Raw genomic sequence first — 144,179 nt, 5'->3', positions numbered from 1 at the left:
CCAGGGACCTGGACTCTCATATAGCTTCTGCCCACCCCGGATGTTGATAGTTGTAGGAGAATGGGCCAGAAGCCGGGGTGTGTGGGGAGACTGGGGCAGAAGGGGTGGGGGAGAGAGGAGACTGGGGCAGAAAGGGCAGGGGGAGAGGAGACTGAGCAGCGCGGGTGGGAGATAATGGCGGCAGAGGCAAGAAAGCAGAAGGAAATGGGCCTGAAGGCGGAGGCGAGGAGACTGGGGCAGAAGGGGCGGGTGGGAGGAGGCTGGGGCAGAAGGGGGAAGGCGGGAGACTGGGGTGGGAGAGGTGGGCAGAAGGTGGGGGGAGTGTACTGCCGCACAGATGCTCTGTGCTGGTTCAGCTAGTATTATATATTGTTTTACTGTTTTAGTTATTTATTTTATACTTGATTCCTTTTTTTTCTTTGTAAGCCACTCTGCTTGTTTCATAAAGAGACGCATGGGATCAGTAATTAAGTAAGAAAAAATAGTGCAGGTGAAAGAACCTCTCTGATCAACACGAATAAATGGACTCATCATAGGCAGATTACGGCACAGGCAATGGAGGCAATTGTTTACGGTGGCGAATCCTAGAAGAGCGGCAGATCTTGGGACGGGGGAAAGGTTTTGTTTTTTGTTTTTTAAAAAATTAAGACTGCATCTGCCACTGCTGCCAGTAGTGAGAGATTAAGTTTCTTGCTGCCCCACCGCTGCAGCGTGGAAGGTAGGGGTGGCAAGGATGAAGCCCCCCCTTTTTACTTCTAAATGCCACTGCAGTGGCTGCAGGGAGTAGGGGACAAGTCCCCCCTTCTACATTAAAATGGGGTGGCTAGCGGGCAGTGGGGACTGGGAGGGTTGTGGTGAGAGGAGGAAGTTCCCCTATTTTACCTTAAAGCAGCCTCCACTGCTATATGGAGAAACTAACAGTTAACCGGAACAGCGAGGGAGAGCTCCTTCCAGCTCCCCTCCTCCCTCTCAAATAAGTGCACGTCCAGAAGCAGCCCGTTTTTGAACAGCTCTCCCTCGCTGTTCCAGTACTACAGAACTTGATCCTAGACTGGCCCATTGGCTATTTTTGGATGGAAGAATAAACTAGAAATGGATTGGATTCGTCAATTAGGTTAGTTCTCTTTTCACTTTGCAGGTTCAAAATTTGTGTTCTATATAATAGGTACCAGGCCTGGGTGAAGAAACTTTATTGAATAATTAGAGATTAGTAATGCATTCAGTTCAAATAGAAGAATGTTTCCAGAGCCAAGCCAAGCCGCTTCAGTGCCTGAGATGCCTACCAACTCCCACCCACATGGTGTGCAATGCATGGAGCATGCCACTTTATTCCCCCCCACACACACACACACGTGGGTGTAACTATAATTCGGCAAGGGGAGACATTTGTCTCGGGGCCCACCGCCTTGAGGACCCCGGAGGTTACCGACCGTTTCCCCCCATTTCAGTGATGATCTCCCAGAGCAGGGCCTGCCCCGCCATTCGGCACAGCCACGTCTTTCCCCAACTGCAAGGTGCATGCCTGCGCAGTGGAAAGAGTGTTGCAGTGATCGGTCGTCACAGCGACACTCTTTCCACTGCGCAGGCAAAAGCCTCACAGTTGGGGAAAGACACAGCTGGGCCGAATGGTGGGGCAGCCCTGCTCTGACTGGGAGTGAGATTGCCACTGCCGGGGGGTGGGTGGGAAGAGCTTCAGCCAGGACGAACAGCAGGGCAGGCCCTGCTGGGAGAGAAAGCGCATCATAATGCCAGGTGAGATTGCCGCTGCTGGGGAGGATGGAAAGGACTCCCTGTTGCCGTGCCGGGTGAGATTGTCCCTGCAGTGGTGGTGGAAAGGACTCCCTGTGGCCGTGCCATGCCCTGCCGTGCTCGCGGGAGGAGAGGAGAGGAGAGGCCGCCGTGATGCAGTGTGGGGGGCATTTTTAAATCTTGTCTCTGGGACCACTCCAACCTTGTTACACCCCTGCCCCCACACCTGATTTCCCCACTCTGATCTCCTCAACCTTACTCATAGTGGGCAGAGTGCACTGTGTGCTAATAGCACCCCCTTTTGTTTCCCCTTACCTGGTGTCAAGGAGCAGCCTCAACCAGCCCCATGAATTTTAGCTTCACTGCTGCTACCAAATAGACCTGTTTATTCCGCTCCCACGCCCACCCCCCCGGCTTCCAAACAGCCTTCTAAACCTCAGTTTCAATCAGTTAGGTAGGGTGGAAAGGCTCCTAAGCATGGGGTGGGGAAAAACAGACAGAAGCTATAGTTTGTTAAATTCAAAGAGATTTTTTAAAAAACTTTAAAATAGTCAGTGTAATACAGTTGTACTTTTGGGCAATTTAGTACAAAACAGCAACCATATGAGCACAAGAAACAAATAAAATAGGGGGGGAACCCACAAGTCTAACCTGCACCTAATAATGTGCCTTAACCTAGAGTCCTTATCAGGAGAAGTTTGAATAGTTTTACTTAGCTGCTGACTGGTCAGCCAGATTTGAAAATCAAAAGGAAGAGATAGAGCACTATGAGTAAAATGGGAAATGAGGGGTGAGGGTGGCATGAGAGGGGGAAAAGAGGGAGAAGCCTCCCCTTTGGGATGCAAGAGAACTCTCTACCTCACAGCCCATTTGCTTTAAAGTTTCTCTGTCCCTCTAGCTGCAGCGCTGCAACTAGAAACCTGACCTGACCTGACCTGAAGAGGCTGAAGTTCTTCTGGTCCAGTCTCTGTGTAGATTTGTCAATTGCCTAAGGCTTAGACAGGCTGTCTTGCAGAGTAGTTTACAAATATCTACCTGTCTGTTGGTTACTGTGACTGACTAGGTAAAGGTATAGTGCGCCATCAAGTCAATTTCGAATTCTGAAGCCCACAGAGCCCTGTGGTTTTCTTTTGGTAGAATACAGGAGGGGTTTACCATTGTCTCCTCCCGTGCAGTATGAGATGATGCCTTCCAGCATCTTCCTATATGGCTGCTGCCCAATATAGGTACCAGCGGGGATTAGAACCGGCAACCTTCTGCTTATTAGTCAAGCATTTCCCTACTATGCCACTTAAGGTGACACTGTGACTGACTAATGGTAGCAAATTTCCATTTCTTTCCTCTCTATGAAACAAAGCATCAGCATAACCTCTGAAGTACACCTTTACAGAGCTTTGTGTTCAGATTGCTAGAGGGCATGCAGAGTGCTTAGCTGGCTTTCTAGGTTACCTGGCTTTGGTGGAAGTGGGATACATTGAGGTAATTCTCCTGATCACCAAGTGTTGGCGGGGAGGGCATGGGCGGGGGGGGGGGGGGAGGCTGTTACTAACTCAGCTTCCCTCCTGAAAGCCTAACCATGGGTTTTCAGCATGCCTCCCACACGCCCAGATGAGTAGTGCTCCATGGGGGAGCGCAGAGTAATATGCAGCCAGAACTCATTGTTCCGGCCACCACATATCCCACAGAGCACTGTGTGCAGTGCATTGGGCAATTCTCGTGTACCGGCTCAGGCACACAGCCCGAGAATACAAACGATAGCCAGCAGCCAGTTTTTACCCTTAACCTCAGTTAACAGCTGGCTTCACACGACCAGTCTGACCCAGGCTGGGCTGCCCTAGCCTGGGTTAGGCTGACCATGAAAACAGCCTCAGTATCACTTTGGGACACACAGAACAATAAAGGAAATCATGCTTGCCATCAGCATGATGGAGGCCATCATGCTTGCTTTGACTGGATTAAAAGCTTCTAAAGTTTTAAAAGTCATCTTTTCCCACAGAACAGCCTGTAAAGTTGGTCACATTGGGTGAGAGTGAGAAGCTATTCTGACAATCAGTGGAAAGCAGGCTAAGGGTGCTTAACCCGCTCCCCACCAATCATCAGACTCACTGGGCTCGCAGCAGAGCCCGGTTCAGTCAAAGCGGGTAACCCGCTTAAGTAGCCCTCCCCTAAGCCTGGGTTAGCGGAGCAAGCGCTCCGCCAACCCAGGCTTTCTGATCATGAGTTGTCGCAGCACGGCTCCACACTGCAGAAACTCACAAGTAGACCCCTGACTGGGAGGCTTAAAAGCAGCCTCCCGGCTCAGGGGTCTCTCCAGCATGCCCTGCGCACTCATGCAGGGCATGCTGGAGCTTCTGGGGGCCACATGGCCCCCGAACTTCCCAGCCCCGGCTGGCTCCATGATGGAGCTGGCAGTTGTGTGGTTGGCCGCTGAGGCTGCCCAGAGCAGACTGCTCCTCGTGTGCAGGGAGAGTGGGCTTAGCCTGCTCTCCCCACAAACCCCCCAGAGGCTCTTTTCACTAATCGTGAAAAGAGCCTCTGAGAGGGAGAGAGAGAGACTGTCTCACAGGAGCAGATGACTCCCTGTACAGTATCTCCATTTTGTTTCCCCACATTTTATCTTTACAACAATCCTTTGAGGTAGGCTAGGCTGAGTAATAGTGAGTGGCCAAGATCACCCAGTGATCTGGCTGAGTGAGGTTTTCATGACTGAGTGAGGGTTTCATGAGTGAGGGCTTCAATCTGGGTCTCCCAGTCCTCACCCAACAACCTAATCATCATACCACATTGGCTTATGGGGCAGTTAGAATCTTCTTTATTTTATGATTTGTAGGAGGATATATAAATAAATCCTTTTGATTTGCATATGAACTAGAAGCTTTATCTTGCTTTCTTAGTGAGTAACAGCTTGAATTTAGGGGAATCAGAATGATTCTTGCAAAACTCTCCCCCCACCATTGCTCTCAGTGCTTCAACAATAGCATAGAGAGAGAGGAGAGTGGATTAATTGGGGTAAAATGAATTGTTCTCCTCCCCATATGATTTGACCATGTGATTGCTTATGGTGAAGCAAATGAACTTGCTGCTCTTTTGAATATGCCACAGCTATAGAACTTCAGCCTTTGTCACGACTAACTTTCAATTATTTCAATGGGTCTGCTCTAAGCAGGATTAACATTGGATACATCCTGTTGTGTTTTGATTTCTATTGATATACTTTGTGCATATTTTGTCCCTTCCTGCAGACACCCATGGAGGGTGGTGAGAATGGAGAAACACAGCAAACACTGCAAAAAGCAACAGGGTATTATGTTGTTTTCAAATTATTGATCTGATTCATTGTTTAAAAGCTGCAGATACTCCAGTTTTTGCAGGGCAGATCAAAACACATTAATTTGTTGGATGGGTATCCCATTGTCCAATGAAAATTTTAAAAGATATAATACAAGTCTAACATCAAGTGGCCCAGTAAAACAGTTACTCTCCTTTGCTTGGATTATTCACAGCCCCAGAAGGCACAACTTGAGTGATTTAATCTTTAAAAAACTTGTATTGCTTAAAGGAAATGGAAATAGCCTAACCTACTTCACAGGGTTGTTGTGAGGAGAAACCTAAGTATGTAGAACACCACTCTGGCCCCTTGGAGGAAGAGAAGGATATAAATGTAAAAATAAATAAATTTGGATAAGTAATGAACATCTAAAAATTGTTTCCTTTTTCCAGGCATTGTATTTTAAGATGTATTTTAAAATACTATTTTGTATTTTTATTGTGTGTGTTTTGCCAAGTATTTTATATTTCATATCTAAAATAAAATTGCCCAGATATTTTGTAGCTAAAATGCTTTTTAGAAGTATTTTGTCCATCTCTGCACAATGATTTCTCAACTCTAATTTCAGCAGCTCTTCTCTCCTTGCTCTCCCAAACTCCAACTCAAACAGCTATTCCGCTTTCCCACTTTTAACTCTTCAGCTCTCCAACTTTTCAATTACAATTCTGACTAACCCTTTTCTGCCCTCAAGCCTCCTTTTATTCTCCCCCAACTCCAATTTTTTCTAAACTAGTCAATCAGGACAACTCAAGTTCCCTCCATTATTTTTTAAACATACCCATTCAAATCAAACCCTCTCTTCCCTCCAAAAGTTACCAGTAAAACTCATTTCCCTCTTAAACCAAACTGTAAAACAGGAGCTGTGAACCTTTGACCCCTGAGCCGCTTTTTAACACTGAACATAGGGGGTAAGCAAATATGCATGCAGTATAGAAATCTGTAACGCAAAAAGAGGAGGTTCAGGCCTCATTCCTTCACACCTGGACACTTCTGCACCTCCTCCTCTTTCAGCTTGTATCATTTCCTGTCTTTTCAAAAGGAAAAGGGTGGAGAACATTGCAGAAGGAAGTTTGGAGGAGTAGCGTGGTCTATTGTTCTCCTTCACACCTCCTCCTGCTCTATTCACTGCCCCCTGTGTTTGGAAAAGATGAGTTGAATGTCAGCTAGGAGGCAGTTTTAAAGTATAGGGGCAACTACAGAGAAAGCATATCTCTATTGTAAGTTCCAATTGTTGTATACTGCATCTTCGATAAGAAAGCCCAGAAGACTGAAACATGCCACGTGAGGCATGGCATTTGCAGCAGATATCTGTATGAGCCTGTATGATCTACAGAAGGGTCTGAAGTCCTAGAACAGTAACCAGCGACAATTCCCAGACAAGTTGTCCTGGGCTTTCCCACTGAGTTGTAAATAATTAGTAGGTATCAGAATACTGATGTATACAATACTGCTGCTCTCACATATTCAATAAGGAGAATTTACTTAAATCCAGAGAATTCCATAGTGGCTCCAGGAGGTATTAGGAGGTATTATTTGTTGTATTTGTTGTGTTGTTTTTATGCCTCTTTTTATGTTTTTGTACTTTTAACATGATGTTTTTATTGTGTTTTTATTGTATGTTTTTAACTTTTGTAAACCGCCTTGGGGTTATCTTTTTAATGAAAGGCGGTATATAAATAAATAAATAAATAAATAAATAAATAAATAAATAAATAAGATGTGCTGTAACACTGAACCACACACTTACATAATATGGCACATTGACACAATATTCCACATTGGCATTGGTGACCCATATGTGGCATAGCTTTCAATATCTGTAATGTCCTTCCAATTCATTAAAACCACCAGAACATGCTGGATTTGATAGACTGCAGATTTCTGAAATATAAAATGGATTCTGGAGTGTGGGAAGAAATCAGGCAAAAGTCCTAATGGAAGTCTGACTGTGTTGAAGAACCATTTTCTGGTGAGTCTTCCAGATTCAGAAGCTCTGCTTTCACCCTATCAATGTATCTGCCAATTTGTCAGCCAATGAAAGGAGGCAGGTAGAAGCAATATAAACCCCTGGCTAGTAGGGGTGTGCATTTTGGAATTTTCTTTTCGATTTGTATCTGAATCGAAACACCCCCGTTTTGTTTTGTACCCAAATTTTCTGAATCGGAATCAGCCCTGTTTTGTTTTGTAGCCAAATTTTCCAAATCAGAATCCGAATCGATTTAGATTTTTAAAAAGGGTCCCAGGGCAAAAAGAGTGGTAGTGTCCAATGGGTGGAAGCTACCACCCAAATTTCAAAGGAATTAGGCAAAGGGCTGATTTTTTGTGAATTTTAAAGTTTACACCTCTTTAAGAATTTTCCTATAGGGAATAATGGGGATTCCAGCAAATGTATCGCTTCAAATCAAGGGGAAAGGGATGACCCAGAGCGGAGTGTGGTGGGTGGTAGTGCCCAATGGGTGCAAGGAAACTTCCAGAATTATCTCAAAAGAATTAGGAACATAGGAAACTGCCATATACTGAGTCAGACCATTGGTCTATCTAGCTCAGTATTGTCTTCACAGACTGGCAGCAGCTTCTCCAAGGTTGCAGGCAGGAACCTCTCTCAGCCCTATCTTGGAGAAGCCAGAGAGGGAACTTGAAACCTTCTGCTCTTTCCAGAGCGGCTTCATCCCCTGAGGGGAATATCTTGCAGTGCTCACACATCAAGTCTCCCATTCATATGCAATCAGGGCAGATCCTGCTTAGCTAAGGAGACAAGTCATGCTCAGCCACAAGACCAGTTCTCCTCTCCATTGGGCAAAGGGCTGATCTTTTGTGAATTGTTGAAGTTTACTTGTCTTTTAAGATTTCTCCCATAGGGAATAATGGAGGTTTCAGCAGCCCCATAATTCCACTTGGGGGGCACTGGGGTTTCCCAGAGCGAGGGGTTTTGTAGTGCACATAGGATGCCAACCACCTCCATACCCACAAGCCCTTGGGGTACTGGGTTTTGTGTTTCTGAGGTGTTCATTGTAGATTCTCTGGTAGCATATGAGATTTTCAGTGAAAAACAAGAATCCACTCTCATATGCTACCAGAGAATCTACACTCAGAACACCACAGAAACAACAGAACCCAGCACCCCATGGGTTAGCAATCCTTCCCCTGGCCAATGTGGGGTCAGTAAAGAGTGGCAAGAAGCAAAAGAGCCAATGGGGAATAAGGAGGGAATTGTCAGCCGGTCAGCCCATGATTTAGGTCACCGATCAGAAGGCTGGAAGGGTGGGAAATTCAAAGAGATGTCAAACACAAAATGGAGACTGACTCAGAGATCACCACAAAATGGAGGTCCGAAACAACAAAACGTTTTGGAGCCGAAACAGGGACGTTTTGTTTTGTATACAAAACTTTTGGTTCTCGAAAATGGGTGTTTTGTTTGGTCTACAAAACACCCGAAACAGGCTGTTTTGGGTACAAAACATTTTGTATCCGAAACGTTTCGCACATCCCTACTGGCTAGTACATTGAAAGGACAAAAGAAAGGAGTAATGTGTGACTGTAAGTCTGCCCATTGATTCTCATAAAACTACATGAGGCCCAGGAACTTCAAGAACATGAATTGTGAAAGGAACTATATTACCAAATATATATGTAAAGTTTGGCCAATTATATAGAGAACTTGCATTTTGGGCAGTATAGAAATGTATTAAATAAATAAATAAATAAATAAATAAAATATAAGGTTGAAATGGTAGTAACTACATCATGTGGTTGAACAATGTGGATCTCATACACAAAGTAGTGGGAGATTTCACTGCATAGAAGCAGTTGCCACTTATTTCCAATAATATTGTAATGAGTCCTGAGATTTTGATGGGTGCTGATGTAAAGATGGCCTTACAATGGTCTCAATGTACAGCTCAGAGAGCAGTTGCAATGGGTGAGGTCAGGTGAAAGGAAGAGACACAGCTGTGCAGGAGGCAGGTAATTTGAAGGACCTTTAATAACTGAAAATATAATTCTGCTGACACCCCCCCCCCACCGCAAGATGTGAATCATAAAACAGCCACCTGTTAAATCATTTGTATTTCAATCACACTGCTATTGGCTTTTTCTGGAAGTAACCTAATGTCCTGCTGGTATTCAATTTCAGATAAATACGGAAGGGAAACTTATTTTGTACAAGTTTCAATATATCAAGGTTCAGTTATAAGGGAAGGGCATGTGGAATGCTGAACATAAGGGTCCAGAAAGAGGGGAAACTTGAAAAACAACTCCTCACTTAACTTTTTTTGGAAGGAAAGAAATACATCTTTTGGGGGAGAAATTTTGTTTTGGGGAAACTGAAAAGTACTTTTTAACACAGTGGAGAAAGAAGACTTTTAGGGGAGGAAGAGGGTAACACATGGCAGGGTTGTTCATTATATAGGGTCAAACTAAAGACCCATTCCCTACTAGGAAAGTTGTGTGTGGAGGTGGAAACCACATGGGCAGAGTCCTTATATTTATTCAGCTATTTTGTTTGTGGATTTATGATGCTGAGAGCTAGTAGGAATGTGTTTCATATTCCTCAGCATTTCTAAAGAATGCTGAAGATTCATGTCCCAAAGTAAAGTCCTACAAGGAAAGGATCCTTTAAAACTGAAATTGTGACACTCCATTTATCAGTAGTCTCCATGGTAACACCTCTTCCCCTAGCAAACTAGAAAACTAAAGAGGCCTAGCCCCAAAATCTTTCTCTCATAGTCTAATTTTATACTGTATCCCTCTGTCTCTCAATTAAGATTTCCCAGCTGGGGTTCAAAATTGAATGAGATGAAAGAACTGGGGTTGCACCCACTTTGGACCTTCTCTGAACCCTGTTATCTGTCTCGTAATCTTTTGTGTTTTTCTTTTGTGTTTTGTTGTCGGAAGTATGTCCCAGTGGGGGTCCTTTAGAGGGTGTCAGGGGTGGAGTCAGAAAGTAAAGGAAGGGAGAGGAGAAAAGAGAAAATGGAGTTTCTGGAATAAAGGCTTAATTAAATCCACATAAAATTTTGTGTGCTACAGGGGAAGCAGTTATAAAACATCTGGCAATGAGATTTTGAACCAGCTATGCATCTGAGCCTGCAAAGTTTGTGTGTGACTGTTCCTGCAACCTCATTTCATTGCATTATTGGGCCTACATTCCTGCACTGCTTTCTACTCTTGCTGCTGCTGATTGTTTCTCCCGCTTCCTGACCTGCACAACCCCTGAAGGGACTTTCCCCCTTATCAATCCTGGACTCTCTTTTTCACATGGCTCAAATCCCACCACCTGTTTTCTTGTCCTCCCCAGGAGAACCTGCTCTTCCCTGGGAACAAGGGAGGTCCTATTTCTGCAATTACCTCTTCACTATACAGACCCCCGATTTGACTCCAGCAAAGCAGAAGGCTATATTGTTTCACTGCCTGGTCCGGAAGGCCAACAAATATATAATCATTTGCCATTTCCTACCGACTTGAATGGTATGCCAACCATATGAAGCTGCTCATCAGGCCTCAGATGATCATTTCAACCTTACTTTGAATGTGATTGCTGGATGTTTCAAGTTCTGTTCTAGATCCTAGCTGCCTGGTGAATCTATCAATCAGTGGGGCTATTCCCATGACTGAAGGAAAATGGGCTAAGAGAGCTTAGCCTGCTCTCCATCAATCGTGGGAACCACCTGGCTTGTGGGCGAGCTTGGTGCTCCCAGGGTGGCTAGCCCACCTAGAACACCCTCCCCTTAAATGAGGTTAATGGAGTGAGCACTCCATTAACCTCATTTCTTTGCTCGTGTGTCACCGTGCAGCACGGCAACACACAAGTAGACCCCTGACTGGGAGGCTGCAGCCCGTCTCCCAGGCTCGGGGGTCTCTCCAGGATGTCCCCCCACCATACACTTATGCAGGGCATCCTTGAACTTCGGTGGACCCCATGGCCCGATTCCTGCCAGTTCCATGACAGAGCCAGCAGCTGTGTGGGCGGCCGATCTAGCCACCCAGCTATGAGCGGCTGCTCGGCTGTGGGGAGAGTGGGCTAAGCCTGCTTTCTCTGCAGAACCCCATCAGGTGCTTCACATGTGTCATGTGAAGCACCTCAGTATGTTAACAGTATTGTGTGCATTAAGTGTAACCTGTGTTCGCCATGTTTATGGATGAAATAATCAGGGATCAGATTGTTATGAAAACAAACTGCTCTAAGCTATGTGAAAAACCACTACTGGGAGGGAAACCTACTTTGGGTAAAGTTAGAGCTAGTTCGGAGGGTGGAAACTGCTCTTCACTGTGCCAAATCACTCTTCTTTTTTTTTTTTAACCCAAAACAAATTTCCTGAAATCCAGGTTGTTCAGTCTAAATCTTTCCAAACCCAATCTCCTCATATGACACTGCCCCAGAAAGTGGCAGCACAGGAAAGGAAGAGCTACCAATGCTACAAATGTGGCGACTCTGCTAACAAAGCCAATTTTGTGGATCCAATTCTGTCCTGCCCAGAAGGTCTCTTAAGTGTGAACACCACAAAAGATCGGGGGGAGAGCTAACATAATGCTAGGCTACTAAAAACTATGAATATAGATAAAAATTGGTATTTTAATAATATGAGTTAAGAGTTCTACATAGAACTTAAAACAATTCAGATCATTTTATTTTTTATATAATATAAAATATCCTCATACATATACCTATAGAATAGTATAAAAATGTCCCGAAGTATATGAAGCGAAAGTGTGTTCACAAAATGAGCTTAAGTCCTCTGAAAAGCTTATTGATTCCATACTGCATCACCAAACAGTTTGAATTCTTCTCAAAGTATTAAAGGCTTGTTCAGTAGGCCAAACACATTTTGACTTTAATGTTTTCCTCATTGACCTTGTCAAGCGCTATCATGGGGACATCAATCCTGTAAATAAAACAACTCAATTCTATGAAAATTACTGCCACCCCCTCATTGTATCCCTATCCTCAGCACCATATAAAAACACAAAAAAGGAAACAAGCTTACCAAGTTCTTTTACTCATTAAATAACACATTATTATTCTTATATGTAGGGCCTTTATTATAAAAGTAAAACTGCATTAACTTAAAGTGTAACTATCTCCTGCAGAGTTACCAGGACCATGAAGAGCCACATTTGTCCTTTTTAAAATATGCTCAAGGAGACTTTCAGCTGTTCCTTATATACTACATTGTATCAATCACTCTAAGGTCGGTTTCTTAAAGGGACCATGTTCTAATATTATCTAAAAGGGGAAGATCCTACAAAAGTCTAGTAATGTGGGCTGCAGCATAAAAGACCAATATATATCTGATCGGTAATATATAAAATTACAATACCAACATTAAATACTGCACATACCAAAAAATAAAATTTAAAAGGATAATATAGTGTAAGTATAGTACCCATCATCACCAAATGTACAATTCATATTGATAAAAATTAACAACCTTATGTACTATAAGTAGACTAATTATCTACAATTACAATGGCAAGGAAACACACAGCCCACATTACTAGATGATGATGATGCATGGAATGTTTGGTACTACGGATGGCATCACTTACTTTCAAGATGACATTTTGATGTATGACAAAACCACTGAGGAGCATGATGCTAAACTGACAAAAGTCTATCTATCTATTTCAGTCATTGACCAAAAACATTACATTACACAATAGCCAATTACAATTTACATAGAATGTGACAAAAATTGGCCACTACAATTGTGTACTTATAATTAAAAATTTACTAATAAAAATACTAAATAAAATTCATCTGAATGTCCTGGAAACCTCTCAAGCAGAGGAGCAATAAGATTTAAACAATCATCCTTGTAAAGTTCACAATGTAGGATAACATGCTCAATAGATTCAATAACACCCAGTCCACAAGGGCAAAGGTGAGATGTATATGGAACTCCTCTAAAACCTCCCAGAAAGTACTGCTGAGGGTAGCACATTTAAATGTACTAAAGACAAGGCCCACCTAAACTTAGGAAGAGTGATGTTAATTAAATAAGTAGCTGGTTTACTGCTGAAAATCTGATCTCCTAAGTACGAGCCTTTCAGAATTTTAACAACTTCAGACTGTAAATCAATGTCAGAAATACGTTGCTTGATAACTTTCCCCACAGTATCATGCCCCAAACTGATAAGGGTGTCAAGTGAGAGCCCGTAAAATTGGGATTTTGTTTTGACAATGCACTTCCAAGTGGAACCAAAAGGGGCGTTTAATACCAGATGGGCAAGTCCGGGTTAAAGAAAGACCAGTTTTAACCAGAATGCAAAAATGTACTTCCAATACTCCGCTTCCATCGAGCCAAGTTCCACCTCCCACCTGATAACAGCATTAGGGACACATCTAGGAAGTTGTAAAATAGCCCTAATAGATTTTGTTTGTACAGATTCCAGAGATACAAAATTATTATAAGGGCCAAGCTGAGCCCCATATAATAACTGAGGATAAACCCTGGCAGTAAACAATTTAATAGCGGCCGGAATGTATAGTGCTCCTTTTGTAAAATAGAATGATCTGATAGCATATGCTGAGGCTTGGGCATTCTGCACTATGTACTTTGAATGAGCCTGCCAATTGCCCGTATGATGAACAAAAAGTCTTACAAAAACTCTGACAACACAGACTAGGGGTGTGGGCAGTTAAGAACATAGGATTTTTCTGAGCCCAGTTCTGAGTCTGTTTTGGATGCTGTTGCACCCCTGACTGATGTTATTGGGAGCACAAAAGGATCTGACCTGATCCCTCTCACATTCTCCCCTAAATATCTAGCACCCCACTCCAACCTGCCTGCTTGCCTCTCCACAACCCCCTTTCCCCTACCCACTTACCCTTCTTGTTGCTCCAGCAGCAGCAGCAACAGCAGGAGAAAACTTCCTATTCCTTGATGCCTATCATGCTGTGATGGCTGCATATCAGAAGCAAGGAATGATGGGAATTGATGTTTATCCAATAAAATGGGTCCACATCAGGAGTTCTGGAAAATTCCAAGTTCTCCATATATCTGCCTCCATGGTATCACAGCATGCCAGGCACTGAGGAGGTGGGACAAAGAAGAGAAAGAAGCTGCTGTTGTGAACATGACAAGTAAGTTAAGGGTGGGTGAGGGGGCGGGTCTTGGAGGCAGAGGGTTGACGGGAAGCAGGCATGGAGAGAAACAGCGTTTGAGTTCCATTTCAGACTGGAATAAAGTCTGAGATAGATAGATAGATAGATAGATAGATAGATAGATAGATAGATAGATAGACAGATAGATAGACTTTTTGAGTCGCCATGAAGGTGAGCATTATGAATGTGCCAAACTTGACCTCAGGCTGTGCTCAGACAGTCTGTCAGCATCACTATACATAGTTAACTTGTGGAATCTATTGCCATGAGGTGTGAAGTCATTGCTGCTGCTGCTGTTAAACATATAGTTTCATTGCTAAGCACAGTTCCTATATGGAGTCTAGTATTATAAACATTTGTGAGTTCAGATGTGACTTAAAATCAAGGAATCCCTGGAAGGGTGCTATGAATGGAAGCAATGACTGCCCTCGTTTGGTGTTCTTTTACTAGTCATTCTATTTCTGTATGCCAATAATCTCCAAGGGATTGTGTTTCCAATTTTATCCTGTCCCCTAGCCATTTATACAGAAACAAGGTAGACTTTGACATCTGCCATAAGTTTATTCAGTCTTCCAAGATGAGGGGCTAAAGGCCTGAGACACTGAAGTTGACCAGACCAAAAGTGGAAGTTGAGGGTATTTGTATTTGCAGATGGTGCCAATTGTCAGAGGCATGGAGGTCATATTGAGTTTGGTATGCAGAAAAAGAGAGGAGTTCCTCATCAGAGCTAATGAGCTGGTTTAGCATGAATGCTTGGCAGCCTGCCCAGTGGTTCCAGAGAAATGTCTGACCAGCAATTTTCAAATCACAGTTGTGCCACAGAGAAAGTTTGGCACTGACTTGGGGTTCAAACTGGAATTGACGGCTTAGTATGCACCAGATCTCCCTGGTTGCTTTGATGCAGGGGGTTGGGGGCAGTGGCCGCTGTGCATAGCTCTGAAAATCCAAGGGCTCTCCTTTTTTAAGATACTCTTTTTACACACTGGAGTCTCAAGTCTGCTTAAAACAAAAAGCAACCTGTGATAAATAAGCGGCATTTCCTGCCTTGTAAGCTTCTCTTTCATCAAGAGTTGAAAGGTACTACACATGGGATGCAGGGAGTATGCTAGATGCATGAAAGGAGGTAACAAGAAAGAAAATTTGGAAAATGTTGCTAAAACGACCGTCACCGTTAATGGCCCAATCACAAAAATTGTCCTTCAAACTGAAGTGTGCTGTAAATAGTAATGAATCGATGTACTTGTTGGGCAGATTTGATTTGTCTAGCAAATCCAAACTGACATATACGCTCATTTAGTAGTAGATAGCCTTTTGAAAATGCCATTCCAGCAAAGCATAAAAAAGGTTGTTTAGATTAGGCAGAGTTGCAAGATGACTAGTACCTCAAGTTCATTGGCTTATATGCACGCTCATTTAATTTCCAATGCTCCATTACTCTGGGTGAAATTGTCCTTACAATAAAATTTTAAAAAATGAAAGAGAAAGTGGAAGGTATATGTAAAAGGAAGACGCATTATAAAGAATATGGAAGCCAATGTACTGATGCCTATATATATATATATATATATATATACACACATATACATAGCAATAGCACTTACATTTATATACCGCTCTATAGCCAGAGCTCTCTAAGCGGTTTACAATGATTTAGCATATTGCCCCCAACATTCTGGGTACTCATTTTACCGACCTCGGAAGGATGGAAGGCTGAGTCAACCTTGAGCCCCTGGTCAGGATCGAACTTGTAACCTTCTGGTTACAGGGCAGCAGTTTTACCACTGCACCACCAGGGGCTCATATACATATACATATACATATACATATACATATACATATACATACACATGCATAAAGACTGTCCTCATTTGATGGACAAGCAAGTTCACTGCTCGCCTCTACGTTCATGTAGTATTGCATACATGACATCTACATGAAATCCCTTTCATTCACAAACTTAGCTCATGCAATCTTCCCCTCTTTGTGGAGGAATAAGTATTACACAATCCATGCCTCTTCACCATCATGCTTTTGAATGGAGCACCCAGTTTACATTAGATATTGTTTGCATCATGGATGAGAAGAGGCCAGGCTCACTCAGCCATCTCGTGGGGACAGTTTCAGTCCCAGTGAATGTATGAAGTGGAATAAAGACCTACGACTTTACAGCATGACTGGGGTGCCATTTTTGGTCCTTTGGAAGTTGCTAGTTTTCAATGGACTGGTGAGTGATTCTTATTGCTGCTATTCCATACATTATAAGCTCCATCCAGAGCTCCTTGTCAGGAACACTGTTTGGGGAGGAAGGGGAGGGCAGATCTTTTCTGGTGTGTTTTAGGCAGTGTGTGCATATGCCGCAGGAGCACCTGCATTACTGGCTGCCTCCCCGGTTCTGTACACTAAGTCTTGTTATAAACTGTTCAATAGGCCTAAAAACAGTATAAGGTCATTCACATGACCTCACAGCACCACAGGGGAGGGCTGCAGGGAAGGCAAAAGCTCACTTGTCTTCCAGATGGGCATAGTCTTCTTTGCCTTCGCTGTGCTGTGTGCCCACATAAGTGGGAAGACTTCCTCCTCCTGCATCCCAGAGCACCCTGTTCCATGAACACAGTGGCTGTTCTCCTAGGAGCAGCTGCCGTGCTCGGCGCAGCTACTCCTTCCCCCGTGGCTCGCTGCTGGACATGGCAGTAGGTTGAGGGAAAGCCTATTCACCCAGTGGCAGTCGTGCACATGATTGCCTACCGAGGTAAAATGGACCACAGCTTCATTTCACCTCAGTAAAAACATTGGGTAAAAAAGCACAGGGCGGCCACATTCTGGAGGAGCTGGGCGCGGAGGGTTTCCCCCAGCACTCCAGATGACATGAGCCACCTGGGTTACCCCAGGCGGCTCATGTCCTGTGAACAGTCTTTAAATGAGCTCCATAAAGAGTCTGACAAGCCTCCCCTTTTTGCTGCTCACCTGTGCCAGGAAAAACAGGCACTTGCCAAGCATCTAGCAGGGAATAGTATATGGCTGGTGACCTGCATTCAACTTGGCTAATCACAAATTGTACCAGACTAATGTGCTTGCAGATTTCTATTTACCTATATTTTCTTCCATGGAAAAGGATGTGTTACCCCTCCTCTCACAAGTGGTGCCTTCCTCCAGTCCTGCAATGTTGTAGAGATTGCAGTTTGTACATACAACTTCTCTGTGTGCTGACATATGACAGTGGCTGTCACATAGTATGAACACATGCAAAGCCACCCTTAGGAACAGGTGTCAGTTGTACACCAAAACAATAAAGTCATCATTTTTTTTAATTGTGGCAGTTTCCTGCCTTGATTTCCTCTGGTAGTATTATTGTTTCTTGATGTCAGTCTTCACCCTGACCCTCACCCCCTAAAAATTGCATGTAATTGCACTTGCACATAACAACTCATTCAGTCCTTGTTCCCATTTTTCTCTTCTCTGCCCTCATTCTGTCTCCCATACTGTCAAAATGTAGATTCAAGTTCTTCAGGGCAATAACTGGTATTGTTTTTGTTTGTCATTCTGTAAACCATCATGTACATTGATGCTGGTGCTGCAATTACTACTTCTAGCAGCAGCAGCAGCAGCAGTAGTAGTAGCAATAGTAACAATTTCCTTACCAAATTTAAAGTGAATATTTTCACTCAGATCCTGCTAACATAACTGGATATAATGAGGCTCTACACACAGTTGGTATGTAGAGCCTAGCAGGGTTCTGCAAGCTCTCTCTCCCTGCAGATGATCAGAGGGCTAGATCTGGGCAGCCAGATTGGCCGCCCACAAGATTACTGGCTCTGTCATGGAGCCAGTTAGGGCTGCGGGGATCGAGGGCTGCCTGGTCCCCTGAAGTCCCAGAATGCCCTGTGCGAGTGCATGGGGCATTCTGGGGAGACCCCCGATGCTGGGATGTTTGTTCTAGCCTCCCAGTCAGGGGTCTCCTCGTTAGTCTCCATGGCAGGAGCCGCGCTGTGGTGACTCATGATCACAGAAATTGGGTTAGTGGAGCACTTGCTCCACAAACTTTGTTTTAGGTAGGCTAGCTGCCGCTGAACCACCAGGCTCGCCCATGAGCCTGGTGGTTCTCACACCTGCTCAAAAGTGGGCTGGACTACCTTAGCCTGCTTTTGAGTGGTCCTGAGAATAGCCTCAATGTTTTATTATGGGATAGTTGGTTTTACTTTTGAGCTGCTTGTTGTGATTCTTCTATGAAATATTGGAATAACTTTGCTGGTCTGTTCCAATCCATGAATGAAATCTAATGGATAAAAACATGAATTGTGTATACTCTTTCCTTTATATGCTCAAATTGTTCCAATTTTACAAACAGTTTTTAGTTGAAAATTTATAACTAACAAACTTTTCAGGTGCCCATTCTCAGAAAGACACAGCATGTTTCACTATTATGGAGAAGCATAGGAATCTTCCATTTAGTATTCTCAATATGAGGTAAAAGTCTCCCCCCTCTCCAACCAGCCTGTCTTTAATTGGCTTATCTAAAAAGAAAAGCCAATACTTTTCAGACAGTTGGCAGAGAAATCCCTTAGGATTTCAGGAAGCATAATTCCCTTTTTAAAATTCTCCACATTTATTAATGACTGGAAAAATAGCACTTAAAATTGCTCACCTCCTGTGTGTTGTATCCTCATCAGTCTTCATAACAAACCTCCAGCAATTCTTCTTAATTCTTATCCCACTGTTAACCTGGCTAATCATTAGGAAACCCAGCCTAATACAAAAATACTGGAGCTGGGGAGAGATTTACAAATTGGGCAGGTTTCACTAAGTCATCCTAGAAAAGAGAGCAATATGGCTATCTCTTACCCCAGATACCAGATGTTGCCCTTTCAATCTTGGAATGGGAGAAAAAGTAGTAGTCATAGTAGCAGCAGCCCCTTCTGTCTATTCCCTCCATAGTTTCATTGTTTGTTTCCTTCCTCACCTGCATGGCTCGCCACAGCGAAGGGAAGGGGAGTTCCAGGGCTGTAGAAGGAATGGGCAGGAGAACCTGTGTCTGCTTTTGGAGAGTTTAAGGGTGATGTCTCATGTCCAGGATAAGAGGTGGAAATCCTAGAAGTGGAACAAGCTATCCTATCTCCTTTTTGCCCACTACACCCCAGAAGAAAGACAAGAAGTCCTATTAAGACACTACGTTGTACGAGTATACAGATCTCTGTACACTCATACATGTGTATATGTGAATGACTATACTGCATTCATTTTAAATGTGTATCTGGGTACAAGTCCCCCAAATGCATGTTACAGATAGGCATAACTGTGTGCTGAGGAAGCTCTTAGCGTTGTCAAACTAGAGCCAGTCAACTTCAGGCCAAACAAGACTATCAAGTCCCAGGGTTGACTCACTTTCCTTTTCCTTGAGTCAGTCAGCCTCAAGAGTTGGTTCTGGCTTCACCTGCCTGATGACGAAAAGTGTTCACCATTGCTCTTCTCACTCTTTCTCTTCTCCCTCCCTCCCACACTGTGCGTGATTCCTAATAGGAACATACAGGCATGGGCTGTGTCATGAGCATCTTAGCAATCTCATTAAGTGTCAGCTTGAACAGTCAAGAGTTCCAGCTAGTTTTAAATGAATTTATTTCTTCCAAAGCATGCAAATAACTCACAAGTAAGGAGGCAGGAAATTGCAGACAGCTGATGGTTCAAATGGAGATGCACAGGAGTTACATTATTGCAGATGGAGTGCTAGTTCTTGATCCATAGGTGAAGGGATGGTGGTTTTACCAGCTAAACTGAGACCTCTCTGGTTTGTACCAGAGAGGAGGCTTCATAGCGATAGAAACCAGACACTGAAGTAAAAAAGCAGGCAGGGCTGCTTACACAGGATTGGTTGGCTGAGAGAAGATTCTGTCAATCAATCCTTGGCACCTTGATACTTGACTCTGATCTGGCTTGGTTAGGTGACTTCTGCTCACACACAGGTATACAGGTATCCTTGATTAATCTATGGCTCATTCTAAGGGATTCTCCTAAATATTACACAAACTGCTATAGACAGTCTGTGCACATGTGCAGTGGCCTTCAAAATGGCAGCTGTGAGTAGGGAAACGGCTGGAAAGGCCTGAAAATGAGTCAAGCCGACCCAGAAAAGACCAGGGAGGGGCCGGTGGGAGAAGGGGGAAGCTTCAGACACACACACCATGGCTGCAGCAGTAGCCCCAGAGGCGGCAGGATGACCCTGGACCTGGCGGTAAGATTAAAAAAAATATTTTGGTTCGGTCTGGAGTCTGGACTCAAACAGAATTGGGCAGAATGGTTTTGTGCACACCCCTATGGTCAGTCACTGACAGCTCAGATCCCTTCAGCATATATGTGAAATTGGGTTTTTTTGCCCCAATATGCATCACTTTACACTTGCCAACATTGTACCACATTTGCCATTTTGTGACCCACTCCCCCAGTTTAGAGAGATCCTTTTGGAGCTCCTCACAATCTGTTTTGGATTTCACTACCCTAAGTAGTTCAGTGCCATCTGCAAATTTGGCCACCTCACTGCTTACCCCAACTTCTAGATCATTTATGAATAAATTAAAAATACCGATCCCAGTACAGATCCCTGGGGCACCCCACTTCTTACTGCCCTCCATTGTGAAAACTCTCCATTTATATCTACCCTCTGTTTCCTGACCTTCGACCAGTTACCAATCCACATGTACTTGTACTTGTCCCCTTATCCCATGACTGCTAAGTTTTCTCAAGAGTCTTTCATGAGGAACTTTGTCAACAGCTTTTTGGAAGTCCTGGTATACTGTGTCAACCGGATCACCTTTATCCACACACTTGTTGACCCTCTCAAAGAACTCCAAAAGTTTGGAGAGGCAAGATTTACCTTTGCAGAATCCATATAAATTCATTTATGAATGAGCAGAGGCAGAACAAATGCCAGACACAGAATTTTTGGATCACCTAAAACACAATAGCTTTCAATGGAACTAGCACATATTGAGCTATGAGTTATTTCTAGTGCAGTGTAATTTCATGGTGAGAAATGATGTAATAAACCAGTCCTCGGATATAGCGTTTTTGCAAAAAGGCCACAGCAAAACTTGGAAGAAGCTTCTAGTTTTCTAAGTCCTGGTTAGTGCCTTAACTCAACCTTCTTGTATAGTCATTCCCAGTATTAGGTCAATGATGCATTATCACGGGGTGGTTAATTAAGGCCTAAATCCTTAAAAAGGCTTGCATGCAGCAGAATTAAGACTCATGGTGTGGACGATTATGGGCACCCCACCGAGTCTATTTTTACTGCAAGACTTATAATGAAATAGGCAATGACTCAATAATGCATATGTGTTAACACATAGATTAAGATGACAGACTGTCGGAGGTCAGTAACAGTACCACACATACATATCCAATGGCCTGCATGTGCAGAGTTTTGGAAAGCCTGCTAGGAACTGTAATGAGCAGTATGATTTGAAATGCTGGTGGGAGTTTGAAACACCTATAATTCAGTTGACTACTTATCTTTTGCAGCCTTGTTTTACGTGCATATTTTTAATATATCCTCAGTCACAGATTATGTACCAGTCCATTCCTTTTAGAGTTACACGTGTACCGTTAAAGTGCTGGTGGATAAAAGTGGCAAAGAGAAATGATATAGGAGCAAAGGTTCTAGACTGGCTTTTTTCTTACATACTAGCTTTCTGTATACTAGAGATTTGGTGGGGTAGAGGTTTGGTGCCATTACACACAAGTGGTAGTCAAAATATTTTTCCTGTCATACCTGGTGTTACTATGAACCAGGCCAGTGTTTTTAGAATTGTTAAAGCCCTGGTTCAATTGTAATAGTGGTCCTGACAAAAACACACTATGAGGCTATTCCCACGAGCAGCAAAAATCAGGCTAGGCTCTCCTAGCCCAATGTTTGCTGCTTGTGTAAACCACCAGGCTTGCAGGTGAGCCCAGTCGCTTATAAGCAGCTAGCCCGCTTAGGTAGCCCGCCCCTTAAACTGGGTTTGCTGAGTGAGCACTCCGCAAACCCGGTTCTTAAAATCCCTGCTAACTTGGCAAAGAGGCACTTTTTACTGTGGTGATTCTCTTTATTTAGCAGGGGTAGAGTAACTGGCCCTATCCACCCCCAACACAGTACCTCCAATGACTGTCGCTGGTGTCTATCTTATGTTTCTTTTTAGATTGTGAGCCCTTTGGGGACAAGGATCCATTTTATTTATCTAATTTGTTTGTTTTTTCTCTGTGCAAACCGCCCTGAGCCATTTTTGGAAGGGCAGTATAGAAATCAAATAAATAAATAATAAAATAGTGAATAGCTGCAGCACGGCTCTGCGCCATGGCTACTCACGAGGAGACCCTCGACTGGGATGCTGAAAAGCAGCCTCCCGGCTTGAGGGTCTAACCAGCTTGCCCTGCGCACTCATGCAGGGCATGCTGGAGCTTCCAGGGGCCACATGGCCCCCTATCCTCCCAGCCCCTCCTGACTCCGTAATGGAGCTGGCAGTCGTGTGGGCAGCCAATCTGGCTGCCGCCCTGCTCATGTGCAAGCCTGCTCTCGGCAAGCCCGCTCTCCCCACTAACCCCCTAGATGCTCTTCTCACAGATTATGAGAAGAGCCTCCGTGTTTGATTGCCAACTGGTTCATGGCCTTTTGATTTAAGCTGCCTTACACTGAGTGAGATCATTGGTTCATCTAGGCGCTTTCCAGATTATACCCTGTAACGAGGTCATGGAGGATCTTGGAAGAACCAGCATGGTGTAGTGGTTAGAGTGCTGGACTAGGACCGGGGAGACCAGAGTTCAAATCCCCATGCAGCCCCACTCACATCCATTTAGGAATGTGCAAATGTGCATGCACAAGATATAAGCAACCCTCAGACTTGTACTTGAGGGAGCACATTAGGGTGGCATACTTCTCTCTGTCTCTCAAATGAGTCTTAGAGTTTCCTGTACAAGCACTTTCAAACTTGTTCTTTGTTTTAAAGGAGCCTGCTGCAACAGCTCACTGCTGAGAATGTTGCTTTTTTTGTTCTGCATGATTGAGACAAGAGGCAGTGTCCATCAAAGGCCCTTTGTCATTAATGTATAATTCATAGACATTTATGCCATAGAGCCATATCTGGCTGGAAATACAAATCAGGCGACCAGAAACATAAAGAGTTTATAAAAAGAGACCCCCCAAAGTCAAAGAACTCAATAAGTCCTTCCAGTTTTCAAAACAAAGTCTTCTGTGGGAAGGGGAGGTGGTGAAGGGCAGGGGAAGGAGGCCTGAGTTACAAATTTGTACTAGGCTTAGAGAAATGATGCTTGGGCACTTCATGCGGCAGCTATGGTGCTGAGTCTGTATTGGTTTCCAGCCATGGCTGCCATTCATTGAGAGGGATATGTGCATGCTGACCCTAAGTGAAGAACGTCGAGTAGCTCTGAGAGACTGTGGAGTGGAGTGGCGAAGAAACTGAGCTGTGAGCTGGAAAGACCCTAGTTAAATTGCATCTCTGCCATAAGTTCACTAGGAAGTTTTTTCACATCCAAATTTTAATTTGCATCTCCTCCGGAATGCATTCAGATATGAGCCAAATTTACCCCAAATTCCCTGTGAGCTATCAGGGAGCACTTAACAGACAATTGGGGTATTTCATTCCATGTTAGAATGTAGCCTGATGTATATCCGGGGTTTAAAAATCCACTTTTTGTGCCAGTTTGTTGGGGCAGTTTTGAACTCATAGTAAAACCTCATAGAAAACCCACAGGAAAGCCTGCTGTCTGGGAAAGCTCCTGGAGGCTTTACAGACAGGGCTTCTACACAGAATCTCCTTCGGGAGAGAGTGTGTGCATTCACACACCAGCCAAACTTACCCCGAAGTAACTTTGAGATTCTTGGACCCACTCCACACACATCTTGCGAATTCTAGCTTATCTTGAGATATTTCCAGATTTTTAAAATGCTGGTTTTAAGCTACTTTTTCTGAAAATGCCAGAGCAAATAGGGAGAGACACTGATGTAGAATCATTAGCATGATGAGAGGGATACTCTCTTTACAAACGCAGATGTAGCTCTTTAGTAATCTCTCCCCCCTGCCATTGGCTAGAAGGAAAACACTATGTGAACTTGTGTCAAAAGCAAATCCAAGAGCAGAGGGGAGGGGCTGCTTCCCTCAATGCTGCAAGTGTCATTCAAAGTGGCTTCGCTCAACATTTACGCCACAGCATGAAGCCATGTGCAAATAACTTCCTCGTGGCCTTAGGCAAGCCACTATCCTTTTAGCCTGATCCCCACATCTGCAATATGGGGATAATAAATATTAACCTAATTTGAAGAGTTATTTGTGAAGAGTACTTTGATTGTATTAATATTGCAGAATACTTTCAATACTCCAAAACACAATAGACATGCAAATAATTATTATTAGCCATCTTTTTGCACACCACTGCAAGCCCTTGAAAACTTACTCTTGGAGCAGATTGCAAAATACCAACAAGCATCGTGTCCCGAAGAGCTGCTCCTGGGGCTATTTGGACTAACTGCTTAAGTAATGAACCACTCTATAAGCATTTTTATTGGTCTCATCTGAGAGCAGGAAGAACAGAATGCCTACTGAACAGCTTACAGAATGGTTCTGTGTACTGATTGTGATTAAGGACTGCTGTACACTTCTTTGACATTGTCAATTACAAAGCTATCTCTTAATGTCCCTTCTTTAGAAGGCTATGCTTGTTCCCTAAGGAATCTAGTTTAAGCAAAAGAAGAGCACATCGTTTTTTTAGTGTTAAGCATGGAGTTGCACAAGTGGGTGGTGGTGGTGGTGGTGGTGGTGTGTGTGTGAGAAAACATCAACACCTTTGTTGCTTGCTTGCTTGCTTGCTTGCTTGTAAGAGAGTCCAGGATTCCTAGACTTCTCGGAACCAGCTGAGTGAAAGACCTGACACTAATCATTGGGGAGTGTCTTGCATTATGGGTGAAGAGATAAAAGCAGCATTCTATTATGTTTTTTCATCCAACCTGCCCCCACAACCTACCTTGGTTTTTCAGAGCTTTCCTTTTGCACTATTTGTGCTAAAAGGGGCATTTTAAAGCTCAGAATTTCCTGCTGAGAAGGTATGTCAGGTTTTTTTTAATGAATCCGAGGAAAATTGGCTAAATTATGAGGAGCAGAAGTTGTAAAGCAAACATAAACCCACAGCATCACTGTAGAGTCCCTCCCCACCCCCTTCATATTTATAGTTGGAGGTTTGCTATCTATCTCTGTCTATCAAATTTGTAGAATGCTCCAAACATACATCTCTAGGTGGTGCTTAGTGAAGCCTACTAATTAATAGTGAAGCACACACCACCTATCTAGGTTCTTGGCAACAGTAAAAGCTGAGTATGTGTGTTACATAAATGTTTAAGAAAAAGAATTTGGTCACATATGCCTCTTAGCATATGGTGAGTGCTGGCACTTCAGCTGGCAACAACTTCAGTCCGCACAATTAATAAAAGAGGTGACAGCACTCACCATATGCTCAGAGGCATATGTGATCAAATGCCCAGGTTTTTGTTGTTATTGCAGGCTCACACAATAACTGGATTGGAGCATAGAGGATCTAGCCAAATTGGGTTTCTATGGTTATGATTTGGTAGGCCAGTACAATATCTCGGACTAGATATCAGATCTCATGCTGCCATGGTGTGAACATCATGGGCCATTGATTTCCCTCGCTTTCTGCAATTAATATGGAGCTGCCACACCCATAACTATCCCTGTAAACCAAAGTGTTTTTGCTTGAATTGAATTAATTCTTTAGTTCAATTAGTTAAATCTTTTTGTTAGATAAAACAGACTCCAAATTAATCAGGTATTTTAAAATGATTTTTTAAAAATTCTACCCCACCTTTCTGGCATGCTGCTTGAAGCGGCTCATGATAAGAGAAACAACAATAAATTATGACAAAAAATCAACACAGATATAACAGCAATCAAAAATTAAAAGCAATGACCTAGAAGCTAATTGCTTATACTATTAGTACATGTACAAACAAAATATCTGCTGATCTAGTAGACAGTCTGGGATGAACTTACAACCCTGTAATCAGTGTTTTCTGAAATCCTGGGGTAAGGACAGGATCCATCATGGGATGACCTGAGTTCAAATCCCCGTTCAGCCATGAAACTCACTGGGTGACTCTGGGCCAGTCACACATCTCTCAATCTAACCTACCTCACAGGTTTGTTGTGAGGGGAAAGATAACCATGTACACAGCTCTGGGCTTCGTGGAGAAAGAGCAGTAAATAAATACATAAATAAATATCTTCATGATGTGAAATTATATAGTTGCCATGTTGTCATCAAATGGATGTACGAGATAATTTCCTAGTTTCTTTAAAGGAAGTTTCAACTCATCTTCATCAGTCGGGTCTTGCACAATCAGAGGACTCTTTAGAGAAAAAGAAGATTTTTATTTTAAGTGTTTGCCTCCAATTAATTACAATGTATAAATGTATGTAATCAGATTACTTTGGAAAATAAAATACAGATGCCTCACATATGATACATAAAACCACCACCCCCAGCCCCCAACAGGACTATGCATTGGATAGGACTTTGATAATTTCCTTGCATAAAAACTGTTTATAGTCTCTATATACACAATGAAATTTTTGTAACATAAGATACCATTTTTATTTTTGCTGGAGAAGCATACTATTACCTATTAAGGCAATAAGCTTTTCTGTGAAGTCATATATTTAAAAAGCTCTTATGCACTCTCAAGGTAAACTTTATCTGGTGTTCCTCTATTTTTAATTCAGAACAAATGTGTTTGGGAAACCCTGATTTAGACCTATAGCGATATAAAATGAACATTCATATCTTTATAAACTTCTTGGTTTATATGCATGTTCTAGATTACTGTTTCTCTATATAGGTTCATATGTATTTGACAGAAGAAAGGAACTGTATAAAATTTGCCCTTTGCCTCTCATAGCATAATTAGATGCTACAGAATCCTACACAGGATGGTGATAATGAACAGCAACAATAAAACAAAATGCATTCTATAAGACATGTTTTGGTTTTGTGTCATTAAGCATTACCTTCACTTCACAGAAAATGTGTATGTAACATCATCCTCTTCCACATATTACTAATCTTTAAGAAGTACACACGAAACTCAATATTCTTCCTAACCATCTGGCTGCTGGAATAACCATTAATAGTGATGGCGGAATCTGAGCTGTAGCAAGTCTCCATCTCAAATCTGGTGGGACCAAAACTTCAATCTTACCTCATAAAGGATGCTGTTGTCCATATCTGTTACTGTCAGCAAAAGCACTGCAGCAAATAACCTATTTATTCTCCATCAGACAAAGGCCATCCTAAGTGGATTGAGACAGGTGTCTGAAACATGACCAACACTTATCATATTAGGAGAAGAATCAGCACTGAACTAAGTACTTTAAATAAAGCAGTCAGCCCAGAAGCAGATTGAATTTCTTGTTTAGCGTTTTGCCTTTGTTAGAATGGCTCAGGATATTGTACAGTATCTTTGATGGCATATCCACTTCTGGCTCACAAATGCAAAATTCTATCCACAGAAAGAACACTAAAACATGCACAATATCCAAAGTTAGACATATTGTAACTGGCTTGCATAATTCTTCTTAAGTGCAGAATTTGAGTTAAGTATTTTTGGTTTAACATTTGGATTTGCTTGGCACTATGGTTACTCTTGCTGGACATAAGCTTCATGCAATAGTTATCAATGCAATCACTCTTTAAACGCTTTGAAAGAGCTAAAGAATATTCTGCACATATATACTTAGAAAAATTAGGCACATTATAGGTACTTAGAAAAGTGTTCTAATTTAGAGTGCCAACTATTTCAACTTTGGGGAAGTTGGAATTTGACTTTTTCCACCATATGGACCTGGGAACTCTACCTTTTCTGCAGGAACTACAGCCCATGGGGGTGGCTGAGAATTTGCACAGGGACATTGGGAAAGCACATGGGGACATCTGGGAAGTGTACTTCCTCCCAGTGCTATTGCCATGGCTGCAGTGGAGTGGTATATGAAGTTGTGAAGGAATGCAAGGAGTTGGTAACTTGTGGAAGAGACTAAGGATGTGCACGGAACCACGGAGGCACTGGGGGGAGTGTGTCTTTAAGGGGGGGCGGTAGTACTCCCCCCCCCCACCGCTCTTCCCCCTCCAGTGCTGGACTTTCCAAAAACGTTCTTGGGGCGGCAGAGTTCCTCCCTGCCGCCCCTGCCCCTGTCATTGTCTTCAAAGGGTTAAAGTAGAAAAAGCTGGTGGCGTGCATGTGCCCTTCACAGCGCGCACACTTGTCTCCACCGCTGGCGCGTGCCGCATATATGATGTATGTGGTGCGTGCACGCCAGCTGCAGAGATGAGTGTGTGCGCCATGGAGGGTGCATGCGTGCCGCCAGCTTTTTCTACTTTAACCCTTTGAAGACAACGACGGGGGCAGGGGCGGCAGGGAGGAACTCTGCTGCCCCAAGAACGTTTTTGGAAAGTCCAGCGCCGGAGGGGGAAGAGCAGTGGGGGGGGGAGTACTACCACCCCACCTTAAAGACACACTCCCCCCCCGCCGCCGGACCGCTGGAATTCCAGACCGGTCCAGAGGCCTTTTGTATGGCCCCGGATCGGTCCGAGCACACTACCAGAAGAGACCTTAAGGTAGAGTAAATGCTTATGAGGAAGCACAAGCTGGTGGCAAGGTAAGAGAGGTCCTTACAAGCTATAGAGGCCGTGGGGGCAGGGTGGTGAAAGGACTTGTACGGCAGAAGTCAGGTGGCAATTGTACTTACCAGGGAATGAAGACAGAGGCAAGATGACTGGGGCCTTGCCATGACATATAAGATGGTGGCAGACTGCCTTTGAATACAGAGGTTTTACACCAGAGGTATACTGCCTAAGAATGGGAAGATTCTGCTTAACCAGCATGGGTGAGCTCTTCCCCACAGTATCTAGTCAGATTTCCATTTTTTAAATGCCTGGGAATTCAGTAATCCAAAAACCTTCTGTTTAAGATGAGAGTTAACATGGTTTAAATTTTCACGCATGCTCTATAAAGAATCAAAATTGCAAGTTTAGATGCCCATCTTAAGTTCCATGCCATATAAGCTGTAAAGACATTGTACAGCCCGGTATATGAAGATGGCTTTAGTAATGAAGTTCCATGCACCCACACTTTGCTTTGATCAGAAATGTATCAGGCAGTAATTCACCATGGGGCATCTCTAGGAAGTGACTGAGAAATCTGCACCTCTTAAATGTCTGCCTGGATGCATCCCTCCCCAGCCCAATATCCAACTGAAAGACCAAGGTAAAGTGTGAGTGCATGGAGCCTCATTTCTTAAGTCATCTTCATATACTAAACTGTGCAGTCTTCACAAGCCACCTAATGGCGCAGCAGGAAATGGTTGCTGGTTCGAATCCCCACTGGTATGTTTCCCAGACTATGGGAAACACCTATATCAGACAGCAGCGATATAAGAAGATGCTGAAAGGCCTAATCTCATACTGCATGGGAGATGGCAATGGTAAACCCCTCCTATATTCTACCAAGGAAAAACCACAGGGCTCTGTGGTCGCCAGGAGTCAACACCAACTCGATGGCATACTTTACTTTTACAGTCTTTACAGCTTTTATGGTGTGGAACTTAAGATTGGCACCTTAACTTGCAATTTCCATTCTTTTTAGAACATGAGTGAAAAAGCATCTTAATACTCATCACATAGTGAAGGTTTTTGCATTTCTGAATATAACTTAGCTTTCCTTTTTTTGTATATTTTGATGCAATTTTTTGTGTGAAGAGTATATGTTTGGCACCAAATTCCACCCTTCCCGTTCTTCCCAAAGGTTAATGTCTTCTTCCTGGACTTCCCAAGCTTTTCAAAACATTTTCTGTACCTGTAACACTATGCAGAACTCTGGCACAAGGAATTTCGCACAGTGAGTTGATGAATCCCATTCTTCTCAGAGGCCGTTTTCAATACTTCTTTGCAGTCAGTGCAATCAATCACTGAAGGGATGGGCCAGTTACATCTCCGAAATGGCATCACCAGAATCCCAGGGCCAGACACCATGCTAATGAAATAAACAATGAGAAACACAGGAAAATAAAGTGGAATGAAATTGGTTTCTTCAGTCCATAATCAGAGCTGACCAGCAAAAAATGAGTTCTCCGTAAAGGACTCAAGTCCATGGTTTAATCCCGGATGTGTTGAAGATTTAATACTGTCTTATTGCACATGATCAGCAACATCCCCTTTCGATAGGTGCTGACAGAATGAAACTGATGGTGACAAGGAACAGCTGATATTCCAGCCAAGTGTGACTTTGTGAGAAGAATGCTTCCTTTTCCCAATTAAAAGCAGGCCCCATTGCAACTGCCTTGTTCCACTATGCTGTTTCAGTTACCTTTCTATAGACTGTAAGAAATTCAGTCATTTTGAAAGGAACCATTTCCTTTGGAAGAGGGAAATTCACTCAAAGCATGGTCTGAAATAATGAAATCTTTGTCTAAATGATTCCCACCCCCCATGCATTCAAATTTAAAATGCCGGAATGGGCACATCTGTTTTAAGTTGTCCTGTTTTAAGGACTGAATTAAGGACTTGTTTTAGGGGAAGAGAGCTGGTCTTGTGGTAGCAAGCATGACTTGTCCCCTTAAGCTAAGCAGGATCTGCCCTGGTTGCATATGAAAGGGAGATTAGAAGTGTGAGTGATGTAAGATATTCCCCTTAGGGGATGGAGCCACTCTGGGAAGAGCATCTAGGCTCCAAGTTCCTTCCCTGGCATCTCCAAGATAGGGCTGAGAAAGATTCCTGCCTGCAATCTTGGAGAAGCTGCTGCCAGTCTGTGTAGACAATACTGAGCGAGATTGACCTATGGTCTGACTCAGTATATGGCAGCTTCCTATGTTCCTATGTTTAAGGACTGAATTATTTTATAAAGTAATGGAGCTCCCCCTAATTTCTATGGAACTTCCTAACGCTATGTGCAGACCTGGAGTGACAAACAGCCATTGAAAAACAAGGGACTAGTAACAGCACTACTTCTACAATCAAAGAAGCTAGGCCCAAGCTCCAAGTGAGATTGTTACCATGGTGATGATACACTAAAAACACTAATGCCACACACAAGCTGGAGGGGGTTCTGTGGGGAGAGTGGGCTTAGTCCGCTCTCTCCACAGACAATCAGCCACTCGTAGCTGGGCAGCCGGATCAGCTGCCCACATGACTGCTGGCTCCGTCACAAGGCTAACGGGGCGGCGCGAATCAGGGGCTGCACAGCCCCTGGAAGTTCCAGGATGCCCCACGCAAGCGTGCAGGGCAACCTAGAGAGACCTCCGAACCTGGGAGGCTGCTTGTTTGCAGCCTCCCAGCGGGGGTCTCCTTGTGTGTCGCCATGGTGCAGAGTTGCGCCGTGGTGGCACATGATCAGAAAACCTGGGTTAGTGGAGCTAGCCGCCAGAGAAACACCAGGCTTGCCTGCTGGGTCTCACGATGGGGAAAAACCAGGCTGGACTTCTTTAGCCTGGTTCTTCCCCATCGTGAGAATAGCCTCACTGTCATTTCTAGAAGGGATGGAGTAATCACAACTTCACTTTATGGCATATCTACACTACCGATATGCATTGCATTTGTTCCAGTTGGCTTCCAACAAATAATCCTGGGTACTGTGGTTTGGTGAGGTGCAGAGAACTGTGTTAGAGATCTCTAATCTTTAATCCAAACTCCCCACACAAAATTGCAGTTCCCAGTAGCAACGTGTGAATAGGTTTGATTCCAAACCTGTTTGACATTGAACCAGTTTGGTCTTATATCGGACCGAAACCTACCCATCTCCCGGCCTGTTCAATTTTTTCTAAGTTAAAAAAAAAATAAAAAAAAAATTACTCACCCGTTCTGGGGGGGCAGTGCTGTGGCCGTGGGGGGTTCTCCGGAGGTACCCCCTCCACTGTGGGCCTCTGTATGCACAGGCCCATTGGGGATGCATGGCAGCCTCCAAAAATGACCACTGCAATGAAGGGCAGACCCAGAACAGGCCGAAGACTGACCAAACTAGGTGATTTGGGCATATACTGAGGCTGGTGGGTGGAGGGCGTACCTCTGGAGACCCCCCAAAGGCTACCACAGTGCCCACTGGAGGGGTGAGTAATTGCTTTTTAAACTACGACACCCCCCCAACCAAACCTACCGGGGGGGCATTTCGGGGGATGCCAAAATTGAACATGCCCAGTCTGTTTAGAGTCTGGTCCAGACTCAAACTGTATCAGACAACCTGGTTTTCTGCACACCCCTAGTTCCCAGAGAGCCTTGGAGAAAGAGGCATGAGTATAAAACCAGCCGATGTCTGTGGCATAGATATATTCCATGTCAAAATCTGTGCATTCACATATGTACCATTTGAGAAGAAATGGCAAGCAAAGATCACACTAACTACAAAACAATGGCCCCATTCACACATAACATCAAACTGGAGTTGAATGGGGTAGAGTTTGGAATTCTTGTATGTCCAAATGGTGTGAAACCACAGTTTTGCAGCAACAGCAACCTGTAGTTTCCCTCGGCAAACTCCAGTTTGAACCTTCTGTTGGTAGTGAGTTTTACTGCTCCAACCTGAGGTTTGAAGGTGGCAGTGTTATGTCCGGATGCAGATATTGCCAAAACTGTGGTTTTGTGCTGTTTCGCCTGCTGGGGCTGGGGAGTTTGGGGGCCACACAGTCCCCGGAAGCTCCAGCATGCCCTGCGCGAGTGCTCAGGGCATGCTGGAGAGACCCCCGAGCCGGGAGGCTGCTTTTCAGCCTCCCAGTTGGGGGTCTACTCATGAGTAGCTGTGGTGTGGAGCCGTGCTGTGGATAACCATGATTTTAAAAACCAGGTTTGCACAAACCCAGTTTAAGGGGCGGGCTACCTAAGCGGGCTAGCCACCTGTAAGCCATCGGGCTCGCCTGCGAGCCCGGTGGTTTACACGAGCAGCAAAAATTGGGCTAGGCTCTCCTAGCCCAATTTTTGCTGCTTGTGGGAATAGCCTCATGATCATGCTTGGCACACGCCCTTTAAGATCATGGCCAATGGCCGCCACCCTGAATATATTCTGACACCTTGCCCACAGTCTGGCAATGTGAGCACTATGGAGTTTGCTGGGATGTGGACTCGATGGACCAGGAAGGGGGAGGGGCTCGCCTATCCTCAAACCAGAGGTTGCTGGGCTACGGCTGGACAAATGTCTGTCATGCAATTCACGGTTACAAAAATTGACCTTGGGTTCATCTACCTGCAGCTTCCCATTATATGTGAATGTGGCTTCTATCTGTAAACTCAAATACACCCAGCTCGATCAGCGATGGTGGTGGCAGTTTGCATTTCTTACGTATTTGTCGGGGGCAGGGGGAACAAGATTAAAAGGACTGCCCTTGAAAAAGACTAAATTGCAAAGAAGTCATGTAGTTTTAAAACGTTTTCAGTGAATATTTTCTCTTTTTTCCACCTCATGATAACTATAGCAGTGTTCACAACACAAGTAAAAGAGTCAAATACCCTCCACAAAGCAAAGCATTCTGTACCTTTGGCCTCTATACCTTATAGCCAGGGGCGTAACTACTATTAGGCAAGGGGAGGTGGCTGCCTGGGGCCCCCCATGCCTTGAGGGGCCCCCCAGAGGCAAGTCACATGAGGCAAGTCACATGACTATATATTATGAAGTGTGTGTGTGTGTGTGTATCAGCGAGGGACCCATTTTAAAATTTTGTCTCTGGGCCCACTCCAGCCTTGTTATGCCCCTGCTTATAGCAGGTATTCTTTTTATCCCATGACCCCCTAAAATAATATATAAAGCTATATGATGCCCCCCCCAATGTTTAAAACTACTGGCTGTCATCCTGACCAATAATGTATAAACCAGAAACATGTTAGTGAGGTTCAAGCTAGGGGTGTGCACAAAAATGGTTTGCCCAGTTCTGTTCGAGTCCTGGCCTACCATGCTTACAAAGCGTGGGCACTCTTCCATTCTTGTGCAAGAGCACAAATACTTTTTGGAGTTTGTCTGTGCTCCGGAAGCACTCTGGGAGTGCTCTGCTAGACTGGAAACAAATGGCTCGACTTATGGATATATGAACTGGCCCGAAGTTCTCAAGATGGAGCAGGCCTGGTTCGGCTCGACCTTGAGCCAAAAACCCCAGGCTGGCTCAGGGCCAATTCAGGGTTCTACATTGGGATTTATTTATTTTTAAATGACCTGGCCATACAAATGGCCAGGGCACATGCGCAGCAGCCTTCAAGATGGACACTGTGACCACAGAGAGTGCCCAAATGCCCCCAAAATGGGTTGAATCAGCCCATAGAAGACTGCGGGGAAGGCAGCAGGGGAACAGGAGCCACCAGAGACCCCTCCAGTGGCCACAGCAGCACCCCCCGGAGGCTGCTGGACCTGACAGTAAGTTCAATCCCTCCCACTTTAGAACCCCATACCGGCCCCAAGCTGGCCCAGATCAAGCCAACCAGGCAAGCCCTTGAGCCGGCCCAGTTTGTTGGTGAACTGGCTCAAGATCAAGGTACATGTTTCCTGTCTAGCAGAGCATTCCTGGAGTGCTCCTGGAGCACAGACAAATTGCAAAAAGTATTTGTGCTCTTGCACAAGAATGAAAGAATTCCTATGCTTTGGAAGCATGGCAGAGCAGCACAGGGACTAGTGCTTCATTGATGTTAGGAGCATACACACTTGGTTAGTCAGGATGTCAGCCATTAATTTGGTTAGATAGAGATAAATAAAGTGCATTTCTCTTTTAAATGAGGATGAGCTTGCTTGCTGCGACTTAGTTTTTAATACCTGAGTTTTATGTTTGAGGCTGCCAATCTTATTTTGGGCTACAAGTTATTTTTACAAGGTACTCGCTTGTTATAGTAGCGGAAACCTCTGATTCAGTATTTGCTTAAACCTCTGATTCACACAAGTCGTAATCAAGCAAAGGGAATCAGTATTTTCATGGCTTCTCACTTAATTCTCTGTATTCAACTTGAACACTAATCCAAAATTCAGGAAGAGAGACATTGTCAAAAACGTAAAGAGAAGAGCTGCTCCGACTTCTTTGAGGTATGGGGAGGTGAACAGGGGGACAGGAGCTGAAAAACGGCTGGATCCTCTGCTGCTCACAAAGTCAAATGCACGTATTTGGCTGTTCACTAAGCTGAGCTTTAGTGAGTGTCCACTGAGAGGGAAATCTCCCCTGGTCCATCAGCCAAAGAAGACATTCCTGTGCCTCCCCTTGGCTTTGAAAGCAACAGAGGAGTTGTAGATTATCTAGTCCAACCCGCTGCTCAGTGCAAAACAACCAGAATTAGAGCATCCCTGTAGCGGATTTAACCCAGCTTTTGTCTCAGAGCAAGCCCACGTGAGGGAAAGAAAAGTGCTGAATCATCCTCTCTTTTGCTTTCACCCACAAAAGCTGTTCCTTTAAACTTAAACTGTTCCTTTAGTAGCTTAGTCGCTGCCACCATGCCCACTTCTTAACAGAGTTTAATCCCCCCCTGGTGTGGGTGAAATTCCAGGCAACTCTCCTTCTCCTTACCATGGAAAAGTACACAAAGACCTACACATGCAAGCCTACATGTGATGAGAAAACTTGGTAGAGTTGCTGAGCAATCAAAATCAAGACGTGTGTTGCACCAGAGGAAACACTTCTCCCAGCCTTCCTTTATTCAAAATATTACAGAATGCTTTAGTCTGAGGCTCTCTCAGCTTTTAGTTACAGGTAAAAGAAACACACAGTAGTTGCAAGAATACTTCAAAAAGCACCCCAGTTACAAGGAACAGGGATATAGGACCTTTAAAAGTACCTTTAAAGGTTACAGACGCCTTTATCATACAGATGCCCTGTATCAATATATGAGCAAAGGCTCAGCGTTTCTTAGCTTGTTACGTTACAGATAAAACATAACAGAACATTTTCAAGGTCATATAAGGCACACCAAAGGAAAATAAGAAGTCTAACGTGAGCTAACAAACTGTTCCCTAGGCTACACCTTTCCCCGAAACTGAAGCCCTGGCTTCCTTCCTGAACTCACCAAATCCATGGTAGAGACTTTAGGCCCCTGCAGTCCTAACTACCCAGGATTGCAGGCCTCCTTGCTGCAGCCATTTGTCTGGCCAACAACCTGTTGCAAATACAGCCTGGCTCCAACTGAGAACAAGGGAACTCTTCTCTTCCTGCCACAAGGCCCTCTAGATCCTGCCCACCATGTGCTGAGTGGCTGATCCCTTGAGATCACTGCCTGTCAGTCAAGACAGGGTTCACTTCCAGTTAACTCTTTAGGGGAAGGGAGAGCCAGTTCACTACAATCCCCAACTAGAGGCTCTCCAGCCTCTGCTTCTTCAAGTGAGGGGGAGCTTAGTGATTAATTGATGCTATTCACATGCATGTGCAAATCTGGGCTAAGGGAGCCCAGCGCAGTTTTGCATGCTTGTGTGAACCACCTGGATCAGGCTGATCCTGGTGACTACACGGCAACAAACCTGCCTATTTAGCCACCCTTTAAAATGAGGTTAAGGGATCCCTTGCTCATGTGTCAGCCGCAGCTGCTTGCAGCCACAGCTGGCACACTTGGGGAGCAGAGGGGGGATTCCCATAATGCACCATGCACTCACACAAAGCATTATTGGAGCTCTGGGGGCGGGGCAACATGTGGCAGCATGCCCCAGTACCCTGACCCTCCGAGCTGCTGGGATAGCTGCTGATCTGGGCAGGCGATCTGCCCACCAAGGGAAGGGAGGACGATCGTCTGCAGGAAAGGTAGTTTAACATGCAGAGAGTGAATAAGAGGAGAAGGCTCAGTGGCTTGGATTTTGTCAGCCTGTCTTGGCCTCGGCCTGGAGATATACCGCAGCCTCCCCATCCTCTCTAGCCCAGCTTGAATAGCCAGAAGATCAGCTCTGCTAAGCTGTTGTACTGCTGCTTTGCTACTTTCATTCTCTTGAGTGCCTGACAACTTCCACCTGTGGGCACTTATTTCATCTGCCCAGCTTGGAGGCATCTGTGCGAGAGTGACTGAGTTTTGGGGTGTTTATAAAGATGGAGGGAGTGCCGGTGGGGCGTCCGACAGTGCGGCCAGTGGTAGGTGGCCGACCTGTAGTCCGCCAAAGGGGGCCAGCTTTTGGCCCCTTTGGTGTGGGATTGGGGTCTGGTGGGGAGGTTATATTAAGGTGGGTTTGGAGGTCTGGGCTACAGTTTGTTAGTCCTCCTTTTAGTGGAGACTTTTGCTGTCATGTGTTTGGGCTCTCTTGGAAAGGGTGATGCAGGGGGTGCATCCAGCAGCTCTGGGGCAGCTATTACTGTTGTGGTGGGGAACAGAAGAATTGGCATTGGCAGAGCAGCTGGCCATTACAGGGGAAGGGAAACTAGCCCTGCAGGGGTGGTGGACCTGTTAAGATGGTCTGCTGGATCCAGTAGGATTCCAAAAAGCCTTGGAGGGTTTCAGTGTTGGTGCTGCCAGTGATTCTGTCAATGCCCTGGTGGGAACCTGGAATAGACAACTCTTCAGGGCAGTAGATAAAATTGCTCCTAAGCATCCCTTCCGACCTACTGTAAAAGTGGCCCCTTGTTATGCAGAGGAGTTGCGGGATCTGAAGCAGCAAGGTAGGCAACTGGAACACAAGTGGAGGAGAACTCAGCTTGAATTTGACAGGACACAGCATAGAGCCCATTTGCAGGTTTATGCAGAAGCAGTGCATGCAGCAAAAAACCGATTCAGGTCTGCGCACATTGCTTCTGCAGGTTTGCGTTCAGCAGCATTGTCCTGGGTTGTGAGGAGTTTGATTCAGGCTCCTTCCAGTTCAAACCAGTCCCCGGAGATTATGTTCTGCTGTAATGCTTTCAGTGCGTTCTTTTCGGACAAAATCTCTTTTATTTGGGCCAGCTTGGACTCCACTGCTTCTGCAGAGTCAATTAACTCTGTATGCATAGTGAAATGATTGCCATTAAATCTAGTGAAAAATATTCTATAGACCCACCCCATTCATTTTTGTAGAGTCTGCTAGCAAGGTCTCTTTTCAATATAACTTGTAAGATTTTTTTCAGCATAGACTTTAATAGGAACAAGATCATTAATCTTTTTTTAAAAAAAAACAATATCCTACAGCGTACTGAGCACCTGTGATTCTGGCTGCTTTTGAATACATCCCCACCAATAAACAGAAAATGAAAATACATTGTATGGTTAGAAAATATACTCATAGAGACACTCCTCTTAATCATTATATTTTATAGTCTAAATCAGGATTTATTCGTATTTTCTCTGGTGTGCGCTAGCAATTTATACATTTTTTTGCTTTCCCTATGTGCATACTTGTAATTAGAAAGTGACTTATGAAACGACACCACAAACAACACACCCACTCACTTTTGCAACGAACTCAAGGGTTGAGATGATAAAAGCACAGTGACAAAACAGTGTGATGCCTCCTAACAATTATGCCTGATCTCCTCTAATAAATAGTTACAAATTCTGGTCATATTTTAGTTTCAAAACACACACAGGAAGCAATTTTTTTAAAACCCAGTTCCAGAGCATTTCATTCAATCCACAACTTATTCTTTCAAAATGAAGTTCACCCTTTCTCATGCATCCTGCTAAGATAGCTATGGTGTGAACCATCAAAAAGGTAGAATTTAGTATGTCAGATTTCTTTTCCAGATATAGCCATCCTGCTAAACATTCCACTTCCCTGCAGGGCTTTAGGGTATGCTTACATCAGACAAGTGTTCAAAGTTATTCCATCAGGATCTGCCATACTCTCTGTTCCACAGGAGAGACTGCCCTCAAGGGAAAGCCTGTCTCCTGAAGTAGTTACAAATTGATCTAACAATTTGGTTTAAAATCACATACATAATGGATACTTCTCTGTTTCCTGAAGCCTCTTCTTTTGTTCTTTTGTTTGGGATTCAAGAACAATGATTCCACAGATTCCAAGAGAGGAACTGTCAGACATTTCACCTTCTAGTGATAAGAAGGAACCAGAGATTCCTGGTGGACATTTCGTGCTAACCAAACGATCTAGAATTTGGTGTGACCAGCAAAGTGGCCAAATTTGCAGATGACACTAAACTATTTAGGGTAGTGAAATCCACAACAGATTGTGAAGAACTCCAGATCCCTCCAAACTGGAGGACTGGGTGACAAAATGGCAAATGTGGTTCAATGTAAGCAAGTTAAAGTGATGTACATTGGGGTAAAAGACACCAACTTCACATATACGCTGATGGGATCTGAGCTGTGGTTGACTGACCAGGAGAGAGATCTTGGGTTCATGGTGGACAGCTCATTGAAAATGTCATCTCAGTGCATGGCAGCTAAAAAAGCTAATTCCATACAAGGAATCATTAGGAAGGGGATTGAAAATAAGAATGGTAGTATTATAATGCCCTTATACAAATCTATGGTGTGGCCACATCTGGAGTACTGCATACAGCTTTGGTCACTGTATCTTAAGAAGGATATTGTAGAACTGGAAAAGGTGCAGAAGAGGGCAACCAAAATGATCAGCGGCCTGGAGCGCTTTCCTTAGGAGGCTAGGCTACAGCATCTGGGGCTCTTGACCTTGGAAAACAAGCGACTAAGGGGAGACATGATCAAAGTGTATAAAATTATGCATGGAGTGAAGAGGGTAGACAGAAAGAAAATTTCCTCCCTCTCTCACAACACCAGAACCAGGGGTCATCCCATGAAACTGAAGGTTGGGAAATTTAGGACTGACAAGAGGAAGTACTTTTTCACACAGTGCCTAAATAATCTTTTGCACTCTTTGCCATAGGATGTGGTGATTGCCACCAGCATGGATGGCTTTAGAAGGGGCTTAGTCAGACTCATGGAGGACAGGTCTATCAATGGCTACTAGTCTGATGGCTGTGAGCCATCTCCAGCCTCAGAGGCACGATGCCTCTCAATACCAGTTGCAGGGGAACAACAGCAGGAGAGAGGGCATGTACATACCTCTTGCCTGTGGGCTCCCCAGAGGCATTTGGTGGGCCACTCTATGAAACAAGATGCTGGACTAGATGAGCCTTGTGCCTGATCCAGCAGGGCTCTTCTTATGTTCTTAAGCCTGGTTCTTGTGTCTTCTGCCCAATATTTTCCCGACATTCTCTGCCCAACTTCCAATTTTGGGTACAAATGGGTGGAGAATGTTGGAGGAATGCTGGTCTTGTGGGAACAAGCATGAATTGTCCCCTTTGCTAAGCAGGGTCCACCCTAGTTTACATTTGAATGGGAGACTACATGTGAGCACTGTAAGATGTTCCCCTTAGGGGATGGGGCTGCTCTGGGAAGAGCATCTGCATGCTTTTATGCAGAAGGTTCCAAGTTTATGCAGAAGGTTCCCTGTTATCTCCAAGATAGGGCTGAGAGAGACTCCTGACCATGTAACATTGGAGAAGCTGATGCCAGTCTGTGTAGACAGCGCTGATCTAGATTGACCAATGGCCTGACTTAGTTTATGGCAGCTTCCCATGTTCCTATGAATAGGTCCATATGAATGACAGAAGGACTCATATGGACCCATTGAATGACAGAAGGGTCAGGAACCAGACTTGGCAGATTAGCATGATGTACACTGGGAGCCTCTGGTTCCTTCCTACTTACTTGCCAGTGGATCATATGAAGCTGCCCTTTGCCACAGGTTCTTTTCTGTAACATGAGAATAATCAAGATCCACTTCACAGCCATGTTGTGAGTAAGATTAGCACCATAGTTCCATTAATAGAAGGAAGAAGGGAAGTTCCATTAATAGAAGGAAGAAGGGAACAGCTTGGGTGGGGCACTGACTGTTTGTTGCCTCTGCTCCACTTCTCTTCCAGGTGTGTAACATCTCCTGGGCTGTTGCTGAGCTGGGGCTTCTGCCAATATAAAGGGCAGGCTGGCCCAGGAGCGCGAGCCGAAGGGCGCGAGCACAAGGGCTCTCGTCCTTGTGGCTCTCAGCCGTGGGGCGAGCTGCCTGGGGCCTGAAGACCTTTTTCGTCTGGCTTGAAGATCTGTCTTCCTTCAATTAAGACATCAGCAGAGATCGTATAAGCCTGGTCCTCGTTTTTAAATTAAGCCAAGAAGCTGTGGTGGGTTAGTCTCGGGAGATGTGCCTGGGGGAGCGAAAAAGTGGGTCTGGAGTGGGGGCGGCAATATCACGGGTAGCGGGCAGAGGGAGGTATGGCGGTGGGAGCTGGGCGGGCCATTACTGGGGAAATTGGTCCAGGCAATTGAGGCCTGTTCCTTTTTCCGGCCCCTCTCCCAACCCTCTGACCCCTGGGAGCTCTGAGAACACTCCTTCGAGGATTAGGGTGCTGCTGCTGAATGCCAGGTCAGTTAACGCAAAAACATCTCTCATCCACGATCTGATTGTGGATGAGCGTGCTGACCTGGTATGCGTGACGGAGACCTGGTTGGATGCGCTGGGCAGGGTCGGTCTCTCTCAGCTTTGTCCTCCAGGTTTCCAGATCATGCAGCAGCCCCGCCTCGAGGGCCGGGGAGGAGGCGTTGCAATCATCTTTCGAGAGACCCTCCCCGTTTCCAGGTGCCCGGTCAGGCAATCTCAGAATTTCAAGTGTTTGTCCTTGAGGGTGGGCCTCCGAGATAGGCTGGGGATTCTGTTGGTGTACTGACCACCCCGCTGCAATTCAGTCTCCCTACCTGAGTTGGCGGGGGTGGTCTCGGAGGTGGCTTTGGGTTCCCCCAGGCTTATTGTTTGGGGGGATTTCAATGTCCACGCTGAGGCTCCCCTAGTGGGTGCAGCTCAGGATTTCATGGCCTCCATGGCAACCATGGGCCTGTCTCAATTGGTATCGGGCCCTACCCACGTGGCGGGACACACTCTGGATCTGGTTTTTGCCGACTGGGAAATAAATGATCTGGAGGTGGGGGAATTTGAGATCACTCCCTTGTCATGGACAGATTATCACCTGGTGGGGTTTAGTTTGACTGCTCCGTCTGCCCTCTGCAGGGGTGGTGGGCCGATTAAGATGGTCCGCCCCCGGAGGCTTATGGATCCGCTTGGATTTCAGACGGCCCTCGGGGAGTATCCAGTGTCTAGAGCTGCTGACCCTGTCAAGGCCTTGGTTGATCTCTGGAATGGAGAGATGGCCTGGGCTGTAGACACGGTTGCCCCCAAGCGCTCTCTCCGGCTTGGTGGAGCCCGTTCTGCTCCTTGGTTTTCCTCGGAGCTTAGGGCGATGAAGCAACTCAGACGACGGCTGGAGCGACGCTGGAGGAAGAGTCGTCACGAATCCGATCAAACACGGGCTAGAACCCATTTTAGGGACTACGCCGTGGCGGTGGGGGTGGTGAAGAAACGTTTTTTCTCCGCCTCCATTGCGTCTGCTCAGTGCAGGAAAAAAAGACCTGTTTCGTGTGGTGAAAACATTGCTCCACACATCCCCCCAGACAATGGGGGAGGAGTCATCTATGGCTCTTTGTGATCGGTTTGCCTGTCGCTTTGCAGATAAAGTCGCTTGCATCCGTGCTGACCTGGACTCCAGAGTTTTGGCAGTTCCGGCAGACGTGCCTCTGGTACCATCTGGTCCCGTTGTTTTGGATTCTTTTCAGTTGGTGCGGCCTGAGGATGTGGACAAGATCCTGGGCAGTGTGCGGGCTACTTCGTGCGCTCTTGACCCTTGCCCTTCATGGCTAATAAAAGCTGCCAGGTTGAGGACAGGCAGATGGCTGGAGGTGATTGTTAATGCTTCGTTAAGGGAGGGCAGGATGCCATCATGCTTTAAGGAGGCGGTGGTAAGACCTCTATTAAAAAAGCCCTCCCTTGATCCCTCCAACCTGGACAATTATAGACCTGTGTCTAACCTTCCCTTCTTGGGCAAGGTGATGGAGCGTGTGGTGGCGTCCCAGCTGCAGAGGGTCTTGGATGATACGGATTATCTGGACCCTTTTCAATCTGGCTTCCGCCCCGGGTATGGGACTGAGACTGCCTTGGTCGCTCTAGTGGATGACCTACGCTGGGAACTAGACAGGGGGAGTGCGTCCCTGTTGGTTCTGCTGGACCTCTCGGCGGCGTTCGATACCATCGACCATGGTATTCTTCTGGGCCGCCTCTCGAGTATGGGAATCGGAGGCACTGCGTTGCGGTGGTTCCGGTCCTTTCTTGAGGGGAGGGTCCAGAAGGTGGTGCTGGAGCACTACTGCTCGGCCCCGTGGCCGTTGGCCTGTGGGGTCCCGCAGGGTTCGGTCTTGTCCCCCATGCTGTTTAACATCTACATGAAGCCGCTGGGAGAGGTCATCCGGGGATTTGGACTGAGTTGTCAGCAATATGCGGATGACACTCAGCTCTATCTCTCCTTATCATCTGATCCTAGGGAGGCGGCGGATGTCCTGAATCGGGGGCTGGAGGCCGTGATGGGTTGGATGTGGGCTAACAAACTGAAATTGAATCCAGATAAGACGGAGGTACTGTTGGTCAGTAGGAGAGCCAATCGGGATGAGGAGATTTTACCGGTTCTGGATGGGGTTGCACTCCCCTTGAAGGAGCAAGTACGCAGCTTGGGGGTACTACTGGACCCGGCTCTGCTTTTGGAGGCTCAGGTGGAGGGTGCCTTTGCACGGCTTCGGCTGGTGCGCCAGTTGCGTGCCTTTCTCGAGAAGGCAGATCTGGCCATGGTTACCCACGCCTTAGTCACGTCACGGCTGGATTACTGTAATGCGCTCTACGTGGGGCTGCCCTTGAAGAATATCCGGAAACTACAGCTAGTGCAAAATGCGGCAGCAAGGGTTCTATCCGGAGCTGCCCATTGGGAACATATCACCCCCATTTTGAAAGAGCTGCACTGGCTGCCGGTTTGTTTCCGGGTCCAATTCAAGGTGCTGGTTTTGACCTTTAAAGCCCTAAACAGTTTGGGCCCGGGGTATTTGAGGGACCGCCTGCTCCCAAGGGTTGCTGCCCGCTTGACTAGGACATCTGAGGGGGCCCTGCTCCGGGTGCCGACAATGAGGGAGGCCCAGCTGTCATGCACTCGGGACAGGGCCTTCTCTGTTGCTGCCCCTAGACTCTGGAATGCTCTCCCGGTGGCCATTCGTTCCTCGGACTCCATCACAGCTTTTAGAAAGCTTTTAAAGACTTGGCTTTTTACCCAGGCGTTTACATAATTGTCTTTTACTGCTGTTCTTGTGTGTTTTTATCTGTTGTCTTGTTTTTATGCTTGTTTTTAGCTTGATGTTTTTTCTCCTTTTTGCTGTATGTTTTTAATTTTTGTAAACCGCCTTGGGGTTTTCTTTTAACGAGAGGCGGTATAAAAATGTAAAAAAAAATAAAATTAAAAAAAAAATATAGGGCAGAGTGGTAGTCCTTGTAAAAGGTTGTATGGGTTCAAAAAACTAAAATTTCCCCCAAAGTCTAGGCAAGACCTCTTTTCAAAAGCCCTTCTTCCAGCATGGTGTAGCTGGACTAGGACCGGGGAGACCCGAGTTCAAATCCCCATTCAGCCATGATACTAGCTGGGTGACTCTGAGCCAGTCGCTTCTCTCTCAGCCTAGCCTACTTCACAGGGTTGTTGTGAAAGAGAAACTTAAGTATGCAGTACACCACTCTGGGCTCCTTGGAGAAAGAGCAGGATATAAATGTAATAATAAAATTGCTGATGGCCTTAGTTTGAACAAATATTTTCAGCTCTTTTACAAGATGTTAAGCTATGGATGTCTTTTTCTATGCATTTGTGGTCTAATGGCTACGAATGGTTGCTAGAAGCAATTATGTTACCTAATTACCCCCAAACTCCTCTACTAATACTACCTCCAACATTGTATGTCACTTTAGTACAATCTCCTTCCAAGAAATCAAAAACTACTACCAGATATTAGAAATCCCAACAAAATCCTTGTTAAGGATCTAAGTGTTAGATTATTACATCTAAAATAAACTTGGTTCACAGTAATCGCATTATCTTTCCCTTCTGACTGAAAATGATCAATAAACAATTGGCTTTCTTGTGAGGTGCAAATAGAAATATTCTACAATGTACAACAAAGGGGGGGAAACCCCCTTTAACAATAAAAGCCCAGTGGTAATTACTATTCTCCTGCTGAAAAACCTCCATTCTGCATTGATTTCATTACATAATGCCCCCACCACCTGCACAAATCACCATGGTTGTATCACTAAGTCCCATGTTTCCAGTCCTCTGTGTTTTCTATGTACAAGTGTCTATGCATAAAAGCTGAAAGTAGCATTCTGCCCTTAACAAGAATTCATGGACCATGCTGTGGTCTCTCCTCTGAAGAAAATCCTGGCTGTGCCACTGGGTATCACTTTTCAGTTGAACTTCTCTCTGTCTTCAGTATGAATCTAATGAAGCCATTTGTCATTTGACAAGTCCGCTGCTCACTGATGCTGTAGTGTTCTTTTTTCCTTTAAGTTCCGTGAGCCACAAAGTCCAACATCTGATATTTTGTTCATCTACACTATCAAGCTCTCAATCAGAAAGAGAAGGCGGGGGTGAGGGAGACAGATTTGATAGAAGCACAACAGCAGCAAAAAAAACCCCTACCGAGCTCATACATCTCCCACGATGGGTAGAAAGGACAGAGAGATGGTAGACACAAAATGTCAGATAATTTTCTTTTTCATTCATCTGGCATAGTTTATGATCTGCGGTTTAGCTCGACATGATCTCCAGGAGTTTCAGGCATGTGGCATTTCCAGGAATATAAATGTGTAGCTTCAAGGCTACTTATCTGCAACATGCTTTTGGGCCACATCCATCAGAAATAAATGTATCCTTCCAGACCAGGCAACCTCTGGGGTCTCATTAGTGATACAGAATACTAATTCTGATCTCATTTGCATCTACAATCTGATTGCTCATTTCTTGGCAGGCAGACCTACCCAGCGAGAGGTCAGTGTGCTGCAAATGGGCAATCAGTCCCCCTTTCCTTTGTCCTGGATTTTTGGTCCTATCAAAATGCTGTTGGGCAACAACAAGAAGAAAAAGAAACATGTGTCCATAATTGAGTTATTTTTGCTCTCTCTTCTCTTGGCTGAAACTGTGCGGCACGTAGTCCTAGCAGAGGTGCAGCAGTGACAAGCCAAAGCACTACATCTGCTGGGTGAACAGACAAGTGGCTAACTTATCGGCCTTGAATGCTAGATGCCATTATTCGTCAGCTGGCAAGATGCCACCGCGTGCTGGGGATTTGTATCGGACGTCACCATAAAGATGGGCTGTAGCGGAGTAGATAGCCAAGTGCCAGCCTCAGCATGCCTTACGAACTTGCCTTTTGTTCTAATATACAAAACCATAGCAGCAATAATAATTCCTCTGGCCCCTACTTCCCTGCTTCTTCCCCCGTGATGGGACCCTTTTCCTGCCTGCTCTCCCACCTGCATTCCTCCCTCAGCTGCTTTCTGAGCTTCAGTTTTTATTCAGCTGTAGCCATCCCTGTGGCCACACAGAATGGCAGTCTTGGAGTTGATTCAAATTATATGTCTGAGCCAGCTCTGGCCCACACACCATTAGAGATGTGAATAAGTACTCCTGATGTTCAGTTCTTGTCTCCAGGAAGAATAATCTCAACTGCTCCCTCACATGTGATATAAATAGTATTTCCATGTAATATTTAGATTGTGTGGTTTGGATGGATCACCCCCTGGAGGAGGAGTGAGGCATGCTTGTGCATGTCCATAATCAAAAGTGGGCAAGGCTGCCTTAGGGGTATCTTCCAAAGCAGCCCTTTGTTCTTAGTGTGAGATGGGTTGGTTGCTAGTATTTTTATACCGCCCTTCCAAAATGGCTCCGGGCGGTTTACAATTAAAACAAACCATTAAAGAGTAAAGAGCTGAAAATAATAATAATAATAATAATAATAATAATAATAATAATAATAATAAAACAATTAACAATTTAAAAACATTTTTAAACAACAATTAAACAATCGCAATAATTAATAACCCTGAAACCGGGTTAAAATATTAAAACCGATTCAAAAAACATAATAGCATAATATCTATTAGCCTAATAGATAGATAGCATAATATCTATCTGCATAATATCTGCACATATTGGTAAGACACTCTGTGCATGCCGAAGACTATCACCATCAGACTATTACCAAAGTTTGTAATTCCCTGCCTTGGAACATGCATCTTCACCATTCTCACCTCCAATTTGAAGCAAGCATGACAACTCCTCCCTAACCTCTATATAGCGGTGGTGGAGGAGTAGGCATGTCTCTCTTTCCCTCCCTTGCAAAACTAAAGGAAGGGGCCCAAGCAGCTGGTGCTGAGTTGGTAGCCTAGGCGTGATGCACATGCCAGTGAGGGAGGGAGGGAGGGAGGGATGGGGGAAGGAGAGTCCTTTATTGACTTGGCTGCTGCTACAGCCACCACCACAGCTAGGGGAGGGGCTGGAGGAAGAGACCTGCAGGCTATTCTTGCAACCTCTGAAAACCGGGCTGGGGGATCCCAGCCCAGTTTTTGGAGGTCATGTGCTGCAACAGGAGCCGCATGGCTCCTGTTAGCAAACCTCCTTAACTGCCCCCACCCTTAAATAAGGTTAGCAGAGTGAGTATTCCACTAACCCCGTTTCAGGGATTGTGAGTCACCACGGTGCGGCTCCATGCTGCAACGACTTGTGAGGAGACCCCTGACCAGGAGGCTGCAGCAAGCCTCCCGGCCTTGGGGGGTCTCCCCAGAATGCCCCCGCGTACTCGTGTGGGGTATCCTGGACTTCCCGGTGCCAGGTGGCCCCCGATCCCCACCACCCCTACCGGCTCCGTGACAGAGCTGGTAATCCTGTGGCCCACTCTTCCCAAAGAGCCCAGTTAGTTTCTACACATGGATAATGTGTAGAGCCCCCTGGTGTTCCTGTAGGAGCTTGTAGGGAGGTGTGAGGTTAGGGCAGGGACAGGGCTCATGGAGGTTTCGGAAGAGAGATTCAGACCCATGCCTACAACAGTATGGGTCTGGAGCATGACAAGGTGTGAAAAGGGAAATAGCAATGCTCCTTTGATCAGTTAGCCAATATAGCTTGATTAGTCAAGCCCAGTTACAAATCAAGCCCAGGAGCTTTGTCCATCACAAGATGGTAGGCATGAAATAGCTCTGAAATGAGGGCAGGGTCCAGAAGAGGAGTGGGGCTGGAGCACACCATGACTCCATTTTGGTACTTTCTTCCCCTTCCCAACCGGAAGGCAAAGCAGCCGACGTCTTGCTGTGGGAACAAAAGCTGTGCTGTGAAGTCAGCTCGGATGGATGATAGACAGGCATGGAGAGAAAGAAGGAAGGAGGGTGCAATGGCTGGCAAGCAGTGATCCAGCCCCCAGGGAAACCAACTCCAGCAAGTACTCGACTAGCATGCTGCAAACTCCGAGGCAAACAGACGAGGACCATGGCTGTGGGCAGGTGGGCAGGAGCGAGCAGGCAAGCAAAAGGCAGCAAAGGCAAAAAGTAAGGGCTGGGGGCAGCCACAAATTGTTGGGGCTTGTGATTATTAGAAAAGCACCAAGGAAGCTACCACTCCCATTATAGAGTACAGAGTTTAGTTGTTGCAGCTATTTAAGTAAGATGCATGGAGTCTAAACGAAATAGTTTTATTAGTGAAATGCATTTGGGATAGGAAAGACCTATCCTATCTATCAGCTACATAATGACTAGGGAGAGAGAGAGAGAGAGAGAGAGAGAGAGATGTTTCCACATTCTCTTTTGGAGGAAAGAAAGAGGACTGACTCACTACAGGAAGTACCTGAGGAAACAAAACAGGGGTCATAGATCAGAGGAAAGCAGGGACAGGTAAGGAGACCCTCACTAGCTACCTCTGCTCCCAATGCGCCAGTCGTCATTAGGATAGTTAGTGCAAAAGGTCGGTGCACTAGAACTCCATCTCCATCACAAATACTCCAGAGAGGCCACCAAGGGCTGGAGGCAGGAATGGAGGCCCAGTCCCGTCAGGCAGCCAGTGAGAATGAGCCACTCAGTAGAGTGGGGTGGTGGGCAGCACGGGTAGGCAAGTATTTCACCACACTGCTCACATTTCACCCACACATGGCCCCCTTTTCCTCTACCACCCCCAGCCAGCACCGAGGTCTTGAGCTTGGACACAGCTCCCTCTTCTACCTGACACCCTTGGAGGGGCCCAGGCTGGCTGAAGTCAAGCAGCGATCTGAACCCCAGGGAAGGCAACTCTGGCAAGCACATTGCCAGCCCTTGGAGCCAAGAGCTGTGGGAGCCAGGCTTGGCCAGTACACTGCCAGCTCTGCTGGGAAGAGCCTCACACACACACAAACACACACACATAAGAGGGGAAGGTCAGGGGTACCCACCACAGCAGCTCCAAAACACCCACCCAGGAGGATCCAGTTCATCCAGCATCACTTTGCCACAGTGCCTACGAAGGAGCCAGGTAAGCCCCTTCTCCCCCTCCCCCAAGTTCTCTAGCAAGTGGATGGACTCACACTTTAGAAACCCTGTGCTGAAGTGGAAGTTCACCAGGGTGGGGGTGGCGAGCAAGAATGGACATGTTTTAAAATGTAACAAAACGAGAACACCTCTCCTCCTAACTCTTACAGAGTGCTGCTAGGTTGGCAGACTTTTTCCTTTTCCTTTTCCAATCTGCCCTGTTCTAAGCAAATGAATGCTTGGATGCACCCTTTCTTTGCCTTCATTTCGAAGCTCAGTGCTGTTGCTCGAGCAGACTGCCAACGGTGTGCCTGTCTCCTGGCATTTGTTAGAATTACTCAGAAGAAAGCTCAAGGACTTGTCTCTATAACACTGAGCTGATTCATTTCCCTTTATTTCATAAATTTCTATATCTTGCTTTAAGAAAGGCCTGGTATATGGAGAAAGATCCATGGCTAATGCCCTTGAGAACTAAATGGAACCTCCAGGGCCAGAGGCAGTATATCTGTGTGCCAGTTTCTGGAGAACAAAGATCAGGGAAGGGCTATTGCCTTCATGCCCTGTGGTGTCAAAGAAACATCTAAACATCACTGAAAACAGGATGCTGGAGGAGATTGATCCTTGCTCTAATCAGGCAAATAACCTTCTTATGTCGTATAGTGCTCTGGGCTTGCCTAGTATTATCCTAGATCCATCTGCATTAGATTGGTCCATCTAGATCATTAGTCCATGTTGCTAATCTTATACCAGCGAGTAAGTAAGAGCAGGCAGGATGTTGGATTTCTTTTGATTACTGCCAGAATCTCTGCATCTGTGCATTTGTAAGGAGAAAAGTGGTGGCTAGTTTATATGTAGCATATTTATTTTCATCCTTGGATCGAAAGCTTAGGAAGCTAAGGTTAAAAAATCCCCCAGTTTTCCTTACTCTGTGTTCACTAACCTGTTCCTTTTCTGCTAAATATACTTTTACGAGATGACATCTATACACCCCTGGGGCAGACTTCAGTATATACACCGGGGAGAGTGGAGCAGGGCCTCAGCCTTGCCTAACTCCAAATGCTATTATAGAAAACACTGTATTTTATCCACAAATTTCTTATAACAAAACCCACAATATTGTTGCATCTATCTAAGTGGGGCGGTGACTATGGTGAAGTGGCCACTGGGTGGGCATGGCTATGGGGTGTGCCTGTTGAGGTGGGTGTAACTATATGGGAGCTGTCATGGAGAGCACCTTCACTTCTGAATTTGTGACGATACCACTGGTTTTCCCCCACCTACTCCATGTTCTTCTGCATAATTCGGTTCCTTAGGTCACAATGGCAGGCCCAGTGTGAGTAGGGGAAGATGCAGAAGAGCTGAGCTGATGGTGAGCAGCACCTTAAGGCACTTTGAGATAGTGGAGGAGTAGTCAATCAATCCTGCAAAGCTTGGCAGTGTAAGGGACGTTGATTGGGGCTTCTCCTTGGCTCCAGTGGCACCACCAACCTCAAAGGATGAATAGTTTGCGGGGACTGAAGCTATCAGGAAAGACCTTGACCCTTTAAAGAATTAGCCAAGATGAACAGGGATCATATGGGTGCTGATCCACTGTTCTGAGCCTGCGTGTAATCACCCAAGAAGGTTTGCAGGGAGGGATGTTAGATGCTGGAGATTCCTGCTTACGTTTGTGCCTGAACTGTTTATGGGGTTGAGTGTTAGACCTGCTGCAGTTTCATTGATTTGTTTCAACGAAGTGGTGGCCCTTTTGACCCAATTCAGTGCCTCACGTCTTTACTGGTGTCGGGGGGCAAATGAGTGCACTTAAACATCCCTTCTATCCCTCTGAAGTCCTTGGTGCTGTAATAGATTTCCAATATCCCTGCAGTTTTGGCAAGTTGCTGTTAGTTATAATTAAGATACCACTTAGCTTTGCATTGTTAAATATTAAAGCGCCAGGATTTCATCATGTTACACAGACATCAGCTGTCTGCTCGAGACGAAGAACACATTTCTGTCAAACACCAGGCTTTGTTTTATGGGATTTGAGTGACTAGGTGATGAAAAACAGAGCTTTCGCCCTAAAATATAAATCTGAGATACTGTGTATGAGCAGACTAGCTAAAAGCCAGTCTCCTGCCTCACATTAAGTTTGTTCTTGCATACCAAAGTGTTGACAGAGGTTGCATATTAAAGTCATGATCAGTTTAGTGAAGAAAATCATTTTGCTTTGAATAAACATTATTAGAACTTGGAGTGAAAACAGTTTTCTCACTAAAACATCAAACAGTTCTTGGCATGAAATCTCTTCTTGAATGAGGTCTCATTTCATTGGCTATTTATTTTAACTTTCACTCAATCAGATTTTATAATCCTTCTGTAATTCTACTGACTTCTCGGCAAGATAGTCAGTAATGGAAAATTCTACCTTGAATTTTGTTTATAGGAAACAGAGTGGCCTGAAATCATACATTTCACAGGTGCAAATCACTCAGTTATTTACATCATTTTTGCATTTACAATATTTTGGGAACTGATTTGCCCACTTTTCTGCACAGTATTTCAGGATTTGTTCAGACTCTGCAGGGTGAGTGAGCCTTCAGCTTGCTCTATCACTCTCCACTGCACACAGGACATATCATATGAACTAAGGTCTCTGTGTGCAGCATTCAAAAATAATACACCTCGCTCCCCTAATCTGTTCTCTGCAATAAAAGGAGCAACCTGATCACATGGGTTAAGCATATTCAGGTATAAACATATGCTATGTTTCATTCTGTGGAAGTGCTACAGCATGTGGTTTTCTCCACAGAATTCGGCTTCCTCATAATTAAATATCTGTCGTATTCATATTCCTCAGAATCTCAGCGTTCTTTCTTTTCTTAAAATCTTTTTTATCTTTACTATAAAGTGTTAAACATCTTGTACATTACATGTTGTACATAATTGTACAATTTATCTTGTACATAAAGTGTTGTAAATTATGACTCAGTATGTGTTTTAGGGCACAAATGTAGCAGAACTATTTATTTATTTATTTATTTATTTATTTATTTATTTAACATTTATGTCCCGATCTTCCTCTGAGGAGCTCAGAGTGGCATGCATGCTTATTTTTATCCTCACAACAACCCTGTGAGGTAGGTTATGATGAGAGTCTGCTTAAAGGCTTTAGAATGCAGAGTCACATCTGAGATTGTACTTAAAAACTGGGCCAATTTGGATGATACTTTGTCCACTGGCCCAATCACATGCAATAAGGACACATATGTGCTGTGAATGTGCACATCCTCCCCCGCTTCTGGGATGCTGATCTTTAATGGGGGGGAGGGCATTGATGACTGTCTCAGAAAAGACTGCAATTCCCAGGAGTAGCTGCACCATTCCCAGGACTCCAGAGGAAGTAAAGGGGGAGGTGTTTTAAAATATAATCTGTGGAACATTTTGTCTGCTTCCTCACTGCCAAGAGAGAGCAAAGATACAGGAAAGCAGAATGTCTGATCCTGTAAGTACTTTTAGGCATGAAGGGCGAAACCAAAGCTTCCAAGGGCCAAAGGGTTTGGCTGAAAGAAAAGCAGGACTCCTCCCAGCTGATCTGAATTTAAAATGGAACATCTCCAAAACTTCAAGACAGCTTCACATAGTTGGGGTGTGCAAACTGGCTCGAATCTAAACTGGTTTGACATCCAACCAGTTCGGTTCGAAGGTATGGAGTCAAGCTGAACCACCCCTGATTTGGCTGAACCCTGAACTGCACACACACACTCAGTTCAGGGGTTCAACAAACATTTAATTCTCTTTTAACTTAACTTACCCCCTTCGGAGGGCTTCTCCAAGGTGGTGGGGGTGTCTGTGGAGGTTCCCCTTCACCCGCTGCTCTTCCTTCTATTAGAAATAGCCAAGTTCAGGCATCTTCAGCCCTTTCGGGGCCTATTCGCTGGCATGGCAGCCATTTTGGAGGCTGCCACACCTGTGCAGTGGGACCCTTCCTGGCTCTAAAATGTCCATCACACCAGGAAATAGGCCCGGAGATGGCCAAAGATGCCCAAACTGGGTTATTTCTAATAGAAGGAAGTCTAGCGGAGGGAGGGGGAACCTCCATGGAAGCCCCACCACCACCTTGGAGAAGCCCCCTGGAGGGGGTAACCCGGGTAAGTTAAAAAAAGAATTTTTTTAAAGCCTTAATTTTGAAGGGGAAAAAAAAGTTCTTGAACATTCCCGAACTGAATGTGGGGGCAGGGTGTGTGTGTGTGTGTGTGTGTGTGTGTGTGTGTGTGTGTGTGCTGAAGGCAGCCAAAACCAAACTGGTCCGGTGTGGTTTGAGTTCAGTTCATACTCACACCAAACTGGGCCAGGTGGTTTTGTGTACATCCTTATCACACAGCCCTAGTGTTAAGCAGTGAAATGCTACATTCAGATTGGAAATGGTTGCCCTGCAGAAATATTCAGCACTGTACATGTTGATTTCGGCCCACTTCCTAACTTTTAAAAAGGTTTTCAATCTCAGCCAAAGCACTCAAATCAATTGGGGCTGCATTTCCTTTAAGACTGTTGTCAGCAAAAAATATAGTGTTGTAGAAGCAGGCATTGCAGTGTTAGTTTATTGTACATTTTCAACACGATGGTCTCAAAGCAATAATTCAGGAGGAGAAGCTTAGTTTTGGATACTAAACTGTGAGTCCTGTAACCTGTTGGTAGATGAGCTGAAGGTTGCTGCTGGTGTGGAAACCTCTTTGATCACAGTTAAAGCCTTGCATAAGGGCCAAAAGAAACATGATGTCAATTAATCTAAAATTCTTCTGTTATGTTTTTCAGAGCCAGTTATGGCATGTCCAAGGAAGCTAGGAAGTAGTCAAGTTGAAACAATAAAAATCGATACAACAGCATAAATAAAACAAGTGGTTGCAGGAAGAACTAATCTGCCTATTTTCCTTTCACTATAATCTTAATTGATAATTACCATCCACATAAGTTAGCCCACTTCAGCCTTAAACATTCATATGTCCATCATCTTGAATTGGGGTGGATGACATCATCACAAACCATGTTGTTGAGGTGTCATGATGTGTCATGCACTACTACTGTACCACAGGGATGTGCACAGAACCAGTCCAAGCACACACAGGAGGGTGGGGGGGGGTCACTTTAAAGGACAGGGAAGGTGCTTCCTAACTGCCCATCCCTGCCCCACTGCTTCCCCCCTGTCGGCATGGGGGCACGGGGCTGCAGCATTCCTGCTTGCAGCCCCCCAGTGTTGCCACGCTCATGGCTGACATGTGCAGCACGCACACACATGTGCATCAGCCATGGGCGTGGTGAGGCTGAATGGGACTGCAAGCAGGAATGCTGCAGCCTTGTGCCAACGTTGTTTAGGAGAGTGCCAGTGGGGAGAAAGTGATGGGGTAGGGATGGGCAGTAGGGGTGTGCATGGAACCGGCTGGCCCAGTTCGGTTCAAGTCCAGACTCGACTTGAACCAGAATGGCCAAAGTCAGTCTGGCCCCCATCAAACTGCCCCCCCCGCTCCAGTCCGGGGGGGGGTTGCGGATTTTTAAGATATATATATATTTAAAATAAAATAAAAATACCTATAGCCCCTTCAGGGGGCTTCCTGTAGGCCATGGGGGAGGGGTCCACAAAGGGATCCACAAAGGTTCCCCGCTGGCCTCTGAAATCACCGCCGTGGCCGGGTAAAGCAACTTTTTTTGGGCCATTCGGGCCTCTGTTACTGCACATGGTGGCCATCTTGGCCACTGCTACGCATGCGTAAATGGCCTCTGCAAGGCCTGGCATGGCCCACAGCCTCGCAGAGGTCATTTGCACATGTGCAGTGGCCATTTTGGAAAAAACAAAATGGCCACCGTGCAAGCGCAAATGACCTCTGTGAGGCCGTGGGCTATGCCAGGCCTCACAGAGGCCATTTATGCATGCATGGCGGTGGTCAAAATGTCCACTGCACACAGTTATGGAGGCCCGAACGGTCCAAAAAGAGTTGCTTTACCCAGCCTCTGTAGTGATTTCAGAGGCCAGTAGGTGGAGGGGAAACCTTCACGGACCCTCCTACAGCCTACAGGAAGCCCCCCGAAGGGGCTACAGGTATTTTTATTTTATTTATTTATTTTTTAAAAAACACCAAAAACAACTATCGTTCCACAGACCTGTCCGGAGGTTCGGTTCCAGTCCTGATGGAACTGGGATGTGGTTTGGTTCGATCCCTTACCCCCAAACCTCTGAGCCAGTCCACACATCCCTAATGTGCAGGTAGGAAGCACCTTCCCTGTCCCTTAAAGTGACCCCCACCCTCTGAGCTGGCTCAAATGCCAGACCTTTGAGCTGGCTCAGCACTCCAGAAAAGGAGCGCCAAATGCCAAGAGTGGTGCACATCCCTACTGTACCAGATTTGGCTCAACAAGTTAGCCCACTTGCACCTCAACTGTTCATGCATCTGCCATCTTTGATTAGGGAGGATGACATCATTACAAACTATGCCCTTAAGCTATCCCTATATGTCCCTACACCCGTAGCAAATTTGGTTCAAATCAGTTAGGTGGTTCACAAGTTAGCCCACTTGCACCTCAAACGTTTGCACATCCGCCATACTGAACTGGGGTGGATGACACAATCATAAACTACACCACTGAGGTGTCCCTATGTGCCCCTACAACTGTACACAATTTGGTTCATATTGTTCCAGGCATTGCAAAGTTGCTTGGGGACACACACACTGCTGGATGATCTCATACGCTTTCTTTCCTTAAGGGAAGTAGGCTAATAAAACAGCATGGAGCAATAAAATATTTTAAGTAATATTAAAATCATACATGGAGGGTCAGTTTGGATTATTAGCCTCCCCGTTTGCAATTAGGTGATGATGTGATAGTTCAATGGGAGCGTGGGGGAAATGTGAATGCCATGTGTCCCACAGATATTGGCCATAATGGCTAACTGGAGTTAAATGTGGCTGAGGTTGGAACTCCAGTATACCCAAATGCATGAAACCGTGGTTACAGGCTGTAAGCAACATCCGATTTGCCTCGCCAAACTCCTAATGGAACTTTGGTTATCTCTAAGTTCACCACCGAGGGCTGAGGTTTGACTTCTGGAGTGTTGCGTCCAACTCTTGGCACAGCCATCACCATGGTTTTGTGTCTATTTCCAAACCACAATCATAGAGGTGGTGGTGCAGACCCACCTGTGGCCACTCCGAGCCTTCGGCACTTCTCACTGGCAGCCTCACGGAGAACCAGCCCCACCCCTCTTGTCAACTGGCAACATAAGCAGGGCACCCCATCAGTAAAGCCGCAGGGAAGGGTACTTGGGTTTGTGCTGTCCAGGTCTTGGCGACTGCCACCAATCTGCCATCAAACCCTGCACCCCACCTGCCTGCCCATGTGTAAATGTGCACCCTTTCCGCCCACTGTCCCAGGGCCACTGGAAATCGGGAATTTCCTGTCCCAAAATCCCTTCACTGGGAGATCTGCATATGGGTTTAAAGGTCCGTACCAGACCCCTGTGTGTCTACACCATCCACAAAAATGGTTATGGGTTGTTGCTTTTTTGTTGGGGAGGGGTGCTCTGGCTGGTTTAAAAGGCAATCCCCAGCAGGGATTCCCGAGCAGCCAAATTCTATTATTCTCACACAAACATTGGGGAATGGAGGCCTGTCCCCTTCCCTTATTGGGTGGTTCTTGCTTCACAGGCTTACTCGTGATCAAGGCCAATCACCATGGTTGGTATGGGTAAGTCAAAATCTTTCTTCAAAGATATGGCCACCTGACCCTGGGGTGCAGTTCCCAGGCATGAGAGTTCTAGGCCATGGGGACACCCCTATACAACTCCTGAGAAGGATCATCAGAGGGGATGGGAGAGTATTGCCAAGCAAATTCAGACATGATGTCTGATGGCAAAACACCCCTTCTCCCACGGACACCTCCCTCACAAGAGTTTCAGGCCATGGGGGCTCTAGATCGAGCCAGGTTGCTGTGTGGAGGGAAGCCGTGGGGAGAGGTACCCTGGAGACTGCTTTCCTCATCTTGGGGACTGGGTCCAAGCTGCCCCAGAATCGTGCCCCCTGCCAGTCCTGTCTCAGGTTGGCTGAAGAATGGGGGCTCCCCTCTCCCACAATTCCCTGTGTCCACAGGGGGTTTGGGGGAATCTGTTCTATTTTTTACCATTGGGAGTTGGTGGATCCACACAAGCAGCACCCCCTTGCGTGCATTGGAGGGTGTTTGGGCTGGCTCAACTCATGATCTCACAGTCCGTGGGTGGGGCATCACCCTTGGATGGGCACAGCCTTTCCAAAATGATTGGCCCTTTCATGAGAGGGCTAGCCCACTCAGTAGCAAGTTGCCAGACAGCGGATTTCAGTTGGGTCTGCATGGACTGCTTTGCCATGGTAACACCTCATGACATCATCCAAGGTTATGGTGGGACACAGCATGCAGCATCACCCAGAATCCTTTGCCCTCCCTCATCTACATATCTCCTCCTAGGAAGTTTCAGTGCCCCCTCCCCTCCTTTAATTAAAGTGGAACAACAACCCCACTGACCTCAACCCCCAAGAATTCATGTTTCTATGCGAATAGGGTGTGGGGCTACTTGTGGGGGGTGCCATTGCTGGCAGAAGAAGTGCTGCTATGGCATAGCAGGGCATTTAAATGGATTTAAATACCTTTTCCATGCCGAGGATTGGTGGGGCAATGTGCAACAATACACAATTGCACTCAGCATGACCCCTTCGAGAATGCGGCCAATTGCAGCTGGACTGTTGACATGGTGATGCTTTGCCCACAGTCTGGTGGTATAGCTTGCTGGGATCTGCCTCAGAGGCCTAGCAGAAGGGAGGGCCCCCTCCTGCAACTGGAGTTTGGCGAGCTGCAGTTTGACGAATGTCTGTGGTGCAATTTGAAGTTAATGATTTGAAACCTCAGCCACATTTACCTCTGGTTTGGCATTACATGTGAATGTGGCCATTGTATCCACTTATTTCATTAAGAATGACTTTGCTTATACTATTTATTGGAGATTTTTTTAAAAAATAGTTTGTCAAAAATGCATTCATGAGCCATTTATGATCAATTATACTGCAATGTACATTGACAGAAAGATGTGATGTACTTTTCAAATAACTAATCAAACATAGCCAGTTCATTGAAAAGATAATTACATCCTTGTCTACTTTCTCTAATCCTTTTATATTGAATTAACTTGGCTAGAAGAGCAGAGTCATGCAATCATGGTAGTTATCATGACTTGTCCTTCAAACTAATCTATAAGATGTACTTATGCAAATACTGTTCTTGGATTTTAGTTTGTATTGATATTTTTGTCTAACAGTTACTAGTACTACCCAGTCATGTATTTTGTTTTACTTTTCTTCAGTGATGGGCAGATATTCTGATTTCCAGTATTTGACATAAAGACTCCTTGCTGCAGTGATCATGTTTAAAAAAAAAAAAAAATCTCAATGAATTCTTAATTCCTTTTGCTATAGATTAATAAAAATAGCTCAAGGTTTAGATCTACCAAAAAAAGTCATTTGCAGATTTCATTTCTGGTATTAACAATTTTTGCACACCTGGGCAAGTCCTTCATAAATGACAGAAAATGTTTACTTCTTTCTTGCATTTCCAACACATGGAGCAAATCTGAGCTTCTTGATTTAGAACAGGTCACTTGGGGAAAGCCATTATGAAAAATGGGATTTTCACTGGCCGAGTAAGGACATAATACAATATTTGGAGTATGGATTCCCAAGCATATAACCCCAAAGCTTCAGATGAACTACTAAAAAATAACAGCAGATTTCTGTGCACTGGTCTGTACACATTGGGGAAGTAAATACAATACAATTAAATTTATTACTTTGCTTAATATACCATTCAAGGTACTTACCTCTCTCCAGTGCAGTGAGTTATTTTCATGAAATTTATTCAGACCTTTGCTCATTTCTATGGAGTGGGGAAGACCTTGCCTTTAACTCTCCAGGGTGTTTTCCGGATTACACACTGCAACAGTTTCACAATGTGTCTGCTAAGTGCCCCTCTGTTTTGTCCATGTCGCGACATTGCTGTCACTGCACTGTCAGCAGGGTGCCATTCATATTTCTGATGCCTTGTTTCAGATTTTATTGATGCGTTGTAGCCCTATAATGTTGTATATGTGTTGCAGGAAAGTAGTTGTATTTTTCCATTGTAGGAGGCTTGCCTCGTTGTTTATGCAATGCAGCATGGCGTGATGCAGACAGTACAAATAGAGGTGTGACAATTTGTTGATTTTTACAGCCCCTTTCATGAAATAATCTTTCCGTGAAATGATTTTTTTTTTTAATTTTCTACCCGGGTTTTGGCACGAAGGTGAAACCTGATTTTCATCTGCTTTCGGCTTTTGATTTTGATCACATTTGCTTTTGTTTTTCATCAGACTTATTTTTCGGACACCTTCATGTTTCCTCCTTTTGTGTGTGTGTTGTGGATTGGCTGGCTTATTCAGCAGATCGAGGATCTGTGTAAAGCCACACATGTGTAAAATGTGTAAAGCCACACACACACACACACACAAACACACACACACACACACACACACATTTCTGTTTCTTGTGCAAGTGTCAGCTTTCTGCCCTAGCTGTGCTCCCTGCTGCTGGTGACTTTGCGCAAAGGCACCAATACATTTACAATAATTTTTAAAAGAGTTTGTCCTGCCAGCAGTTCCCCACCCCCTCCGCGACCCCATTGGCCAAAAATGGAAGAGGAGGAGGGGGCAGTGAACGTGATTCTGGTGGAGTATGGAAAGCCCCTGCCCGGAAAACCCACTGCAGTGGTGGGCAATCTGAATAGCCAAAACCCTGTCATGATGCTTTGAAAAAAGGCACTAAGAAATGCTGGACTCACAGTTTCAAGCTGTTGCCTCATACCATTGCACCAGTGCAAATCTCACAGTCTAAAATTGCCCAAATTACTTTTACTTACTGAGCAAGGAAGGTTTTATTTTCCAAATGTAGCAGGCAATCATGTTGCCTTTTTTTTTTTTTTTGGCTGTCTCAAGCACTCAAATGAAAATACTCTGAGTGGGGGGCGGGAAGGTAGAATCAGAATTACCATACATTAGCCATTCGAAGGCAAAAGAGCTCCATGTTCTCTAGGTAACTCACTAAGTGGGCTCCTTCCTTTGACTTTTGATCACTGAAATAGCAAAAGCAAAGAGAACTGATACAAACTTTCAGTATGATTCACATCTGTACTCCTAATCCCCTTTAGAAGCTTAATTATTTATTTAACCTGAGCTGCTTTATGATGAGCAGTAGGCCGGGGAAATGAAGCCTGTCCTCCAGGAATCCCACAATGCACCACATGAGAAGCATGGTGCATTGGAAGATTTCCTTGCTACCAGGTGCTTTAGCCAATCCCGGTGCTCCACACGAGCAGCCCTATGTGGGTAGGGTTGTACAAACCTGGATAGAGCTGCTTGTGTGGATGAGCTCTCTTTAAATTACTTATGGCTTTGGAGGTATCATTTCCACTCCGTGAGGGCACTGGAGGTCCCAGTGAGCTTCTTCCTGGCCAGCACAAGGGAGGGGAAAATGCTGAAGCCATTATGCATTTCTTGTCTTATTTGCCTCCCTTGCTAGGGGTTGGCCATGACAATCTATAGGTGTACATGAGGTATTGGGGCATTGGCCAAAGGCCTGTAGCATCCCATTTCTGTCATAGCTTTGGTTGTCCTTGCTGTGGCTATGTTTTTCAGACTTGTCACCTGGTTGGTTGCCTGGGACAGCAGGAAGGAACAATGATCTCACGCCCATCACTCTGACTTCCTGCCTGCCTGATTTGAGATCCTTTTAAAGGGTCAAGCCAAGAATCCATGCAGCTGCCTCTGTGATGGTGTCTGCTCACAGATCATCATCATCAGCAGCAGCAGCAGCAGCAGCATTATTATTATTCCTGTGAACAATTGGATCAACATATTTTTCCTTGTTTTATCTTTAAAGTTTTAGTTCTCTTTAATGTATCTTGATTGTTGTTATATGCCAAAAAACGTATTGATTTTAAAAAATCTTCAGCTGAAGGAAAAGGCAGCAATAGCACAGAGTGGACAAACAGGCAAGGAGACAAAAGACTGATAGGTTGTTATGGTTGTCTGACGACTGTGTTGTGAAGGTAGACTCACAATTAACTTACAATCGGCTCACAATGAAATTGAAGATTGCACTGTGCCCCCCCCCCATTTTTGCATTGCATTGCATTGCACATCTCTTTATATAAGGATGATTGCCTTACAGACCTTCCCAAACTTTTTCTTATATTGTATTAGATTTTTAAAAAACATTATATAAAGATGTTTAAAAAATCAACTTAAAGGCAATCAATCATATATTTTATTTGCACCACAATAAATATATGAGTAACATCTGTAGAAGAATGGATGCTATTTTGCTAGTACTCAGTAAAGAGTTTCCAAGTTTGAATAAATTGATTACATTATTGTTTTCCTTCTCTGACTCTATGTAATTTGTCAACTTAGACAGAATGGCCTATTTATATATTTTATTTTCCCACTTTTGAATTGTTAGGATTTAACAGTACTTTCCAATATTTGGCATAACAAATTTTTGTGGCTGTGATCCTATAAGAAATTATTTCATGATGTTGAACTAATATATCTTTAGTATAATTTAATAGAAAAAAATGGGTCAAGATTTAATTTTATGAGGGTTATTTTCTCAATAGCTGCTTTGATTTTCTTCTAGAATTTTTCATCTTTTTTGCTATACCACATGCCCACAACATGTGGATATCACCCCCCCTTCTTTTTGACATTCCTAACCAATGACCTCAAATGTAGCAGTTAATGTACCAGCATCATAGGTGTAATTATAAAGTCTGGTCATTGGTTTAAAATAGTTTCCACTTAAACTAACCTGTGAGCAATTATCAGCATGCTTTGAAATGTACTCCCCTGCTGAAAATTAAGGTTTCCCTAACTCTTCATACCCCTCTCCAACAAACATATCCTCAAGCAAGGATGTGTATTCATAACATGTCTTTTCTCACACCCAGGATCACCTCTTTTCTCACACCTTCTTCCTTCCTTCCTTCCTGTATTCATTTACTCTGCCACTGTGTGTCTTTACCTGGTTCCAAAAGCAGAGTGTATTAGAGCCCTTCTAGAAATGTGTGTGTGTGGGGGGGGGGCTTTTTATGCACTTATTTTATTTACTGGAATCCAAATCTAGCCAGCCCCCCCCCCCAGTTTTTTTTAATCAGGAGGTCATCCTAAATTCAGAGTGTTGTTCCTTTTGAGTAAATGGAGGTATAAGTGTATTTAACCTCTACTTTTTAAGAGGGTGGTCTTAAATTCAGAGTTATCGTCTATTCGGGTAAATATGGTATTGCTATAGGTTATTGCTCTGAACCGCATGCAGCATTCTCACCCTACATTTCTGGTAAGTCGGGGAAAGGATGGGCTCTTCACTGAGAGCAAGAGCAGGTCAGCTGGTGGTGCTGTGACAATCACCTGCTGGATGTGTGACTTGCCCATGAGATCTCATGGGGAAAGTCGACACTTGCCTGCAATAGTGTGTAGATTCTGTGCAAGCTCGTGCCTTCAGCTCCTTCACAAGCTCTTTCCAAATCACTCTTCATTACAACCTGAAAGAGCCCAGAGTGTCTCCATCCAGCAGCGTGTCTTGTGGGTTTCTTGTTTGTACTCATGTTGTGATTTTCTGTCTGTCCACACTTTTATGTACTGTTCCCAGTTGGTGGTTGGTCTCTACTCCTGTCCCTCGCACTGTCCCCACCTGCCTGCTGAGGCTGGTTTTTATTTTTAATTTAAATTCTGTTGTCGTGCACTTCTGCTTTATTGAACTTCTGCAGCATTTTCCCTGCTTCTGCCAAAACTCCTGTGGAGCTTGGGAAGGAAGAAACAAACAAAATGTTTGATGTGGTTTAAAGTGTCTCCTGCTCTTTGGACATTATTGCCAATACTTCATTAATCACTTCCTGATGAGAGCACCCATTTCCTTCTTTTATTAGGCGTATGTTACATTGCCTAAACATAAAGCATATATTACCTTGCTAATTGAGAAATGTTTCTGTTGGGGGAAGACTAAACAATATAATGTTAACTAGCTGGGCCAGGCGCTGAGCATCTGTGCCTCTAGTTCTCCTCTCTCCTCCCCCCCCTCTCAGTTTTCCCTCTGTTCTCAGACGCCCCCCCCCCCCCCGTTTTCATTCTCCTCCTGCCTGTCCATTGTCACCGCTTTCTTTCTCCTGCCTGCCATCAGCGTTTTCTTTCCCCTCCTGCTGCCGCCTGCCACCACCACTGTTTTCTTTTCCTCCCTGATGCCCACCCAGCACCATGGCCATTTTCTCCCCCTCCCCCAGCCACCATTTTCTTCCCCTCCTTGCCCGCAAGCCTGTCCGCTGGTGCCACTGCTTTCCTCTCCCCCAGCTGGCAGCTCACTCACGAATTCTCAGAAGAGCTGCCATGCATGGGATTAGTGATGGGTATGCCTTAGAGAAATATATAGATAGATAGTGTTGGAGTTAAAACCCTGGCAGCATCAACTCTCAGCTGCAATGTCTAATAGTGACCACTGGGAGGGCTCCTCCCCTCTTTGTTCTCCCAGTGTTAATTGCCATTTTGTCTCTCCACAGATGGCTGTTTGTTTTGGTCTCTCTCTTCAGCCATGAACTACAGCTGAAATTAAGCTGCAGGCTTTCCCACATTTGTTTGTAACCCTTTCTTTAAATAAATCCTTGTAGTCCTTCAATACTAATGAAATGTCTCAAGAGCTCTTGCTTTGCTGCTTTCTCACCAAAGTGGTTTGGCTTTGCTATTTGGGGACTGAACTGCCATTCTTCCCCTACTAATCCTGCTATTAGTTTTGCTTTGACCATGGTCTATAATGGGAAATCACTAAAATGCATACCTCTGGGCTGATTCACACATACAGTTTAACTGCAGTTAAAGTTGTCAAAGTTTGTAACTGTAGTACAGCCAAATGCACAAAACTGCTGTTAAAGGTCAGAGTTAACTCCAGTTCTCCCCGACAAACTCCATTTGGGACCTGAGGTTTTCCCTCAGGTTCGCCACCAACAACCACGGTTTTGCTGCCAAACTGTTGTGCCCAAAGGCAGACTCCTCCCTAACCAAAGTTAAGTGCCCATTTCCTAACTCCAGTCATAGAGGTGGCAGTGCAGACCTGCCCGAGGACATGGCTGCTTCATGCTTTCAGCACTTCTTGCTGACAGCCACTTGGAAAACCAGCCCCTCCCCTCCTGTCAACCATGCAGCGATGATGTTGCCGGGCTATGGGGACGCCAACATGACCCATCCCAGACCAGCCAGCCTGTCAATCCACTCAGCCACTCTGGGGCAGCAGTCATGGGTGTCCACAAGGACAAACAACCCAAGTGGAAGCACAAGCAGGGCACCCCAACACGGTAACGGGAGGGGGAAGATCAAAGGCAGACTCAAATAGGCAAGCTGGAGCAACCAAGTTCTGTTTTTCACCCAGAAAGGGGCCCAGCCCCTTCCCCAGGTGGGAAGATTTGCTCCCATAGTCTTCCTCATGAGAAGAACTATCTGTGGGCCACAACTGCAAAATGTACGAGTTGTTGCTCATGTTGTACAAGCTGGTGCTCTTGTTACATGCTGCCACTTTAGCCCACAGCCCCATGGACAGCAACCTCATGAGAGTGGCAGACTAGGAACATAGGCAGCTGCCATATACTGAAATAGACCATTGGTCCACCTAGCTCAGTATTGTCTACGCAGACTGGTAGCAGCTTATCCAAGGTTACAGGTAGAAGTCTCTTCTCAGTCCTATCTTGGAGATGCCAGGGAGGGAACCTGGGAACCTTCTACATGCAAGCATGCAGGTGCTCTTTCCAGAACAGCCCCATCCTCTAAAGGGAATATCTTACAGTGCTCACATGTGATCTCTCATTCAAATGCAACCATGGCAGACCTTGCTTAGCAAAGGGGACAATTCATGCTTGCTACCACAAGATCAGTTCTCCTCCCTAAGGGGGAGTGAGGGAGGATGCTCCATGTGGGAAAGCTGTGGGGATGGGCACTCGGGCAAGTGCTTTCCTGGTCTTGGTGACCACTGCCAAGCCACTGTCAAACCCTGCACCCTGCCAACCCAACTGCCAATGTGGAGATGTGCAACCCTGCCTGCTGCCCCTAGTGGGTGATACAGCCATCCCAGGGTGGCTGGAAACCAGGACTTTCTACTCCTGGGAATCATTGCACCTCTAGATCTACATATGCTGCAACATCGGCCCTGGCCCAGGAGTTTTGAATGGCTGGAAGGGTCTGCTCCACAGCCTGCACTGTCCATGCAAATGTTTTGTATGGGGGTGCTTTTGGGAGGGTCTGGAAGGCAGACCCCCAGAAGGAATTCCAGAGCAGCCAAATTATATTTTTCACCAAGATAGGGTGAGGAAGGGTGGTCCCTCACCTTCCTGGGTGTGTGTGTGTGTGTGTGTTCCCTAAGTCTTCCTCATGAGAGAAACCTTCCAGAGTAGTAATCAGAATTCTTCTGTGTTCCATCTAGATATTGCCCTGCCATTACAAACCAGGACAGCTCTCTCATAAGAGTGACAGGCCATGGAGGCACACATGTGGGCCGGAGGGCTGCAGCCACCCAGCCGGGATACTATCTCCCTGAAAGCCCCAGGAAAGGGTACCCCAGCAACACCTTTCCCAATCGCAGTGGCTGGTAGACAGTAGAATTACAAGCACTCATCTGGCAGTCAGGCCACCCCACAGCACATATGCATGGATTTCTCTGCCCACCACACCTTCGCGGCTTGAAAGGGATCACTGAAAATACCATCTCCCCTTGCCTGGGGTTCCTCGTGGCGGCGGATGTACATATGCCACCATGACGGCCCTTGCCTGTAAATTTCAAATGGCTGGAAGGGTCCTCTCTGCAGCCCATTGCCCGCGTCATTCATGCAAATAGTTTGTGTAGCGGTGCTATTGGCAAGGCCTGAAGGCCGACCCCCAGAAGGCATGCCAAGCAGGAGGCAAGTTTTTTCACCAAGAAAGGGCGGGGAAGGGGGGAAAACCCTTTGGGGTGGCTCATGCCCACAGAGGCTAGCTCATGAGCAGGACAGGTCACTGAAGTCTGTCTTGGGTCAGCTGAGATCCTTTTTCAAGGAAACCACCACCCAACCCAGGGCTCAGGCATGAGAGTGACAGGCCATGAGGACACCCCCGGACAGCTCATGAGAAGGACCATCAGAGTTGAGAGGAAAGAAATCAATCCCCCAGACAAATCTGCCATGATGCCAGATGGCAAAACATCCCCTTCTCCACCTAACACCTCCCTCATGAGAGCATCAGGCCATGGGTGCTCTGAATAGAGTGACGGTGGTTTCTGGCTTGCAGCCATAGGGAGTGCTCTCCCAGAAAACACATTCCTAGTTCTGGGGACTGTGGATAAGCTGCCACGACACTGTGCCCCCTCCTGCCTGCATATCCATCTGCACAGGTATACCCTTTGCAGCACCCCAGAACGCCCCCCCCTAGCGCATTGTCTGGACTCGAGCAGAGGAGGGGGCACGCCTCTCTCATCCATCCCTGCACCTGCAGATCTGCATACAGCAGGAGGGCAGACCGGGATCTGTGAGTTTTGAATGAGTGGAAAAGTCCATGCTGGTGTTCAGCTCGCAACCAACACTGCATTTGCACCAGGGATAGGGGAAAGGGGGCATCTAGATGCCCTCTGGGTTCTTACAGGTATGCGCAGAGGAAGAGTGTGGGGATGTTTCAGGCAATCTGCACTATTTTTGACAATAAAAAGGTGGGGAAGTGGGGCCCAGCCACTTCCCCGGGAGACAGGGTTAGAACCCCTGGTTACACATGAGCAAGGCCTTGGTTACTCCTCATCAAAATATGATGATGAGCATGGCCACTAAATGGCCAAGCAGACTACACCCACTCATGAGAGTGTCAGTCCATGGGTGCTCCTAGTAGAGCTGTATAGGGAAGCAGCGGGCAGGGGTACTGCTTTCCTGCTCCTGGGTATGGCAGCTGAGGTGCCTAGGAAAACAGCCCTCTGCCTGGCCATTTTCACCTGTGCACAGGTGCACCATTGCCAGTGGCCTCTGCAATTGATCCAGCTGCCCCAGGGTTGGGGGAGCAGAGGAAAGTGCCCTCTCCCTAGATTCCCCACACCTGCTCATCTGTGTAAGGCACACAGACAGGACCCGGGATCTTTAAGACATGGCCAGATTTACTGATCTGTGGGCCCACCCCACAGCTGTGCACGTGGCCAGGCTATGGCACCCAGGGTGTGGGGATGTCCTCTGTGGTATGTGCAAGACTGCAGAGAGATTTGGGGAGAGAGAAGTTGGTTCCCCCCCATTATTCAACCAAGATAGTTGGGTGCCCCACTGGAGAGGGGCCGCCTTAGTTTCCCTGGTGGTTAAGTGGGCAGCTTAGCTCATGAGCTCACAGTCCATGGGTGGCGATCGCACTTTAGCAGGCACAGGCATATCCCCAATAGATTGGCCCTCCCATGAGAGTGTTAGCCTATTGGGCAGCAAGCTGCTTGTAGAGGCTTAGTGATGAGTCTGACTGGAGTGCTCTGCTGGGGTCTCCCCTCTCAACATTTTCCCCAGTCATGGTGGTGTAGACCCCCCAGCATTCTTTGCCCTGGCCCATCTGCATATCCCATTCTAGCAAATGCGATTTCTCCCCCCCCCCCCAATGACAGTGGGATTCCATCCCCCCATGCCCCCAATCCCTCTGGGAATTAGATTTTGGGTGGTGCTATTGGAGAGCGGGGCCACTTGGGGGGGGGCGGTGGTGCCATGGCTAATAGAAGCAGCACTGGCATTGTGGGGCATTGAAAGGGCTTTCAATGCACTTCTGCTGCTGAGGGTGAGTGGAGTGCTCTGAAAATTCATGATCTTGCTTGGCACGCCCCGCTGGAGATCGGAGCCAATTGTGGCTGAGAGGCTGACAGTAATTCTCCCAGTTTGGCTTGGGATCAGGCTGGGAGGCCAAGTGCCAGGGAGGGGCTCACCTCTCCCTCTACTCCAGTTAGGCTAACAATGGTTAGCTGTATGTCTGTGGAGCAAATTGGAGTTAGAAATTATAACTCCAGTTGGTGTTAACTGTGGTTAATGTGTACGTCTGAATGCGGGCTCTGGTGTTCCTGGTCAGAATGGAATGAAAATTGTAGGGATGTGCAAAAAATTTCGGGCACAGAACGATCTGTGCCCGAAATGAACAATTTCGGGTGATTCGGGGCCGAACCGAATCACCCCCGATGTCCCCCGAATTTTTTTGGACACGAGCCGAATCACCTGAATTTCGGGCAAAAAAAATTCGGGTGATTCGGTTCATGGTTGATTTTTGGCGATTTTTTAAAGTTTTAGTGACTTTGGGGCAGTTCGGGGGCATAGCATGGGATTTGGGCAAAAGGAGTGGGGTGGGGTGGTAGCGCCTAATGAGTGCAGGCTACCACCCCAATTTCAGGGGGATTGGGCAAAGGGCTGATTTTTGGTAAATTTCTGAAAATTTCATGTCTTTGGGGCAGATTGGGGCATATTGGGGCAGAAAGTGGGGGCTGGGGCAGAATAGTGGGGTGGGGTGGTAGTGCCTAATGGGTGCAGGCTACCACCCCAATTTCAGGGGGTTTGGACAAAGGGGTGATTTTTTGAGAATTTTTGAAGTTTTGGTGACTTTGGGGCAGTTTGGGGGCAGAAAGTGGATCTGCCCCAAAAGAGTGGGGTGGGGTGGTAGTGCCTAATGGGTGGAGGCTACCACACCAATTTCAGGGGGATTGGGCAGAGGGCTGATTTTTTGAGAATTTTTGAAGTTTGGGTGTCTTTGGGGCAGATTGGGGGCAGAAAGTGGATCTGCCCCAAAGGAGTGGGGTGGGCTGCTAGATAGTGTCTAATGGGTGGAGGCTACCACCCATCCCCAATTTAAGAGTGATTGGGCAGGGGGTGAATTTTGGTGAATTTATTTTTATGAGGTTTGTCTTCATAAGGTGAAGTGTGCTAAATTGATTACTTCCTCATATTATTCATAGTAAAGGAAAGTGTGAAAAAGTGAAAGTGGGGTCATGAGAGTTGTTTAATTGAAAAAAATCTCATTTGCTATGATAGAATGAGAATTCACACCTCAGAAGTTGTCCAAACCCCCTGAAATTGGGGTGGTAGCCTGCACCCATTAGGCACTACCACCCCACCCCACTATTCTGCCCCAGCCCCCACTTTCTGCCCCAATATGCCCCAATCTGCCCCAAAGACATGAAATTTTCAGAAATTTACCAAAAATCAGCCCTTTGCCCAATCCCCCTGAAATTGGGGTGGTAGCCTGCACTCATTAGGCGCTACCACCCCACCCCACTCCTTTTGCCCAAATCCCATGCTATGCCCCCGAACTGCCCCAAAGTCACTAAAACTTTAAAAATTCACAAAAAATCAGGACTTTGCCCAATCCCCCTGAAATTGGGGTGGTAGACTCTACCCATTGGGCCCTACCACCCCACCCCAAAATTTTGCCCCTGGGCCCCTTTTTACCCCCCCGAATCGATTCGGATTCAGATTCGGATTAAATCCGAATCCGAACCGAATCAAGGGTGATTCGGGTGACCCAGATTCGGGCACAAAACAGAACGGGGGTGATTCGGCTCGGGTCTGAGCCGAATCACCCGAAAATCCGAATTGCACACCCCTAGAAAATTGCTTGAATGGTAGACCCTTCTGATGCCATCATAAAATCTCAGTTTCAGATGCATAAGTTTGGAGGTTTCTGTGCACACGCTCTTTAAAATTTTCATGTCTGACGTTTTGCCATTCAAATTGCTGCCACTGGAGTGGTCACAATTGGAACAATGCTTTAAAAAGCAACCTCCAGTTAGTATTCAATAGATGTACAATCCTATCCCTACGCTCATGATTCTCCTCTTCCCCTGCTGCTTGGAGGAAGTGTAGCTTTCTTCTGAGTAAAAATGAATGGAAGAAGGCTTCTGTTTTTTAAAAAATGTGAAGGTGGAAGGTCATTATAGTGATTGTGTCTTGTTTAAAAAGCAAAAACCAAACAACAAAAGTCCACCCTGCAAAGTGCAGTGCCTGGGAGTACAGTGCCAAAGGTGTGCTCAGATGCAGAAGATGGGGGTGGTGGTGGAATACTCTTGAGAGACAACCCTCTGATACATCATTGTTACACAGAAAACCACTTGGACCCAGACAAGTTGTGCTATGGTCCATCTATACTGTTCCTCACCTTGCAAATTGTTTCAATCAAATCAGAATAACTGAGCAATGAAAATAAATGGGTATTTCATGGGGCTAGGGCAAATGCTACAGGGGTGTGGAGAAGATCATCTGCAAAATACACACAAAAAACCCCATAGCAATCAGTGTTCATGACGGAATAAACTACTAGCTGGTGGAAGGGCGCTAAAGTAAATTGAGCATAACGTTTGCTTTCAGATTAATGACGTTTGTTGCAATGAATGCTTGCAGCCTGATCCTGTGCATACTTAGAAGTAAATGTGCATAGGATTTCAACCTTATATCAGCAATACTAAGGTTCTTTACATGAGCAGACTTGCCTGGGCTTGTATAGCCCTTCATGGGTAGGGCTGCTCATGTGAAGTGCCAGGATTAGCCTCGATCCTGGCATTCTTTGCCAGGGTAGCCAGGGTTTTTACCCAGGCTTATAGTGGGGTAGAAGGGCATGAGCTTCCCTTCCACCCCACTCCCCGGTCGTGTGTATGCCAGCACTGCCTGCAGCCCGAGCATACACAAGGTGGGCGGAAAGAATGCTTGGCAGTGGGGGAGATCCCCCAATGCACCGTGCTCCCAATGCACCACGACACCAGGAATCCCCCAATGCATCACAACAAAGATGCAAATATTTTTTGTATTCGTATTTGCATTCATATTGCAGGATGCTGGAGGACTTCCTCCTCCGGCTTCTGGCTTTGCCACTTTCTGAGGTGCTGTTCATGTGCCGCATGAGCAGCAGAGCCTACTGGGGAGGCTTGATCATATGCGGGCAGGCAGGTAGGAGCCTGCTTCCCTGCCAACCCTCCTCGGCTCGGTCGTGAGAATGACCTTATTGCCTCTTTTAGCTGAGGATAAGTAATCATGGCGGCAGTTTTATGCACATTTACTTGGGAGACCCCAATGATCTCAGTGGACTTCTTTCTCCCCCAAAGACAAAAGGGACAACATTTTACCAGGAAGATGATTGAAAAACCAGAGTCGTTCGGGTGCATTGGAACATAGTAATCTGGTGCCCAACTCGGTCTTCCTTGCAATGAAATTCAACCCGCTCCCAACCAATCATGTGGTCCTATTATTTAAATAGCATGAGGGAGAAAGGGACCAAGTACATCGACATGGTGGGCCCTGTGGCAAAGGATGAATGATGAGCTCAAGGAGAAGACTGAAGGCTGAAGGAGCTGCATAAACAGGGCAGCCTGAACAAAATCACACGTGGCTTTGGTCAGGCCTGCTTCTTCTTCCAGTTGGAAACAGATGAAAAAACTACCACAAGTGACAGAAGTACATTTACTTTGAGATAAAAATTATGTTTCCTTAAGTTCAGGGTATTCCATTCATTGGCTCATTGGATATGTATATTGCTGTATTCACAAGCTGCTTTCTGTAGATTAAAACAATAAACTATGGTGTTTCCATAGCACAGCATTTTGAAGTGTTCCAAACATTTTGCATACATTGTCAGCAGTTACAACAACTCTGTAAGGTAGGTCTGTGTTTATTATTGATGCAGATGGGAGTGAAGTGAGTCATGTAGCTTGCTGCCCAGTGAGCTCAAGGCAAAAGCAGGAACTTCTGGCTCATGGATTGAGTTCGCCCTATGCCAGAGCTCTCAATACTTTGCCTCATTTAATCAAAGTTGAATGCAGAACATGGGTGGTGTTTCACTAGAAGAGCAGATTAACTTCCCCAGTCCTAGCTCCCACAAGAAGTTGATTCATCCCAATCCTAATTCTGCAGCTGCAATAGGTGGCCAGATTCCTACTGTCCCCACCCCCATGCACATCAAAATTCAGATGCCACCTGTAATCAAAATGGATGATTCAGTGTTTTTTTAAGTGAGTGCATTTCTTGGATGATTCCATTTTTTAAGCGCTCAGGGGTGCAATCAGACTGAGATGAGGCACTGAACATCCTGCAAGGGTAATTTCCCATCACTGCATTTTGCAGGCTCAGTTGGTGTGGACAATTCAAACAAGGTGTGAACAGCAAATCTGCAACACAGGATGTTTACCTGAACTGAAATGACCTTCCAGAGTGCTTGAAGTTCATCCATCAATAGTGAGGTTTCCTGCATAAACGCACAAGTGCACTCCTTTCAAAGGCAGAAGTACTTATTAATGCACAGTTTTTCATTATGTGGTACAGTATGTTTACCAGCAAAATATTACGGTTTGCACTGCAGTAGCAAGGGAGAAAAAGTGTTGTATATTCTCATCTTTCTGTAGTAATTTGATTTTTTGATGCTGGCTGCTAGAGAGACTACTAAACTGCACTGAAGCATATGGCTGCTCTGTGGGAATTTTTGAAAAATGATGTGCTATACAGCAGAAAGAAAATCCAGGGAAAAAAATTAATAAAAGTCAGGCAGTGCTTGGTTAGTAGAGCTTCACAAAGTGGCAGAATGTCTGAATGAATGTTCAGTGTCAATGAAAGTGTATTAATTAGGGTTGTGTACAAAATGGATTTTGTGTTTTGTTTCAAGCTCAAAACAAAATGCAAATGGCTGAAACTTTTTGTTGAAACAACTAGTTTGACTGGTTGTTTCAACAAAACAAGCTCAAACTTTTCTAGTGTTTTGGCCATAGGGAACAATGAGGGAAACACAAAACTTCCCACCACCCCCCCCCCGAGTAGCTCCTAGGGACACCAAAGTGGGTTGTGTGGTAGGGTATGATGGGTGCTACCTACCAACCAACCCACAAAAGAAATAGGCAAGCAGGCAATTAAAAAGATTAACCTTTTCCATAAACCCTATAGGATCCTATGGGGGTTTAAGGAAACATTAAAATTGTTAAAAATTGCCTGCTGGTCCATTTCTTTTGTGGGTTGGGTGGTAGGTAACACTCATCATGCCCTACCACACAACCCACTTTGATTTCCCTAGGAGCTACACATGGGGAACAATGGGGTGTTTTGAGTTTCCCCATTGTTCCCTGTGGCTGGAACAAGCTGAACTCACAGAGCATGCACACAAGTTTTGCATTGCAGTTTGCAAAGCATTTTGCAACCCTACCTTGAAAAAGATGGCAGAATTTTAATTAGAAATTGTTTTAATTGTATTTTAATAGTTTTAATGTTTTAAATTTTAATTGTTGGGATGTGTTAATTTTTTTATTGGCTGTTTTTATTGTCTTGTAAACTGCCCAGAGAACTTGTGTTTTGAGCGGTATAAAAATGTGATGAATAAATAATAAATAATAATAATAATATTAAGAAGAAGCACACAATAAAATGGAATGTCTCTCTCCCAACAAAGAACACAAATTTCAAAAACAGTCAAAAAATGGCAAAAAAATAATAATCACTGACCCAGAATCCACTGCCAGCCACAGTGCCTACGCTGCAGATACATCATTGGCACAAGTTGCTCTCTTACATACAATTATGACTCTACTTCCTAGCATTGCAACAACTGCCACAGCAGTACCCTTAGCATCAAGCATAGCCATAAGCTCAACTTGAGCAATTTCAGCCACATTTCGACTGAGTACACCTTGCAACGCAGATTGCAGAGCAGAGCAGAGCAGTGAGAGAAGCACAAGTTAGTCTCAAGGCCAGACATGGAGCTCATCACAGCAACCACCAAGATATATTACAGAGAGGGAGAGGGAGCGGGAGGGAGGGAGGGGGAGAGAGAGAGCGTGCACTGCCATTGCCCATTCCTCAGCACCACAGTATCTTACAAACAAAACAAACCACAACTCAAGGCAGTCAGGCAGTCAGGAACCCAAATTCTGCCTTTGTCAATTTGAGATCCAGCAAACCAGATAGTTATAGCAGCAATAGCACTGCATATTATAATTCATGTTAAGAAAAGAAAACCACGAAATCAAACCTTCCTAGATGCCTTCCTCCTCTCCTCCTGATATATTATCTTCAAGAGAGGCACACTATAAGGGCTCTCTCTGCCTCCCAGTCCAAGAGAATACATTTTGAAATTCCCTCCTTTTGTGTTCCCCCTCCCTCCATCCTCTCTTCCCCCAGCCAGTGGGGGTACAGTTGACCATGACAACACTTGATATGTATGATAACAAGCCAACCAAGACGCAAGCAGACTGCAAGCCAATCAGTAGCCAGTGCCAGAAAAGCAACCAGCAATGGAAAAACGGGCTTCAAAAATTATGCTCAAAATGTCAAAATGTTTTGATCAAAACGTCAAAACATTTCAATCGAAATGGGGTTGTTTTGTTTCGAGTTCAAAACAGGTCCTTTTTTTAGAGGGCATTTTGTTTCAAGCTTGAAATACTTGAAACAGCCCATTCTGAGTCAAAACATTTTGACGTTGAAACATTTTGCTCATCTCTAGTATCTATTTCTTGTGCAACACTAATATAACTGCAAATGAAATAAAAATTGTTACATAACTAAGCCTCTGTATCTCTTCGTGACCTGGTAATTTCCCAATATTATAACTCAGAACACCAAGCAGGTAAAAATGTGATAATTAGTTTTTCAACCCATTGGGATTATGTCAGTGAAGCAATACATTTTCTAAAAAGTGGCAAATCTTCATCAGTGCATAAGGTTCCACTAATTCACTTTTAGGGTTTTAGCCTATAATACAGGGGAGGAGAAATCAAGAGCAAAGGACTATATGCATGATCATGTGCAATATGCCAAGAGTTCTTCAGTTTTGATTTTGGGTTAGAAATTCATGGTTTCAGTGGGTAGAAATTTTCTCAAAAACATTTTGGAGTATATGCATAATCAACCTTTAAAAAAAATAAAAAATAAAATCCTGTTTCATACTATTGTTTACTTTGCTCCTTGCTGTTTTGGCACTATGTCTCCTTTGCTGCTGCTCCCCCCACCGCCTGATTTAGTCACATGGGTGGCCCCACCCAATTAGGGATTATTTGGTGAACTAGATGGTAAGACAATGTTATATTTAGGGTTATGCACAAACCAGAATTCATGGTTTGGTTGGAATTCAAATCAATTCAAACTGGATAATGTGCTGCTGAAATGGTTGGTCGAACCAACTGTTGGCCAGTCTAGTCCATTTGACTGAACTGGTTTGGCAGTTTGGGCAGCAAACACTTGTAAAGGGGAATCTGGTGAGGATTCCCCTTTACAAGTAGAGGGGTGAGGGACCCTGGCAATGGTAAGGGGCAGCTGGGTGGGGGCAGCTAGAGAGGTAGAAATCTCCTTACCTGGCCGCCAAAGCTGATGGTGTGGCCAGTTGCCCTCCCTGGCTCAGACACCTGCCCTCTCTCCCTTGTTTAGGAAGCCACCCACATGGCGGTGGAGTGGTTCTGGCCTCTGCTTATGTGTGGAGGCCATTTACATGGCATCCGCACATGCACAGACACAATTTGCTCAGCCATGCAAATGGTGTCCGCACATGCGCGGACACCAGAACTGCTCCACCACCATGCACGTGGTTTCCTAAACAAGGATGGGAGGGTGAGCAGCAGCACCAGCAGCTGTGCCTGCTGGGAGAGGAGCTTTCTACCTCTCTCACCACCCCTGCCCGGCCACCCATTCATTGCTGAACTGGTTTGCCTGAACTGGGCCTGTTTCGGTTTGACCACAGACTGAACTATCCCCGGTTTGGTCTGCAATTGAACCTCCAAACTGGTCTGGTTCATGGCAAACCAGTTCGGCAATGAACAGTTTGTGAACAGCCCTAGTTATATTAGTTTTAGATTACATCAGAATGGCAAGTGAAGGCAATGTAAACGAATAAGCCAAGATGTTCACAAGAAATTCTGAAAAACCATCAAGGAAGAGGGGAGTGGTCAGTAGCATAATGAAAAGTGTTCATGAAAAGTTGACAGTAGTTTCCTCTCAGTTTGACTAAAAGAAAGAACTTTCAAATTCTGGGCCATGAAAAAACAGTTCCTGCAATTCCATTTTATATTATTTGTTCTGCTACCTTTTTTGTCTTTGGTGGGCTGGAGCAGAAAGGAGCCATGCAGAACACTGATGTCCCACTTCCCTAGCTCCTTTCTGGCTTCTGAGCAGTAGTTGTTCAAGAGGGGATGCAGCATATGAGAACATGTACCTGTGGTACTGTGGGACATGGCTGGTGTGCTGCGACTTAAAATTGTGCAATAGTGTGATGCTACACCTATTATTTCCAGTGGTGGTAGTGTCACACAACTGCAGTTGCACATCTTAAGTAGCAGCACACCAACCCTCTCCTCCAATGCCATGGGCATTGTTTTAGATGGGCATAGCAACACTGGAGAGGCCTGTACCACCATTTTTCACTGTGCAGAAAATCAGCCAATACAAATAAAATGTTACTCTGTAAATAATGATCTAGTTCAGTAGATCATCATTTGGGGCTTCCAAAGGATAGGAGATGAAGTGTATGCAAATTGATATTTTATGGGACCAGCATACTGTAGGACTTTGCGAGCTTTTGAATTTTGTTGGATCCTTAGCTTGATAAAGAATTCTTCAAAACCCAAAGCTCGCATACTACTAGAGCAATCTGTTGGTCTGAAAAACCACACTTTTTCCTGCTTTGACTATTCCATGTCAATATGACATGACCTTTTATATGAAGAGATAGATGGAACTTAGAATTTGTTCCGAGAGCCACGATACATGAGAGATGGACACTGCTTTGTGGCTCTCCCCCTACCCCTACACCATTCTCATTGTAATGTCTAGTGCAAACAAAGGATGATGTGACATCTTTGTGCTCTGTGCATTATGTCATTAGGCAGTGGAGATAGAGTGCATGGAGATGCATTGGACAATGATGTCATGTTATGTAGTATTTGTGTTAGACACTACAAGAGAGAGCTGTAGCAGTTCCATATCTCAGTACCATCGAGTTAGGTCCTGGGAATCTGAGCAAGGAATGTAACTAATTCATATCCACAAGTTCCAAAGAGTAGTTCATCCTTCATGTGTGTTACTTTGCATTGCATGATAGTACCTGCAAATTGCACTATAACCTCTATATAGCTAGGACTGTCTTCATAATATATTTGTCAAGTCCTGGAGCCCAGAAGAGTTACTGCTGTCTAGCGACATCAGTAATAACACTCCTCCACCTTTCTTTCAGCATGGCTAGTCTTAGAGCCAATTTGTCTGAGATTGCTTTGTACTATTTGCTCTACTGTAAATCCATAAAACAACTCCATATTTGAGAGGGAGGAACCCTGTCAATAAGAGACCAACACAAATGAGGTTTGCCATTTAGTTTCACTAAGAGCATTCTTTGAGGCAAGTTTTAACGCCATTATTACCAGAAATCAATATTCTGACACCCACTTTTGAGAACATAACATATCCATTACATCGTTTCAAGAAAACAGCAACCAACAACATATTGTACTGGTCTTAAATCACCCTGTTGGTTTCCCTAAGAATTTAGTTCAGGAATTTGTGTTAACTGGAGCAGAATACTAATTTATTTTTAAAAATTCAAATCTAGGAGAAAAGGCCTGGCTGAATCATCTCACGAAGACACTGGCCCAGTTCAGACAAATGGGAATCAAAGTTTTCCCACTGTGTGAATAAGCTTCTTCAATCCATAGACGAATGTGCTTTCCCCTCCACTTTCCTGCTCATTCACATATGGAAGGAGAGGGAGAATATTTACTTTCAGTTTGAAGTTAAGCAGAGTTTTGTCTTTTGTGTGACTTCCAAATTCAGGAAACTCTGGTTTTACTTGAAAACACAGTTAAGAGAAAGAAACGAGGATCAAATCATGGTTTCAGACCCCTGTTTGTTCCTTAACTGTGGTTCGAAGTAAACCAGAGTTCTGAGCTTGTACATAATACAAAACTGATTAATATTTAACCAAAGGCAAAAGCTCTGCCTCTTCTCATTTTGAATTTGAAAGAGGAGGAAAGGAAAGAGGGAGTGTAGCAGGGGACTGCAGAGGATTGGAGAGGATTTGTTGTGTAGTATAAAATCTTGCAGAGGATTGGTTGGGTAGTGGAAAAGCAAGATTTCCAATTACATTTTAATCAGAGCAAAGAAGAGGAATTCAGAAACTTTTGAAATCAACTTTAAGATTCTAATTGCTTTAATCAAAATCAAGATTGTATTTAATAAACCATGAATTGGCTGAAAGCTCCATGGAAAGGTGATTCAGAGCCCCAGGTATTGCTCCATTTTGTTCTGTGTCAGGAACACTGCAAATTGCTGCTACATATATGAAACATTTCTCAGCCCTTCAAAGAAATCTGGCATTGATTCCCAGTGCACACTGGAGTTGGACTCCAGAATAACTCTTGTAGACCTGGCCTCTAAAATAATAATTCCTCTGAATTCTAGCAGCATTGAAATTTTGTGTTTGGTTTTCAGGTTCCATTTCTGAGACACAGAGCTTATAAAAAAATGAACCTCATCTATGCTTGAACTTGCATAGTGCATGATGGGTTCAATGATATTATCAACTTCCTGCTATACCAGAAACTACATCTTGTGTACTCCATGAGCTTTATGACTCCATGTTATGTGGTCAACCATATCATCAATGCCACAGTTGCATTTTGATAAGACTACAGAATGCATTCCAGATTTGTTAGTCCAACCTGCATAACCTTCACACACACATTTTTGGGTGGCACAGGGCACTTCCAGGAAATGGAGAGATTGGTGAAATTGTCCTCCCACCTTGCATGATAGGTGCAGCAGACTCAAGAAGCTCTCTGGATTGTGAACCAATGCACACTTAGGATGTCAGCCAATTTATTCTGGAGTTGGTCACAATATTTTGGACCAGAAACAACTGGCTCCCTCTACCCCTGATAACAATTGATTGCCCGATTTAACAGTGAGGGAAGAATTTAAATTCTCACAATTACCTTAAAAATCATTTATCTTGATAATCGGTTAGGACTTATCTTAAGTTAGCAAATCTCTGGAATGTTTTCACAGCTGTTTATCATTCTGTTGCTATACACAAAGCAAGAATGGACAGCTGTCATTTTAAATTTGTTTTTATAGTGTCTCTCAGTTCATGACTAAACATTCACAAAAACTAATTACCACATGTTGAACCAGACTATTTTGCTTTGCATGCCACAACACAGCAGAAAGGAGAGCTGGTCTTGTGGTACAAGCATGACTTGCCCCCTTAGGTAAGCAGGGTCTGCCCTGATTGCACATGAAAGGGAGACTAGAAGTGTGAGCACTGTACAGGTAAGCTATTCCCCTTAGGGGATGGAGCTGCTCTGGGAAAAACATCTAGGTTCCAAGTTCCCTCCCTGGAATCTCCAAGATAGGGCTGAAGAGATTCCTGCCTGCAACCTTGAAGAAGCTGCTGCCAGTCTGTGAAGACAATACTGAGCTAGATAGACCAATGGTGTTTCTCATTATATGGCAGCTTCCTATGTTCCTTTGTTCCTAACAAACGCAAGCTAAGAGGGATATGAAATGGCCTGAGACCCGCTGAGTTCTCTTTGTAGCTGCCACTTCATTAAAATGTTAATAGTTATCACTGCACATCTTGGATACTTTTTTTTATCAATCCATAGCTGCTGAATTGCTCCACAAACTTTCCAGAACTGATTTCTATCCCACTCCCAAGGAAATAATGACAGTATAGATTTATTCCCCTCCTTTTTACACACAACATCCCTACCAGGTATATTAGGTTGAGAAATGATGAATGGCCCCCAAATCACCCAGTTTTACAGTTGAGCATGGATCTGAAATTGGGTCTCCCTGGTCCAAGCTGAACACTCTGCTCATTTGATCAGAGATGAAGAGTGCTGGTCTTGTAGTAGCAAGCATGAATTGTCTCCTTTGCTAAGCTGGGTCCACCTTAGTTTGCATCTGGATGGGTGAGCACTGCCAGGTATCCCCTTTAGGAGATGGAGTCATAAATAAGTGGAAGAGCATCTGCATGGTTGCATGCAGAATGTCCCAGGTTTACTCCCTGGCATTTCCAGATAGGGCTGGGAGAAACTCCTGCCTGGAACCTTGGAGAATCACAGCCAGTAAGTTTGACAGGACTGAGCTAGATGGACCAGTATTCTGACTTGGTATAAGGCAGCTTCTTATGCTCCATAATCAGTTTGTTTTTGGACAGGAATCACCTAGTTGAAGATCTTTAACTACAGACCCAAAGGCCAAATATGCGGAGAAAAGTGTGATGATGGCAAATTGGTGGCTGTGAAGACTGGGTTTTCTATTTCAACCCATTTTAAACTGGCTTTAGAGCTGGCTATGGGGTTGAGATAGCCTTGGTCAGCCTGATGGATGACCTTTACCGGGGAATCGACAGAGGGAGTGTGAATCTGCTGGTTCTTTTGGATCTCTCAGTGGCGTTCGATACCATCAATGACGATACCATTCCAGATGGTGGAGCTTGGTGACAGTTGCTCCTCAACATGGGAGATGTTATATGGAGTCCCTCAAGGCCCCATTCTGTCACCAATACTTTTTAACATCTACATGAAACCACTGGGCGAGGTTGTCAGGAGGGTTGGTGCTGGGTGTTATCAGTATGCTGATGACACCCAAATCTCCTTTTCATCTTCATCATCAGGAAATGGCACTCATTCCCTAAATGCCTGCCTACAGGCAGTAATGGGTTGGATGAAGAATAACAAATTGAAACTACATCCAAACAAGATGGATTCAAGATGGTGCTCATTGTAGGGACTCAAAATTTGAGGAATGAGTTAGACCTTCCTGTGCTGGATGAGGTTGCAGTCCCCCAGAAGGAGCAGGTGCCCAACTTGGGAGTACTCCTGGACCCAGACCTTACCCTGGTATCTCAGATGGAGGCTATGGCCAGGAGTACTTTCTATCAGCTTTGGCTGATTTGACATCTGCGTCCATTCCTTGAAGAGGATGACCTCAAAACAGTGGTGCATCAGCTGGTAACCTCCAGGCTTGACTATTGCAATGTGTTCTATGTGGGGCTGCCTTTGTATGTAGTTTGGAAACTTCAGTTAGTTCAAAATGTGGCAGCCCGTTTGGTCTCTGGGGCAACCCAGAGAGACTATATAATGCCTCTTTTGAAACAGTTGCACTGGCTGCAGATATGTTTCCAGGCAAAATACAAAGTGCTGGTTATTACCTTTAAAGCCCTGAATGCCTTAGGTCCGAGTTATCTTCGAGAGCTCCTTCTTCTGCACGGACCCTACTGCACGTTAAGGTCATCTGAGGAGGACTGTCTTCAGTTACCACCAACAGCACTGTTCCTGGGCTGTAGAATGCACTCCCTGCAGAAATCCAAAATCTGAGTTCATTATTGGCCTTAAGGAGAGCCCTTAAGACCTATCTGTTTGGCCTGGCCTTCTAGGGTTTTTAAAAATGTTTTTAAACTGTAAGAGTTCAGCCTGGTTTTCCAGGATTTTAAAAACTGCTTTATAATGGCTTTATGTTGTTTCAAATAAATTTGACATAACCAAAAGAAGCTATGGCAACTATGCAATTCTCTGTCCATTAAAAAGTACAGCTTTATAACCAAGTCCTAAAAGTAATTCTGTTGAGAGTCAGTGGTTGCCTCTTCTGAATTGTTTACTACATTTCACTGTATAGAAAGAGAATCCCCAAGGTACTCTCCATTAATAATTTCAGTCAGAAGCCTGCATCCCTACCATTTCTAAAACTAACAAAAACAAAGTCCAAAGCTCAGATTTCAATATTATATTGTCGCTCATATTCCAAACAAAACCTAAGCCTTTCAATGTGCCTTATTAGATAAGGCTCAAGCAGAGACACCGAGAAGCAATCAAAACTCAAAGAAGCAGTAATATATTGAAGTTGGTTGGAGCTATATTCTAATATGATGCTGCGATGTTCTTGGTTGGCAGGGAAGGCAAAGTAGCTATATATATATATATATATATATATATATATATATATATATATATATAAAACCCAAGAATTTTGGATTTGGAGGGCTTTGATAGAAGATTTGGTTGGAATGCGTATTTATTTTATGATAAGACCAAAGTACATAGGGACTTTCTTAATCATTACATCAGAAGAAGTTTGATAATAGTTTGGGAAAGAAATAAGAAATACTTAGAAAACAAAGTACCTCTGTGGTTATCCAGGCTAGAAGCTGTTATGTGTAAAGAAGTGAATATGAAAACCAGATAGCCGACATATAATGAAGTGTTGAATAAGTGTGATAATAAATGGGAACTGAAAAAGGAGGAAGAACTAAAAGATAGAGTGACCAACCGGTTTCAATATTATCAGTTAAATTAGGTTTTTTAAAAAAAGATTCAAAAATAGGCTTTGAAGAGCAGAGATCAAAATTGAAATAGAGTTATGTGAAAGTGATGTAAAACTAATTACAAAAATGTACAATTTGTTATTATGTGAAGAAACAAGAGATGAAGTGGTAAAATCAACAATGGGCACAAGATGTAGGTCATAATATTAACTTAGAGGCCTGGGAGAAGCTATGGAAGAAAGATCTTAAATTTACAGCGTGTTATAATTTAAAATAAAAATTAATAAAAACGATGTACAGGTGGTATTTAACACCTAAGAAACTAGCTTTAATGTATAAAATGTATCTAATAAGTGCTGGAAATGTAAAGATAGCGAGGGGTCCTTATATCACATGTGGTGGTCCTGCAAAGAGGTAAAAATCTTTAAAAGATTTTTAAATGCGTATTTCATAAGAGACGTGAATCCTTTCTCTTTGCCATAATTAATGAAGAAATCTCAAAAGAAAATATAAATTTATTCCTATATCTTACGACAGTGGCTAGAATGGTTCTTGCTCAGAAATTGAGATCTGCGGAAATTCCAGCAAAAGAATGGCTGATGAAGGCACATGAATATGCAGAAATGGCAAAACTTACTGTATTAGTAAGAGATAGTCATATAGAAAACTTCATAGAAGATTGGAAACTCTTTTTGCAGTATATGAAAAACATTGTGAATTTGGATTTATGAACGGGGGTTGAAACGTAAAAATAACAGTTGGGGAATTTGTTATAGTAATGAAACTAATAGATTTAACCAGATATATAAATATGAAGAAAATATTTACATGAGAGCAAATATAGATGTTGCTGTATAACTGTGTTGAAAGATGAACGGGAAGTCATATTGATATGTAGAAAACTAATAAAAATAAATTGTGTGTGTATACACACACACACACACACTAGCTGACTGGGCGCAGAGCATCTGTGCCCCTAGTCGTCTGTGTCTCTCCTCCCGCCCACTTCAGCCCCAGTCCGTTCTCCCCCTCCCAGTCTGCTTTCCCTTCGCTCCCCAACCGCTGGCCTGGCCACCACCAGGCACTTTTCTTCCCCTCCCACAGGTCTGGCCGGTGCTTTCCCTTTCCCTTTCCCTCCCCAACTGGTCCTTTCCCTTGCCGGCCGGTGCTTTCCCTCTCCGGCCAGCACTTTCCCTCACCACTGCTGCCCAGCAGCAGCGCACCTGTGGCTATCAGGCAGCTGCTTGCGAACTCTTGTGAGAGTTGCCACACATGGGATTAGCCATGGGTATGCCTTAGAGAATTAAAGATATAGATTCTCTAAGGCAAACCTATGGCTAATCCCGTGTGTGGCAGTTCTCACAAGAGTTCACGAGCAGAAGCACCATGGTGATTGGGCAGCAGAGATTCCATATACAGATAGGAGTAGTGGTGTGCATGGCCCGGAATTCCCACGGTCTGGCATGGGGGGGGGAGTTTCTCTTTAAGGGGTGGTGGTAGTACTTCCCCCCCCGCCACTCTTCCCCCTCCAGCGCTGGCGGTTTTCAAAACGTTCTTGGGGCGGCAGAGTTCCTCCCTGCCGCCCCTGCCCCCATCGTTGTCCTCGCTAGCTTAAAAGTAGGCAGAGCTGGTGGTGCGCATGCACCCTTTGCAGCGCGTGCACTTGTCCTTGCCGCTGGCGCGCGCGCAGCATGATGTGCCAGTGGTGGAGACGAGCACGTACGCCGCAAAGGGCGCATGCGCGCCACCAGCTCTGCCTACTTTTAAGCTAGCAAGGACAACGACGGGGGCAGGGGCTGCAGGTAGGAACTCTGCCGCCCCAAGAACGTTTTGAAAACCACCAGTGCCGGAGGGGGAAGAGCGGGCGGGGGTAAGTACTACAACCACCCCCTTAAAGAGAAACTCCCCCCACCCTTCCGAACCGAACCGCGGGAATTCCAAACCAGTCGCCTTGTCAATGGCCTCCGGACCGAACCATGCACACCACTAATAGGGAGGAGGAGTCTGTGAGAGCAGAAACACCATGGTGATTGGGCAGTGGGGATTCCATATGCAGATAGGGAGGAGGAGCCTGTGATGGTTAAGGTCAGTTGGAATGCAACTGTTACTGGCCGGAAGATGTTCTTGATTGTAGAGGATATCTATATCTATATCTATATCTATATCTATATCTATATCTATCATTATAGTGGGAAGGGGTCTGCAAAGATACAGGTCATGAGGGAGGAAAGAGCCCCTTCAAGAGAAGGAGGCTGCCGTTGTGAATTAAATGAGGAAAAAAGATGAACAAGATCTGTTAACTCCGGAAGGGAGAGAGAGAAAAAGAGAAAGAAAGAAAAAAGAAGGAGGGGGAGATAGACAGGGGAAGAGTGAATGGAGCCGAGAAAAAGAGAGAAAAAGAAGGGAGGGGAAGGGAGAAAGAAGAAAGGCCTGAGCCTGTCAGTGGCCTGGGGGGAGAAACGGTTATGGCAGTGGTGGCAGCAAGGAAGGGCCCAGTCAACCACTGCTGCTGTTTGGGGCTACTGAGGCCATTGGTGGAGGGAGTCAGGCAGGCAAGGGGTAGGCCCAGGCCAGTCAGCAGCCTGAGGGGAATGAGTGGCCTTGGCGGTGGTGGCAGGAAGTGCCTGGTCAACCGAGGAAGGGCCTTGTCAACTGCTGCTGCTGCTGCTCCTGTGAGAAGGAGAAGAAGCGGGGCTCTGTGAGGGTGGGGAGGTCTCTGGGGATAGGGGGCTGCAGCTCAGCCAATAGGTGCCAGCAACACTGCTGCTGCAACCAAGAGGTGTGAGGGGGATGGAGTAAAGGGATGGAGGAGTGACCAAGAGGGGTGAGGGGGATGGAAGCAACTGGATGGAGGAGCAGGAGTGTGGCTCAGATGAGGGTGGTGATCTCTGCCTCAGAGAAGAATAGTTAAGTGATGTCATAATCACATTACAAATGGAGTGTGTTTTCAGTCTCTTTCCAGGATTGCAGTTTTCAGCTAACTTCAAAGTACATTTTTAGGAAATTTCTAACAGCTAAAGTAATGATATCCCCCCTACAGGTATTGTATGAGTAACAGTTGACAACACAATAAATTCTGAAATTTAGGCAAAAACCCTATTGCACATGGCTTCCGTTGCAGTTGCAGTGTGCAGAGGGGTGGGAGAGAGTGACCTTTGCTTCTCTCCCTTCCTTGGAAAAGCTCTGTTTGTGTGCAGCCCTCACGGACATATTCCTGGATATGTTTTTTGGGGAAAAAAAGGTTTTTGCAGGGCAAGGAAAGAACCAAACATGGCTTCCCCCTCCCATGTGCTGCAGGTATGGGGCAAGCCTCATGTCCAGTTGGATTCTCACCTGCTTCTAAGGACAGAGCTGATGTGATCCAACAGAAAGTGCCCAGCGGTGCCACAAATGGTCCATTTTGCTCAGCCAATTGCAATTCAGAATTGCCAAGTTTATAACAGGCAACACATGATCATGTTGTCCCCTTATGTGTGCTCAGTGACTGACTTCAGTTTGAATCCTGGCCTGAGGTGCCCAGTCCCACTACTTGGGCCTGGGAGTCCCAACAGACTTGTACAGATTTGAAAAGTTGCAGTTGCTGTGCTGGGTCTCCGAACCAGGTATGTTTACTTGGTTGCTATGGTGCTCAGGTTCCAGTGGATTGTGATGGGTCTGGAGGTTCTGCTGCTGCCCTTGGACTCTCTGGACTCAACCATTGGCAGGAGGACTTTCTGGTAGGGATGTGCACAAATCCATTTTTAAAAATTTGACTTGTACCTGAATCGAATCACCTCGATTTGTTTTGGGTCCAACTCTCCCTCCCCCGCATCACACCAGGTTTGATTTGTATCTGAATTTTCTGAATCTGAATCAATTCGGGGCAAAAAAAGAGGTCCCAGGGGCAAAAGAGTGGGGTAGTTGGTATTGGTGGAGGTTACTACCCAAATTTCAAAGAAATTGGACAAAGGGGTGATTTTAAAATAATTTTTGGAGTTGGCTTTAAGCTTTTTCCCATTGGGAATAATGGGGATTTCGTCAGCCTTAGTTATAGCTCCAGAAGGGGGGGGGCACCAGGGTGGCCCAGAGTGGGTTGTGGTGGGTGGTAGTGCCCAATTGGTGCAAGGAAGTTACCACCCAAAAGGCAAAAAAGGGGTCCCGGGGGCAAAAGAGTGGGGTGGTTGGTACTTTCAAATTGGTGGAAGTTACCACCCAATTTTCAAAGAAATTGGGCAAAGGGGTGTTCTTTATAAATTTTTTGAAGTTGGCATGTCTTTGTGGCCGATTCAGGGCATAAAAGGGGTTTCAGGGGCAGAAGAATGGGTCATGTGGTAGTGCTCCAATGGGTGCCTGCTACCACCCAGATTTCAAATAAATTGGTGAAAGGGGTGTTTTTAAAAAAGAATTTCTGAAGTTTACGCGTCTTTAAGCTTTCCCCCCCCCCATAGGGAATGATTTCAGCAGCTCCATAACTCCATGTGTGGGGCACCAGGGTAGCCCAGAGTGGGTTGTGGTGTAATGCACATAGGGCACCAACAAACCCACATGCCCATGGGGCTCTGGGTTTTGTTGTTTTCAATATCTGAGGTGTTCTGAGAGTACAGAAGGAAGGAGATCTCCTTCCTTCCTTCCTTCCTTCCTGGGACAGAATGGGCTTTACTGGTTGTCTTATTGGGGGCCTAGTATAGGTTTTTGTTTTTTATTTTGCTTTCCAACAGATTGGTCAAATTGGAAAGGTTCTTTGCCTACTCCATTCTCTCCTGTTTTGTTTCCTTCAGTTAAAAAGTTGTGTAAATACAGGGAATCTGGCTAAGATAATTAACAAAATAGCCACCCTTTCATTCACATACATTAGTTTCTGTGTTGTGCCTGGTCTGTCTTGTATTGATGGCCATTTTCTTTATTATTGTTTATGTTTGTGCCATATATTTTCAGTAATTGTTCTCTGGCTACCTTGGTTAGCCTGATGGATGAACTCTAATAGGATATTGACAGGGGAATGTGACTGTTGATCTTTTTAGATTTCTTGGCAGCTTTTGATACCATCAACCATGGTATCCTTCTGAGTTGCCTGAGGGAGCTGGGATTGGATGGCATTGTTTTACAGAGGTTCCATTCCTACCTCTCTGGTGGATTCCAGATGGTGTCGCTTGGAGACTGTTGCTTTTCAAAGCGGGAGTTAATATACAGAATGCCACAAGGCTCCATACTGTCTTCAATGCTTTTTAATATCTACGTGAAACCACTGGGAGAGATCATCAGGAGATTTGGTCCAAGGTTTTATCAACATGTTGATGACACCCAAATCTCTTTCTCCTTATCAGTAAGGGCATAACTTCCCCAAATGCCTGCCTGGAGGCAGTAATAGGCTGGTTGAAAGATAACAAACTGAAATTGAATCCAAATAAGATGGAGGTCCAAATAAGACGGTTGAGGTCAGAACTCAAGAGATGGTTTATCTGATCAGGTTGGGGTTACACTCCCCCAGGACGAACAAGTACGTAGCTTGAGAGTGCTCCTGGCTCCAAAATTCTTTCTGGTCTTTCAGGTTGAGGCAACTACCAGGGGTGGTTTTTATCAGTTTGGGCTGATATGTCAGCTACGCCCATTTCTGGAGAGAAATGACCTTAAAACCGTAGTACGTATACTGGTAACCTCCAGGTTTGACTACTGTAATGCACTGTATGTGGGGTTCTCCTTTGTAAGTAGTCTGGAAACTAAAGTTGGTGCAGAATGCAGGAGCCAGACTTGTCTCCGGGACAACCCCAAAAGACCACATAACACCAACCTTAAAAGAACTGCACTGGCTGCCAATATATTTCCATGTGAAATGCAAAGTGCTGGTTATTACCTATAATGCCCTTAATAGCTTGGGTCCAGGGTATTTAAGAGAGCACCTCCATTGGCATGAGCTCTCTTGCCTATTAAGATCATCTGGGGAACTGTGGTTATGGCTACCACCAGGTTGTTTGGTGGCTACTCAGGACTGGGCCTTCTCTGTGGCTGCCCCAGGGCTCTGGAATGCACTCCCTGTTAAAATCAGTGTTTCACCATCTCTGGCTGTTTTTAAAAAGACCCTTGATGCACCTGTTTTCTCAGGCTTTTAATTAATTTTAATTGGTTTTAGATCGTTTTAATCATTTACCCTGTTTTTATATTTGTTGTATTTTAACTTCGGTACACTGCCTAGGGATGCACATGTCAGGCGGTATAGAAATATGAATATATGGTATATGAATATCTTTACCAATATGATTCTATAATTGTTGTTAACTTCAATGCCCTATGTTGCTTCTACTATGAACTGTCATAGAATTGCTAAATCAGTGAGCTAAGGGAAGCAGCAGGAGCACCTCAAGACCAGCAGGGCTTACATGGAACTTCAGTTAAAGCACTTCTCAACACCAGTTTGAAGCATATTCAATACTGATTTCCATGGGGGATGTTGCTGGCCAGATACATGACGTACATGCCACCCCATAGTTTTCTAGCAGAGATAGCCCTCCAATCCACTGTAAAGGTAGAGAAAAAAACCACCTGATTTTGGCTGTGCTGAATGTGCAAATGGCTCCTGCATGCATTAAATCCATTTGTAGATTTCTGTGGGAGAATGGGAAAATATTTTCACAGCCTCTTTATATGATGTCCACTGAAATTTTAGGTGATGTTTGCATATCTTGTGAGGAACAGAACGCTAAAATAGCTGCTTCTGCTGCCCCAGTTTAATGGGAATGGATTGCTTTTACGTTGAACATTTTTAAAGATGAAACTGCAATGAGATGTTGGAAAGACCTCAACAGATGCATGATCTCACTGAAATCAACCAGAACCTAACTCTGGGTGACATCCAGTTTCTGTAGCTGAATTTCAGTAGTAGTCGTTGTTGTTGTCATCATCATCATTGTCGTCGTTGTCGTAGTAGTAACAATAACAACTTGATTTGTTAACTGCCCTATAATAAATTGTCCTGTGGTACAATATAGTTTGACAGCAAACTGTTAGTCTAAACACAATTGCTAAATAATTCAGATGAAGGTTTCTTGCTTGCTCTGGCAGCATGGGCTTTGGTTTACCTGTATGAGTCATCTGGAGGCACTGCTGTCTACATACGACTTGCAGGGCACATAACTTTTTCTTGTGTTAGACTGTGTTCTGGATTGTGCGGCTTGGATATGTGAATCCAGTGAGTGAATATGCCTGCCTTTGACAAGGAGCCAGACTAGGTGCTCTTTTATTTTTTTAATTTATATACCGCCTGACTCCAAAGGCTCTAGGCAATTTTGATGCACTGAACCTCTGCAGTTCAGATGACTTTTAGTTTTTTGATACGTTTTTACTCTTCAGGGTCTTTTGTTTTAGAAAAAGACAATGGGCCAATGATACAATGGAAGTGTTTGTAATTTCAAGGCATGATATTACTACTGCACTGAACAATTTGTTATGGGGTGGCTAATAAATAAAGCTGTTGTTATTGTTATTGTTATTGTTATTGTTATTGTTATTATTTTGTTCTCCCTTTTTCCTGTGTGGGTGAAGGTTTATTGGAAAGAGATAGCTGTGGGTGGCAGGGGGAAAGATTTAATTTGGCAAAGTATTTTGACACAAGGAAACATATTTGGATTTAAAATGACTGTGAAGTGCTGGGAGCTTTCACGGCTTTGGATAAGTCTGTGGCTGGTAATGGCAACATATATGAGTGAATTATAATTAAATGGTGACACAGAACACACATTTTAACCCAACCAGGGAGGCAGAAAGAAGGAAAGCTTGTGGAGCATGAACTCTTCAATTTAATTTTTTGGGGGAGAGGAGGGGCACATTTTGGGGAGGAGAAAATTGAAGATATGGGTTATTACATTTGGTGGTGGTGGGGGGGGGAGTTCAGTGAAAAGAGAGGGAATGCCTGCGGTGGAAACCTAAGCATCTCTGAACCCAACTATTTTTCTTCTTAAAGTAAGAATCCCTATCAAAAACAACACGAAAAATAAAGTGAAAAATAATACCAACAGAAATCACACTAGTTAGTTAGTTAGTTACATTTCTATGCTGCCTCGTGCCAATGTTTCATGGTGGTTTACAAAATAAGTGATAAAAGGAGAATTAATAACAAACATTAAAACAGTTAAAAAATTAAAGCAGCAATTTAAAACAGCAGCAGCAACAATAAAAACGATCTTACAGCTGAACAAAGGTTTGATGAAATAAATGTGTCTTGAGCACTCTTTTAAAACATGCTAGAGATGGGGAAACTCTTACAACAACAGGGAGTTCATTCCAGAGCCTCAGGGTGACTTTAAAAAAAGCCCGGCCCTGAGTTGCCACCAGACAAGCGGGGAGCAGCCATTGGTGGACCTCTCCCAAAGATCTCAATAAGTGGTGGAGGGTCCTGAAGCAGAAGGTGCTCTCTTAAATACCCTGGGCCCCAGCCATTTAGGGCTTTATAGGTAATCACCAGCACTTTATATTTTGTCCAGAAACATATGGGCAGCCAGTGTAATGCTTTTAAAATATGAGTAATATGGTCTTTCCAGCTTGCCCCAGAGACCAATATTGTACCAATTGCAGTTTCCACCTTTTATACCAATTGCAATTTCCAGGCAATGTACAAAGGCAGCCCAACACAGAATGCATTGAAGCCATCAAATCTGGAGGTTACTAGCAAATGTATCATTGTTTTTAGGTTATTCTCCTCTATAAATGGCTGTAGCTGATGTATCAGTCTAAGCTGATAAAAAGCATCCCTGGCCACTGCCTTAACCTGAGAAACCAGAGAGAGGCCTCAGCCAAGAAGTACTCCCAGTCAATATACCTGTTCCTTCTGAAGGAGTGTGACCCCTTTCAGAACATTTCTAACCCATCTCTCAAGTTACGACCCCCACAATAAGTGCCTCAGTCTTGCTTGCATTCAGCTTCAATTTGTTCTCCCTCATCCAGCCATTAACTCATGCAGGAAGGCATTAAGGGAGGTTATGCCATTCCTTGTTGAAGATGACATGGAGAAATATATCTGGGTGTCATCAGCATACTGATAACACCCAGTACCAAATCTCCTGATGATCCCCCCTGCAGCTGGTTCATGTAGATGTCAAAAAGCATAGGAGATCGTTTGGAGCCCTGTGTGACACCATACAATTTAGAGGAGGAGTAGTCTCCAAGTGACACCATCTAGAATCTCCCCAAGAGATAGGACCAGAACCATTGCAAAACACTGCCTCCCACTTCCAACCCCTGTAGACAATCCAGAAGGGTACCATGCTTGATGGTATCGAAAGCCACCAAGAGATACAAAAGGACCAGTAGAGTCACATTCCCTCTGTTGATTCCCAACTGGAGATCATCCATCAGGCTGACCAAAGCTGATATTGTTGGTAATATCCTATAAATAATATTGGATATGTTGAGTGTATGAGGTACTATAAAGCACAAAATATCCAATATGGAACAGCAGGTGCATTCTCATGATCCTCCTCCTCCTCATAATCAACCTATATCATCTAAATAATGATGCTGTCAACATTTGCAAAAAATGGACTTGTAAAATGTATTTTCATGGCATAGAATATTCATTCAGTGGGTGGTTTCATACAATCCACCAAAAGTAAAGAAGGCACAAATCTCTGGTGGCTATGTCATGAGAATTCACCAAAGTCCAGTTCCTGAGATATCTGCCCAATGTTCTTGGTTCCAAGTAAGTGGAGAACATTGGGCAAATGTCGGTAGAATGTTGGGCAGATGGCTCAGGAGCCAGACTTAGGTAGGTTCACATGACATGCCCGCCAGGAACATGCGCTCATCCGGAACAGATGGTTCCCACCTTCCTTACGTTTGGCAGAAATTCTCCCTTACTTTTGGCAGACAGGACTATTGCCAGTGTTTGATAATAGTAGGGGGCTGGATATAGATGGAAATGTATACACATTTTTTTATTTGTATCATTTGTATCCCACCCTTCAGTGTTTCCTTTCCAATGATGGTTTACATAAATAACATTTTTTTAAAAGATACAATTAAAACCATAAATAAAAAGTCACAGGGCAGTAGATAGTTTCCTATACAGCAGAGATTAAAAACAAGAGCAGAATAGTTTTAAGACTTTGAAATAGGGATGTGCACGAAATGCTATTTGAAAACTGAATCACAGCACCTCTTTAAAACTGAGAGATGACACATCCCCTTTAACATGGAGAAGAGCAAGTCCATGTTCCATAATTGCAGCACTCCCCCCAGCTATGCTAAATGGCAGCCATGCATGTGTGGAGGCCATGTGTGTATCAGCATTGTGCACAGGCAGCTGGGAGATGCCTCACTGGCACGTGAGCATAGCTGGAAGAAGCACAACGATGACAGAAGTGGTGGCAAGAGGAGGAGCAGGAGGTATGGACCAGCTCTCCTCTGTGTTAAAGGGGATGTGTTATTCCTCCATTTTAAAGGGCTGTGCCCTTTCAGTTTCCAAAACATGTTTAGTGCACATCCCTACTTTGAAAAGCCTGAGTGATTAAAAGGGTCATCACTGGGCACAGGAGAGACATCAAAAGAGACATCAGCAAAACTCATTGGGGAAACTGTTCTGTAAATGGGTCACCACAATCAAGAAGACATTTTTCCTGTTTGCCACCAACCTAGCCTCTGAAGGTGGAGATGCCTGGAGAAGGCTTTAGAAGAAAGTATGGGCAGTCTCTTGTGGGAATAGACATGCTGTCAGACATTCAGGTTGTAAGCCATGTAGACCTTTAAATGTAAGCACCAGCATTTAAGTGCAATTGTTTCACCACTGATTTTAATTAATTAATTAATTATATTTAAAATATTTCTATACTGCCCAAAACTTGCGTCTCTGATGAGATATGTTCCATGTAACCAGGCCTCAGACAACAATCTTGCGGCAGTATTATGGACCAGCTTAAGTTTGGGCCAAGCCTTCATCCATTTTCGTTGGCAGCATCTTATCTTTGGAATTCTTATGTATGTTAAGGAACTTAGTTCAGCCAGCAAGACTGTATAATCACTAATTATTGCTGATATTAATGATCACTGTGCTGATCTCATTCTTTTAAGTTTTACATATGAATAATCATCTTCAGTACCTCTTACAATTCATAGCCAACTGGTCCCATCATCAAAAGTATGGATTCAACAAGTTAGGCTCTAATAAGAAACCATCATTCCTATCTCAATATGTGTTAACTAACAGCATAGTCAGGAATACTGTGATGAATCATTACTGTACTTATCTTTTACATTTAAGCTTTACCTAAATATTAGCTGGCCCTGCACAGAACATCTGCCCCCTACTTCTCTGTTTCTCACCCCTCTCCAGACAATCCAGCTCCCTGTCCTGCCTCCCCCCGCCACTTAAGCCACCCCTTGCCATCCAGAATGGAAGTGGAGGTGGCGAAACCTTCCCCACTACCCCCATAACTCTCCCTCTTCCACTCCCCACAATTCTCTCCCACACACTCACTCCCCCTACAACTCTCTTTCTCTTGCTCTCCCCCTCACAACTCTCTCTCTCTCACTCTCCCCATGACTCTCTCCCCCCCACAACTCTATCTCTCTCACTCCCCCCAACAACTCTCTCTCTCTTGCTCCCCCCTACAACTCTCTCCCGCTCCCCCCACAGCTCTCTCTCTTGCAGCCCCCACAGCTCTCTCTCTTGCAGCCCCCACAACTCTCTCTCGCTCTCTTCCCCCACAACTCTCTCTCTCTTGCTCCCCCCACAACTCTCTCACCCCACAACTCTCTCTCTTGCTTTCCTCCCCCGCAACTCTCTCTCTCTTGCTCCCCCCACAACTCTCTCTCTCTCCCCCACAACTCTCTCACATGCTCTCTCCATGACCCTCTCTCTCTTGCCCTCCGGCTCCCTCAGCCTCCCCCTCCCTTCCTTTCCTAGGGAGAGCAGCATCGTGATGGCCTGTCAGCCTCCATCGTGTCACCCTGCCAAGTCTCCTCACAATGAGGATGGCCAGTTTGGGCAGACTGAGAGCCGGCCTCTGTCACCCTGCCTAGTCTCCTCACGAGCAGAACAACTGAGCTGGGGCTTCCCTTCCAGCCTGCATGGAAGGCCCTTTGTGCGCTCTTCTGCCCAAGCCATCCTCCTCGCGAGGAGACTTAGCAGGGCAACAGAAGCTGCTACTCAATGTCTCGTCTTTCTTCCTTGTAGCTGCAGTGCCACTGCCTCCTCACCCCCCCCTCCTCAGAAGCTGTCCCCCATCCTCCACTCAGCCCTACTCTGTGCCTTCTCTCTCCTCCGGACAACTCTTGCAAGATGTGCCACATACCACAGGATGTGTGACATACGTCCATAAGCTTTTAAATTTATAGATGGTCCAGAGTGTACCTCTTGCATTCCATAGCCCTTTGACCTCACTGTTTACACTGTTGTTCTCTTTCTCTATCCACATGTATACATAGCTGCCAACTGAAGAAAACACATCATGCATCTGATGAAGTGGGCTCTATGTTGTGAAAGCTTATGCTACTATATATTGGTTAGTCTTTAAGATGCCCCAAGCCTTTTCCCTGCAACAGACTAACACAGCTACCCTCTGGAAGTCATATGATTAAGTCCCTCACACTTTAAGGAGTACCTAAAAATTTTTTTATTCTTCCAGGCCTTTCCTAATGTATTATTTATTTTATTTTAATTTATTTATATACCACCTGGCTCCAAAGGCTTTAGGCAGTTTGCTCTGAACTTTGTGCCTGTGTTCTTCCATTGCCCTTCCTTATTTCCCTTCTTCTTTTTTCTATCTATTATGTGTCTGTCTATTTAAGATTGTTCTCTTGAAGGCAGGTCTTGTCATTGTTAATCTTATCTATGAACAGCACTTTTAAAAGGAAGAAATACCTATATTTATCATGATAACTAAAGTTTCTGAGAAGTTGTCAATTACATCCCCATGTTTAGTGCAATGCGGTAGTCGAATTTGGCCTTCACAATAATGTGGATAACATGCAGATCCACCAAAGGGAAGAATGATTCACAGGCCTCGTGAGCTGGATAAATTGATAGAACATCCATTTAAGTTTGGACTTGGTTTTTTTTTTTTAAACAAAACAAAATTGTGGCCACAATCCTATGAAACACACTCCATTTAAATATTCACATTGATTGAATTTGGTCACTTCTGTGAGCCTTCATTTGCTTTTGGCAAGGCTAATAATCTCAAGGCATAAAATACAAACATTTGCAGATGCAAGTCTTATAATCGGATGCCCACCAAGCTTCTAACTGCCTGTTGCTACAGGTATTTTTGTGTAAAGCAACATAAATGGTGATTCCTCCTACATTAAGAACTATAACCAGATTTTTGTCTGGTTGTCTCCCCATTTTTGCTGTTTCTTATTTTTATTTGATAAAACATGATTTTTTAATTGCATTTTATTTTGCCTGAAGCCATAAACAGATGGAAGCAAACTTGTTTTTTTCAAAGTGAGACAGAAAATTACACTCTTCCTTATCCCCTCCTATTCCTCTCCATTTAGGCCTTTAAAAAAACCATTATCCATAAAAATGTGGTCTCAAGTAGTTGTACTAAAATATATGGGCCTAACTAGGCATTATGCAGTATTTGTTAGGCCTGTGCATGTTCAAGAAATTCAGATTAGGATTCAGATTTGAACCAGTCTGACTTCAATAATTTAAGATTTGGATTCTATGAGCTCTGGTGATGTTGGATATTAGATCAGATTCAGAATTCGAGTTCAAATTCCAACTAACATTTGGACACACACGCACACCCAATAGCAGTCAATGGGGAAAACATAAAAAATAACCAAAAATAAGAGTTTGGTCTTAGAGCTTTGAAACTTATCATACAAAAGGGGGAAGAGTTCTTGGGTGGCTGTAATGAATTTGTACAGAATCGGTCAATTCCATGATTTTTAATGAATTCTTGAATTTTTTAAATAAATGGCTAAAAATGTGAAATCTGGCTTGTTTCAAGCTATAACTTTACAAAAACATCTTGATATGAAGGCATTCCTTGGACCATCATTCCACCAGTGTGGAGGAATCTGCCCTTTGCCTTCATGAAAAGGGGTAACTACATGCTCCCTTTTTATTTTAACATATGGGCATACAGTTATGGAATCTAGCACACATGGTGTCCATATTGGCAGGAGTCTGTGTAATTTCCCCCCAAAACTATGGTTCAGTCCTCTGACTTTTGGTGAATTGGGTTGTGGAGGGGGGAGAGTAAAAATGGTGAAATCTGGCTTGTTTCAAGCTAGAACTTTACAACAAGCTTTGGATCTGATGCACCTCCTTGGACCATCATTCCACCCCCCATGTGGAGAAAAAATGACATTGCTTTGATTTTTTCTCCTTCCCCATTGCAGGAACAGTTGGATCTTTTAAAATGGGTTAAAAGGACTTTACATCATTTAATCACGTAATGGCTAGAAGGGAAAGTGAGAAATTCTTTCTAACCACAAACACAGAAACATTCAAAGTACTTACACTTTTACTAACTGTGTCCTTCTGCAATGGGGAAGACAAAGGAATGTCATTTCCCCACCACATTGGGGTGGGATGATAGTCCTAAGGAGGGCTCCAGATCCAGAAATTTTGTAATGTTCTGGCTTGATACAAGCCAGTTTCAGCTCTTTTTTCTATTTTTAACCCCCCCCCCCTTGACCAAAAATCAGAGGAGTTACCCATAGCTTGGGGGGGGAGGGGGGGACAACACAGAATCCTGCCAATGTGGACTTCATGTGTGCCAGACTTCATAACTATATGCTGATCTGTGAAGGAATGAGGCCTGAACCTCCTCTTTTTGTTAGGGATGTGCACAGAAACAGTTCAGAAGCTGTTTATGAGCCTCCAAACCGGTTCGAACAACTGGCGGTTCCGCCAGTTTGAAGGCGGGTGGGTGAACTTAAGGGTGGGGGAGGATGCACTTACCCCTCCCTCCATTCCCATCCACACACCGGCACTCCATTTGCAAAGGGACCATTGGGGCGGCAGCATACCTCCCTGCCACCCCATTGCCTCCTCAGCTGCTATGTCACTGGAAGTACCCGGCGTGCCAATACACGCAAGCGCGTCAGGTACTTCCGGTGACATAGGGGCCAAGGAGGCAACAGGGTGGCAGGGAGGTACGCTGCTGCCCCGAAGGTCCCATTGCAAATGGAGAACTGGCAGGGGGAAGCAGAGGGAGGGGTAAGTGCATCCTCCCCCACCCTTGAAGTCAACCCCCTCCACCTTCGAACTTCCCCCACCCAGTTCCATGCACATCCCCACAGTTTGCATATAGGATTGCTGTGTTACTCCCTTTGTTAAAAAGGCTGTGCAGGAGTCAAAAGTTCACAACTCCTGTTCTACAGTTGGTTTTGGAGGGAGAAGAATTGTACTTGTTTAATTTTGGAGGGAAGAGAGGTTTATTTGATTGGATATGTTTAAAAATAGTAGAGAGAACTTGGGATGTTTTGATTCGTCCATTTGAAAAAATTGGAGGGAAAGAGAATATGAGGAGACTTCATTCAGCAGAGTTTTAATGCAAATTGGAGAGCTGAAGAGAGTTCAAGTGAAGGAGTTAAAGACAGTTGCTGTCAATCAGAAGCAATGTCAGCAAGTTGCTGTCAATCAGAAGCAGAGTCAAATAGAATCAGAGCTGGAGCTGGAAAGAAGAACTGAGAAGAGCTGCTGGAAAGAGAGCTGAGAAATCACTGGGAGCAGGTGAGTAACAGGCTGGAGTGGGCCCAGAGACAACATTTTAAAATGGGCCCCTCGCTGATACACACACACACTTCACAATATATAGTCATGTGACTTGCCTCTGGCGGGCCCCTCGAGGCATGGGGGCCCCCAGGGAGCCACCTCCCCTTGCCTAATAGTAGTTACGCCCCTGACTGGGAGAGTTGAAACTTTCTGGAGGACTTTATGACTCCCAAAGCAGTTGAATGAACAGTCTGGGATTGTGCCCCCAGAACTGGGAAGGGAGAGCAGGACCTGAGACTGAACAAGCGACAAGCCTGGCTTGCTCCAGGAGCTGACTAGGGGTGATTGCAAGAAGACTCTTGGTAAGGACTCTGAGTGAGGGGCCAGTACTAGTTCAGGATAGATTGGATGCTCTTTTCTCATATTTATTTGTTCCTTGTGCTTGTGAGGTTGTTTTTTTGTAGTAAATTTTCCTGAAGAACTACTGTTTTGAATTGAACTATTTTATTGTAAAGTGTTCCTGATTTGAAGTTAAAAATGTGTAAGTCTGTTTCCTCCCTTAGAAGCCCTTCCAACCTACCTAACTTTGAATGAGACAGAGGTTTGGAAGGCTGTTTTAGTAGACATAGCCAGAGGAAAAAAAATACAAAAGTCTACTTGGTGGCAGAGTGAAGCTTAAGAAAACAGAGCTGTTTGATACTGGGCTGTGACACATGGTGGCACTGCGGTGGAATCCGTGACACCATCCATTCAGGAGATATAAAAGGGTGATAAAAAGGAGCATGATGTTACCCCTTTTCATGAAAGCAAAGGACAGATTCCTCCACATGGGGGCGGAATGATGGTCCATGGAGAGTCTTCAGTTTCAGAAGTTTTTGTAAAGTTCTGGTTTGAAACAAGCCAGATTTCACAATTTTTAGCCATTTTTACAAAAATTCAAAAATTCACCAAAAAATCAGGCAATTCATAAATTCTTTTCAAGTTCACTACAGGAGATCCTGAGCTCATCCTCAACATTTGTGGTAGGTTTCAAGGCTTTAGAACCAACTGGGGACTGTTGGTGATTTTTTTCAATTTCCCCATTTACCTCTATGGAGAAAAACCGTGCCATTTTGCAAATTCTGGAATTCCAAATTATTTCTGAAATTAATGTTGATATTTATGAATTAATTCCAACCTTACCGATCTGATTTTCAGGGGGAGGAGCAGATTAAGATTTTACCAGTTTCTACCGATGTGGGGCAATTTCAGATAGAATCTGAATTTTCAAATCTGAATTTGCACAGACCTAATAGCTGTGCCTATCCCTAACTGTATCACCTAATGCTTAAGGCACTCCTGGTTTGGAGAACACACGCTAGATGCGGATATGTGTACAGCTGACTACATCCCAGGCTGGCCCTGACAAAAATGTTGTCATCTGCTGGTCTTCATGGATATCAATAGATTGTTAATTAGAAAGCAGAAATCTTATGATGAATGATGAGAACAGTCCAACTGCTTAACAACAACCAGTCTTTGCTATGCTTAAATATAAAGGCCAGCAAGAACTCAGCATTTCTATTAGTATATTCTTTGTTCCTTAGTGGCAAACTAATGATTGCTTGATGTGTAGTAATACATTCCGCAAGCTTTAGAGTAACAAAGGGAAGAGTTAGCAACAGGGTTGCTTATTTTGATCTACTTTGGAGAACACCAAGTTCTTAGACATTAAGGACTAAACATAGTATTGAGACAATCTGCTGGGACTTCCTGAATCACACAGTCCCTGTGATTTCTTTGTAAATAATATGAAGGCCCTACAGAATGTGGCAGAAGGTGATTTTTTGTAAAAGGCATTTGGCCTTAATTTAATTGCAGGTAATGAGGAATTCACACCCAACATCCTTGGCCATCTGTTCAACTGGCATTGTTAAACTGACCTAGTTCCAAATATCCTAGTAAAGTGACTAGCCAGTAAGCATAAATTTGTGCATACTTAGGAACCATGTGTTGGTCCTTCCGAAGAAGTCATTTTTTGTTCACTGAAAAGATTGGATGTGAATGAGATTACAATGTCATGGAAGCCTTGGCTGGTGAAAATTCAGCTAAGGTCTGGAGGGCCTCCTAAACTCATCAAGGCTCCAAGAGCCGATCAACACATGAGGCAGAATGTGGTGGAAGACCAGTGTGCTCGAATTCTGGACTGTATCGCTTTGAGCACAGGTGGGTGGTGATTACATGTTTCAATTCCCCCCGTGTGAAAACTCCCTTCATGTAGTAAACTAGCACAAAACATGGCCTAACTAGTCCTAGTTTACTATATGCAAGGACCTTTATTCATGAAGAGGGTTCCAAAATACCTGCCACCCCACCTCCTGCATTCTAAATTATTGTAGTGCAGCACTTTCTTTTACTTCAATCTGCCACTTCATTTTGCATACGATGGGTCTGAGACTGACTTATGCCAAGCGTTATGATGATTACGTTTCTGGCTTAAGCAGCAGAGAGCTCAAAGTGCAATAAAGAATAAACAACCTACAGCCTTTTAGATCTTTTGTAAAGGTGTCCTTAGCAAGTCAATTTACATTCTGTTTCAGGGTAGGGGTTTTTTGTTTTATTTAAACTAGGTCGAAACCCAATATATGCTAACAAAATGCTTAATTGCTCAGCCAAAACTCTCCTTTTTTAATAGAACATTTCAAAGTTAAGCCATGCAATTGGGGAAATATTTCTATTTTGCTTATTGTCACACCTCCTTTGGTGTGACACTGCATGGTTCTGATGACCACAGGGTATGTCAAATGTTTTTTATCCTTCTAACATATTGCATATCTGGAATGGTTCCCCCATCATTACAAGTTAAAAGAAATGAGCATTGCTTACCCCCGATGAGCTGGCTTGGCACCCATTCTTGATGGCTGCTGCACATATCATCTCTGCATTTCATTTTGTATTTTCACCCAAAGCATTTGTTTTTATGGCACCTTCTTCCAAGCTGTCCTAGCATTATGCTACTGTTCCTTGTGTATGGTATGTGCCTGGAGCTACGAAGAGCAATCTCTTTGGCACTAAAAATATAGGAAAAATTCCTGTTTTCCAGAGCTGCTTTGAAAAAAGAACGTAGGGAGGGGGGGAGCACTAAGAACAAAACAGCCTGCATTTAAAAGAGAGCAAGAGAGAGAGAGAGAGAGAGAGAGAGAGAGAGAGAGAGAGAGAGAGAGAGAGAGCGCACATAGGCTATTTAGTCAGGCTTGCTTTTGAAGAAAAAAAAATGCTTGTGAGCTTTAAAGGAAAATCAAGCACGCTCTCTCTTTAAAAAGTCATCTTGCTTGCTTCCTGTTTACATTTTTTTTTTTTATTACAGTAGGTGAAGGGCACCCATTCATCCCATGGTCTCCGTTTGCCTCTGAAGAAATTATTGCTATTGGATTTTGAGAATGAGTGCTTCAGTGATACACCAGGTATAACATTCCAGACTTGGAGCTTGCCATTGATAATCAAGACATTTCAATATGGCCAATGAGCCAGTGCTTAATTGCATACATGGGCCACATACCTGAGAGGTTTCTTTAGAGCTGTACATGCTGGAAGGGCTGCTAACGAGTGATGAGACTGAAGACTTCTTATCTGAAATCAAATGATAATATTCCCATTAAACATCAGATGTTCACACTTAGAAGGGCTATTCTAGGTTTCAAGGTTTTCTTTCCTATTATTGGTTTCTAGCTACCTTAACAAAATACGAATGGTATAAGTGAGTAGAAATGTGAATGTAACTATGGACAACTGGAGAGGATGCAGGGATGTGCGCAAAAGCAGATTACCTGGTTTGGTTCAAAGCTGAGCTGGTTTGGTTTGAATCTGTACCTGCAGGAGGAACAGCTGGAGACAGATCTCATCCAGTACTGGGCAGCACGCCACCAAGTCTGGCCAGACTTGGCAACAGTGACAGCAACCTGACAGCAACTGACCAGAGTCCAGAGCGAAAGGGTGTTCTCCATGGCCGGGGCATGGTCACACCCCATCGTTCATACCTGGACCCTGGCTTGGTGGAGCAGCTGGTCTTCCTCAAGGTCAACCTCCCCTGCTGGGCTACCCTGAGCTGGAAGTGAACGTGTGTCCCAGGGTCATCCTCCTCACCCATTGCCGGGCCACACAGCCACACCACTTCAGAACAGCTCAACCACCATTACCTTGGCCCAAACAGCCATGTCACAGTCTGCTGCTAGTGCTGTCACACACACACACACACAGAGGCATGCGTGCACCCCACTGGCACCACCTGTGATGCTGAACAACTGGTGCCCCTACCCAGAAGCCTCCAGGGGTTGTGGAGATGCTCACACACTAGGCCATTAAAGGGGTTGTTGTAGGTAATTTTATGTTGCTGCTGTTGTATTTAGTTTGCTTTTTCCTCCCCTTTCAATGATAGCATACATGCATGCACTGCACACGCACTCACCACCAGTGATGAGTTAGTGGTCTGGTGCCACCATGTGTCTGAGAGCCTTGCTATGTGCAGGCTCTCAGCAAAGCTGGAGTGGCGCTGCCAGTCTGAGGCAGATTTTTCTTTTTAAGCATGCAAACACAGAGAAGAAATAAGAATTCTCAAGGTGTGTCATTTTAAAATGACTAAAATGTAGTTTTAAAGAATTGTTTTCTTGTTTTTAAATGCTGCTTTTTAAATGCTTGGCTTGCTTTTTCTGAAATGTCTGTGTCTAAATACTTTTTCTGTAGTTTGTGTTACTTGGTGGTATTAGCAGGTTTGTGGTTTGCAATGTATGTGTGGTGTCTACTTGTTTGTTGTGGCTTCTGCTCCAGTGTGTTTGCAGTCTTCTATGGTTACTTCTTGTTTGTTTGGATTGTGCCTTCTTGTCTTGGTCAGGTGAGGTTTGTGGTTTGTAGTTCAGTGTGTGGTTCGTAGTTAAGTTTCTGGTATGTCTATAGCTAGGTTTGTGATTTTAGGCTAGGTTTGTAATTTCTTTGTAGCTTTCATTTTGGTCTCTTTGGTGGGCTTTGTTACTTTGCATTCGGCATTTGGGCTGGTGGCACAACTAGGGGTGCAAAAGAGTGGTGTATGGTAGGCCTCCATGGGTATCAACTACCAACCCAGCAGAATATATGTGTCATCAGAGAATCCAACATATGTGGATACTCTGATGTCAATAGTGTTGGATCCTCTGATGGCACATAGATTCTACATAGGGATTCATTATGTAGAATCTATGTTCTAGATATTAAAGAATCTAATTCCCATTGTTCCCTATGGGAGAAATAATAAAACTTTACAAACTTGTTAAAATAATTAAAAATCACCCCTTTGACTGATGGCTTTGGGGATTGAGTGGTAGTTGGCACCCATGGGAGCCTACCACACACACCACTTTGGCACCCCTGGGTGCTACTCATGGGTAATAATGGGCTGATTCAAGCCCCATTATTCCCTATGGCAAAACTTTTAGAACCGGTTCTAGGGGGGGATCTAATTTGAACTGATTCTAATAGGCCAGTTCTATTAGGGCCAGTTCTAACAGTTTAGAACCAGAACCAGAACCAATATAACTCATTCAAATTTGGTTCTAATTAGAACCAAACCACAAAAACTGGTTTTGTGCACATCCTTTGGAAGAAACTGAAGTTCTTAGGAAATTATATTTTTGCACAGTTTCTAAAGCTTCCACTCACACTGAAGGCCTCTTCACTTGTTATCGAAAATATAAAGTATGGAGAAGGTAAACAAATATATGCTTACACACATTTGTAGCACGCAGGCAGGGATAAACAAATTCTGTGCCATTATTTTTTTTTTAATGCTATTCCAATATCTCTTGTTTCCATGCCACTTTTCTTCTAGTAGAAATTCTGGATTTTTAAATGCTGATAAAAGATTACATTCTTGTTTTTAAAAAAGCACTTACTCATTTGAATAAATATTTTTACATATTTTTAAACCAGCTGCAGGAATGCAATTTCAGTACTGCAGTATTTCAGGAAGAATTTTTTTTAAAAAAATCAAAGTTGATAAATAACTATATCAATTATCCCCCCAAATGGAATATCTAACAGACTGCTGTTGGAGTGTTGTTCATCCCATTCAGAATGGAAACAAATTTCCACCACCAAGATTTCTTGCTAATTTGTCTCTTTGTTGCTACTGTTAATTCGCGGTTTTCTTTAACTGTTTCTAAAATATCTTTTTATTTATCTTTAAAACATTCTTTAAATATCTTTCTCTTTCCTCTATTGTGCAATAAAAACAAAACTACTGTATGTAAATGAAAGGGTAACAATTTTATTAATACATTTCACTAAATTTGCTGTAATTACACAACTTTTTAACTAAAGGAAACAAAGCAGGAGAGAATGGGGGAGGGAAAGCAAGTTTCCAGCTCGGCCAATCAAATAATTCTGACTTTACCTCCAGTAGGATGACCAGGAAAGCCCATTCTGTCCTGGGGAGCAAGGGCGGGAAGGAAGGAAGCAAGCAAGCAAGGAATCAATCAATCAATCAATCAATTCCAGGATCTGTCACGCCCTCGATCTCAGATAGCGAGGAGGAAGGGGAAGCTGACAGCCTTTCAGCCGATGCAGGGGTGCCTGAGGGGCAGAGCCCAGCTGTCAATTCCCAAGAGACGGCGGAGGAAGGTCCGGCTGATGTTTCAGAGCAGGCACAGCAGTCTGTGGCAGCAGAGACAGCGACGGACAGATTAGAAGATGAGCTGGGCAGGCAACCCCCACTGACTCCACAGCAACGGCGTGTCACAAGGTGAAGAGCACAGCTGGAAACTATCAGAAGAAGTAAACGCCTCTTGCAGATGGTTGATAAGCCTTGAATCCCTGCCAGCTGAGAGTTATCAGCTTGTACTATAAAGCATGTCAACAGCTTTCTGTTAGCTGCTGGAAGACAACATTTGTCAACCCTCGTGTCGACAGCTTTCAGCCCGAGCCTCATATAGAGAACCATTCCGAGCCGTGTTTTGTTTCTGCAGCCCAGTTTGTATTGTAGACTATCTTCCTGGACTTCCCTTCTGAGTGGCCAGATTGCTGACAGGATCTCAGCAAATGAGAAGAGTATTGGGATGACAGCAATGACCAAGGGAATCTCTGCTCACCATCAGCCCTAACCACACCTAGGGTTTCTTGCACTTTCAAAGGCTGGTACAGTAAAACTGCGCCTGCTGTACGAGGTTGGAGGCCAAGTGATATGTTGACAGCATGGATGGATGGCATCTTTGGAACATAGGAACAAAGGAAGCTGCCATATACTGAGTCAGACCATTGGTCTATCTAGCTCAGTATTGTCTACACAGACTGGCAGCAGTTTCTCCAAGGTTGCAGGCAGGAGTCTCTCTCCACAGCTATAGTGTCTGTCTCTATCGACAAATGATGCAGCTGCAGAGACCAGGCAGAGGAGTTTTTACCCAAGTTACAGTGGGGGCTGGGCTTGGGGAAGCTGAGCATGAATACCATGGTGGGCATGGCTCACAAGAGGAAGTTGGCAGAAGAAGGGCTGAGGGCCCCCAGAGAGCCCCCCAGTGTCCCTTCAGCAAGGGCTCATTGCATAGCTGAGTGTGCACAGAGTGGGAGGGGGATCAATTTCCACTTCAACCGCCATGCCTGGTTGGCTGTGCAACACACCATTACTGCAGGGATACTAAAGATGACACACATCCCTCCTTACACTGACCAACTGCTCTGTATCATATGCACTGATGTTTCCAGTTTGCAAAATGCTCACACAGTGCTCCTGCTTAACTTTTATCCAGACCACTTCATTGCAACCCTCTGTCCATCTGGAACTGAGACAGACCAGTTCTGGGCAACTGTCCTTTTCCTTTTCCTTTCATGCCCTGGTTTGCAGGAGCCTTGAACCCTCTTGGCTAGAAAGATACTGTACTGGCCAAGCTGTGGCTCTCCAGGGGAGGAAAGCCAAGAACACGCCACTCCCTGCCTCCACTGCCCACCCAGTGCCCTGTGCTCCTCCCTCATGATCACGTGGGGCTGCTTTGGGTGTTCCAGTCTCACATGATCAGGTGGGGTGATCTGGATGATACAGTCAGAGGTTCAAGCCCACCTCAAGAGGAAAAAAGGGAGCACACCCCTCCTCTTTCCCCAGCCAACTGTGCTGCCTTTTTTCCTCTTGGGATGGGCTGAACCTCTGACTGTATCATCCAGACTGGCCCAGTTATGCTCCCTCTGTGTTGGCAGACACTAGAGGCCACTTCCTCGCTCACCCCTCACGCCCAAGGTGAAGGAGTCCCTTTTGCTGTAGCAGGCAGGGGAGGGGATGAGCCAAAGACGGGGCCAGGAGGCATGCTGATGGCAACTTCACCTGCTACACTGCAGGGAGCTGAAGGGAAAAGAGGATTCTCTAGTTGCACTAGGGAGCCTTGGGACATGTCTCCCCTACCCCTAGGGCTGGAACTCCAGAGGGCCCCAAGAGCTGCTTGGGCTCCTGTGCAGGGGCGTAGCAAGGTTGGAGTGGGCCCAGAGACAAGATTTTAAAATGCCCCCCCCCAAGTCCAGGGCCTCCGCACACCCCAGGCCCCCCAGGATTTAAGTCTGATATTCCAAAATAAGTATGCTGCCTGCAAATACATTTCACTGAATACACACACACACGTCACAATATATAGTGATATACATTGAGTACTATACATTTGTATTACTTTTAATGCCTAGAACACACTAGAAAGATGAATTATTAAAATGGGCCCCTCGCTGCAGATTAGCAAAGGAGACTTTCAACCATGCAGGGTGAACCTATGTTTGTTTTCCCAGAATTCTGAACAAATTCAGTCAAGTTTGATTGCAGGAGGTTTTTCACAGGAGGCTTTTAAAGCCCTTTAAGACACATCTCCTCTGGAATGGAGGTGCTGCATTCACATGTTGGCCAGATTTACCCTGAAGTCCCTGCAAGTTATTGGGGAGCAGTTCACACACAAGAAAAATAAAATAAAAGCACCACACATGCTTCACAGTTCTCACTCAGACCTTCTGGGTTGCAAAACAACTTGAACATAAGTGCATTTATAAATGAATGAATGAATAAATAAAATTAATAAAATACTGTTCCAGAAGTTTTTGCAATTTTCTGCCATGAAACAAGCCACTTATAGGACTTTTTAGATAGTTTTTTTAAAGTCAGCAAATTTTCCAAGCTGTTTCAAAATAAATATTCAGAGACTTCTCGGTCCCTCCCCTCCCCCCCCATATCCAAGCCCTATGGCAAGCAGATCTCTATATATGGGGTGGGGGGGCGGGAAAGGTAACCACAAAAAGGAGTTCACACTCTACCTGGCAAATGCTGGTCTGGGTTAAGCAGGGCATCAAGGGGTCTTCTGCTGCAGAGAACACTCTGGCTGCCTCCTCCTTCCTGGCTTGCTTGGGCCCTACTCGAGTTCAGGCTTCACTGCTGCCTACACGGAGGCCTCCGTGGAAGCCCCGCCCACCCGCCGATCAGCTGAGAGGCGGGAGAAAAGGAGCTCTTTGCAGCTTGCCTGCTGCTTCGATTTCGGGCCAGCAGAACAAGCAGGAGAGACGGCGAAGAGGGCAAGTGGCTGAGAGGCTATGGGGCTGGGCAGGGGGCAATGGGGAGTCACATGAGGTGCCTCTGGGGTGCCCCTCCAGGCAGTGGGGCCCCCAGACAACTGTCTCCCCTTGCCCTATCATTGTTACGCACCTGCTCCTGTGCTTCTCCTCCTGCAGGCCTGAGAGGAAGCAGGAGTGAACCAAGAGGGACATGAAGTGAGGAATGGATGCTGGAGTGGGTGGGGAAGAGGAGCACACACTCAGCAGGGAAGGGGGGGCAGGTGCCTGGATACCCTTTCCCTTGTGCAATTACCAGAGCTTCAGGGGAAGGCTGCAGGAGAAGGGGAGGAAGGCTGAAGAAAGAGGGGATGCTCCATCACCCAGATGGTGTGAATGGAGGGAGATGCTGATCTCCCTCTCCTCCTGGGGCCACATAGCCTCCCCAGATCCAGTCAAAGCACCCCTGGGTGGTGAGGTCACCCTGTAGCCTCCTTGAACAGCCTAAAAACAGAGGCAGAGGGAGGGGCTTCTGTACCCCAGGGGTGGGCTTATTTGAATCAGGGGGTGGAGCCTACTTCCCCCTCCTTTTTCAGCCCAAACATCGCTGCTCTGCTGGATGCTTTCTGATGGAGAGTTGCACTGCACAATGTTTTCTGGGTGGTCCTGATCCACTGTGCTACACCATGTTTCTCAAGCCTCCCTTCAGCTTAAGATGTATCAAGTGGAGGGCAGGGGGAATCTTGTTCTTGGAAAGAAGAACAAAAAGCATGCATCACAAATTTGGAATCTCTTCACACTTTCCTCTGACACACTAACTGCATGAACTCCAACCACTAGAGAACCGTTGTGAAATATCAGTTTTCTCATTTCTCTAAGGAAAAAAAAAAGAGGGCTTTTGTTATAACCAGTTGCAAGTAACTTACGTGGCATTCCAGCAAGAGGAAGGGCTGCCCGACTTCCTGCCCACCTCTTCCTACACCCCTTCCTAATCATTTGGGCCTCTGCCAGTGAAGCCCCTGCCTTGGTCTACCTACCAGGCAGGCAGGCAGGCAGGCAGGCAGGCAGGGAGAGCATCTTACTCTGGCAGGTATCTTTTCCTCTTACAGCCCACATACAATCACCAAATAGAAGCCTGCTGGGAGTGGAGGGAAATGGCCCATCAAGTGTATCAGATTCACTTCACTTCCAGTATTGTGAAAGGAGGAAAAATACAACCCTCCACAGTGCTCAGAGTTTTGAGACCTGCTCTTGTCCCCCCACAGGCTAAACAGCCAACCTGGGCTCTTAAAACAAACAGCCCTGGGCTCTTAAGGAAGGAGCTCTGCTTCCATGAGCAATGGAGCTGCCCAGCTGAGAAAAGAGTACCCCAGGGACAGTTGGTGTATTCTACATCCAGCTCCTGGTCCTCAGTGCTACTTTATGGGATGTTAGAATCCTGCAAATGAAAAGGAGGAGAGAAATGAATGCTCCTAAACTCACTTTGGCCTTTCCCGGGCTTCTGAGAGCCAACCTCCAGATGACTTTCACCACATCATTAGCAGATGGGCTTGGAGTAGGACGTGGATCAAGTGGCCATTTTATTTCCTGAAACATCCACAGTGGTGGTGCATAGGGATGTGCAAACTGGCTCAGCCTTGAACTGGTTCTCCATCAAACTGGTATGGCTCCAGAGTTTGCCCTCAAGCCAGACCAGGCCTGGTTCAGCTAGAGGTCAAGCCGGCCTCCCCAGCCGGCTCAGGGTTGGCTCGGGGGTTCTAAAGTAGGGGAGATATTTTAAACATTCACTGCCTCTGGGGGTGCTGCTGCAGGTTTGAGGGGTTCTCCGCTGGTTTCCCCTCCTCCGCCAGTCTCGCCCTAAATTCAAATGGACCAATTCAGGCCATTTCCAGCCCATTCTGGGCATCTCTTTGCTGGAGGTAGCCAGCTTGGAGGCCACTGTGCAGCTACATGATTGAGTTGACCCATTCATGCAGATGGACAGTGTATATGCATGGCAGCCTCCAAAATGGCCACCAACAGCACAGAGAGGCATGGAACAGGCCAAAAATGGACCAAACCAGGCCATTTGAGACCAGGGGAGGCTGGTGGGGGAGGGTGACCACAGGAGACCCTTCTTCAGCTGTGGAAGGACACCCCCCCAAGAGTCTGTGAGTCTTTAAATTTGTTTACCTTGGAGGCAGTGAGGTTTTTTAAATAAATAAATAAATAAATAAATAAATAAATAAATAAATAAATAAATAAATAAATAAATTTCCTCTCCTGTGTTCAAACCTCAGAACCAGCCCATTTCGGTTCATGTCTGGTTGGGACTTGAAATGAACTGAGCAAACCAGTTTTGTGCACACCCCTAGTGATGCATTGCTCTAGAGAGAGTGGTTGATTCTGTGGCAAAACGTTGCTTTGGAGGTGAAGTTGAGTGCAAAAAGGTAGGAGGAGAAAGTCTTAACCTGCCCCATTCTAACCTGCAATCCCACACAGAATCAGCTCCCATGGATATTCTAAGGTTTTAAAGCAGTGTTTCTCAACATGTTTAGAGCCATGGACCGGTACATCCTTTGTGCACAGTTTCCAGGACCAGCAGTTAGTAAAGAGGTTGCCCCCCCGCCAGGCACCCCCCCAAACAATTTCAAGCTGAGAGGGCACCGCCACTGGGAGCTCTCCAGAGCTCATTTCTAGGCAGGCATCCCTCGCTGCTGGGATAACACTCCCTTAGCTTCTTCGAAATGAACGTTATCCTGGCAGTGAGGGCTGCCTGCCTAGAAATTAGCTCCGGAGAACTCCTAGCAGCAGTGGCCTCCACCGGTTCAAAATTGTTTGGTGGGGGGATTAATTCCTCATAGACCAGCATGGACTGGCACTCAACTCCTCACAAACCGGCACTGGTCCACTGACTGGTGGTTGAGAAACACTGCTTTAAAGGACCGCTTCCAGTCCATGTAATGCATCAAGCCCCATCATCTAGTAGTCAGTTTTAGGACCAGTGCAAAGGCTCCATAGGCTTTTTCTTTGTCATTTTATTTTCTTTTCCATTTTGAATTTTTCATCTTTATTTAGTTGATTTTTCTCATTTGTTTAATTTAAGTTAATATCTTTAAAAAAAAAAAAAACTTTTCGTATACAAATGAAACATGGTACAAGAACCTGAACTGTTTGGTTCACAGAGGAGTGCCAGGGCATAGCCTCAACATCCCAGTGGCCTTTTTGTTTTATCATATGTCAGGGAGTGAGCCACCAATGCACTGCTGTCAACAAAATGGCCACCATGATTCAAAATGGCCACTGGTAGGTAGTGGCTGCATCTAGAGCTCTGGTCCAGAGCCAGCATTTTAGTTTAAAGTTAAAAGAATGACATTACCCTCTTCTTTTTTTGTCAAAAGAAAAACATTAGTTCAATTAAAAGTCTGTAATTTTAGAAAGCAAAAAAGGAAAGCCTATTATTTGCCATTTATTTCTATTTCTTCTGGTGTGCATTTGTTGGAAACAAAACAGAAATGGAAACCATTTGTAGGGATATGAACAGAACCACAATTTGTGTGGTGACACAAATCAACAATGCATGTGCACACTGGTTGTGAAAATAGACTCCACATGTGTGCAGAGGCCCAAACCAGGCTATAGCCAGCCCGGGCTATCATTTGGGAGGCCAGAAGCAAGAGTTGGAGGAGCCCTTGCCACCTCCAATATCTATGCCTACACTGCTGCTGTGGCCACCTTCACCCTTCCTGCCACCTCTAAATTAAAGCTAACATTACCCTTTCTCCCCCCACCTCACATTACGATAGGGGATGTCCTTTACTTGTAAAGGGGAATCCTTGCTAAACATGCCATTTACAAGTATACCCCCTAAACCGGCCGTGAACAGAGCAGAAACACACGAAGAGCAGACAGGAGTCTGTGCCAGCTGGTCAAAGAGTCAAAAGAAAGATAGCATACATCAGGTGAGAGATTCAGCATATAGGTACTTATATGCCTCTGAGCCAAGATGGCTGAGCTGGAGTGCTTGGTTGCTAACGCAGAAATAGATACTGTATAGTGGGCATAACAGAAACATGGCGGATCAGTGAGAACCAGTGGGACACTGTTATCCATGGGTATAAACTCTACAGAGAGGACGGAGGGGTGCCTTGGATGTGGAGTAGCACTGTATGTTAAAGAAAGGGATAGAATCCTACAAGCTAGAAAAACTAGGGGGACTGGAGTCCTCCACAGAAACCCTGTGGGTGACAATACAAGGCCTGAAAGGGAATGTGCTACTGGGGATGTGCTATCACCCTCCAGATCAAAATGCTGACAGTGACTGGGAGCTGCAGCAGGAAATCAGGGAGGCGTCAAGGAGAGGCAGGGCTGTAATAATGGGTGACTTCAATTACCCACACGTAGACTGGGTAAATTCACATTCAAGTCAGGACAAAGAGGTCAAATTTCTAGATACTCTGAATGACTGTGCCCTAGAACAGTTGGTCTTAGAACCAACCAGAGAGAAGGCGACCTTGGACTTGATCCTGAGTGGCACCCAGGACCTGGCCCATGATGTCAGTGTCATCGACCCTTTAGGGTACAGTGGCCATAGTGCAATCAAATTCAGCATACATGCAGGGAGAGAATCACCAAGGACGTCTAGCACAGACATTTTGAATTTCAGAAGAGGAAACTTCTCCCAAATAAGGAGTATGGTGAAAAGAAAGCTGAAAGGGAAAATCAGGAAAGTCACTTTGCTCCAGAATGCATAGAGTTTACTCAAAACCACAATACTAGAAGCCAGTTAGAGTGTATACCCAAAAGGAGCAAAGGTACCACTGAGTCCAGGAGGATGCCAGCATGGTTAACAGGTACTGTCAACGAAGCCATAAAAGGGAAGAAGACTTCCTTCCAAAACTGGAAGGCCGGTCCAAATGAAGAGAACAGAAAGGAACACAAACTCTGACAAAAGAAATGCAAGGTGACAATAAGGTAGGCAAAAAGAGAGTTTGAGGAACATTTCACCAAAAGTATCAAGGGGAATAACAAAAACTTATTTAAATACATCAGAAGCAGGAAACCTACCAGGGAGGTGGTTGGACCATTAGACAATGAGGGAGTGAAAGGGATTATTAAGGAAGATATGGAGGTTGCAGCGAAGCTAAATGAGTTCTTTGTGTCCGTCTTCACGGCAGAGGATACTGAGCATATACCTGTTCCTGAACCAGGCTTTTTAGGGAAGGAAGCTAAAGAACTGAGTTAGATAGAAGTGACTGTCTGGAAAAACTGAAAAGTAACAAATCGCCAGGGCTGGATGGCATCCATCCAAGAGTCCTCAAATAACTCAAATGTGAGATCGCCAACTTCCTTGCTAAAATATATAACTTATCCCTGCAATCAGGCTCTGTACTAGAGGACTGGAAAGTAGCAAACATAACACCATTTTTCAAAATGGGATCCAGGGGCGATCAAGGAAATTACAGGCCGGTAAGCTTAACATCCGTTCCAGACAAATTGATGGAAAGCATCCTCAAGGATAAAATTGTAAAGCACCTAGAAGAACAGGCCCTGCTGGAAGTGAGCCAGCATGGCTTCCGCAAAGGTAAATCTTGCCTCACCAACCTTTTGGAGTTCTTTGAGAGTGTCAACAAGTGTGTGGATCAAAGTGATACAGTTGACATAGAATATCTGGACTTCCAAAAAGCTTTGACAAAGTTCTTCATCAACTTAGCAATCATGGGATAAGGGGACAAGTACATGTGTGGATTGCTAACTGGTGAAAAGAAAGGAAACAAAGGGTAGGTATAAATGAAGAGTTTTCACAATGGAGGGAAGTAAGAAATGGGGTCCCCCAGGGATCTGTACTGGGACCGGTGGTTTTTAATTTATTCATAAATGATCTAGAAGCAGGGGTAAGCAGTGAGGTGGCCAAATTTGCAGATGATACCAAACATTTTCGGTTAGTGAAATCCAAAACCGATTGTGAAGAGCTCCAAAAGGATCTCTCCAAACTGGGTGAGTGGGTGACAAACTGGCAAATGTGGTTCCTTGTTGGCACATGTAAAGTGCTGCACATTGGGATGAAAAACCCCAACTTCAAGTTTAAGCTTATGGGATATTAGCTGTTGGTGACTGACTAGGAAAGGGATCTTGGGGTTGTGGTGGACAGCTTGTTGAAAGTGTTAACTCAATGTGCGACAGCTGTGAAAAAGGCCAATTCCATGCTAGGGATCATTAGGAAGAGGATTGAAAATAAAACGGCTAATATTATAATGCCCTTATACAAAACGATGGTGTGGCCACACCTAGAGTACTGCGTACAATTCTGGTTACCACATCTATAAAAGGACATTGTAGAACTGGAAAAGCTGGAAAAGAGGGCAACCAAGATGATCAGGGGCCTAGAGCACCTTTCTTATGAGGCAAGACTACAACACCTGCGGCTTTTTAGTTTAGAAAAAAGATGAGAGATTATAGAGGTCTATAAAATCATACATGGTGTAGAGAAAGTGGATAGAGAGAAATTCTTCTCTCTCACACATGACACTAGAACCAGGGGTCATCCCATGAAATAGATTGCCAGCAAATCTAGGACCAACAAAGGGAACTACATTTTCACACAACACATAATCAACTTCTGGAATTTTCTGCCATGAGATGTGGTGACAGCCAACAACCTGGATGGCTTTAAGAGGGCTTTGGATAACTCTATGGACGAGAGGTGTATCATCGACTACTAGCTGGAGGGCTAAAGGCCACCTCCACCCTCAAAGACAGGATGCCTCTGAGTACCAGTTGCAAGGGAGTAACAGCAGGAGGGAGGGCATGCCCTCACCTCCTGCCTGTGGCTTCCAGTGGCATCTGGTGGGCCACTGTGTGAAACAGGATGTTAGACTAGATGGGCCTCAGGCCTGATCCAGCAGGGCTGTTCTTATGTTCTAAACAGGTTCTCTATTTCTCTTCGTTCAAGAAATGAATAAGCCTACAAATGTATAGTTTAGCTCCAAGATGAACCAAACTGGATTAAATCTCTTAATCCTGATGTCCTTAGTATGGTTAGAGTGCCCTTTCAAGAGGAGGAGACAATGTGGGTCACAGAGTCAGAAGTGTGGGTCCTCTATTGTGCAGTATAGGACTCCAGTCTTTTTACATGAGGAATTGACCCTTTTCTACATGAAATGCCTCTTTGATCAAGAGATACCTAGTATATTTGACCAAAAGATCCTCTCACCACACAGCATGTATCAGGGTCTTGAGAACCATTTGATGCCTCACATCAAAGCTTCACAAACCTAGAAAGGGGGAGGTTTAGAAATTGGAGAGGTGGTGCAGGATCCTTCCCCAGCCACCACTTTCCCACCTTAATTCCCCTCCCAGACTGCTTCTTTTCCATGTGGGGCTCCAGATACATTTGGCAAACACTGGAAGATCTGGAAGCCCACAGAGTGGGGAAAGGGGAGAGGAAAAGTCCAGGTCCCAGAAGCATTAGAAACCTCTTCCATCATAGCACTACTCAGCTCTGAATTCTTCCAGTGCTGCTTTGTAGTGGGGATCTTACATGTCTGCATGTGTACTATGTAGTGTGGTCCTGACTTTCATCCTGTCGAACCAACCATGATCACCTCAGTTCCAAACCACCTCCTTCCAGTGCTGTTTCTTAGTGAGGTGTCTGTGAAATGTGCAGTGGAGCCCTGGGTTTCACCCCATCAACCTAGATTCCTCCCAATATACAGAACTAGATTTGTTCCCCAATCTAGATCCATCTCACAGTCAGTCTACTATGGTAGGAATGCAATCTCTCCTCTTCCCCTGCCCAGCCCTTCCATACAGGGCAGGATTCTTGCCTCTCACCTTGCAGGACCAATCAGTTGGAACAGTCTCGATTAATCCAAATCTAACCTAGAACTATGCTTCCAACAGTAAGGATCCAAATGCCTCCAGGAAGTTATCACTGTTACTTTAAAGCTAGTGTACATCACCACATCTTGTAGCAGTGAATTCCATCCTTGTTTTTTGTCTGTCCTGTGCCTGTTGCCAAAAAATTGCATTGGATGTACTCCAGATCCAGTGCTGAGAGGGGGACAAAAAACATCCCTGCACAGTGTTCAAAATTCAAGAACAAACACTACCTCAGGGAACTTGTGGCATCGTCCCAATCCAGGCTCTCATCCTTGACCCTGATGTCTGGAACTATGGCATAACAGACCTCTGTGAACAAGAGAGGAGAGAGGAACAGGTGCTCTGGTGTCCCTTTGGATCTTTCCAGGGCTTTGGGGGGACAGCTTTCACATTTTCTTTAATGAACATAAGAACAGCCCTGCTGGATCAGGCCCGAGGCCCATCTAGTGCAGCATCCTGTTTTGCACAGTGGCCCACCAGATGCCGCCGGAAGCCACAGGCAGGAATTGAGGGCATGCCCTCTCTCCTGCTGTTACTCCCCTGCAACTGGTACTCAGAGGCATCCTGCCTTGGAGGCTAGAGGTGGCCCACAGCCCTCCGACTAGTAGCCATTGATAGACCTCTCCTCCATGAAGTTATCCAAACCCTTCTTAAAGCCATCCAGGTTGTTGGTCGTCACCACATCTTGTGGCAGAGAATTCCACAAACGAATCCTTAACAGGTAGGTTGAAAGCAGGAAGTGGACCAGAAGTGGCCCCTTTGCAACTCAGAACAGTGCTGGGGAAGCATGATTTGATATGGAAGCTTGACTACTTCAGAGGCAAAGAATGAAGAGGGAAAATATTCAGTCCCCAGGACACACACTGTGCTCTGATGCAGAATTGGGTCTCTGGAGCTGTATTGCTGACTCAAAGGACCACTTCCAGGTCTCTTAATTCATTTTGTTTATAAAGGGTTTAAAGCTCTGTATAAAGGCTTGTGGGCAGAATTTACTTTGTCCCATCCTTTACAGGATTATTTTTTGTTTATTATGATGAATGTTCTTTCTCCCCTAGTCTGCATAAGGCAGAGAAATGACAGCCTAAGGCCTCCTGTGAAAGGCAGAGATACATTGTTGGTCCTTCATTAATTGAAGGAAGAACTATTGACTTTTGAAAGACAGTTTTCTGAGCTACATCTTGAACACCTCTAGAGATCTGAATGTGATGCCCTCAAAGGGCATGAATTTGGATTGCATGAAGAAGTGAAAGTAGAAAAGCTCCAGAAAAATCAAGCTGGATCTATGAATCAGCCCTTCACTCAGCGGAAAGTCTCTGGGTGAAGATCTTCAGGAAAAGATAGAAGAGAGGGAGGCTTTGCAGGGTTACTCAGGAGAGGGGAAGAGAAGCAGCAGCAGCCTGAAAGAGTGGAGGAGAGCACTGAGGTGGCCCTCAGCCAGGAGAGCCAGAGGATGGCTAGGAGGAGAAGATCCCAAGCCAGGAAAGGCCATCTTCTTTCTGAGCAAGACCCAGAAGGAGCAGTGAGAAGGGAAAGAACCTGGAGGGAAAGAGGAGTTGCCCCTCGGGAGAAGCAACCCTTCAGCTTTTTCAAGAGAAGGTGGGAGCCCAAGGGGGCTGTGGGAGGAGGATTCTCCAGTTTGTGTGAAGTGAAGTGGGGTAGAGTAAGTTCAGTTCAGGGGAACTGGCACTAGGAGGAGGATATTATCTGCTAAAATGATGGAGCATTAGTGAGAAGGGAATTTGGCTTTGGCAAATGGTTGAAGAGGAAGTGCTAACCCAACCCACCCTGACTTCATCCCTTCACTTCTCTGAAACTGTAACGAGCAAGCAAATCCAGCAGATCCTATCGTAACCCAAAGTTTCCACTTATTCTGCTCCCTACAATTTTTATTTGCTTTTTTACATCAAGTCTCTGCTTGTCTACTCCTACCTCTACCTCCTCCTATCTCTCACCCTAACCCACACAAACCATGTTTCAGAGGGTTACCCCCCCTTTTTTGGGGAGGGGTGTTAAATGATTAGGGTTAAGCAATAAAGGAAAGTTGGGGATGGGGGGAGGGGGTTCATAAAGGCCATCCCGTCCCAGCTTGCAAAAGAGTTTCATTTTCATTTGATATTCATTTTTGTTTTTGTTTTTATTGTATCATTTATTCAATTTAACTTCATTTTCTTTATTTTATAATTGATATTATAAAATAATTGGATGTAATCCCCCCCCAGTCTGCATAAGGCAGACACACGTTGCTGGTCACACTCACATTTTGGGGTTTTTTGCTCTGATCAGGATCGTGTTCCATGGTGGGGACTCATGTGATTCCCCCATTGTCATGGATGGACCACCATCTGGTTAAGGTTGGACTCTCAGCCTCAACCCTCCTCTGCAGGGGTGAAGGACCTATTAGGATGGCCCACCCCAAAAGTCTTTTGGATCCAATAAGATTCCAAGAAGCCTTGGAAGGCTTTAAGGTTGGTTCTGCCAGCAGTTCTGTCGATGTTCTGGTTCAGACTAGAAATAATGAATTTATTGGGGCAGTAGACATGTTTGCTCCTAAGCACCCTCTCCAATCCGCATCTAAATTAGCCCCTTGGTATATGGAAGAACTACGGGGGCTGAAGCGGCAAGGTAGATGGCTAGAAAGTGGAGAAAGATTCGGCTCAAATCTGTTAAATTACAGCACAGAGCAAATTTGAAGATCTATGGACTGGCAATGTGTAGAGCAAATAATAAGCTCTTTTCTACCCACATTGCTTCCGCATGATCATGTCCAGCGGAGTTCTCTAAGGCAGGATGCCTCCTTGTCTTGAGGAATTAATAGACCACTTTTGAAGAAACTTGCACTGGATCCCTCAGAATTAAGCAATTATAGGCCTGTCTCCAAACTCCCATGGTTGGGCAAGGTTATTGAGAGGGTGGTGGTGTCTCAACACCAGGCTGTCTTATTATCACAATTATCTGCAGATTATCTCCACTCATTTCAAACTGGCTTTCAGGCAGGCTATGGGGTTGAGGCAGCTTTGGCTGGCCTGTTGAAGGATCTCCAAAAAGGAATCAAAAGGGCGAGTGTAGCTCTGTTGATCCTTTTGGATCTCTTGGCAACTTTCGATACCATCGACCATGGTATCTTTCTGGGGCACCTGAAGGGGGGATGGGAAGCAGTGCTTTGGGAGGCAATGGGAGGCACTGCTTTGCAGTGGTTCCACTCCTACTTTCAGGGAGATTCTAGATGCTTGGAGACTTCAAAACAAGAGCTTAGGTATGGAGTCCCATAAGACTCCAAACTGTCTCCAATGCTTTTTAACATCTACAAGAAACCACTGGGAGAGATCATCAGGGGATTTGATGCAGGGTGTTATCAATATGCTGATAATACCCAAATCTATTTCTCCATGTAAACTTCATCAGGAAATAGCATAGATTCGCTAAATAGCTGCCTGGAGGCAGTAATGGGCTGGATGAGGGAGAACAAACTGTGGCTGAATCCAAGCAAGACGGAGGTACTCATTGTGGTAGGTAGGGACTTAGGAAGTGGTTTAGATCTGCCCATTCTGGATGGGGTTGCACTCCCCTGGAAAGAGCAGGTACGTAGAGTGGGAGTATTTCTGGACCCAAACCTCTCCCAGATCTCTCAAGTTGAGGCAGTGGCCCAGGAATGCTTTCTATCAGATTTGGCTAATATGCCAGCTATGTCCATTTCTGGAGATAAACGACCTTAAAACAGAGGTGCATATGCTGGTAACATCCAGACCTGACTACTGCAATGCACTCTATGTTGGGCTGCCTTTGTACGTACTTTGGAAACTGCCATTAGTACAGAGTGCAGCAGCTAGGTTGGTCACCAGGGTTGCCTTAAGAGATCATATTACATCCATTTTAAAAGAACTACAGTGGCTGCCAATAGGTTTCCAGGCAAAATACGAAGTGCTGGTTATTACCTATAAAGCCCTTAATAGCATGGGTCTGAAGTATTTAAGAGAACACCTTCTTCATCATCAACTGTGCCACCTATTAAGATCATTTGGGGAGGTCTGGTTGCGGTTGTCATTAGCTCAGTTGGTGGCAACTTGAAATTGGGCATTTTATAGAGTTGTCCTGGGACTCTGGAACACGCTTCCTAATGAAATTAGAGTTCCCCTTCTCTGAATGTTTTTAAGAAGGACCTGAAAACTTACCTGTTTAGCCAGGCTTTTAGTTTATAGTTTTAAAGCTTCAAGTTTTAGAGTTTTGATTTGTATTTTTAAATTGTTTTAATCATGTTTAAGTTTTAATGGTTGTTTTTAGATTGTGGATTGCCCCAAGACTTCTGTATGGGGCAGTATAGGAATGTAACAAACAAACATTTCTTTTATTTGTTTTGGGGCTTGTTTTCCTATACAAAAAGAAAGAGCATTCTTGCTTCAACTGTAGCCACCCCCCTTCTTAAGCCATTCATGGCTTCTTAAGCCATTCGGCTTAATCATGTGACACTCAATGCACCAGCATCTAGCTGTATTTGTGTTTAAAAAACAGCTGCTCTGGCATAGGTCCCTTTTTAAAAACAACAATGCCCTTCAATGGCAGAATGTCATGGGTAATATAATTGAGGAAAATGGCCCAGGGGAGGCAGTGGCTGCACCCTTCAACTCTGGTACAAACGCCGCAGTTGAAGTGACTATCTGGTATTTCAGTTTTTAACCTTTTATAAATGGTAATAAATATCATAGATGAGCACATATCACAAACTGAGATTCGTTTCATGGTCAAATTGACACCAGCTCTTTTGATGCGACCACAAATGTGGCCATCTCGAGAAAAGGTCAATTCGATTCGGCCTCGATTTTAAGAATCAAATCCAAATCGATTCAACTTCTGCTGTTCAGGATGGGGAAAGGAGAACCTCTGAATTATTTTAATAAAATGAAAATGGCACTGGGGCACTCCAAAAGTAAGTAATGAATTACCTTTGCAGCACCTGCAGCAGTGACTCCCAACCGGCTACCACCATTCTCCTGCAGCTGCTGGCCACTCCTGTGAAGAGGCACCTGCTCCCATATTTTTTAAACCTATTCCGCTCCTTTGGTGAGAGCGGAGACATAGGGCTGACTGCTGGCAGTGGTGGGGAGGCAACAATCGGACCTAGCATCCCTCCCTGCCAATGCAGAGTTGGCAGTGGGCAACAAGGAGGCAGTGATTGAACCACCATCCCTCCCTGCAGCCAGCCTGGCCTGGCCTGGCCACTAGCTCTCACATTGACCGGGCTAGCCTTCTTTAAATGGCATCTTTGCAGGTGCGGGAAAGCCATTTAATGGAGCAGCCTGGTGTTCTTTTAACTAGAACACTGGTGCTTTTGTGCTAAAGTACCAGTATTCTAGTGAAGAACCAATGGGGATATCCCCCCTTGTTCCTTGGTTAGAACATCAGTGCTTTAGCGCAAAAACTAAAAGAACACTGCTAAAAGAACAGCAAACTGCTTCATTAAATGGTCTCCCTGCACCTGTGCAGAGGCCATTTAAAGGAGGCTAGCTGTGTATGACAGCTAGTGCCAGCCAGGCCGGCCATGGGGAGGGATGGCAGTCTGATCACTGCCTCCCTGCTGCCCACTGACAACTCTGGCAGGGAGGGATGCCAGATCCTATCGCTGCAGGGCAATGGTGGCTACTGGTTGGGGGTCACCACTGCAGGCTTTACAAAAGTAATTCATTACTTTTGGGGTGCCCTGGAGCCATTTTCATTCTATTAAAGTAAGTCAGAGGCAGGTTCTCCTCCCGCCTTAAATTGAAGGCTGAATCAATTCAGTTAGATTCTACTTGTATCTGGCTGATTTCGATTCAACTTCAAAATCTAACCACCCTTTCTTTGTGTGATTTGTTTCAAAGTAGAAACACTCAAATCAGCCAGATTAAAGTGGAATCAATTCACTGTTGAATCGATTCACAGATCTTTGATAAACACCATAAACAAGAAATATATACATTGATTTTAGTTTCAAATAACAAAGGGGGCAGAACCTTTAGTGGCATTCCAGGTAAGTCACAAAAACCAGTTACTAAAAGAAAAGTGAATAGGAGCACAGAATTGAAATTCCTGTCATGGCCATTTATCCTGAGATCATTTTGTTTCAGTGTGAAAAGGAACAAATATCAAGGTGACCCATTGGCATGCCTTTCCATTTGTTCTCCAAAAAATGCACATGCATTTATGCACGTATGGTTGGGCCCTTAGACAAACCGAACCCAACACATCTACTGAATCCAGATATCACTTTTTTTGTCCTATTCCTTTGTAGTAGGGTTAGATCATAGTAAAAAGGTACCAGACATTTGGGGTCACAGGATACAAAGTAAGGATCATGCATGTACGAGACCCCAAGGTTTCTCACTGAGGGATGCTGCTTTTAAATAAAGAATGTCTCTTAGATCAATGGATAGTATATTTGCTGGGGAGATTCAGTCGTCACCTCATGCATACCAGTATTCTGAGCGCCCTTCGGAGGCTGCAACTGCTTGCGATGCAAAGTCAGAAAGGAGGTGATTGGGAACGGAAAAATGAAGGGGTGCATACTTTCCCCCCAGCCATCACTTTCCCATTCTAATCCCCATGTCTGACTGTTTCCTTCCTGTATGTGGTTCCTGGTGTAGTAGCATTTGGAGGTGCAGCTTGTCTCAGCCCTGGAGCTATCTGGAGTGACAAGCAACACCTGCCAAAATTCCATCTTCTGTCCTGGGCCACAGCTAGGGGTGTGTGTGTGTGTGTGTGTGTGTGTGTGTGTGTGTGTGTGTGTGTGTGTGTAGCTCAGAGGCAGAGCTCATGCCAGGTCCCAGGATCAACCTGCAGAATCTCCATTTAAAAAGCAATCTCAGCTCTCTTGTTTAGTGCCTTGGAGAGTGCATGCTAAGGACATGCAGGAACCTGTTCGGAGGCTATTTTACTGTGAATTGGAGCAATAGTCTGACTCTGCATCAGGAAGTTTCACATCTTCACAGGGGCTGCCCCATTCCCCTCTTGTGCCGACCAGAGGGGTTCCACTGCTTCCCATCCCAGTTGCTCTCTTTCCCCTGCAACCACTGATCAAGCCCTGTCTAACCAGCCACATGCTGGCTCGAGTATCACAAGCTGAGTGGCTGCAGGGATCACCTGGAATCAAGGTACTGATGGACTGTGGGCCAGGCATACCAGCACTAATAGTCTTGTAGCCCCTATCATCTCAGAGCAGACTGGAGAAATCAATCAATCTTTATTTTGGTCTTTGACCAGCTAAGATGAGATAAAACATAACAGTGATGTGAAAAACTAGTCGATGCCTTTTGGAACTAGTAACTGAAAAGTTTGAACTAAGATCTATATAATTTTAAAATATGATAACAGAAATGCATAGAGGATAAAAAGTTTAAAAACTATGAGCATAAAACTAAAATATATGAGAAGCTATAAAGAGTTAAGATGAGAATTAAAAATGATAAAGTGGAAACTGTATAACTGGGTAGAAGAGGCAGCAGTGCAGATATGAACTTTGTCGGGCCTGATTAATTCTTGCTGGTGGTCAGAACCCAGCGAATATTGCATGCTGCCATGAAGAACTTGGCAACTTTGTGTGTTGTAATAAGGTTGCAGTTGGAGAGTAATAGGGAGATGTAGAACTGGCTTGTGCGGCTGGGTGACCTTGTAAGTAGTGGGAGAATGAGGGTATTGAGGATGTCTCTATCAAATAGGCAGTGTAAGAGGACGGGTTTGGTGGTATCAACTTGCCCAGCACCACAGGGGCACAGATGTTCCGGGAAGAGGATCTTCTTGTATCTTGCATCCAACACTGCTGCAGGGAGCCAGGGTGAAGGCTGGTTCTGTGGTTAGAGGTCTCTAGCTGCGTGAGATATGCAGCAGGAGCCAGTATTTACCTTAGGCTTTTAGAGAAGGAAGGTTTGAGACCCGACCTACGTCTGTTTGGTGCTCTGTGTCCATTATGCACTGTTGGATAAGTGTCCTCGCCTGCTCATAACCCGGGGAATGTAATTGGGGGCAGGGGAAGAGCCTAGAGGACATCTAAACCTCCATGCTCATTGCGCTCCCTAGTGAAATAAGAGCCTCCCCATCTCTGACATCTTTTAAAAAGTCTCTAAAGATGCATTTCTTCACTCAGACTTTTAACTGATATTGTTTTGATCAGGGTCATAGCAAGGTTGGATTTGGCCCAGAGACAAGATTTTAAAATGTCCCCCGCCACTGAAGCTCAGCTCATGAAGTAAAGAAATCTTAAATGAGGCTGAATAGTGGTAACAAAAAGCATAGTGCGTGTATGTATATATGTATGTGTGGCACATAGGAGATAGATAGATAGATAGATAGATAGATAGATAGATAGATAGATAGATAGATAGATATCTCCCCTATGTGCCACAATAGATCATCCAAAATTATTTTTAAAAAGGTTTTGTAAATTATGGACACTCACATCAATTTTGGAGGATGAATACAACTGAAGGAAGCCTGGGAGGGTGCATAGCTGGGGGAGTCAGTCATGCGACTTGCCTCTAGGGGCCCCTGAAGGCGGTGGGCCCCCGGACAACAGTCTCTCCTTGCCTAGTTACGACCCTGGTTTTGATTGTTTTAATGTTGTTTTTAGAATATTGTTTTAAAATTTTAAATTGTGCTTTAAATTTCTTGCTTTTAAATTTTTTGTTTTTGTTTTTAATTAATTTTTTACTTTAATTAATTTTTTACTTTTAATCTTGTTGTAAAATGCCCAGAGACATAAGTTTTGGGCCATGTAAAATATTATTATATATATATATATATATATATATATATATATATATATATATATATACACACACACACACACACACACACACACACACACAAACATATAGAATCTCAAACATAGTTATTGTGAACCCTGGGCATCTAAATGCCTCACCCCCCCCCGCCCCGCTCCTTTGCCTTAACCTTAGATCCTCTCCTGAAACCCAAATAGGCATAACTACATTTGCTCAGATTAATCCCCTCCTCTTAGCTCCTTCTTCTCTCTCTTAGCTCCCTTTGCCTGCCCTTCCTACCTTTCCAACAGTTACAGTTTAGATCAGGAGTTCCTTGTGGGCAGAGAATGGTCTTTCTTGGCTTAGGAGATCCTGTCAAGTGTCACTTTCCCTGGGAGTGCCAGAAGCAGCAGGCTGCACAACTTTGGCCCTCCAGCTGTTTTTCGACTACAGCTCACATAATCCCCAGCCATAGTGGCCAGCATCTATCTGTCTATCTATCTATCTATCTATCTATCTATCTATCTATCTATCTATCTACCACCCAAGCTTGCCTCTCTGGGCATTTTACAATAAAAATAATTTAAAACATCAAAATCAATCAACAATTAAAATCATTAAAATATTTAGAACAGTTTTAAAAATTTAAACTATAAATCTAATTAAAAACCTGGGTAAATAAGTGTGTCTTTAGTGCCTTTTTAAAAGTTGCCAGACATGGGGAGGCTCTTATTTCAACCAGGAGTGCATTCCAAAGTCCAGGGGCAGCAACGGAGAAGGCCTGTTCCCGAGCAGCTGCCAAATGAGTTGGCAGCAACCACAGACGAACTTCTCCAGATGATCTTAACAGGCAGTGGGCTGAGTGGGGCTCATGGTGAAGAAGATTTTCTCTTAAATACCCAGGGCCTAAGCTGTTTAGGGCTTTATACAGGTGAAACTTGGAAAATTAGAATATCGTGCAAAAGTCCATTAATTTCAGTAATGCAAATTAAAAGGTGAAACTGATATATGAGACAGACACATTACATGCAAAGCGAGATAAGTCAAGCCTTAATTTGTTATAATTGTGATGATCATGGCGTACAGCTCATGAAAACCCCAAATCCACAATCTCAGAAAATTAGAATATTACATGGAACCAAGAAGACAAGGATTGAAGAATAGAACAATATCGGACCTCTGAAAAGTATAAGTATGCATATGTATTCAGTACTTGGTTTGGGCCCCTTTTGCAGCAATTACTGCCTCAATGCGGCGTGGCATGGATGCTATCAGCCTGTGGCACTGATGAGGTATTATGGAAGACCAGGATGCTTCATTAGCGGCCTTCAGCAATTCTGCATTGTTTGGTCTCATGTCTCTCATCCATTTCTTGGCAATGCCCCATAGATTCTCTATGGGGTCAGGTCAGGCGAGTTTGCTGGCCAACCAAGCACAGTACACTGTATACTTTTCAGAGTTCCGATATTGTTCTCTTCTTCAATCCTTGTCTTCTTGGTTCCATGTAATATTCTAATTTTCTGAGATTGTGGATTTGGGGTTTTCATGAGCTGTACGCCATGATCATCACAATTATAACAAATTAAGGCTTGACTTATCTTGCTTTGCATGTAATGCGTCTGTCTCATATATCAGTTTCACCTTTTAATTTGCATTACTGAAATTAATGGACTTTTGCACGATATTCTAATTTTCCAAGTTTCACCTGTAGGTAAAAACCAGTACCTTGTATTTTGCCCAGAAAAGCATCAGCAGCCAGTGTAGTTCTTTCAACACAGGAGAAATATGGTCTCTCCTTGATGACCCAGAGACCAACCTGCCCTCCACATTCTGGACCAACTACAATTTCCGGACTTGGTTCAAAGGCAGCCCCACAGTAGTCAGGAATTGTGGAACTTGTAGTCCAACAACTGCAAGAGGGCCAAAATCCAATTCTCAGTGGTCTATTTCCCCCAAAACCTACTTGGGGCATAGTGGTGAAAACATACTCTGAATTCCTTCCTTAAGGCCATGTTTAGCACTTCCTCACAGCCAAATAGGACAAAACATTGGCGTGAGCAGCAGGAGAGACCAGAAAGTTCTCCTGCCAAAGGCTGAGTCCAGAGAGGACAAGGCCAGCAGTGAAACCTCCAGCCCATCACAATCTGTTGGAACCTCAGCGCCACGGTGACCAGGTAAACGCAGGCAGGCTGGGGATGCAATGCAGCAACTGCCACTTTTTGAATCTCTACAAGTCTAGTTGGACTCCCAGGCCCCAGTGGTGGGAATGGGGCACCAGCAGGCCTAGTTGCCAGCTCTCTAACTAATCCTGTTCCTGTGCCTTTAGAAGAAACCTGGCATGTAGAAATTAAACTGATGAAGATTTCCCCATCTCTTCATTTCCATGACAGCAAAAGCTTTACTTGCTTAATTTGTCTGTCAAGCTGTTTTTAAAGGCATAGGAGCCAGGCGAGTAAAAAGGTTGGCAACCCTGCAGGCTGGGATCCAAATTGAAGTAAGTCATTGGGAACACATAGGGGGGCAACATGGCCATGTATTTTCTCCAAGTGGAAGGAGGAATATTCCAAATGGATTCTCAGAGCTTTAGAGAAGTAAAGGGAGATTTATTCACACACGTGTTACAGCATATGAGGGAGGTTCCCAGGAAATTTGGATAATAGAGTTTCTGAGGAGCAGAAGGTTTGGCAGAGGGTATGTGTGTAATGTGGGATTCAGGCAAGAAATTTCATTTCTCCTTTCTGGATCATAGCAGGGCTTCATTCCTACAGCAAGCCTGCATAATTGTGGCCACTGTGCACAAAGAGGGCTTTTCTAGTGAAGGGAGGGAAGCAAAAATTTGAGGGACCGCCTGCTCCCAAGGGTTGCTGCCCGCTTGACTAGGACATCTGGGGGGGCCCTGCTCCGGGTGCCAACAATGAGGGAGGCCCGGCTGTCGTGCACTCGGGACAGGGCCTTCTCTGTTGCTGCCCCTAGACTCTGGAATGCTCTCCCGGTGGCCATTCGTTCCTCAGACTCCATCACAGCTTTTAGAAAGCTTTTAAAGACTTGGCTTTTTACCCAGGCTTTTACATAATTGTCTTTTACTGCTGTTCTTGTGTGTTTTTATCTGTTGTCTTGTTTTTATGCCTGTTTTTAGCTTGATGTTTTTACTGTTTTTTACTGTATGTTTTTAATTTTTGTAAACCGCCTTGGGGTTTTCTTTTAACGAAAGGCGGTATAAAAATGTAAAAATAAATAATAAATAAATAAAAATCACACCCCTGTTCCCCCTGCACACTGCAGTTGCAATGGTAGCCTTGCTCAATGGGGATTTTGCCTTAATTGCAGATGTTATTGTGTTGTCACATGTTACTCATACAATACCTATTGGGGAGGGGGATCTCCCATAGGACTTGTGCCACCCAATTTTCCTATCTGTTCCCAATATTATTTTCTTTAGATATTTTAATTATCAGATTTGTAGACTGCCCCAAACCTCCATCTCTGAGTGTTTTACAACATAAAACAAATTTAAAATGAAAAACTTAAAGCAATCTAAAACCCCAGTCAAGTTTTAGAGAGGTTCATCTGCAGTTGCCACCAGCTCGTCTTGTGGCTACTCAGGGATGGGCTTTTCTGTTGCTGCCCTGAGGCTTTGGAACACACTTCCTGCTGATATAAGAACCTCCCCAACTCTGACAAATTTTTAAAAATCCCTAGAGACTCATGTTTTTCACCCAAGCTTTTAACCTCATTCATTCATTCATTCAACACATTTGTATACCGCCCAAAATGCAAGTTTCTGGGCAGTTTACAACAAAACAATAAAAACAACAGATAAAAATATTAAATATTACAACAATTTAAAACTGAAAATGTTAAAATTATTAAAAACACAAGTAAAACAATATCGAATTAAAAGCCTGCTTGAACAAATGTGTCATGATTGCCTGCTATCGCATCAATGTGGACGGTGTAAGTGCTGTCAAATGGCTCTCCAGCACACTGACAGAAAGGAGCTTAAAAATGTAAGAACCCAGTGACAGTGCAGGTCTCTGGTGGTGGGCCCTCCTAGGATGCTGGGCCCCCAGCATTTTCCCTAAGTTTCCACATGCTGACATTAAGCCTGGTCTTGTGCTTTCTTGGGCTCCTTTGCTTGTGCTGGAACTGCAGTTCCAAAAGCTACAGCCATTGCTGCAACTTGCAGTTGGGTAGAGCCCCCTTCTACCTCTGAAACAAAGAGATAAAGAGCCCTGCATAACAGAGCATAACGACTGGGCATTTAGGTATAAATAAATGTGAGCTCATAGGAGATAGTCACCCTTGAGAATGCTAGAGATAGAAGTACACACTTTAATAGATTGACACTTAAGGCTTCCTAGCTAGAAAAAGAAACATAATAATAAAACAGAATGTACGGCCTTCATTCTCACCCTGTTTCCTTTACCTTTATTTATATGCCAAGGGCATGGAGTGTTGTGTGGCATAATACACATAACCTCTGAGTTACTTTTAAAGTTTCCTTTGCAGCCCCAGTGGTTAATTTATTTGCAATTATGTGGTAGCCTAGAGTGACCAGAGAACCATATTCTGAAAATGACCTTTAATAGCTAGATTACATGTAATTTTCCTTGTATTGTAGTTATAGCCGTAAATACCAGCATTAATATATTTCCCCCCCACTAAGATTTCAAGCTTTTGCATTGTAATAGTTACCATGGGAGAATATTAGCTACAATCTAGGCTTCCTTTTCCATCTTTTAGCTGGCTATGGCCAAAGGGAATGAAGACTATTAAGTCCAGTGGTGCCTGATGCCAGTTTAGGGATATGAACAAAACCAGGTTGCCCAGTTCTGTTCAAGTCCAAACTGGACTTGAACTGGACTGGGCATGTTCAGTTTTGATACCCTGAACAAGGGCCCTGGCTCATTTTGAAATTGAACTGGTTTCGGCCCACTCCGAGGGTGCCAGGGACGTTAATTCTTGGGGGGGGGGACATGCTGCCACTGAGGGCTTCCATTGCTTTGTGGGGTGCTGCGGTGGCTGTGACAGGTCTCTGGTGGCCTCCTCCCCCTGACAGCCTCTGCCCAGTCTTTCAGCCCATTTGGGGCCCATTTGAGGCCTCTCTAAGTATGTGGTGGCCATTTTGAAGCTGAATTCAAGCAAGAAGGAGGTGCTCATTGTAGGGCATCAGAATTTGAGTGATGAGTTAGATCTTCCTGTGCTGGATGGGGTTACGCTCCCCCAGAAGGAACAGGTATGCAGCTTGAGAGTGCTCTTGGATCCAGGCCTCATCCTGTTATCCCAGGTGGAGGCTATGGCCAGGAGCACTTTCCATCAGCTTCAGCTGATTCACTAGCTTCATCCATTCCTTGAAGAGGATGACCTCAAAACAGTGGTGCAACAGCTGGTAACCTGCAGGTTTGACTATTGCAATGCGCCCTACATGGGGCTGCCTTTGTACATAGTTCAGAAACTTCTGTTAGTTGAAAATGCAGCAGCAAAATTGGTCTCTGGGGTGTCTCAGAGAGACTATATTATGCCTGTTTTAAAGCAATTGCATTGGCTGCCAATATATTTCCAGACAAAATACAAAATGCTGGTTATTACCTTTAAAGCCGTAAATGGCTTAGGTCCGAGTTAACTTAGAGAGTGCTTTCTTCTGTTTGATCCCCATAAGTTGAAGTCATCTGGAGAGATCCGTCTCCAGTTACCACTTGGTATGTCTGGTGGCGACTCGGAATAGGGCCTTCTCTGTAGCTGCTCCTGGCCTATGGAATGCACTCCCAGCAGATATCCATAGACTGGGCTCATTGTTGGCCTTCCAGAGAGCCCTAAAGACTTACTTGTTTGGCCTGGCCTTCTAAGGTTTTTAAATTGTTTTAAAGTATTTGTAATTGGTTTTAAATGGTTCTGAACTGTTTTAGATTTGTTTTTATATTGTATTAGCCTGTTTGTTTTAAATGCTGTTTGTTGTAGTATTTTATCTGTTGTGCGCCACCCAGAGCCTTTGGACGGGGTGGTATAGAAATACTATTAAAATATCTTGTTCAAGCTGCAAGTTTGCCTGGCAATTAGAGTTTATATTTTCTTTGGCTCTTGACTTGTTCACAAGCCAGCTAACGCTTCTTGGATCCCACTTGATCACTGCCTACAGTTCACTTTTGCAAAGGTTGAGGGTTTTCAAGTTGATATGTGTGGGAAGGAGAGACTGAACCCCTTCTCTCACCTAACACTTTTCACTTGAAATCATCCTCCTACCCCATAACTATACAATTGTTCATGGCAACATGTGTTAGTGTTCAGCTCTGTTACACTTGAGAAATAGTCACTTGAACTTCTCCTCCATCTCATCTGAAGTAGACCTTTCAAGTCCTCATGCTCTGTATGCCTTAGCTGTCAATGCAAGGGCATCTCTTGGGATAATGGAGATTCAGAACTACAGGAAGTGTGAGGCACAAACTGAATCAGTATCACACCTGGAGCTGCTCCACCTGGAGCTGTATTTTCATAACTGCCATCCACCTACTGTGTAGTATCAAACACATTTAAATCTTTCTTTAAAATGAGAAGCAAATGTAGGATTCTTACAAGTGCTTCTAGAATTATTCATCAAGAATTACATGTCCAATTAAATTGGGAAGCACTCTTTTTACAAAATTATTCACATTTTTTTGTTCTTCAGCTTGCTCCCTCTGTCACTCAAAATAACTACACACTGGCATTTATCAGTCTGTCAGGGATTTCTGACAAGATAGAAGGGAATGGTTTGCAGTTCAAAAGGAATCTACTTTCTACTCATTACTTATCAAACCAAATGTGTATTTGAAACAACAGGTGTCTTAAGCACTGGCTGATATAGTGACTAAATTATTCAATTTCAATTTGAAAAATTTCAATTCCTATTGAAATTAAGTAGATCTTTAATTTCTTTCCTATTGGTTGAGTAGTACTCCTGAGTAGAAATATTGAATAACTTTGTCTGGGTGTCAGCCACTGTTCCTAGAGCTGCTGTACAATGCATACTAAAGGCCAGTTCACAATACATGTGGGTTCACACATTGCACTATTAATATGTGGCCACACATAAGCCAGTCTCCTGGTTTAGAGAACACATCAGTTGCCTCTACAGGGGAATGACAGAAAAGTCCATTTGTTCTTCACCTTCCTCTGTGCTCCTTTCTGCCACGCACTTCCTCTTGGCAGAAGCACCTCCTTCTCAAGAGGAAATTCCTAGCTGAACTCTTTCCTTCCATATTTGAACATCCAAAGTTGCCTTATACTGAGTCAGATCATTGGTTCATCTAGCTTATTTATTTATTTATTTATTGGAACATATTTTTATACGGCCCAAAACCTACGTCTCTGGGTGGTTTACAACAAAATAAAAACAGAAGTAAAACATTAGTTAAAACAAAAACAAAAAGTTTAAAACATTACAACAATTTAAAAATTTTAAAACAATATTTTAAAACAGCATTAAAACCATTAAAACAATATTAACTAAAAGCCTGGGTGAATAAATGCATCTTTAAAGACATTTTAAAAGCTGTCAGAGATGGGGAGGCTCTTATTTTACTAGGGAGCGCATTCCAAAGCCTCAGGGCAGCAGCGGAAAAGGCCTGTCCCTGAGTAGCCACCAGATGAGCCGGTGGCAACTGCAGACGGACCTCTCCTGATGATCTCAGGGGGCAGTGTGGTTCATGATGAAGAAGACGTTCTCTTAAATACCCAGGGCCCAAGCTGTTTAGGGCCTTATAGGTTATAATCAACACCTTGTATTTTGCCCAGAAACATATTGGCAGCCAGTGTAGCTCCTTCAATACAGGAGTAATATGGTCTCTCCAAGATGACCCAGAGACAAACCTGGCTGCTGCATTCTGGATCAACTGTAGTTTCCGGACTACATACAAGGGCAGCCCCACATAGAGTGCATTGCAGTAATCCAGTCTGGAGGTTACCAGCAGATGTACAACTGTTTTGAGGTCATTCATCTCAAGAAATGGACGTAGCTGGAGTATCAGCCAGAGCTGATATAAGGCACTTCTGGCCACTGCCTCAACCTGGGACACCAGCAAGAGGTTCAGATCCAGAAGCAACCCTAGACTGCATACCTGTTCCTTCTGGAGAAGTGTGACTCCATCCAGAACAGGGAGATCAAAACTGTCTCTCAAGTTTTGACCCAGCAAAATGAGTACCTCCGTCTTATCTGGATTCAGTCTCAGTTTGTTATCCCTCATCCAGCCCATCACTCACTCCAGGCAGGCATTTAGGGAGGTTATGCTGACATGGTGATGCCGACATGGAGAAATAGATTTGGGTGTCATCAGCATACTGATAGCACCCTGCACCAAATCTCCTGATGATCTCTCCCAGCTGTTTCATGTAGATGTTAAACAACATCGGAGACAATATGGAGCCTGGAGACACACCATACAAAAGTTCAGATTGTGAAGAAGAGCAGTCTCCAAGGGTCACCATCTGGAACCTGCCTGAGGGGTAGGAGTGGAACCACTGCAAAGCAGTGCCTCCCACTCCCTACCCCCTCAGACACTCCAGAAGGATACTATGGTTGATAGTATTGAAAGATGCCGAGAAGTCCAAAAGGACCAACAGAGTCACACCTCCTCTGTCCATTCCCAATTGGAGATCATCCATCAGGCAGACCAAGGCAGTCTCCACCCCATAGCCAGCCTGAAAGCCAGTTTGAAATGGTTCAAGATAATCAGTTTCCTCCAAGACTGTCTGGAGCTGGGAGGCCACCACTCACTCAATAATCTTGCCCAGCCACGGAAGGTTTGAGACAGGCCTGTAGTTGCTCAACTCTGAGAGATCCAAGGTAGGCTTTTTCAAAAGTGGTCTAATAATTGCCTCCTTAAGACAAGGAGGCATCCTCCCTTCCCCAGAGATGTAGCAAGGGTCAAGAGAACAGGTGGTAGGCCGCACCGTTCCAATCAGCTTGTCCACATCCTCAGGAGTCACAAATTGGAAGTGATTTAACCTAATCACATGAGAGGAGTTGCTGGACACCTCCACAACAGACACTGAAGTAATTGTGGAGATGGAATCAAAGTTGGCCTGAATACAAAAGATTTTCCCCACAAAGAATGTGTTAAACACATCACAGCAGGTAATCGATGGTTCCAGATTCTGATTCAAGGGAGAGGGGCACATACTAGCCCTCTCACAACCCTGAACAACTCTGCCGGACGTGAACTTGTAGATGCAATACAGGCAGAAAAGAATAGTTTTTTTGCCACACATATTGCCTGAGCATAGGTCTTCAAATGAGCTCTATGTTGTAATCTGTCGGATTCAAGGCGAGTCTTTCACCACTTGTGCTCCGGTCATCTGCATCGCTGCTTCAGCCCCTGTAGTTCTTCCATATACCAAGGGGCCAGTTTTGAAGTGGGTCAGAGAGGATGCTTAGGAGCAATTGGAGGGATATAGTAATCTACTGCCCCAGTGAGTTTGCTGTTCCAGTTCTCCACCAGGGCATCAACAGGATCACTGGCAAAGCCAACGCTATATTTATTTATTTATATTTATTTGAAACATTTGATATACCGCCCACTCCGAAGACTCTGGGTTAGGGATGTGCGGTTCGGTTTGGATCCGAACCGGTTCATTCCGAACCGGTTCGGATTCGGCGGTTCGATCCCGGACCAGATCGGGTCCTTTTGGGACCAATCCAGACCGAATCCGAGCCGGTTCGGATCCGAACTGGTTCGGATTTTCCGAACCGGTTCGGGAGTTCCAGAGGCTTCTATGGACTGTTTTCAGCATCTCTGTGAAGTTTGGTGTGTGTCCTCCATTTTGTGGCTCATTCCTGAAACTTTTGCTCCTGGCATCCATTTTGTGATGCTATTTTCAGGCATTGTATTGGCTGCACTATTGATCCTTTGATTGGCCAGAATGAGTCCTTTGGTCTGGTAGGCTGCTTGGCTGTTGCACTGTTGAGAGCTGGCACCCTGTTGGCTGTGGGGGGAGTGCAAAGGTGGGGGCTCCCAAAGGAGGGAATTTCAAACCTATATAAACCCAAGCCTCTTGCCTAGAAACTTCTCTTGGCTGCAGTTGTGGGATCATCTCTGAGACCTTGCTCTTTTGCTTCTGGTGTCTGCTGTGAGTCCCTGACTGTGTGTCATATTAGTGTGTGTCTGTCTCTCTGCTCTTTCTGTGTGTTGTTGTGTGCCACCTTTTGTCCATCTGCCCTCTGTGTCTGTCTCATCTGTCCAAAGTTACCTCTTTACTTTTCCCTCAACTTTTCCCAACTTTTCCTGTTGTGTTTTCTTCTGTTCTCTTCTCCCTTTACCCTTTCTCTCTCTCCCTCACTCATTCCTCCCAAAGTTTTGGCTTGCCCTCCACCCCACCCCCACCCATCTTCTGCATTGCTTTGCTGTTTTTGTGCCTTCTTGCCTGACTTTTGTTCCACTGACTTTCATTCAATTTGATTGTTTATTGCTTCTGTGTAAATTTATATATTTGCTGCTTTTGGTTTTTAATTAATAACTTGTGCCATTGTTATTGCTGGCTGCTTGAGTTCTGTTTCTGAGGATTTAGTTTATATTATTGCTGCAATTGATTCCTTGGGTTCTGATTTTGATTGTTAATTTGTTCCCCGCTGGCCCTGCTCCTAGCTTCCCCCCTCCCTCCCTCCCACCCAGATAAGATTGTTTCCCTCCTCGCTGATGCTGCTGCCTGTTGAGTCTTGCATTCCTTTGGATTTTGTTGTGGAATTAGGTTCTTCTGGTTTTGGTTTTGCTCGCTGTGTGTGTCCCACCCACTCCCCAGTCCCTCCCTGGTAGTTTTTGCCCCCCCCCCCGAGACTTTCTGGCTGCCTTTTGTCCAAGGTTTCCTTTTTTTAACTTTGCATATAGATTGTTTTGATTCAAATTTGATTGTTCCCCTCTGTGTGTGGTCCTGCTCCTAGCTTCCCTCCTCCCTCCCCTCCAGAAACCCACTCCCCACACCGCCACCTCCTCCACTCCTGCCCTGCCCCCTCCCACCCAGACTGAGTGTTCCCCATCCTCCCTGGTGCTGCTGCCTGTTGAGTCCTGACTTCCTTTGGATTTTGTTGTGAGATTAGCTTCTTTTGGTTCTGGTTTTGCTGTGTGTGTGTCCCACTCCCTTCCTCCCTGCTGGTTGTTGTTGGTTCCTCCCCCCCCCCCCAGACTTTCTGCCCAGTTTGGTCCCAGGTTTTCTTTTTTGGACTTTTTTTCATATTGATTGGTTTGTTTTGATTCAAATTTGATTGTTCCCCTCTGTGTGGTCCTGCTCCTAGCTTCCCTCCTCCCTCCCCTCCAGAAACCCACTCCCCCCCCACCACCTCCTCCACTCCTGCCCTGCCCCCTCCCACCCAGATTCTGCCCCCTTGATGCACACTAATCCCCCCAAAACACACCCTGCCCTCTGGTCTCTCCCCCTCTTGCCCCCCCAACTCCCTGCTACATACCCCAGACCCCCTGAAACACCCCCACCCCCCAAACACCCTCTGGTCTCTCCCCCTCTTGCCCCCCTGACTCCCTGCTACATACCCCAGACCCCCTGAAACACACCCCACCCACCAAACACCCTCTGGTCTCTCCCCCTCTTGCCCCCCTGACTCCCTGCTACATACCCCAGACCCCCTGAAACACCCCCCAAACACCATCTGGTCTCTCCCCCTCTTGCCCCCCTGACTCCCTGCTACATACCCCAGACCCCCTGACACACACCCCACCCACCAAACACCCTCTGGTCTCTCCCCCTCTTGCCCCCCTGACTCCCTGCTACATACCCCAGACCCCCTGAAACACCCCCCACCCCCCAAACACCCTCTGGTCTCTCCTCTTGGGACCGCTGCTGCTGCTGTCTTCCCACACCCGAATCCCCCCTCCCTGCTGCTACATTACAGCTCCCCGGGCTCCTCCTCCTCTCTTCTTCCTCTCTCTCTCTCTTTCTCTCTCCTCATCCCTTCACTTCTTCTTCCTCCCACAGCTGCAGCCACACAGTAGCCTACCTCCGACCTCACCTGTTTGTCCCCGCCATCGGTTTTTTTTCTTTTGAAAGTTGTTCATTTCATTTGTCTCTGCTTGGGGGTGAGTTGAGCGACACAAATAGTGTTGTCTGTCTCCTCACTTCTGCCCCTCCATCGTTGACCTACCCCGGCTGCCTGTGCCTCGTGCAGCTGCCCTGTTGTGTCCCAGCCCAGGGGTGGCTGGCTGGCGGCGGTGCATCCGTGACCAGCAGTGAGCAGCAGGAGACGGACCGGAAGAAGAGGGATTAGTGCGTGTGCAATTGTGCACCTTTTGTTGCCCCCTTTCCCTCCCTAGTTGGCGGTTTTAAATAGGGACACCCCTATTTTGAAATGCATTTGGGTGTGGGGAGGAGGGAGGGACCCTTGGAGAGGAGATGTACTGTTGTAACTTGTGTCTTCTTGCTCAATGAAGAAATTGCTGCTGTATGCTGCATTGCATTGCATGCGTCTTGCAGTTGGTCTTTGAACAGGTGCCTTCCAGAGTGTTTCATGGCCTCTGGGGCAGAGTGGGGTCATGGGTTCCGATGCTGCCACTACATGCTGGGCCAATGCCATGCCAGAGAGTTTCCTGGCCTCTGGGTGGGGCAGAGTGGGGTCATGGGTTCCGATGCTGCCACTACATGCTGTGTGCCAATGCCATGCCAGAGAGTTTCCTGGCCTCTGGGTGGGGCAGAGTGGGGTCATGGGTTCTGCTCTGATGCTTGCTGCTACTACATGGCTGCTGTGCCAATACACATATATGATGATGATGTTCCATCCATGCTGCCATCAAGTATTTGCTGCTGCTTGCTTGCCATGGTGGGCAGAGTCACAGTGTGGGTGGGTTCAACTTCTGTGCAGGTGCGACTGGGTTCTGGTTTTGGTTGTGTGCAATTTAAAGTCACTAAATAGGCTGCATTGAGGTTGATGCTCCCCCCACAGGAGCATTACTTGAAAACCACCCCCCAGAACCATACCACACTGTGTGTGTCCGTTCACTAAATAAGGGTTTCCTCCTTTGATCTGCAGGTGCCCCAGCTTTGACTGTGTCCCTCCCCCCCCCGGTAGGTGCTGTGCCCTCCCCCCATCCACTCTCCCCAAAAATTAAAAAAAAAAACTTGCCACCCACACCACAACTACTCCACCCAACTGCCCGTGGTCCACCCTTTAATCCCCAATTTTTTAAAAAACCTCCCATCTCCCCAATTGGCTTGACTTCCAAATTTTAAAAGGTCACCCTCTCCCCCTCAATTCAATTGGCTTCCCCCCCATCAAAAAGTCTTCCATTCCTTTCCCCCCCTAATTGGCTTACTTTTTCAAAACAGCCCTCCCCCCCGTCAGCTCAAAATCAATTGTGTTTTTTGGCCCCTTACAACCCCCTCCAAATTATTTTTTTGCCCCTTCCTGGCCTTACTCTTAAAGTCTCCCTCCCTCCTCCCAGATAAGAAATAATGTCTGAGTGCCGTGTGGCGGGCAGGGCTTGCTCTAGGTTGCCGCCAGGCAGAGGACGTGGGAGAGGCCAGGAGCAGGGTGCACCTGCGGAAACTCAGAGACGGAGAGGACGCGGGGAGCCTGAGGACACCCCGGTCGTCCCCATTGGAGAATTCTTTGCCACGGCTCTGAGTTTGGTGCGCAGGATTCGTTTCCCCCCACCTGCTGCCGGCAATCACGGCACAGGCATGCTCACTCGGACTAGGGCTGTGGCGGGTCCCTCCTCGGTGGCACCAGGTGCTGTTGAGGTACCGCCAGTCATTGTGGTGGAGGAGACTGTGGAGGTGGAAGAGCAGGTAGAGGGCGGTGAGGATATAGCCAGGTTCTCCCTCCCTCTGGGGTCCCTTCCCCCTATCCTTTCGCCGCTTGGTGGGCCCCCCCCTCATGAAGCCCGACACTCTGGTGGGGAGCGGTCTGGAGAGGTGGTGGAGGAGAGGCCTGCCTCTCCGATGCCAGTTGAGCCAGGCCCTTCCTCTGGTGTGGAGGGCGGAAGGGGCGGGTTGGGTGGCAGCACTGGGCAGGCAGCGGTGGCCCCCCCCCCAGGACTGCAGCCACCCGGAGAAAAACGGCCTAGGACGGCGCCCAGGGCGCAGGAGGCCAAGGGCAGTGGTGTGTGGGCGCATTTTGAGGTCCCTCAAGATGCCCCATTCCACACCCGCTGTGTCCACTGCAGGATGCTTGTCAGCCGTGGAAAGAGCCCTGGGCACCTGGGTACGACGCCTATGTGGAGACACATAGAGCGTCACCACCCAGGTCTCAGGGGACAGGCTGGCAGCGCTAGTGCGCCTTGTGCATCTGCCACTAGGGCAGGCAGCGGCAGTGTGCCAGCCAGCAGGCAGGCTACACTGCCCGTCCAGCAGTGGATGCAGTTGTCGGGCAGCCAGCGTATTGTTCGCGTGGACCATCATCACCTCACCCGCCTCATAGGGGAGATGATTTCCACTGATGACCAGCCATTTCAGGTGGTCAAGAACAACGGCTTCCACCGGATTCTCCAATACCTGGTGCCCGAATACGTCATCCCCTCCCTGTATCACCAGTGCAGGGAGCTCGTGTTGGCCGAGCTGCATGCAGCTCCGGCTGGGACAAGCGTGCATTTCACGACTGACCTCTGGACCAGTGTCAGTGGGATGCACGCTGCTTTCCTGGCCCTCACTGCCCACTGGTGGGGACCAGAGAGTGAGGGGACCTCCTCGGGCGATGCTTCCGGGTCCGGCGCAGCTCCCACTGCACTACGGCACAGGTGGGCCGTCCTGCACATGGAGACGATGGACACGAGGCACACCGGGGAGGAGGTGGCGGCCGTACTCGACCGCCAGATAGAGGAGTGGATTGGCGGGTGTCCACACCTCTCCTGCAGCTTCATTGTCACTGACAATGGAGCCAACGTTACCGCCGCTGTCGAGACGTTCATGGACTGTGTGAACATACGGTGTATGGCACACACGCTCCATCTGACCGTCAGGGACGCCCTTGGCCTTAAGGAGCTGAAGGCATCCCAGGAGAGGGGGGGCCACCCCATCCCAGTTGCTGTTGCTGCCACGGCCATGCTTGTGGATAAGTCCCGCAAGCTGGCTGCCCACTTCCACTGCAGCGAGAAGTCCAGAAGACTGCTTCGCCAGAAGCAGGATGACCTTGGGCTTCCTCGCCATTTCATCCCTTCGGATGTTGAGACACGGTGGAACTCCACCTTCCTCCTGTTCCAGCACCTGTTGGAGCAGGAGAGAGCCCTTGTCGCCCTGGCAAGGGACGAGTCCTTGGATGTCTGCGACCTCTCGAACGCAGAGTGTAAGCAGATGTCTGAGGCGGTGTCGGCACTCCAGCCCTTCCAATTTGCCATGAAGGGCTTGTGTGCCAACACCACTCCCTTGAGCCAGGCGCTGCCCACAGCTATGGGTCTGGAGAAGCTGATGGGTGAACTCCAGATTTCTCTGACCATGCCAGAGGGTCGCGCTCTGGCTGGGAGGCTGAAGTCTGGGGTTGACAGGAGGCTCATTGGGATGCTGGGAGAGAGGGAGGAGTATGTCCTCGCTTGTCTCTGTCACCCAGCCCTCAAGGGCAATGCTGTGAGTGCCGACGAATTGCCCAGGTGGAGGGGCATCCTGGTAGAGAAGGTTAGGGAGGAGGAGGCCGCTTGGGCCCACAGAGACCAGGATGTTGGTAGTGGTGCGGGGGCAGCCACCCAACCCGCACCCAGCAGCAGCATGGGCGGCCAGCCAGCATCAGCTTCCCCTTCCTCTTCCCAGTCCAGCAGCGCGGCATCCCAGGTGGCGCCATCGCAGCAGCCAGTTCCTACCGACTCGAGATCCGCCCAGTGGTTTCAGCGGTTTTGCTATGGCGCCATGCCTGTTATGCGGGAGGCTCGACCTGCCAGGCCCCCCTCCAGTGCTGAGCAATGATTGCGCAGTACTTGGAGAAGCCTGTGGAGGGAGACGGCGTGGACTGCGCACAGTTCTGGGCAAGCCGCCGCCAAGTCTGGCCGGACCTGGCGGTGGTGGCTGTGCGCCTCCTCTCCTGCCCCCCAACCAGTGTCCAGAGCGAGCGGGTGTTTTCACGTGCCGGGGACGTGGTGACACCCTCTCGCTCCCGCTTGGACCCTGGTCTGGTGGAGCAGCTGGTCTTCCTTAAGGTGAAACTCCCCCTGTTGGGCTACCCCAAGCTGGAGTTTGAGCCGGGCAAGTGATTACCATGGGTTGCCCCATGGTTGGTCACCTGCCTGGCTCGACCTCTGTGCTTATCCCTCCCCTCCCCACATCCACCTCTAGCTGAACTGACGTGCCAGATGCTGAGCCGTGCCAGCCAGTCGCAGCATGTAGTGTGCCCACACAGAGATGCATTGGTAGTAGTAGTTGTAGTGCTGCGACTGGCCAGACGTTTACAATGCCCACACCCACCTAAAAAGAAACCTAATGCTGACCAGCACAGGCCCTTATCTCTCCACCTGTCAGCATTTGGGAACCTGGCGTGGGCACGGCACACACCCCAAAAGTAGCACAGCCCAAATAGTACTAGACTCAGCGGCAGCGGCGGTTATACGTTCTAATGCAGTGTAAATATTGTAAATACTTGTATGTAAATAAACATGTAAATAATTTTTTCTGTAAAACCCCATGTTAAAACCAACCCTCAAAATTATGCAAAAGGAAAAAAAGAGGTAACAAAGGGAGAAGAAAATGATTGATGAATGCTAAATGAATTGATTTTATTGAAAATGTTACCAGAAATCATGTGTGTGTGGGGCTTGGTTTACGTGGAGAAAATAATTTGATGATTTTTTATAATGAAACGAATGAATTATTATCTTATGTTCATCTTGATTGTGGTCACTGTTGATGTTGGCTGATGGCAAAAAAACACAAAACCCCCCAAAACCATCAGAATAGCAATGAACTGGCTGCCAACACAACATATTGATTGATAACTACGCAGGGGGGGAATTGGGTCTGTGTGTGTGTGTGTGTGTGTGTGTGTGTGTGTGTGTGTGTGGTGCAGGCTCAGTCTGTCTCTTCCTGTTGTGTGTCTCAGTGTCTGTCTGTGTGAATGGATGCCTAGCACTGTCTCTGTGTGTGGATGCTTTCTGTGTAGTGTGCTGTCTTCTGTGTCTGTGCTGTGTGTCTGTCTACCTTTTTTTTCCTCCCCCCGCCATGCCTCCCTCCATGCCTCCCCTCATCCTCCCCCCTTTCCTCTTCACCACCCTCCATCCTCCCTTCCAGCCCACCACCACCTCATCTGCCCCCAAACCCCAGCCTGGCAGATGATGAGAATCTGGTCTCCCACCGAAGCACATATGTGATCACGTGTTTGCATAATATGTGGCTGACCCAACTCTGAGCCGGACCCTCCTCCCCTTCCCTCCCCCCTTCCCTCCCTCCCCCCTCCTAGCTAGCAGCGCACACATACACACACAAAACACCTGTGGTGGCAAACACCACCAGCACACATGCACTCACACTGGTGCCACCACCTGCCTTGGGCCTCTCTGTGTCCTTGAGCAAATATGTGGTGGTGGACCAGAGAACCATTTCTTTCCAGTAAGGCAAAAGGCATGCACTCACTGCACACACACACACACACACACACACACACGAAGAAGAGGTGAAAAGACGAGAAGAGGCAACTTCTAGAACCAGCAGCAGCAGGTAAGTGTTGTGTAATTGTGTTGCTTCCCAATGCCACTGCCAATGCTCAATGCTCAGTCTGCTGAAACTAAACTAGTAGCTACTATCATCCTCACATGCAGCTCAGCTGAGCTGCTGCACAGCACTCACTAACTAGACACTACAGCTGGTGGTGGTAGAAAAGAAGAAGAGATGTCCTGTCCTCGTGGATTTTAAACTTTCAAATCTGTGCTAGGATTGCCTCGCCTCCTCCTCCTCCTGCCTGTAATTGCGCCCTCTCCCCTTGCAGTTGCGTCGTGATGGGTTGGTGTGCATGCGCCGTCTACTTAGGTCTCCTCCTCATGTTGGCTTGGCTTGCTAGGCACTGGCTGGCAGCAGCTGTTGGCTGTGTGTGCTAGGCTTAGGCTGTGGCGCGCGTGACTGGAATGGGAATGTTAGTGTAGCAGCAACACTGGATGTGGTGGTAGCAGTAGCAGTAGTTGTTGTTGTTGCTGGGCTGGTGGCTGCTGGCCTGTGCTGACTCTGCGCACTTGGTCTGGTTTGGATGCAGATGTAGGGTGTGTGTGCACCATCCATGGGGAGCAGCAGAGCAGAGCAGAGCAGGTTGGCTGGCTTCTGTCTGTCGGGCCTAGTCAGTGGCAGGCACTGAGTGAGGCGGTGGTTTCTTTGGGCATCACATCACCCATCATGCAGAGCAGCAGGTCTGCTGCTCTGCTGCTCCGCCTCCTGCTTCTTCTCTCTGTGTGTGCTGTTGTGCTTAGTGTGCTGCTCCACTGCTGCTGCTGTGCTGGCAGGCAGCAACAGCAGTGGCCTTTTTGTTAGATCAGAGAGTTGGTGTTGTCTCTCTGAGTGTCCTCTTAGTTGCTTGGATAGGTGTGGTGGTAGTAGTTAGGCATTAAGGTGGACTGACTGGGTGTTACGTGTTAGGGCACCCAGAGAGAGGGGCAAAAAAGCTGGGGTGGCAATTGTTGGGTTGCCCCTAGCATTGTTGGTGGATTTCTTGAAAAGAAGAGAAAAAATCCCATTGGCTAGCTAGATTGGGGTTTTTTGGGGGGCAGCCCCGGACCCGCCTCTGTGGGGTGGCAGCACCCCCAAAGTAGGTCTGGGGCCATGGCAAAAATGGCCTCAGTCCCTCCCAGCAATCCCCGGAGAGATAGGAGTGATGGTTTTTTTTATTAGGATTTCCTAAGGCATTAAATGAATAACTGTCTCTCTATGTGGCTTTTTATCACCTTTCACCCAGTGACACACATTCTATTCTTTCCAATTAGATATTATTTAATGCATTAGAAAGTCTTAATTTAAAAAACCATCACTCCTATCTCTCCGGGGATTGCTGAGAAGGACTGAGGCCATTTTTGTCATGGCCCCGGACCCACTTTGGGGGTGCTGCCGCCCCACAGAGGCGGGTCTGGGGCAGCCCCAAACCCCCATTCTAGCCAATGGGAATTTTTTTATTTTCAAAAATTCACCAAAAATACTAGGAGCAACCCATTGCCTTGGGATTTTTGGGGTGGAGGACACTCATGGGTGGCTACCACCCACCCCAGCTTTTTGCCCTAAGTGCTCCACATTGGGAGTTATGGGCAAAATTTGAACATTTTTTTAAAAATTGTAGAAAATCAGAGGAAGGTCCAATCGACTTGAAATTTGGGTGGCAGGTAGAACACAAGGTCCCCTTCAAAACCAGCTACTTTTTGAGATCCGAACCAGTTCGGTTCAGATCCAAACCAGTTCGGATCTGAACCGAACCGGGAGAACCGGTTTTATGCACATCCCTACTCTGGGTGATGTACAAAAACATGCAAAACAAGACAGCATTAAAATTACATTCTAAATACAAATAAAGTAACTAACGGGGGGGGGAATAGATAAACTACAGGGTAAAAGCCTGGCGAAAAAGAAAAGTCTTCAATAAAGATTTAAAAATCAACAAGGAAGTTGCTAAATGGATCTGCAG

General features: G+C 45.4%; 1 long non-coding RNA gene across 2 annotated transcripts; it reads right to left on the bottom strand.

Annotated features, from left to right (window-relative positions):
• Positions 1-25,712: 25,712 nt before the first annotated feature.
• On the bottom strand, positions 25,713-101,579 carry LOC128322185 (uncharacterized). Of its 2 annotated transcripts, none has more exons than XR_008305583.1 (4): positions 101,406-101,579; positions 30,082-30,258; positions 27,433-27,545; positions 25,713-26,583 (listed from the first exon to the last, which is right to left on the bottom strand). It is a non-coding gene; the product is annotated as an uncharacterized LOC128322185 (long non-coding RNA). The 2 variants fall into 2 exon arrangements; XR_008305584.1 differs by lacking the exon at positions 101,406-101,579 and adding an exon at positions 81,791-82,020.
• Positions 101,580-144,179: the final 42,600 nt, after the last annotated feature.

This window comes from Hemicordylus capensis, chromosome 4, assembly GCF_027244095.1.
Source record: "Hemicordylus capensis ecotype Gifberg chromosome 4, rHemCap1.1.pri, whole genome shotgun sequence".
NCBI classification, from domain to species: domain Eukaryota; kingdom Metazoa; phylum Chordata; class Lepidosauria; order Squamata; family Cordylidae; genus Hemicordylus; species Hemicordylus capensis.
Note: the sequence above shows the minus strand (reverse complement) of the source record. Positions and strands in the feature narration are given on the sequence as shown.